The sequence below is a fragment of the Pieris rapae genome, chromosome 7, assembly GCF_905147795.1.
Source record: "Pieris rapae chromosome 7, ilPieRapa1.1, whole genome shotgun sequence".
In the NCBI taxonomy this organism is placed as follows: Eukaryota; Metazoa; Arthropoda; class Insecta; order Lepidoptera; family Pieridae; genus Pieris; species Pieris rapae.
The window spans coordinates 6192861-6314756 of record NC_059515.1 but is presented as its reverse complement, the minus strand read 5'-3'; the positions used below and the strand labels follow the sequence as shown (position 1 = coordinate 6314756).

Here is a 121896-nt window from a genome sequence, read left to right as displayed (position 1 = left end):
AACATACATCAATGAGGGTATGTGCGTTCGAATGACGGACATGTCTTTCTATATGCACAGAGCAACACAGCGTGAGTAAACGGACAGCTCGTAAGCTTGAATTCGACGGCATGTGTCAACTGTCAAGTGCAAAATGACAGGATCATTGTAAATCATTGTTTTGATCTAAATCTTATATCTTTAAACGAGCAATTCTTGTATATATACATATATAATTGGAATCTAAAATAAAATTTAGTATACGGGGGGTTTCGGGGGCGATAAATCGATAATCTAGCTAGGAATAAATGATAGAAAATTACAAAAAGGTGGTGTTTAAGTAGTCCCAATTTAAACTGATAAATGTACCTTCCTGACATCTATCGGTGAATAATAGAAGGTTTAATTCGTTTAAATAATTTTTGTTTACTACATTTATTATAATGAATACTTACTTTAAAATAGCAGAATGATCTTCAATCTCAACTGTTCCAAGGCGATTGTTGATAGAAAACAGCATATCTTTACCGTTGAGACCCGCTCCTCTTCCATCAGCCAACATGTAGATTGTATTGCGACTTGTTGTTAAGTATGAGTGGTATCCTGAAAATAACGTCAGAGATATAGAATATGACTACCAAAGATAATTGATATAAATAAAAACACAATGAAAATTGATGTATAGGATATTGGTATTGTAAATTGCAACAGAAATCGTTGTAAACGCAAGCGAACCCGATATGTCTAAACATCAGAAAAATAAACAATCGTATCTAATCTGAATTTGTGAAGTTAGCGATATTTACGGTCTCGATCGTACGTTAAATTTACCAAACTAGCACACCAATGCGCGGCGATTCCATCTTTGACGGTCGCCTAGTATGAATAAATTTGCAATGATGTAATATTTATCGACTAATTTTACCTCAATTTGTTTGTATGGAAAAACAAGGTTTTTTTGTTATTTATATATATTATGTACTTTGTACATTTACGAAAATATCGCCGTGGTTCATGTTACATTCTCCCTCGCGAGGGGGACGTTTAGGCCCTTTTGGGGCATATGCCCCCTTCGGATGTTGTTAGAGTTCGCCCCCTGCGTATGTATGTATCACATGGCGATACGGGGGCGGGCAATATAGACCTTGATGAGGGCTGCCTCACGCGAGGAGGCATAGGTACGACTCGCTGCGCGCAGCCGATGGGACGAAAATATGCATATTACATAATATACATTATACACCCTTGTATTATTGTAAAAATGCCATAATGTTTTTTTTAAGTTATATATCTTCCCTAAATAAGCTGCTATAATTGGTACTTTATACATTTAAAAAGATAGGAAGTAGAAAAACAAAAATGACGCCTTCCGTTAAATAGATTTGCTTTTGCGAAGCCATTATTATCCGTCCCGTCACGTTCTAGTAATCAATTGACATCCTATACGTTATATGATGTATAAGATATATTAATTAAATAAAGAAATGGTAATGTACATTATATATTAATTTACATATTAACTAAATAAAGAAATGTAATAATAATATAGTCATAACGAATTCGAACATGATTTTACAATTAAAAACACTTACCCACTGTAAATGTATCGAAGACTGTGTTGGTATTGGGTCCAGAATACACGTAGTACACTAAGGGGTATTTAGTGGTGGTGTTGCTCATGTCTAATCCTGGGGGTAGAAATAGCCTCACGGGTGCGGGATACCCGGTCGCAAGTGGGACGGTTGTAATGATGGACCCTGGCTTGACTTTATTCCTGAGGTTGACCCGTAATTGGTCATTTAACTCCCAGTCGTACAAGATAGTTTGAGTCTGAAATTGACAAAATCAATATGATATCTGTACAATTGATTTTTCAAATGTAGAATTGTGCCCATAGTTTTCAAAGTAAATATACAATTGACCTTTCACATAAAATTTAAATAAGACGATTAAAATCGAAAGTAACAACACAACAAGAGTGGGCAACTATCGTGTTTCAAAATATATGATATATGTATTTTAAAACAGTTAATCTTGGGACTAGATATTGCCTCACGGGTGCGAGATACCCGTTCGGAATAGGGACGGTTGTAAAGATGTTAAAGGTTTTGATACTTCGACTACAAAAATCTTCGGATGTGAAATTAGGAATGAGAAGCTGGTCCTAATAGAAAATTGTGATTTATACTGATTAAAGTTCACTAACCAATGGTTGGTATATATAGGTAGCCGACGGTTCATTTGTAGAACTGCAAGTGATAGTCAGGTAAGTGCCTCCTAAACTGGCAGTAGCTGTGGCCCAAGTACAGGCTCCACCGTCTGGCATCTCTATCTCGCAAGACAAACAGCCGATCCTTGAACCCGCTATGTGGACAGCTGACCTCCATGGACTACCCGGTATTGTGCTTGTGTAGTAGCTGAATGAACAAATTTATAGTCTGTGGTATATTATTTGGCGATAACATGGTTGTATATAGTCTGTGTAATTAAAGTTTTGGATAGTAGTTTAAAGATTTGGGTCTATTTATGTATGGCTCCCGTATGTGAAACACGTACTGTATTGTTTTTTAAATCTACGTATTAACTCTAGTTGAAGATAGAAGATACGGGTAAGGTGACCTCCCTTTTTCTATTGGAATACACGATATCAGGATTGAGGATCAACGTTTAACTACGAATTTAACACAAATTATTAATCGTAATCACGAGAAATCACCAGGCTACCTAATTAAGAAAAACCTAAAGACGGCACTACAATGGATTTTACGTATTTATGAATAAAAACACTCCTGCCATAACAGGCGACCCATTATTGACAAGAGTGAACAATAAGTAAATAAAATTTAAACCACAAACAAAAAGAGCAAACATACAAAATGAATTAAGAAAAACAAAATTACGTAATAAAAAAAACAAGAAATCAACAAACTTCTATAGGCACGAATTAAACTTACTAGGCCAAATTATCCTCATCCATCCCAACGAAATTGTTCACAGTCCTGGCTCCGGGTGTAACAGAGCTGGAGACTTGGGTTCCGTTAACCCTCATAGTCACATACAGATGCTGCCACGCGTGTCCATCTGCCTGTTCCAACGACCAGCGTGTGGATACGTAGAAATCACCAGCCCTACTGAAGCGAGGTAAGGCGATCGGCACCCAGCCGTCTTGTTCTTCGCGTTGTTCATCCTATATTGATTAGATGACATTTAAATATAAAGGTTATATACATAGTTCTAAGGAACGATAAATAATTATCGCTGAGCTGTGGCAGATAGTCAAAGGGACATTTTGACTTCATAAATTAATGCTCCTTCACTTTTAACTACCTATCCAACATTATGAATTGATTACTGAGTTTTTGATGTATATACCAGCCTTTTTGATAGCATTTAGAATCATTGATAAGTTGTAATGCGATAGAAATTGTATGTAATAGGTCTCTTTGATCAGCAGCTCATATCTGGCCGTCAGTAAGGAAGCATCTGGAGCGGACTACGTTTCGACCGGTTTTTATCCAGCCCATCTCTTATGATAGTGGACAATTTAGAGGACGATGAGTCTTTTACTTAATCGGTCCGTCTGATTGGTGAGCGGCCACGTGATCTTTTGCCTTCTGTGTTAATAACCACGATCAGTTTCTCCAAGTTCTCATCGAGTCTGCGCTGGTAGAATCCATAACAGTACTACCTCACACATATTCATATATATATATACTTTTTTTATCTATTCTGCAACTAAACAGCTGGTTTTTCAGGTAAGAGTCCCGAAGAGTCTGGCGCGTAACTAAACGATATAGGTTCGATTCCCAGTCCGAATAATTGTTCGTTTGATTATATTATTTGTCTTTCAGTGCCTATGTTGTTTGATATTTATTTATTTTATATAACATAAATAAATAAATAGATATCCTAATCAGGCAGGAAACTGCATGAAATTTCAAACGTCTGTCGGGTCTAGTACTAGCGGACTTCTTTTATAGTACTATAAAAAGATCTTACCTCATACTGATTAGTCTGTACATTATAAATTCTTAAAACAGTCTTATTTTGTCTTCTATTCAACCAATGTGCTGCAATCTCATTTGCGGTAGGCCAAGTAACTCCTCCCAAAATATGGTCTTCTCCAACTTCCTCTGGGGCTTCGAGAACAAGGAAATTAACTCCAGTAGTCTGTATATTCCGTAAATCTACCACACGTAGAGTTACCGTTGGGTTTGTGTCGCCGACCTGGAATGGAATACATTAGAGGATAAAGGTTTTCAAAATGTCTTGCTGATGATGGAAATAAAACTAGAAATACTGAGGGAGAATTACACGTAAGAATTTTTATGATACTATTGGTAGGTATTTCGGGGGAATTGGGAGAGTTAATGCTATTTACGATTCTGGACAACTAACATGCCTGAAAAACTGATAATTACGTAACTATTTTGTCTGAAGCAAGTATTTAATTATTATACAAGCTTTTTTTAGTAAGGAGGCGCTTTATTTTTATTATCAATTAAATTCAAATTTTACTAGTGAAGTGCAACAGCTTTGACGTCCTTTATATTTATAAAATAGAGCCGTTTTATTAATTATAACGTTCAATTCATAATATTAGATTAAAGTGTATGAAACTGATGCACGGTTACGAATTGTACACAGATTTTTTTCAACAAAAATATATGTTTTTGATAAAACTATATTACCTTGGGATATTTAAGGTCAACCATTTTTGGGTACAAGTCATCAGGATTACTTTCGTCTTCGTAATAATAGTATGAATAGGTCCCGACCAGAGTGTCATTGTAACTCGCGAACGCCAAATAGCTGCCGTCCGGCGAAAACCAAGTAGCCTGTCCCGTGTACATGACATCCTCTAAAAGAAAAAAAAATCTCTGAACATCTCGAAAATAGACAATTTATTTTTAATAGACAAATTTTTCTGCTATTCTTGTTTTAGGGCTATTTATGCCGGTAGAAAGCAAGACTGCCAAATAAAGATTGATTACATCCCTTCGATTCTTTGAATTAAAATACATTAGATTTGTGGTCGTTATATAAATAAGCAACTCAACATGAATAAAAATTACCTTCATACACCCAATCCGCGTGTCCATTGTAAATAACCGTGGGTATACCATCATCGGTGATCCTAATTGCCTCCGTTGAGTTTTCGGGTAAATAATATAAATCGTTGTCTAAAACATACGCCAGAGAGTGGCCTCCGCCAAATATACACAGCTGCAAGCGGTCGTGGTTTGAAACATTCACAACGTCGCTGTGAAACAAATTAGGCATTAATTATACATCTAATGCCTATCTATACTATTATAGGCAGCAGCACGTAAGTCTAGCGCTGGCCGATACGTGGAGGGGATTGCTGCGCATGTGTACTTTGGTATGGGGGACGGAATGCGACTGGAGAGCCAATCGACGCTCTTGATTCCGCTAGCCCCCATCAGGTACCTCATTTTTTACTTCTGCGCAATAACGGTCAGCGCTAGAGTTTCGTGCCGCTACTTGTATAAAGTGTTTATATTTGCTACGGTTTCGCGACATGATAAAACCTTTGCATTGGATAGTGTCGTTGAGCCACAGATTATATAACACATTACGATCGAATCAACGGAGGGAATACTGCCGGGAAACGGAGAAAAATCATATATATCGTCAAATAACCAACCTATAGCATACATTACACATAATTTATGAAAAATTCACCTTCAATAGTGATATCGAACATTTTATTATTAAACAATTATAAACACGAGTTCAATGTTTTAAAGGACCCATGCTTTTTTATACATAACTTAATTTATGAAACTTTCTTCCGATTTCGATCAAGAAGTACGTTATGTTCCTTTATGTTAATGCAACGATAGCTAAACGTCACACAAACACAACACCACACAAATCACGACCGCTCTATCATGAGTGTACCGGATAAGAAGAATGTTAAACAGGTAAGTTTCAGCATTTTGCTTACCGTGTTTCGATATTGTAGAGAGTATACTTTGCTGTCGTTGAATAACGATACACCTGTAAAACAATAATCATCTGGATACAGGTCTTAAAAAGGAAAATTTTACCAAAATCTATACTTTTACAACTCATTACTAATAGTTTAAATCTAGAAGTGGTTAAACGCGTAAATCACAGAATCTGCTAGTTTTGTAAACAGATTTTTGAGTTGAGTAGTCCATTTATCGAAGGCAACTCAACAATTTATACAATATCTCATCCATCGTATTTATGTTCATTGTATATATATGGGATACGTTTTTTGCCCACGACTGACTTCAAACAATTCCCTAAATGTTTATCGTTTTAATTATACAATTATTTTATTAAGCATATTTATATTATCTAAATAGTGTATCATTATCACAAATTTATTGTAAATGTAATCATTGATAAGTGATAACAGTTATTTAGTAAAACCATAAATAATTTTCAGCACAACATATTTATAAAAATATGTATATGTGTATATAGTGATAACTATACCTATTTAAACTTTTGATTTATGCAAAACATTTAATATTCCATTAATTAATATATATAATTCCACAATGTAAATTTTAAAAAGTAGAATTACATATAGGTATACCTACTAAGTAATGGTTAAACGGCTAAAATTTTATTTTTTGAATTCCGGCCAGACTTCTTGTCTTATAAACTAATGTTAAATTAAAATGACACTTACAGATTCAACTTCACTTGGTGCCAAAATGTAACTTCTATCCGCTGATAATATTGGTGTTTAAGAAACCCTGAAAAAATATTAATGCAGCCTCTGAGATCGAAGTCGAAAACCAAGTTTCGTACGTAAAACAAACCAGAAAAATATATCTCGGCAAAATTCTTCTAATTAAAACTTACCATAAGTTCTCCAGGAACGAGTACTCGGCGTTGGAGCGTCGGGACGTCAAACAGATAAATACCGGACTCTCCTGGCACGGTAAACGTGAATTCCGTATCTGCCGAGTACCATTTCACACATTTTTAATAGGGTTTTCATCTAGCTCACCACTGAGGTTTTTGAATTATTTTTAATTATCAATAGATTTATTGAACACATAGCTTACCTGATATCCATCTTCCAGTGAATCCTCTTTGGGAAAAAGATCCAGAGACAAAGTCATCAAGCGTAAACGGGTCTTGCGCTGCTGTAAGCCCCAGCAACGCCACCCATATATACAAAGTGCCAATCTATTAAACGAATATATTTTGTTAAAATCAGCACATCGCTTGTCTGTTAGCAAGAATAGAGTTCTACATAGAATCGTGCAAACGTTCGTGCCGTAAGTTATAGGAACCCTAAGTTTAGCTTCAGCAACAAACCTTCGATAGTATCTACAATTTAAAATCTGTGAATTGCAGTGACGTCTTTCAAAGACGTTTAACACGTCAGTATTTATATCTACAAATTTATTAATTTCCTATTAAATAAAAAATTGAGACAGCGCTTGGTGTATTATTTAATATAAAGGTCATACATACCATTGTGATGCACTTGTTGGCGGCTTTGTATCGCCAACACGACTGCTTTACTATCAATATTTGCTTATCGGATAAGCAGTATCTTTAAAGTAAATTATAGTAGCCATATAATAAAACCTTGTCTTAAAGAATGACGATTACATACATTTTATGGATACAAATGTTAATTTTTATCATGCCTATTACATTGTGTAGAGATGCATTTTTAACTTTTCTACACACTTGACATTGTATTACAGGCTTATTAAAAGCATGGTATATAATGTCATATATCTCTCTCTACGCCTCTGGCATATATAAATATGCCAGAGGAATGCCTTCCAGTATAGAAAAACAAACGTACGAGAAAATAATTAATCGTGAAGAAAAACGCTACTTTATAAAAACTAGTGATCATTTTTTTAAGACGCTTAAACAAATAAGTCTACGTGGCAAGAAATATTGCCTCAAGGCGTAAATACTCCGTACAAATAAAAAAATATTGTGACTGATTTATTTGCAATACATTTTTTACAGTTAAATAAAACACACATTCTCACAGGAAACATTTATTGTACAATTACTCGTATAATGTTACACATTACATTTCATACAAATAAATCTTCTTCCTACACAAAAGTTAAAACTGCTCTAATTGTTCCACTCCAGGGACTTATTCCTTCTAGGTTTATCTCGATTCCGTAGATTCCTTCAAAAACTCTTGATCTTTCTTTTTTTGCTGTTTTGACCTGATTCAAACCGTTGCTTTGGTGACCGCGCAGAAAATGTATTGCCGTCACAAGTCACTCCATAGCTTTGTATGCGTACAAAACATGCAACAGATATTTTGCTTCATAACGTTTGTTTATCGTCGACGAATAAAACAATCTGCTGTAAATCCAAGAGCTGCAGAATAAAAGCACATGATGCATCTTCCGCAGCCTCCGATTGGCGCCTTAAGATTTCCTCCAAGCGAGCCTTTCTATAACATTTCGTTAAATTAAATCATCATTCTCTTGCGTCTTCAAGTGTCAACCTAATCTAAATTCTTCTAATAATAAAAACTTAATAACCTGAAAATAAATGTTAAAGCAATATTGTAAGAAAATGTGTCGGGTTATTTGTGTGGTTACTGTATCAAGGTATGCAGATGCATGTGTGTGTGTGTCTATGTGTGTTTATGGGTGTGTATGTCTGTACAGACGGACCATGCTTAATGTCTGCGAGGCGGACGCCGAGATTCGTGCATTCGTCGCTCGTATTCAGCCATGTGCTGCCGTCGCTGCTCCTCTTTTATTGCGATCTGAAAATTTATATATTATTACTTTACCTGCGCAAAGACTTAGTTCTGTAAGTTGGATTCCCAGAAATAATGTTTTAATGTAACTAAGTCCGAACTAAAACCCTGAAAAAAACAAAAAAAAAAACTAAAAAGGTTTTTTTTTAGTTTTTTAGTTTTTTTTTGTTTAGCAAGGTTAGTTCGGCATCGCAATCGTATGGCATTTTTTGATCTTAAATAAACTATATTTTTAATATAAATGCGCTTCAAGAGACCATCTATGTATATCAAATATTTCAAACATATGTAGCCAAGTGTAACTATGAGAGAAATAATGATACCTAAATGTAATTGGACTACAAAATATTTTTTTGCAATAACGCAGATTTTTATAAATTAATTATTTTTTAACGGAGAAAGATGAGGAAAACATTATATTTTTGGAGGTCTGTTATTACTTAATTATTCAGGTTTCGTCAAACATAGTTAAAATCAATTTAAAGAGTTAAAATAAATTATCAATGCACTTTATTTAAAAAAATCAGTAAGACCTAACCTTTTTAGGTCAAAATTTAGTATCTGTTTCATGATCAATTGTTTATCTAATCTCTGAGCCTCCTGTGCCTGACAAACTTTTCGGGTCGAAGGCAAGTCGGTTTCCTCACGATGTTTTTCTTCACTGTTAACGAATGTTAAATCCGCACATAGAAAAAGTACATTGGTGCACAGCCGGGGATTGAACCTACGACCTCAGGGATGAGAGTCGCGTGCTGAAACCACAAGGCCAACACTGCTATTGTACTGTATTTAACCGAATATAATTACCGTTTCAGCAGAGAGTGGAAGCCAATATATGCAAGGAGTGGTCTTAGTTTTCCTGAACAAGTCATCTAAAAGTTTTGCTGGCGCTTCTTCTTCCTTCTTTTTAAATTTCCGCGCTGTTAGGGGACAATTTTAAGATCTTTACATTTATTTGATATAATACTAAATCACTTGGGCTAATGAAGAAACAGAATACTAAAATTCATCGAAATTTGCCTTGTTGGCGCAATGGTCTAACATTTAGTTCTATTTAGTAATTTTGTATGTTGGTTTTAGTAATATTGTATGTTACCATATTCTGAAACATGAATCTAGTTTAGAGGAGCTATTAGACCGCAAACAAGACATGATTGTAACAAGACATACAAATTAATCACCACAATAACTATACATATACAAAAATTGTAAGCAAGTCAAATTCTATACCATCTACCGTGCACATCCAGCCACATTGCATTAACATATTATAATGAAATTTGGTATAGAAATCTATTACTTTCTGTAAAATCTATAACCCTTATTTAGCAACACAACTTTAAAAAGAAATTTACTACTCAAAACCTCAAAACATTGTAATAAATTGTACAGCAACTTATATTAGTAAAAGGATGGTACTAGAATAGGTGTATAGTGATTTTATACTGGCAAAGCCATGAGTAGCCTCCAGGAAACTATCAACAAAGACCAAAATACCACCCTACCTGGTTCAGGGCTTCTTTCAGGTGACCGATGTCTCCGCTTATCAGTTGGTCTCTCTTCTCTGGGGTGTTTTTCTTTCTCTTTAATCTTTTCGTTCTTCCCTAAGTCCCACTCCCGCATAGCTGCCTTCCTCTCCCATGGTCTGTCCTATATAAAAAGAAGTAGTGTGTACAACAATCATAAAATATGTCCGCAGATTGTATCTGGTTCTTTTTCATTTTCCTTAATCAACAAGTAGGTTATGTGCTATCTATTGTTTGTATGGTAACAACTTAGAAATGAAAAGAGTTCCAATCAAGGTTCCCGGAGACATCTACATAACAGTATCATCAAATTCGTGTAAGCCCAACCCGACTAAAGTATATGATACTTTAGCCTTTATTAAGAGTTGTTACTCCATGTGTATTCACCCATTCGTGAGTTCCACATTTAAGCCACTAGGCCAAGAGGAAAAAAGAATATGATTTTCCATATATTTGCTAGTTTCTGGAATTAAGTAAACTTTTTAAATTCACAACCTCATGTTAATTAAGTTCAATCTTACCGTTTCACCCTTTTCTCTTTTCATGTCTTGCTCACGTAGCCAATCTTCCACAGTTCCAGGAATGGTAGAGGCCTGAGCATTATTCTTATCTTCATTTGCTTTTGCCTTATCGAAATCTTCTTGTGTTGAGAAGTCCACTTGTAAGGACTTAGGATTAGATACTGGCCATGTCACTCCATGCAATGCATGTCTTGTTTCAACAGCTTGTCTGCAAATTATTATTTATAATAATCTACAAATATTTTAAGTTCAAAGTTCACACTTTCAGACTTATACCAAATTTGTGCATGAGGGCAAAGACTAGTCAGTATTTTCTGCTTGTGACTACTAAATAATAAAAATAATATCACTCTGCTTATTATTAACTTAATGAATAAAATCAATAAATAAAGTTTTTAAGTTTCATAAAAGATTTACATATAAAGGTATACTTACTCCTCATTTTCGTAAATAACAAAGCACTTTGATTTAATCTTGTCAATCCAAAAGCCATTCTCAATTATTCTTCCCGTCCTTTGCAATAAATTCTTCAATTGTGGTAAAGTAAAAGGTCTGACCAAATTGGTTATATAGAGAATATTTGATTGTTGGTGTCGCGGTGGACTTGGTGGCTTTGCAATAATACTATCATGTTCCTTTACAATGGAAATTTTTCTGGATGAACCTATTTGTGTATCACAACTTCTCATATTTTCCTTGTCCTTTTCATCTACATCTTTCTTGTTATTAACATTATCTGTATTGTCAATTACTATTTTTGGCAACACTGGTCTTTCAATTTTTTCTGTGACTTCAATTCTTTTATGTTTCCTCTCTTCAATAACTTCCTCAAATTCAGTAGGCTTAACATCTGGTATTATTTCTTTAAGAACATCGGTTGAAATTGTTATAGACTTTTGAGATTGTAATTTTACTGGTCGTGAACCCCACCGCCTCTTTCTGTTTATAACAAGTGGAGCAGATTGCCCATTATTTACATCTTCTGTTGGTTTTGCACCTTCAACCTCCATTTTTATTTCTTCTTTTGAAGGGACTGTATTTGATACAGAATTATCAATGTTGGTCTCCACTTTATTGCTGGATTCTAATTTTTCTTCATGACTATTCTCTACAACATCATTTTTACTATCAGAAGTAAGAACCTCAGAAGGAGACTCTTTTTGTTCTGAAACCTCATTTTCAGCTTCATTTATACTTACCTTACTAGAATTTTGGGAAGTGTCTGCATCCTTTTGCAATATACCTGGATTGTTTGAGTCATCTTCCTGAGGTTCCTTTAATTCTGATGATTCACACCTTATTTCTTCAGCATGCAATTCCAGAACCTCTGATCTTTCCAATGAAGGGCTTCTTTTTCTTTCTGGATTGTTTGTCTCGGTTATACCTGCCTCCTCTTGTTTTGGTGATGCAACAGTTGTATCAGCATCAGATGTTTGATCCTGAACTTGTTTTTCATCAATTCCTGTATTCATACCTTCTTCATTATTATCTTCAGAAACAACATTTTCTTTAACCTCATCATTTGTAGTAGACATGGGAGTTTCATCAGGTATGCATTCTTTGGATTCCAGAGCTTCACTACTCTGACTGATTTCAGAGCTGGATTTAGTTGGTTGAACTTCTGACTCCATCTCCATTTCATTAACTTGTCCTTCAAGAATTTTATCTGCAGATTCTAATATTTCTGCGGTAGATTTCCGCGTTCGATATTTAGGCTTCTTTTTCTCATCATCATCGACACTAGGGGTATCACTAGAGCTTGTAGCACGCGAATGCTTCCTTTTACTACGAGGGGATCTATCAACACGTTCCGGAGTAGAAGGGGGGCGTGTGAGACAAATCTTTAATTTCTGAATTTCACCATCACTAGAAGTATCAGCCGCCTTCACATGCCAAACTTGCTCTTGTGTCTGTTCTGGACTTTCCTCTTTCGTAGCAGCTTGAACAATCTCCGGTAAGGGTTCGGAAACAATAGAAGTTTCCGTTGGTACTTTTTCTTCTGCAGATTCATTATCAGAAGAAGAAGATTGTTTCCTCCGCCTGCTTCTAGTACGCCTTAATTTTTCTGGTTTATCTTTCTCTTTTTTCTCGGGTGAGGCCTTAACTTTCTTACCAGCCCCTTTTTCACTTCTGCGACGCATTGTCTAAAACGTAAAATTTTCTATTAAAATAATTCGTTTCAGAATATAATCTAAAATAGACAGAATATTAAAATAATCTTACAGCAGAGTTTAAACAAATAACCAAACAAACACGACTCCACGCCCGATTAGTTACAGCACGAAACTTCAAAGCTATTCGCTCATTGCTAAACAGCGGCGAGCGGCCATATTGATTTTTGACTTTATGAAAATTAGACTATTATTAACATAGAATAAAATACTTTGACGCTATGTAGTATGTACACAAAATTAATTAATTAATTACGTACTTCCCTCCGCGGAATTTGGATGAGACAACGACTACAATATTTAAATTATAATGAAGAACACAATTATATTAATTGATATTTGATATTATAGATAGATAGACAAAATGTTGTATGTAAAATTGTTCCAATTCTTCTGAATTATATATAAACATTTAGATTAGAACTATCTGTGCCAGTTCTATTATATTCCAAAGTCAGATCATGGAGGATTGGAAATCTATACTGATATTATGAAGAAGTAAAGTTTTTCAAGTACAACCACATGATTAAATAATCTCTGGATGTGCTGAACTTATTTTGAACAGTGAACATTTTATAATATATAGCAACACATTTACTCATCGATTTACTTTGTGCCAATGGACTTTGTATCCGGCTAATAAATAAATTAAAAAAAAAATTAATTTACTTTCATGTCAAACTAGACATTAGAATTTTTGACAATTAACCAAACAACAAATAACGTTATCTGCGGAGTGCGGACTGCATTTTATTTTTACATATACTTTATAACTTTTATGTACCTATTATGGTATGTACAACTTGTATTTAATTAATCGATTTATCTTTTTTTTTACACAATGTTAAGGTGAGACTTACTATTTTATATTTGGATACACACAAACTGAAATTCAAATTATGTGATATAACGACTCATATTTATCAAAACCTTTTGTTTCAGATAGTATTCAGCTTTTATGTCATAGTACAGGCCTGTTGCTGTTTGTTTCTAGATGTTTGGTGTCATTATCAGAATGATAATGTATAAAATATTACTGTAATAGGCATATCTGCATTTTTTCATAAATAACATGGGTAACCAAAATAGTTGCTGTTGTTATCGTAGCCCATCACCTATCCGAAAAGATATTGTGAAACTAGAGGATTATCTTCCAGAAGGTGAAGTAAGTTCAAATAATATACAGCATATCAGTGAAAGGGAGCCAGATGATGGTGATATTGATCCCTCTCAAGATCCCATTGCTGGTACTATTTTTATGGAGAGGTCAAAAGCTTCTATTGAAAATGGTATGACAAGAAAAAGAAGCCAACATCAAATTGCAGAAAATAAGATGAAGAAAAGCAGTTCCTGTTCTACAATTTATTTAGATGATAGTACTGTTTCACAGCCTAACTTAAAAAATACTGTCAAGTGTGTTGCTCTTGCTATCTACTACCATATAAAAAACAGAACATCTGAACGTAGGTTAGATATATTTGATGAAAAGTTGCATCCATTAAGCAAGGATGGGGTCAGTGATGATTATGATAGGTATAATCCTGAACATAAACAAATTTATAAATTTGTACGAACTCTGTTCAATGCTGCACAACTCACAGCTGAATGTGCTATTATTACATTGGTTTATTTAGAGAGGTTGCTGATATGTGCTGAGTTAGATATAGCACCATCCAACTGGAAAAGAATAGTATTGGGAGCAATTCTACTTGCTAGTAAGGTGTGGGATGATCAAGCAGTCTGGAATGTTGATTACTGCCAAATTCTAAAAGATATCACAGTGGAGGATATGAATGAGTTAGAAAGGCAATTCTTAGAAATGCTTCAGTTTAATATTAATGTACCTTCTAGTGTATATGCAAAGTATTATTTTGACCTCCGAACATTAGCTGAAGCCAATGACTTGGCATTTCCTAGTGAGCCTCTTAGTAAAGAAAGAGCTCAAAAATTGGAAGCAATGTCTAGAGTAATGGAAGACAAGATTTCTGCTGAAATAGTGAAGAATGGTTTAAAGAAATGGTCAAGTTTAGACAATGTCAATTCTGGTGCTGGAGTAAGGCGCAGTGTAGCCATACTTTCATAAGATCTTAAAGAAAATTTTACTATTTTGGATTTTCAAAATGTATATATTTTAAATATTGCACCAGTTTATAATTCAAAATTGTGAAAAACAATGCTTTTGAGACACCATGAGATTGGCTATTTTAATTTATAGCAATCATCAAGGAAGACCAGACAAGTTGGTAAAGTACTTTTAGACAACAATTCTTAAATATTATTTTATAATGAGACAGCCAATAGTTAGGGATTAATGATCTGATCTCTTCATATCTGAATCGTGAAATATTAATTATATTAATTCTTAGAATGAAAGACTTGTAAATTGTGGTCCAATATATTTTGTATTATATCCATAAACTACAGTAACTACTTTCTTTTTTTTTAATATGCTTCCAGTTGCTTTTAATTGTTTTTAAGAAGCACTAAAGATAGATTGCTTCCAAAGCTATTTTGCTTAGTATATTTAAGATATTGTCTAGAATGTGAAATTGTCTTGACTGAACTAAAGTTTTGTGATTGTGGTATAAATGTATTAGTCACTTTTAAAAATATTCTAATATTGCATTTAGATTGGAAGTAGAATGTGTATGAATCATGCCAAATTATTTTATAATCTATTACAATTAAGTAAGCTTAATAAGTAAGGGACATTAAGCAGTTACTATGTTACTTATGTTGGCAATAACTATATTTTATCTGTACAATATAGTATAGGAATTGATTTATATTATGAATACCTACAGTTTTATTCCATATGTAATTCAGAATTCATAATTATTGTATCTTATTAAGAGAAATAAACATTTTATATGAGACTTTCAACATGATTTTTATTTGGCTAAAACTGTTATCAATACTTACTAAAAATCAATTAATATAATTGCTCATGTCTCATTTTATCAGCCTAAGTCTACTTTGTACACAATTTTTGTTAAAACAACAATATGAATAAGAATTTACCTTTAATACTAGTAGATTTTTTGCCCTGCAATTTACTATTTCTCAACAATTTTTTAATAAATGAAACAATAACTTTATTTAACAACTAATATGTTTTATCAGTCATCTCTTAGGTAAGTTCTATACTAAATTTTTTATTATACTCTTTCGATTCTGATGAAGCTGGTCATTTATATTGCAGACAAAGAGCTTGGTAAATAATTACAATATCAACTATGCTAAAGGTTTTAGGTCTTTTAAATAAGAACTGTAGTTTTCTAGTATATCAACTACATCACTCTTTTTGTGTATTTCTTCATCATATTCAGGGCCTACAGACCATAAAGTTTCCAAATCATAAACTTTCCTAGTTTTGTCTGAAAATATGTGTAATGCAATATTACCTGTAAAAAAAATAAAAAATTATATCAACATTAACTTAATAAATTTTAAGCATAGAAAATAAAAAGAAACAATTCAACCTAAATCTAAAGCAATCCACTGATCGGAATCCTTTCCTTCTAAGCGTGGTATATAGTCAGATTTGCTACATTTTCGCTTATATACTTTTCTCACAAATTCTGCTAAAGCCTGAATATGTTTTTTACTTCTAGCTGTCACAATGCAGATATAATTAACATAATTTATATGTTTGGGTACCGTAGCAACAAATACATCTCTAGAGTTTTCTCTATGTAATAGCTCAACTAAATCTTCAATTTCAAAAACACCATTTTTCCCCCCTAAAATAAAAAAAAACATTTTAATATATTATAACGATGAAATATTCTTTGACACCAATACAATTCAAACATACTTTCTAAATTAATTCCATCAAATTCGTCACTTAGCAGAGGATATTGATTATTTAAATTAATTTCATCTACTGTGTGTCCAATAAGTGGTGAATTTTTCTCCGTGATTAGTTGATATTTACGCCCAATACCAGGTGAAGTTTTATTAGACGTATTTCGAGGATATTTCAAGGTAACACCGCTATTAAAATTGAGCTTATGTAAATCCCCAAAACTTTGATGTCCCAAATTTCTTTTCAGGCTTCTGATAGTTTTATACATCTCTTTTCGATTCTAGAACGTTTTAAAATATCAGAATTTGTTAAATCGTATCGTGGTATGTGTTAAATTACTACTCAAATCACTTTGTAGCATTACACTTATAAAATTTAGCTCGATTTACCAATCGATCGAATCGATCATAGTAATTAATAATTATGTTTTAGCTCTTGAGTATTGACTCTTGACTCTAGAGTTAAGCTTTGTAGTTTGTGGGTTATGTTTTGAATTTGATCCGTGATCGTCTCCAGTCTAATTTCTACTGACATATCTATATTCTATTTTAAATTGTAATATTATGACATCTGCAGGCACAAGAACAACTGTCATTTTACCACGTCTATGTTAATTTTTCTTAGATTACTAATCTAACAGAATATAATTACATAATATATACCAGCTCGAAATAATTAATTAGCATAGGGATGTAAGTATCAAGTCAAATACTTGCTAAGCTAAAGTTAGCTTGAGGCAAAATCACTTGGTCACGTGGAAAAGGTGAGCTAGTTACACTTCCATACAAATACGGTTAGCGTTAGTGTGTCACGACTATCGAAAAGTGACATCGTGATCCGCTCAAGCTCCGTGACCTGTTGGAATTTCACCACCCTTCCGAACGCGTTACGACACTATCAAATTTTCAAAGATTTTAAAGGAAAATACATAGTAAAATAATTTTGACTAACACACCAATCACAATCCTTCTAGTATCGCAAAAGTCTCCTGGGCACATCCCAGACTTTACGGAGCGACTTTACTGCTCCGAGGATTTCTGTACGTTGGTGAACGACAGCCACGCATGCCAAAACTACGTGGGTGTTTGATCTGCGCTTAAACAGTTTCTGAACAAAGAGCTGACTGTCGCACCTAGGATAAAAAGATGTTTATTATCCTTGACAGTGGCCCGTAATTGTCCCTATCATTATTTTGAGATTACTTCTGTTGAGGCTTAAAGGCTGCTTTGTCATTAGCGGGTTAACTGCTGGTTATTTTGGACTCTGCGGTCCGGGTTTTTGCGACCATCGGTGATGATGGAATTTTTTAGATCTTTGGCTTTTTTTCGAGTTTGGTACTTGCGAGAATAGCAAGGAAAGGAGCGGATCCGTCTGCAGCATCATTTACGAGACATCCACTGACTACTGAGTCCTTTTCTCCACTGTAGGGTAATCCTGTTTGGGTTAGGGTTAGGGTAATTGCTTCCAGTACATTGTGATCACATGGCGCGGATATGAGAGGTTAATACTCTATCGCCCTGTAGAGAATGGCTGTCTGGGTACTGTAGCAGATTTTTCCTAGACAAAGGAGAATAAGCCTGATGGCCTCATGTTGTTAATAGAAGTCTAAGGGTACGTGAAATATGAAATTATACTCGAGGTTTATTCTCAAGATTAGCATAGATCATATGTAGTAATATATTGTGTCGCCATGCCGCACTGTGGTTGAAGAAAATAATTGTTTACGTACGTTTTAACTCATCTTTAAAAAGGAAGGTAATGTTGAAATTTTCCTGATCTTTGCCTGCCTTACCGACGATCGCCACTCGAACAGCGCATTTTTCTTTAAAAGAGTTCAAGACGAGTAAGCGTAAACTCGAGTGTAACGACTTCGACGATTTATGGAAAAAAATCAAAGGATTTGAAAATGGCGCCCAAAAAAAGATGGTTAACAGAAGTATAAAGTTCGTTGGAAAAAACTGGAGAAGGCCTAGACCAGAGAAGGAGTTCCGGTCGACGGTACTGAAGTTATCTAGGGTACAGGATAACAAGAAAAAAAATATAAAATGTAAAAATCTATAAATCTAAACTGTATAATATTATTTCTGTTGTAATGATTGGAAATTCAACAGGCTTACGTGTACCGCATACATATTCCTACAATTATTAACCTTCGTGAATTATTTTTTTTACAAAAATCTCTTTATTATCTAACTTAACTTTGTAGTTATATAATCAATATTTGATATTCGAAATACTAATCTAACAAATCCATAACTAAAAAAGGTATCACTTGTAACGCAGATACTTTTACCTTTATGTTAGGCCTGTGCCCACAATCTAATGTTGGTAAAGGATATTTAATTTAATTTATCAGTTAGAAAAATCTTAGTCAAGTATTATAATTGTATTTATGTTATACTTTTGTATATTTGAAAGAAATGAAATTTTTGTTTTATTTCTGCCAAGTCAATAGCCAGGTACTGATTGAGCGAGCAGCCTCGGATTACAAAACTTACAGACCGAGACCGCCTCGCGCGGCATGCGTACTGCTGCAAATGTCCGAGGCAGTCTCGCAAGGCTGCCTCGCTTGACTGGCCTGTTTTAAAGTATAGATTCAGAAAAAGTATGCATTTTATTAATGATTCTTATGTACTAGTTTCGTTACTTACTCTATTTAACAAAATCTTATGATTTTCCATAGCAATAGATAAAATAATACACATGTAAACAAGCAAAAAAACTATTTATTTAATTTATTCATGATTTAGAATAGACCTTCTATGTCTCCAGTGGTAGTGTTCAAGTCAATGTCATAAATACTGGGGCGAGTGGGCAATCCAGGCATCTTGGAGATTTCACCGACCATAGGAACGACGAAGCCAGCGCCCACAGATACAAATATGTCGTTAATCCGTAGAGTGAAGCCAGTTGGGGCTCCTTTGATTGTAGGATCGCCAGTCAACGAGTTTGATGTTTTGGCCATGCAGATCGGGAATTTGTCATAGCCCTGAAAATACGTCTCATATTGGGATATGAAAAAGTATTTGTTTTCGAATATAATGGTATCAACCAACGCTTAAAGAACCGTTTTATAAATTATATTACTGACGAGAAAGAAATAATAAGTGTTCCAAAAAATAATATCAAATATATGTAATAAATCAAGTAAAAAAGTAATATCTGAAATATATTAGAACTATACCTTCTCAGTGAACCGCTTAATCTTATCCAGTACATCATCAGTGTATTCAACCTTTCCAGCTCCGTACATCTCGAACGCTATCTTCTGTATCTTGTCCTGTATGGACAGATCCAGAGGGTAGAGGTAATTGAAGTTGGAAGGTGTATCACAAGCTTCGATTACGGCATCAGCTAATTCCAATGCGCCGGCGCCGCCTTTAGCCCAATGATCGCAGATTACTGCTCGGAATGCGCCATTCTTAAGGGCGTATTCCTTCACCATGTTAAGCTCTGCTTGAGTGTCGTTCCTGAAAAATATTATCGAAATTTTGTTAATATGCAATTACAATAAATGTTTGTATGGAAGTCACAGAAACTTAACGAAAACATTATATAATTCGAATAGAATCGGTATTTACAAGTTGTTCTAATTAGTTCGTCGTATCGTGAAAGTTCCAATTGTTCCAATTCCTCTCATCATTTAATACGTATGTATGCTAGCTTAGTGGCTTCAGCGTGTGACTCTCATTCCCGAGGTCATGAGGTCATCAGGTAAGTTTAGTTCGCCGGCTGTGCGGTATTTAACAACAACACTCCCTCGTATAGTGAAGGAATACATCGTGAGGAAACTATTCTGACTCCTATAGTCTGTGTGGGGCACACTAGGCTATTAGAAAAAAAATGATCCAGACTTTTGATATATATGAAGTCTTTTTAAATATAGTATACTAGCACGAGTTGAATTAAGATCGTGACAATCTAAATGTAATGCTAGACTAGAATTATTTTACTTACAAATATAAACTAAAACAGAATGAATGAACTTTTACCCATGTTTGTTGATAGCGATTACAACCGGTACGTTGAATTTTTTCCCGTTGCTTATGTGCTTTCCCAGATTGCAGAGACCTTTGTTCAAAAGGTCTAAGTTTTCCTAAAAATGTTTTCAATATTAAAACAAACCATTCATATAACCGGTCAAGAGATTTTCGTGCATTGTTACTACCTCTCCAGAAGTTATTGAATTTCTTACCAAGTGAAAAAAAACAATTGATTTTTATGGCAATATTAAATCTATAGTATCGCTTTCGAACTCGATATAGTTACTTTTTATCACTTCTATGAGAAAATACGTGATAATCAAATAATTTACAGTAATACATAAGTAGAATTACGTCTATTTATGTATCACAATTTGAGCGTAGGATAATTTTCTAAGTATAATTTTAATATTCGATTTTGTTTTTGTTCAATAATTCGAATTTATTCGAAAGAATGCGTTTTTCTTTTTTTTCTTTTCTCCGCGTGTTTTAATTTATTGACAGCCAGTAAGATTTTCATATTATTTTTGTGATCGATCTCTTTGACACTAACAATATCTATAAATTTTTGGTTAATTGCGATTTGATAAAAGACAAAACATAAGCTACGTGCAGGTAATTCTAAATATGCTCACCTCCATGTAGACCTGATGCAGGGGCAGTCCAGGGCTGACAGCGGGTCCGCCTCCGTGCATCTTTAGAGCTCGAACCGTGCATACGATCACTGCGCAGTGCGGCTTATCACCACCAGCCCGGCACTTTATATCGAAGAACTTCTCCATGCCTAAAAAAATTGGTGTGACGGAAAATATGTATAGGTAGGAAGGAATCTTTGTTCTATTGTTGTAAGGGTAAAATAGCCGCAGATATGTGTTATCCCTATGCTCTATTGATGATTTAGGGATATCATAAATAATAATTATCTATGGTTTAAAACGAAAAATGTGAGGGTTATAAACGTTTCCAAAAATACTTTTTTATACAAACAAAAATGTTCTAGATAATTCTATGTTAAAAAACAATGTCTCACCGATATCAGAACCAAATCCAGCTTCAGTGGCGACAAAACCGTTCTCCTTGACGAGCTTCATGGCGATCTTGTCAGCGATGATGGACGAGCAGCCATGAGCGATGTTGGCGAAGGGACCCGTGTGAACCAGTACTGGGGTACCTTCCAGGGTCTGCATCAGGGTTGGCTGGAAGGCGTCTTTCAGGAGAACCATGAGAGCTCCAGTTACACCCTGAAGAGTAAGATTGTGGTAATAATTAATAAGTAATCATAAAACTAAATTAATCTTACATAAAATAAATTAAATATGGATAATAAAAAATAAATACATATATTTAATAGTTTTCTGACAGTATGAGTGCCTTTACTAAGCTACTTAAGTTCTATTTCAAAAGTAACTTAAGTTTTATTGGTTCGGAAATACTTTTTTTTATTGAACAGGGACCAAAAGAGGCAGAAGGCTCACGTGATGTTAAGTGGTACGCTCTATTCTTGATGGACCCTAAATCGAATTGGTTTGTACATACTTCTTCGGAAAGATTCCCAATTTTTATCTTTATTAAAACAGTACAGTACATATTATGTAACGATAGATGGTTTAATACATCATTCTGATTCTATTCTAGTCCAAATATGCGTTTAAATATAAACTTACAAGATCATCAGCAGTGACCGGGTTGCCACGTTTATCCAGGGCAACTACCATGTTAGAAAGTCGGTCTTTGATGTCTTCAATGTCCTTGCCCAAAGCCAGTACAGCCATGATCTCTGAGGCAACGGAGATATCGAAGCTGGTCTCCCGAGTGAATCCTTTTTCAGTTGGTGATTGGCCAATTGTAATCTTTCGGAGGTATCTGTCGTTTAAGTCCACCACTGGAATAGTATTTTGAATATTTGAACAATGTAGAAATCGGTCAGAATAATTGAAAAAAATAAAGACTCCCATGACCTATCTTGAAACTTTTAGATTTTAACGTAGTCTTAAATTTGAATCCGTATCCTTAGAGAAAAGATTAAAAGAGCAATTTTAACCAACTAATTAGTAATAATTGTATTCCTTTAATTAACTAAGTTTGGCAGTATTTGATAGATATAAAATTTTAGATCTCCGATCTGTATGTAACTTCTTTTTATTAAGGGATATTTCTATTGAAATATGGCCATTGATATTGCGATGTCATATCATATACTATTCATATATATATATACTATATAATAGTATATATAGTATGTATATATTATACACATATATATACTATTTATACTATTTGATTTATGCTATTACTTAAGCATTTTTCTTCTAGAATACAGACGCCGAAATATATTTTTGTTTTATCTATCAGCTTATCAATACAGTTTTATAAAATCGAGGGTAGTACCGATAATTATTGTTTTATCCGCAAAAATTAAAATTACCTCTATTCCACATGATTTTAGTTGTGTCAATATCAAGTCTTGCAAACTTGGTTCTCTCTTCCGGTGTCAATAGGTCAGGGTCTGTCTTGTTAATTCCCAGACGGTTCAACCTTCTTAGTTGGATTGCTGAGAACTTCCTCACTCCCTTGATCTTTGGTACCAATCGGTCATATAGTGGACCATCTTTTTGGGTTAATTCGTGGAATATCCTGGCATCCATTTGAGCAGCAAGAAGGTTGTTTGCTGCAGTAACTGCGTGAATGTCGCCAGTGAGATGCAGGTTGAAATCTTCCATGGGAATGACCTAATGGCGTGAGAAAGACTTTACTAAGTGGATTTGTATTATCATTTGTATTAATCTAAACTGTTTACTTCCAAAAAATGTTATATATTTTCTTAAAATGGAGTTCGCATTTAAAATATATAATTATTAGTTGCTTCTATTTTAAATAATAACTCTAGGCTTTTGTATCAAGCTTGTTTTATTCCATTTTAATTAACAAAACTTTTTTAATTTTTCCTAATTATTTTTTTACACATATTTACCTGTGAATAACCACCTCCAGCGGCTCCGCCCTTGACTCCAAAAGTCGGACCCTGGCTGGGCTGACGCATGCAGGCGAAGGAGTTACGACCTCTGTGAGCAGTCAGGGCTTGAACCAGACCCAGTAAGGTGGTACTTTTACCCTCACCCAAGGGTGTTGGAGTTATACTGAAAATAATAGTATTGTAAATAAAACCTTACATAACGATTCAGAGCTATGTCATATACATATAATAACATAAATGTTTGTGAATTGAAATAAGTTTTCACCTTTAATTTATTAATTATATTATAAACATAATCACCCTACAGTTAATACATAAAATCGAATTCCTAACATATTACGCGAGAGTACTTGGTAACAGTATTAAAAATGTTTAGAAGCTTTCCTTTTTGTCCTGTAACTAATTAATTATATATAAATGATTTTATACTACCAGAGATAAATCGATATATTGAAAACAAAATAGGAGTAATCAATTAATATTAAATTTATAATAATAATAAAAATCTTACCCTGCAACTACGATGTATTTGCCACCTTGTTGGTCCTTCAACCGGTCGAGTACTTTGAGCGATATCTTCGCCTTTGTGTTTCCATACTGCGAGATTTCGTTTGGAAACAAGCCTAGTTCCTCGACTAAATTGCCGATGTCCTTTGGTTTTTGCGAACGAGCGATCGCTATGTCGCTGGAATGGAATGGAATGAATTATCATGGATTTATATATAAATAATAAACTAGTACAAACTTTTTATGTAAAATTTACAGTAACATATTATTTGCAGTTATAAGCCTTTTTCGCGAAATAATAAATAATTTTAGACATGAAAAATAATGAAAATAAAAGGATATTTTTTCGCTAGTTTTTAGCTTTTTATTTTAGTCGTGATCGTACAGTATTTTTCAAAGTAGATCTTGTTAGCTCTTTTAATATTGACAGTAGAATAAACTGAATTCAGTAACTTATTATATTATCTTAATATATATATTTCTTGTGTGCGTTTGTATGTGACTGAACTCCTCCTAAACGACTGGACCAATTTTGATGAAATTTTTTGTGTGTGTTTGTGGAGATTCGAGAATGGTTTAGATTCACAATTTTGTCCGCTGGACAATGTTTTTTTTAATTAATTAGTAGTTGTTGATTTTGGAATGTTTTACATTGGATCCGACAGACGCCGCTACCATCGCACTGTCAAATTTTAAATAATATTCGAATTTTAATTTTAGTCTGTCCCGACAGTTAGCGCTGCGATCAAATTAAAAAAAAGTTTTGTTATCATTGTGTTATTGTAGACCATGTGCTGGATCGTTAGATATTGTCATAACATTTGAATAATAATTTTCATCAAAATGGTCCAGAATGTTTTAGCTTATTAAAAAAAGTTTGAAATTTTCAAATTAAAGACGTATAGACAGGACAACGTCTGTCGGATCCGCTAGTATACATATATATCAGTATAAATCTTAATACCTAGGCGGTGGTGATAGAATGTTAAGCCTCAAAACTTTAAGCGGCCAAACTGGTGTGATGAGCCGTTCAACATATCGCTGGGCAGCGGTGACTGTGTTTCGCATCAACATGGCCACGGTCATTGGGCCAACTCCACCTGGCACGGGCGTTACATGCGACGCTACTTGTAGAGCCTCCGCGTATGCTACGTCCCCGACTAGTCGTTGGCCACTGCTCTTCGTTGCGTCTGTCAAGTAGATAATACAACCATTTTTAGCAATAAAGGAAAAGTGCATATCAATTTAAAACAGGCCTACATAATGAGACTCAGGTCAGCTTTGGTGTGAAAAAAATTCAGAATGGGATCGCATGTCATGTAGAACAAGACAAAAGCTTCAAGAGAGCGTACGAATTCGAAAAGCCTAGCAACGCATTGGCGAGCCCTATGGCAATGTGAGTGTCCATGGGCGGCGGTCCATGTTATCACTTAACATCAGGTTAGCCTGCATCCGTTCGCCAAATATTACCTTAAAAAAATGTAATCTTCAAGTTCTGTGTAGGAGTTGTTGCCCGAAGTTTCACAGGTATCAAAAAATATTACATTAATTGTTTTGTGAAAAGCCATAACTTTTTAATAAAATCTCAAGTCAATCAAAGAAGATTTTGTTTTCTACATTTTAAGATTTCTTTCGTTTGAGAATTTTCTATAACTAGAACACCACCGATAAACTAAGATTCATTAATGCAAACGAGACAAACTCGTGTGAATTGTAGCGTGGAAAATCCAGATAAAATTAACTGTATGTTCCGGATTTTAAATTCTTTTTTTAAAACAATATACATTTCCTCATTTTGTAAATACATAATGAATATTTATTTCGAATACAAAAAAAAACTCAACACTGTTATAATTGGCTGATTACAAATGGCAATAAAATCCGATAAAATGTTATTTGAATGAAACGCATGTAAAAACCATACCATTTCCTCTGCTCACAAACTCATACTGCCGATTTATTAATCGTAATTCAATAGAGAGTGTTTTGAAAACAATTCTTCTGTGGGAACAATTAGGAATGATATCATTTTATGTAGATTGCGTTTGTTTCGAAAAGTGGAATCATTATCTACGTGTAATATTAACAGTTATTGATCTTTATTATTAATAAAAATATTAACCTGGAATTGGATTGATCCCACAGTCAATGACAACAGCTCCCGGTTTGATCCATGATCCACGAACTAATTCTGGTTTTCCGATACCGACCACCAAAATATCAGCTGTTTTTGTCTAGAAAAGAAATTATTTATCAATACTATATTTTAAACGGAGAAAACGCAAAAGGCGCTCTGCGCAAACTACTGAAACGATTCCAAAAATTATTTCATAGTCGATTAACTTAAGTGATAGGATCTTTAATTATAGTCGCAATTTTATTTTATTGAAAATTATTTGTTTATTATTTGATACAATTCTAACAGATGGCTGTGACTGTGTTAAAAGTATCAACGTTTCACATAAGCTATCTACCTTTCACATCAGTTCTCCTACCTTCCCTTGAATAGCTTACTACTATGTTATATAACAAAAACCTTAGCCACAGCAACGCTAGTGTTTTTTATAATATTAAAACGGACCCTTAGAATTTTTATTATAAAATACTCTTACCACTTCACTTAAATTAGTCGTCTTTGAATGGCAAATGGTTACAGTGGCATTCTCCCACTTGAGCAACTCGGATATAGGAGTGCCGACAATTCTGCTACGGCCCAAAACCACTGCCCGTTTCCCCGATATGGAGACTCCAGTGCGTTTGATCAGCTCCACGCAACCTGCAGGAGTGCAGGGTACGAACCCTGACAGATCTCCTAAAGCCGCCCGTCCTTCGTTCAATGTGTTTAGACTGTATAAGAAAAGGCTGTATTGTAACATTTGTCATAACACGAATTCTTTTTATGAAAATTTACGTCAAACTTCTTCTAAATTTGTAATTAAATGCGTAAAAACATTAATTCCAAAATAGTGATCCATGCCTTAGAAGTTTAAATTACAGTATTTTTTACATTCCGAATATTATTTTACATTTCCGAAATTCCATAGCCGAATTTTAAAGCCAGAAACTGCCATATATTTATCTCTATACAGTGATATACCACAAGTATTCAAACGTATAAAAGGCGCCAAATTCAAATACTCACTCCATTAGATTAAAATTATTAAACTGTGTATACTGTATGAAACTTTAAATGCCAACTAGGAAAGTGGACTGTATATAATATATTTATTTGAATTGGTTAATCGCGTAGTACTTAAAAAAATAAACAATAGTACCTTTTGTTATTTGTATAAGAAATATAAAACAGTATTACCCTCACTCTACTAATTTTGATACACATAAAAATGATACTGACCCGTCGACATCTTTATGCGGCGAAACAGCATCTGTAATAAGGTGGTTGTCGATGGGGTGAATGGAGTCCAGAGGCATCTGGACGATGATACCGTGTACATCTGGTGATTCGTTTAACTCGCCTAGTCGGATTAGCAACTATAAAAAAGATATAGTTTGATAGAAAGAAAGAAGAAAACATTTTTTTTATTAAAGCACACACACACATGTAACAACGATAGTATCATAGAATGACAGCTATAAATTCTTAACAAAACAAAAATATTAACAATAAAAATAAAATTATGTAAAAAAATTATTGATTGTTTGTACAAACATAAAAAATACCAACACAGCAGACGGACATTCCAAAAGATAAAATTTACAAATTTTATTTATTTAACATGATTACATTTTATCTTGAAAGAAATTTTAACATGTTACAGGTATATTATAATGTAAAGCTATATAAAATTGTGCTCTATCTGTATTCAAGAGTTATAAAATGTAATTCTTACAAACACTGTTAAAAAATTTGGCGTTTAAAAAGCGTGGTGCAATTTGCGAGTTCTTTTCGTCCTTTCTACGCCCTTGATAAGAGAACTGGCAGTAAATGTAAGATAAGAAACAGTTAGCATTTAATATTGTCAATACACAAAAATTTTAACATTTGTTTTTTTATGTTTTGCGTGACTGTAACGGTAGAATTTTTCGGTCAAAATAAAACATAGAGAGTAAATTGACGTGAGATAACCTTATTATCTGAGTAGTTACTTAGTGTGACGTATGAAACAATAATTTTCAAACCTCAATTTCCAGATATATAAAAAAAACGTATTTAAACGCCAACATTGATCAGCTAAACAGTAACGATGTCATTAATATCATAATTGATTTTTTTTTAATTAATCTACAATTGGCTCTCATAAGGTGCGTAAGTTATTTTTAGATTTTCATTTTTAATGCCGTGTTTTTTTTGTTTCCTTTAAAATTTTCCCCATCCCGAAATCATTCGAAAGCTTTCGACATTTCAAAAAAATTAATAATGATGACACAAAAATCACACTAACAAAGTTAATTCCAAGATTAATAATTCTAAAGGCGCAATATTCTTTCAAACAGTCATGCGAAATATGTACGTAGTTTAAAAATGAGATCTAGGTAAATTTGTCGAATCACGGCTCCATATTAGTTCAGCTCCAAATTTTGTGCATATTTTCATCACTTGGGATTCATCACCATGCAATAATATGGTGGCGCTTGCTCTTAAACGCTATTGAAGTCTTCTTCATCTTCTTTTTTTTCATTTTTTTTTTCATTAAACTAAGAGTTATCAAGCAAATATCAATGCAATAAATAACTACACTGACAATCACTATAATTGCATTTTAATCGTAATTTATCAGGGATAGGTCAAGCTTTACGATTTAGACAGTCGATTGATGCCTTGACCCGTTATTAATATCAATAATATTAAATGATTATTCTTTAGGTACAGCATCATTATTCAAAATAATTTTTGTTTATATCGCTTAAGGATTGCCTAATTTTGTCTACAGGACACTTTTAAAAAGGATAATTAAAGATTTAAGTTGTCGTCTGGAAGATAGTACCAGTGCCCCAGAGCTCGTGTATTTTCCGCTCAACGAAAGACAGCAATACAGCGAGGAAATGCTGCCGGCATTAAAGCTAAAGTTGAATTTTCTTTATATCAATGTTTAATTATTATTATTATGTAGGTTAGTAATAAACATAAATAAAATATAAAATCTGATTGTATATTATAAGTATTACAATGAAGTATCATATCGTAGATTTGTAATGTTTTAATTTTTATATAAGAATCAAGTTATTGTACAAAAATATATAGTTACACCTATTACATAAATTTACGTAATTTTGTGAACAAACAGTTTAATATTAAAGTCAAGGCCCGAGGTCGCTTCTTATCTTAAGTTTATTTTGACAGATATTATTTAATTGACGTATGTTTTTGAAAGTGGTGTGATCTGGGATTTTCTGCTTTCTATATTTTAAGTTGTAGTAAGTAGGTATTTAAAATTTTGATTTTCGATTTACCACCGGACTGATAAAATTATCTGCTTATTTTTTTAAATAAAGAAGCGATATATCTACGATGGTAGCTACTAACATTCAAAACGACATTTTTTTTATAATACTCTACCCACAAATTTAAAAAAATATCGTTTTGTAATTTACCGATACGCATTAATAATTTTGTGCCTTCCAAACCAAAAACTTTTAGTCAAATTTAATTTCGTAGACGTATTCCAAGCGTTCCATGAAGGAAGGAAATATTTTAAGTTTGTTAAAATACCTCAGATTCCGTACAGTCCCTTGGAAGTTTGATATGTTCAGCATGGATGCCGATATTCTCAGCAGCCTTCAGCTTCATCCTGATGTAGACATTGGAGTCTTCCCGACCACCGACCTGTACGATCGCCAGGCGAGGCTTCAAACCCGGAACTTTTTTTCGCATCTCCGAAACTTGTTTACGAAGATCATCTTGAATTGATCTACAATATTGATAAAAAAAAATTCCATTCTATTACACTAATTACTACTTATTCTTATTAATACATTACAGATGTTAGATAGCTTATATATTTTATCCACTTATATATTTTAGGCTCTTTGTTATAATACTTACATAATATAATACTATCTTAAAGGTATGAACACAAGAGGATATATGAAAATAGTTACAAGCTAGAATAGAATAGGGCATGCATTTGAAATTTCTTTGTTGGCATAATTGATAAATTACCTAGCTACTTCGAGTCCCGACACTACTTGTGCCACCATTTTGACAAGTTAACTCTGGAGCAATCTACTACTGAATGTTCGTGAGCCCGGAGATATTAAAGATGTGATAACCTTTTGGCTTTATGATGGATTGTTTACTAATTGTTACAGAACCAACATCTTTCGTATTAACCGCAAAATTACTCATGATTTTAGATGCTTAAAGATGGACCACAGGAATTATACCGATTTGAAATAGTTGCTTAATTGTGAATTAATAAAAATCGTATGAAGAATAGGATTGAACCTGAAAAAAAAACATGGGTGTGTAAAAGTGATGATTCCTATCTGGACTGTTTATAATATTTTTATGTATGAAATTTGATTAACTTTTCGCTACCCTATTAGTAATCTGGTTAAGAGACCGAAGACACCAGTAAAAATCGTCTGGAATTTTAAATCAAGGTCATTTGTACTTTTTATTTTCGTAGGTCTATCAAGGCATCCGCGGGTTACTAGCTCACAAGGAATATAATAATACCCGAAATTGATTTTTCAAACAATATTTGTTAGAGACATAAATTAACTGAGGTTTTGGACACTACGAGAAAAAAACCCGATACACCATTAGAATATTTATATAAAACTCACACACAACTAACGTAATACAACGCAATTTCAAATATATTACCGTCTACATTCTTCGGAAAACTTTCTCACTGGCGTATTTAGCACACTAAACTTGATAAATCTGTTAAAAGCTAATTTCATGTTTAAGCCGAACTGGGATTCCCTTCAAACTATATGTTATATACAATTCTATTGGTAATATTCGAACTCAGATAAGCCACTAATTTACATATTCAGTCAACAAGATAACATTATTTATAAGAAAGGAAATATGGTGACAATAACTATGGTTAAGTACTTAAATTACGTAGCATTATTGCGCCTGGTTTTCGTTATTTTTTAATGTAAATAAGCCTAATATATCTACTGATACAAAATAAATATTTATTTTGGCAAAAATCAAGATCTTCAAATAATATGCGTTAAACCTGTGGTTAAAGTTTACTTTGGTTAAATAGCCTTTTATAATACCAAATTAAGACGCCATAAAACTAAATTTTAGTAAAATAAGTGCACCAAAAAAAAGCTCTCATTCACTAATGTGACGATTTCGATGGGACGCAAACTCGCGACCATTTTCATAATGTGCAAAAAAATTCGCCATTTTGAAATACTCAAGCGCGTCAAATTAAGATATATATAGTTCATCTTTATGTTCTATACGTGCTGTCTCATAATGTGACGATTATCTCGAGGGAGTCGCCTGACCTGACGTGACGTATTACACTTAAAAACACTTTTTTCGGTTTTCTTTCGTTCACGATATCTCTCGAACGAATCAATCGATTTTGATCAGCTTGGTGGCGATCGACGTGGTTTTTCAGGCTTAAATGAAGGTTAGTTGAAGTTGATCGATAAAGCCAGAAAATTTTCTTATATTTTTTGAGATTTTTCAAAATTTATCAAAATCTATCGGTCAGAATCGATTTAAATTCACAGGAAATCTAATTTTGAGGGAACTCTTTAGAACGCCGTTTAGTAGATTCCGATCGGTTCAGTCGTTCAAAGTTATAAGCGAGTCACTTAGTCACACACACACACACACACATAATAACCTTAGTAATAGACAGAGAAAGAGTGAGAGAGGAATAGAAACGCGGAGAAGGAAATGTAGGCATCACACAGCTGCATGCTTGTTATTTCGGCTTGCGTAAATCGTCAGATTATATATTTTTCATTATTCTTGAATTATTTCCTTCAAAATAAAATAAAAAATTAGCTACGCTAAAGAATGTCGAGATGACGTTTTTTTTTGATGATCGAGAATCCATCGACGAGAATTTCTGATGATCAATTTTTTTTACTAATCTGATCCTGTATCCTTCACGGGCGGCGGGTATGATCTGTATATTGATCTGCCGCGCTTTAGTAAATCCCGAAGTCCCCGCTTGGGCTCCCCTACTGTAAAGCAGTGATTTCCAACCTTTTGTGTGAACCAGTATTCAATATACATAATTTTTATATAAATACAATTATTTGAACAATCCAATGGATTGTTCAGTTACGTAACATAAATGATTTAAGGTAAAAGGTTTTAGGAAGAAATTACTTACAAGGAAATTGTTAACGAAACACATACTTTATAACGTATTACTTGCTCCAGGGAAGAATGTACGAAATGCTTTAGAGGGTGTCACAATAAGTGTGCGAATGTAACGTCTGATGTAGTAATCGATTCCTGGACGTGTCCGCCTTGCTCTTTGAGAACATCGCGGTCAGAGGAGAACCTCTCCTGATAAAGTTCCGCCACAACGACGCGACGCAATAAAAGGAACTGGGCTTTGTGATCGCTGCGTATCGAAGGACGATTTGCAGAAGTTAATCACTGAGGGTATTAACCAGGTTATAGATTCCAAACTTGGTCATTTTGACCTGAAAATGTTTTTGTCGAGATAAGGGAAGAGATCAATTCTATCATCAACCCCTTATTGAAGGAAACTGAGTGCCTAAGAGAGGATGTTAATGAATTGAAAAAATGATATTCAAATTAATAGTTCTATTATAGACGAACTACGATGCCAAATAAATCAGCAACAACAGTGGAATAGAATGAACAACTTGTTGGGCTGCCACAAACCAAGAATGAATCTACATGCGCCTTAGTAAAGGCAATAGCAAAATATGCAGACGTAGTATTAAGGTATGATAAGATCAAATTTGCTAACCTATTACAAACAGAATAACCTATCCTTAAATATTGGAAAATGCAGTAAAATTACTTTTACTCGCAAACATAAGAAAATACAATTTTTTATAAAATAAGAGATAAGTACAACAATTAAAGAGGTGAATTTAGTTGGAGACTTGCGGATACTAATAGATAATAAGATGTGTTTCTCTAATCATACAGATAATATAACACTAAAAGCATATAAACAACTTGGCTTCGTCAAAAGTGAATGCAAATCTTTCAATAACATAAATTTTATAAAATGCCTGTACTTTGTTTTTGTTAGGAGCACACTAGAATATGCATGCATTGTTAGGTCCCCCATCTACAAGAAATAAATTGAAGCAATAGAGAACATTCAAAAAAGTTCCTTAAGTTTTAAGGATTTCTAAAAGTTTAGCAGCTACTTAGATTCCTGCAAGTATATATTTACATGCTATTTGCACTGGTTTAATTGACTGCCCTGACTTGTTATCGCTTTTGCTATTAAAGACCCCTTCATCACACAATACAAGGCAAACCCAATTATTCAAAATTCCTCGATCTTTAAGACCAACTATTTACGAAACTCGGTTACGTATCGTATACCTACAGATTACAACATATATTACCAGAAAATCGATATATTTAAAAAATATTTAAAGGACCCAGGTATCTTTTACTAATAATGGCTTTGTTTGTTCCTTCATATTAAATATACATATATTATATTCAACCAATCAATCAATCTTAGAACTGTGGTTTGTAAAACTGTGCTTTATGTTTCTGTTTCCATGTGTATTCCGTTTTGGCTTTTGAGTGTAATGTATTTGTTTAAATATTGTTTAGTGATAAGCTGTAGGAATCCTTAAATCAAATAACATTTGTCTAAATATAAACTATAACGTAATTTAATTTCTAAACCACATATAATAGAAATCCAACTAGCAGGAAATAATACAATTATTCATCATTTTAAAGTTGGTTGCAAAGGTTTTAATACAGCTGAAAGAGGCATATCAGTTTATAAATAACTTTATCTATTGTATTAATTAAAATTCGGTAATTCAATATTAATATATAACACGATTATGGGCAAAATGGTTTGTTCACTGTATATTATTTTAAATCCAATAAAAATATAATGAGTGCAATATTGCCTCACAATTTATTCCATTAACCACCTAATTAAATTCTATACCCATAATTAAATGTGTAATGATATATGTAGATGTGGCTAACAATCATCAACATAATATATAATTAAAAAAACTTACACAAGTATATTTTCCAAATCGTCAGATGTTTTCCACATTACGGCCGGCATGTTTACATGTCCAATGCGTCCACTACGCGTCTGCGACGACCAGTTATCGCTAGCTAATTTGTACGTTGACTCAAACCAGTTTGACTTGATCAAATAGCAACATATTTTGTTACGCTTTTGTCTATGTAACGCGATATACCTGTCCTAGGTAAAAACTACAATTGTTTACAAAACATCCTAGTTTATAGTCTTTGTATGTAACAGCGTTTATACAAGTGTTTGGTATGTAATGAATATTAATTTTTAGATTAGTCATGCTATCAGTGCGTTGAATACACACCAAAAATAACAGTCTCATTTATAAGCTACCGTATTTAATTATTCTTATAGCCACTTTTTTCGAAGCAGTAAACTTTCCAGTCCAAATATTGTTTATAGAAATATACTAAGTGAAATGGCGAATAGTTGCTAATAAGAATTGAGGAAGTGATAAAATATGGTATAATGTCTCAATAAGAAATTAATTGTTCTTCTGTTTCTATAGATTTCGAAGCGTAAGTAAATTACGATATCTATTTTATTTAGAATATCTGTTCCACTTAATACATTATAATTTGAAAAAATGTTGAAACTATGGAAATTTTCTTCGTATATATTTTGTTTAGACATAGTAAACAGACCGAACCATCCTATTGTTAGTGTTTTACAAGGTGTGAACATGTGAAACATGAACCTAGTGATATCGGGTTCTAACTAAAAGATAAGGATCATACATAACGAATATCAACATATCATTTATATATATTATATGTAAATATATATGTATACATAGATATATGTATTATATATATTTTTCGTTCACTATTATATTATGTTACCTATTTAATTTCTTTAAGTCCATCATTCCTGACTTACTATAGTGGCATGCAATGACAAACGGGCATGTCTTAGAGTTAAAGAGCTAAAGGCCGAGGACAACTGCAACACCGCGAGGACCGCAAGTGCGTTACCAGCCCTTAATGTTGGATTTACGATATTGTCTTAACGATTATTACCACCTGGATAGGCAGCATAAAGTGATGCGCGGCAAGACAAAGTATTCGTATGTAAATAGAAAATAAATATAAAACGTAATGATCTAAAAAATACTTTTATTTTATTTATTGCCATAGATTGCTTCAATTGGAGGAAGCTGTCATATGGCTATATAATAAATGAAAAGCAAGATGATATTGAAACGTTTATTTTCTTAACACTTAATCATACAATATTGTAATAACCCAACCTAACGTTGTCTTCATTTCAGAACTAAACTTGCACACTTACAGTTATTAATGAGGTAGACTCAATTACCAGCATTTTTAGTTCTAAATGTTTCAAAGTTTTTGTAAACTTAAACATTTTTTTTTCTTATTTAGATTATTGTTCTTATGTAGTTGTTGTTTAATTTAGAATTTAGACTTTATTCAAAATGTCAAATCAAAAAGTCTCAAGAAGTTTAGATTGGAATGATAATTATTATAGTCAGAAAGAATCTACATTTCAATAGTTGTCAATGTTGAAAAATCGGTAAGTAGACTGTTAATAGTCAAATATGACATTGACATGTTTCTTTCTTTGTTGTCATAAATCATTATATGTATCAAGCAAAATTATTACGTTTTAGCCGGAATTTGTAAATATCAATTAAAAAACGAATAATGAAATTATTGAGGAAAAATTTATCGGGGATTTCTTGTAATAATTGGAAAGAGATTATGTCATATGAAACTATCAACAAAATCGCTCTGGTAATGGCACAAAATTCGACAAATTACGCCATCTTAGCTTAGCTAATGATACAGCGCCATCTGATATTCCAAAGTTGACAATATTGAATTGTGCCAATTTTTAAGTCCATCACTGGATATTTTAAATAATCATAAATCTCCGTATGGTTTGTGGTGACCGAATGCTATAGTCAACTTTTTAGGTATTCAAATGTTTTTAGGTAATTATCGATAAGATAACACGCATATTTCTTACTCCGATTAATACAAAACTTTTAACGTACTTAGGTACTAATTATAACATTTTATAAATTTCGTAAAAAAATAATTTAATTAATATTAGAACTAGAGAGAGACAGATCTTCTATGGACGTTTGTATCTTAAGCAAAGTTCGACAAAGTCAAAAGCAGAGAGTTCAAACAAAAACATAAAAAATCTAATTCGATATTGAAATTTTTATCTCAAATCACAACGAGCGCTTAAGTTAAATATGAATACGATTCTAGAATACAGGCCTTAGGTAACAATCAGATTTGAGTTCAAGGGGTTTAGTCAAGATGCCTTAACAGTAGTGTATGTAGAAAGACGAAAACTAAATTTGTATGAACATGATACTTTGTGTCGACCAATTCTTTGCCTCGAACTGTCAGACTTTCCACATATTCTACTGTTAAAGCATCTTGACTGAACCCCCATGACTTCCGTATGTTAAAAACGTTTTATATTTAACTTACTTGGCGTTAAGGCTCGCATACTTTACTTAACTTAGATTTAATTTCAAGAGCTGTCGATCAAATTACAAAAAACCCTTTGAAGTTTGTCAAATTTGACAATACTTAAGTAGAGAACTTAATATACATGTCATAAGGGTAAGGGTCACATAGAGCTAAGTGTTTCTAAACCTTACCCAAGACACCTAAACTAACAATACGTATCACAATGAAATCACTTACTAAAATTAATTAAATTTAAGAATTAACGATGAAGAAGTCGTCCTCCTTCTCGCGGTGCACGTTAGAGAAGAGGTGTATACGCATCGCATGTAGTGGCATCGGCGCTGTGCCGCAAAGCTTACACGACAAATCCTTGTTCGTTGCTTGAGACGCCCTGTTTGTTATTATTACGTTCATTATTTATTTATTTATTCGGAAACCAAACAGAAACATCCTTATAATAAAAACAAAGTCAAAAATAAAACACAAAACAAACACACTGGACGCATCCACAATAGGTTACACTTATACAATTAGACAGTACTTTAAAGAAAAACACCGGATTTATAAATAGCTTTAGGTTTAGGTTCCTTAGCCAGGGGAATATTTTAAATAACATAAAAATAAATTACAATTGGCGTATAACAGAAGAATCATTTAAAATCTGGTTTAAATATTGGGACGTTACTACGACGATTTAGGAAATCGCCGCGGTTATAAAAACCTCAGTGAACCGTTTGTATGTAAACTTACCGGTTCACGAGCATCTTCAGCTCATCGTTATCTTTCTTCAGCTCCAGAAGCCGCTCCCTGGAGACAGGTATCAGTTCTAATGGAGCATGTAACGGGTAGACTTCAGCACTTTCCACCATATCTGGCACGTTGATGCTGAGGAACTCTTCATCAGGTATCGACTTCCACTCCCAGGCCCTGAGTACTGATTCTGGGACGCGATGCTTGCGGCGCTTCAGTAATAATCTAAGTTAAAACAAAAAATTCTTGAAATATATCACAAACCATATTTAGCTAAATCTAAAATATAGAGCCTAAGAAACGATATATATATATATAAATACAAACAAACAAAAAGATTGTGTGTACTTATGTACGCGCGTTAGAAGTTCTTTGGCGTATAGAAAAAAATAACTAAAATGCAGTAGTGATTAACGATTAAATATTAAAATTAATCAAAAAGATTTAATTTAATTAATAAATTATTATGAGATACTATCACCGTCGTATATGAAATTGATTTAAAAACCCCAATATAATATTTATTTATTCACTGTTTAATTGTACTGTTACAAAACACGTGTTCTCAATATAAAATACTAGAATATACAACTTGAACATAGTTATCGATTACCATGCCACCTAGACCTAACTTCACGATGTCAAATTTAGGTGTTGGTGTGCGCACGCATCGTAAAAACTCACTCTCATTTTTCTGCATCGCGCCAAAAGAAGTATAACTTCAATATAAGGAAATAGGTGATCCCTTAAGGGGAAGATGCTTTTTGTGTTGTGTGTTGCTTTATCAGCAAATGTAAATTAAAAAACCGCTAGTCATAGGACAAAATCAGTAATTGAATTATAAGACATTCAGTTAGATAGACATTCAGCTAGTCTAGATATCTCCATCTTCTCATCAGTCAAGTTTATTGAACAACTTACTTCATGAGGTCTTCCCGAATAAGCTGGGGCAGATTAGCGGTGAAGTCCACGTCGTCGATCGGCGTAGCCATTTTATTCCGCAGGTGCATCGTCAGGTCCATCAGGTAACGGAGGTGGTTTATCTGGATTTCCAAAGCACTTATTATATAGAATCCAGATATCTTTCCAGAAAATGATTGAGACAAGTAAATTTTTGTTCTTTGTACAGAACACAAGAATTATATAGAATTAAAATAAATTTTATGTAATGAACACTCGCTGATACGGTGAAGAAAGACATCGGGAGGAAACCTTCGCGTCATAGACGCAGAAATTGGAAATGTGTCAAGCACAGAATGCTGATCACCTACTTGGCTATTAGGCGATCAGCATTCTGTGCCTGAGGTCCAGACCAAAAAGGATGAAACGAGTATGTAATTAGGATACAATTTTCATTAACTGGGAACATATCACCTGTATATATATATTTATGTCAAACTGATGACTAAAGAGATTGGACCTCATAAATATTTATCTACAGCTATGAAACACAAATTACTGAAGGCCTATGACAACCATTTGACAATTTTATATTTCTAAAATCATCAAATATACCGAGAAACAGATTTTATTTTTAAAAATATGTTTCCTTCCGAGCATTCACAATTTTTTTAAGATTAGCCAAATAAGTACCTACATCCATTCCCGAGATTTAGCGAGACAAAAGAACCGCAATTTATTTTTATATTATAAAGTTTTAGAGTAATTAAGTTGGGAAACCTTAAATAACCAAAATGTGTACTTACGGTTCCAATATCATCAACAGTCAGATCAGCGTCGATATTCACGAGTAAATCGTGTTCTGGATAATAGGGATGTCCCTCAGAGTCACTCCCCAAACCGCATAGAACGCTCACGTATCGACTACCCGACGAATCACGGCGTAGCTCAGCCCTATGATAATTTCAAGGTAATACGACAATATTAGGCATAAATATATTAACCACTCCAGCAGCGGTACCCTTTTTAGGTCCTTAGATAGCTGTTTCATGATTAATTAAATTTTTGTTAGCCAAGGCAATGATCTGCCTCCTGTGCTTGACATTTGCGTCGACTTTTTGGGTCTAAGACTAAACGGTTTTCTCATGTTTTACCCCACGATTTACTGTTTTATGAGAGTCGAATCCATACCACCGATCGTGATACGCGTATCGGATATGAGGTATATCAAGACACTCGGTTAGTGTGGATCCGTATCAGATACGGCATGTATCATTAACGAGTATCATTTTACGTCCAAACTAGCGATCATGACACGCGCCGAAGCCACGCAACGGAGATAAGATACACCGAAATGCTACAAATGTGGACCCAGCTTTATAACACACTAGAATGATCACAAAGCAGTTAGAAGTGTGAGGCCTACACTTAAAATTTTATAACGCTACTGTACTTTTATATTAAAAGAAAAATAAAAGTAGGTAATTATTACCATTATTACTAGGAAACTAAGTATATACATACAAATACCTATATTTAATTAAAGCTACTTTTTACTATTTGACGAATTAAACATTGTTGTTATGTGTTTAGAGTAAATAGTTAATAAATAACTAAATGTACAGTAAAGTAATTTAATTAGACTAAAGAGCAAAAGCGTTTTCACCATATTACCAGTAATTGCGCTTAAATTGGTGAATTTATTTCTTTTTAAACTGTCGCATTAACGTTTATGATGATTTGGTAGAATTACATAAATCTAAACTATATTTATCGTTGTTGCTAATAAAGGCCTGTATTCACTTTGATTTATTAGTGCAATTGATTAGTTGTCTGCGTAGTAAAGTGATTAGAAGCGTGTTCTATTTTTTTGCGAGTGAACTGCGAGTAGTGTCGCAACGTATTCGATGATCGCAACAAATTTCGTGTTTTGTTTTATTGTAAATGATTAGGTTAGGTTAGTCATGTTGCCTAGGAACGTTTAGGAAACTCGTTAAACGTTTCGTTCAGTAACTTGACTGACGTAACTTTAGCGACTTGATTGAATATCGACCTTTAATTAACTGTCTAAAATTAGATATTCAATAAACTGTCTGATTTAACTACTTTACTGTGACATATGTATTGTGTAGAAAATTAAAAACTTACTCAGGGCAGAATATTAGTGCAAGCAATGCGGGTAGGCAAGGTATGTTGGGCATCAGCGTGGTGTGGCGTAGAGTCAGACGGCTGCTGACTTCGTTCTGACCGACTTCTGCGGCGACCAGCAACCTAGTGACGTTTTATCCTTATAGAACTTTAAAACCAAAAGCATCACGAGGTAAAAAAATGAAAATATTTTTTCGAAGAGAGAACCAGTGGCCAACCAGTTAATAAGGGCCTTAGAAGATTTATTTATTAAAAACTAGCGACCCGCCCCGGCTTCGCACGGGTGCAATGCTGATACTAAATACACTACAGAAAATCTGTGAACGTTGTATATAAAAATGTGGGTTATCCATAAGAGATAGACATATACCATCACGGACTTTTCTGTAGACCTTTTCAATGTGAACAATACTTAGTACATTATTTTGATAAAACTCGTAGGGTTCAGCCTGCGTTTGCAATGTAAGCGGAAAAAATGTAATTATTTACGACATCACATTAGAAACCTCATAAATAACAGTACTTCTCCACTATTTAATGGATGTTATTATACATATAAACCTTCCTCTTGAATCACTCTATCTATTAAAAATCATCACATCAAAATCAGTTGCGTAGTTTCAAAGATTTAAGCATACAAAGGGACATAGGGACAGAGAAAGCGACTTTGTTTTATACTATGTAGTGATAAAGATTAATATTGTGAAGCCCATTCTGCCTTCAAAGGTACATCTCAGTTAAGATGCAATTCAAGACTGTTTCAAAAAGCGGACCTGTTAAAGACATTTTTTATTTTGTATATGACTGTATGAGCTATAAGTTCACATTTAACCGTTTATTAACATTATTATATTTGACGCAAATCATGTAGGTTAATATAAATTCTAGACTAATTTTAACCAGTCTATCTCATAAATCAAAGTCAAGCTAAAGTCATCTTCAAAAATTTTATAATTTTTTTTTTGGGTTTTGTATTATACCAGTGGAATTTGGACAGAACATGTCACATTTTTTTGCTACAGAGCATTTCTTTTCATCAAGGCCTAATGTAATAATAGAAAGAACGTCACAGGATGCAACAAATTAATTTAGATAGTTAAGTGTCATAGAATTTTTTCATACATTTTCTGGGGTTATCCACTATTTGCCCTATCATCAATTATAGCTTAATGTTATTTTATGAACCCTGAATATAATATTTTCTATTGAAAATATTAGAATTATTCATTCAACTATCAATTTATTGAAGTAACTGAATCTCTTTGAAAAGTTTAATCATTCTTATGTATTTGATTAACAATTGTGTTATTATTAAGATAATATATCAATTAAGAGAGATACCTTTCATATATTTCCTGTGGCTCCGTATCCAGTAGTACGGAGTTGACCGAACTGTTCTCTATACTAACAGGTTTGTCATGGCTCGCATACATTAGATTGTGTACGGTCGTTTCTAACGGGCTGAAAACATTCCACCGCACGGTTAAATTTAATATTTTTTTATATTATTTTTGAAAAGATACTTTGTATCGCTATGTTATATTTAATTAATAATTGCAAGTGCGCTAAGTATAAATTTATATGATACCTTATTGGTCCATTAAGGCAAACGTCAGAGACGCATTCGGTATAACTGGGTGCCCCCAACTCGGTGACATGTTTATACGCCATTTCAGATTGTTCCTTATTGTGAGCACGTTTTTGGGACATGTTGAGTTCGCTTGCAGTCTCTCTTAGGTCGTGGTTCAACTGTACATGAATACAAATAAATTACGACTTATGTTTTAATATAATTAAAATTCGGATAATCAATCTTTAGGGGCTCCCATTTAGGTGTGCCTCAGGGGTCGATATTAGGCCCGTTGCTCTTTCTTATCTACATAAATGACCTGCCATTTTACAAATGAAATATATTGAAATTATAAAAAGTTACCCTCGCGCAAGAAACATATGAAAACTACTTTAAATTATGATTTGAACACACCTTTGATTCATAACTTTCCTCACACTTGACTGCTAAACCTTTTTGTATTAATTCCTTGTTAATACTGATTCGACCGCCCTCAGCCATCAGCTCAATGGATACCACTCCGTGAGTCACCGAGTACACCTAAGGAATGTACAAATGCATATAATATATATGAAAACGTTAATAAAACAGAGAAATTATGTCTTTAGTAGTACGAATGGTATAATAATAATCTAATGCCACTATAACCTTATATTCTGTTATACATATGTCAATTTCGAGATTAGAGATGTGTTAGTGTCCTTACGATGTTTTCAAAGAGCCTGCAAGCGCTAAATGCATAGAGAAAAAGCCTATTGGTGCTCGCGCGGATCGAACCTACGACCTCAGGGATGAATTGCATTCTAAGGGCCCAATACTGAATTTACGAAAACTGTATACTGATACAATATTTAAAAACCGCTTACGCTTTTGATTCTAAATATGTGTAGGTATTTTAATATTATCCATACAACATCGGTCACTATATCATATTTTATATCGCCCATAGGAGAACCGTTTAAATCTTTAAAGAAAAGAATAATAGTGTTTTTATATGTTACATTTCTAAAAGTATTTGTAAGTACAAGCAAGATAACATCCCTTAGCCACACCCTCACGCGTACATGCGCATTCATATACATAAAGTTATGTGTTGCATAGCCATTTGGTACTTTATCCAATGGTATTCTATGGTATATAACTTCGGGCTTCATGACGATTAGCGCTATCTGACAGTCGTGCAACGCAACAATAGTGTTTATCCTAACAATAATAAACAGCTTATTTGGAACTTATCCGGACATTGTGAAACAGGCCCTAAGACTACTATTTCTTACAACTTTTTTTATATAACACTTATATTCCAAAGATTATTATTGTTAATAGTTTAACTGAAATGGTTTCATGGTATCGTAAGTAAACTTACGACATAAAGTTTTGTTGAATATTCTTCTAATCAAATTTAGCTCTTCAAAAAGAGTAATTGAGCGCAAACGAAGGCACTCGAAAAGAAAATATATACATCGTTTTGAAATCTGATATTGAAAATAAAAAAAAGGAAGAAGTGACGTTTAGATTGTGCGTTCAAAACCTTATCAATCAATCAAATCATTTATTCCAATTAGACCACCTAAAATAGCACTTTTGAACGTTTAATAAAATATAAAGATGATTCTTGTTGCCCCTTCCAAAAGGTAATTTCATGTGGAGAAGAATTGGCAAGAAACTCCACACTTACTCTTTTAAAAAACAATTTACAATAAGTTTATACATTATACTGTACTCCCACAATTAAATTACTATACAGATCTATTAATGTATTATTAGTATACATGTTCCTCACATATTTGCAAATATCGAAACCGTAGAATATTAAACATTAAAGAGTATTAAAAAAACAATAAAACTAAATTAATATAAAACTAAAATAAAAAAGAGATAAACATCAAATAATGCATTTGTAGTATAATACAACAAAAATAAAAAATAGTAAATTTATTTTTAGCAAACAAATCTACTTTACGTCAATGGGCTTTCGTATTCATTGAAGGATCTCTAACCTTGCCAATAAGTCGTCCCTTGGAGACCAATTCAGTGAAGACTTGGACGGCACCAGGTGGCCACTCCCTGTGCGCGGTCAAAAGCGGCGCAGGCGCAATCTCAGCCAATACGCAGAGCATGGCTAAGGGCGGACTGTCCATGCCATCAGGTAACATTCTCAAACTGCCCACGTTCACTCGGCCCACACTACCATAGTCTATGTAGAAGACCTGAAAAGTAAATTGGAAAATTGTCAGGAGGCTCCCCTGACATTAAGTGATACACGGGACACTCTCAATGACAAGCGAGTGCGTTGCCGGCCTTTCGAATTATTTCGGAAATACTTCAGTGGACAGCCATTAAGTATTTCAAGTTTTTTTAAGTATTCAAGTATGTTAAGTTTTTTTATGTTTATAAAATTTACGAAAGGAAATGCACTTGTAAATATCAAAATGAAACTACATATATACATACTAGCGCCACCTGTTTTACCTGGCTCTATTAATTGCCATGTGTCATATCAACTTCATTCAAAAGAACTTACAATTAGACCGACCTTTTACATCCATTGTTATACTATTTGGTGATTGTGATATTAATAGTGTTAATAACAACACATACATATATCATATATAACATACCTCCAGCATGTCCTTGGACAACACCCGTGTGATTCTCGATCTATACATCCTAGTCCCAGATGCATCTACGTAAGGGGCTGCGACCAGCATATCAACGGCCGGTGACTCAGAACACGGAATAAGTGGTTTACGGTTCAACTTATGCTGGATCATGCGAAGCTCACTAGCTGTTGATTCGTCAGCGTATTGCACCCAGAATTTACCAACGTTTATGAGCTGAAAATTTAGATCATTTTATTTGCAAATAATATTTTTTTAACAAAAAGATTTCTTCCTTAAATATGAAGGTATATTAGACTAGAAAGGGCTATTTATTGAAGTTATACATCTTTTGGTGCGATGGAGAAAAATTATGAGTGAATTTTTACGTTGCGCACGCACACCGACACCTGAATTCGACATCGTAAAGTTAGGTCTAGGTGGCATAAAAATCGATAACTATGTTCTATTAGTATATTTTAGTATTTTTTATGTAGAACACGTGTTTCGTAAGAGTACAATTAAACAGTGTGAATAAATAGATATTATTTTGGTGTTTTAAATCAAATGTCATATACGACGGTACTTAATATTATTTACTTATATTTTTTTTATTAAAATAAAATCTTTTTGATTAATTTTTATATTTATCGTTAATCATTACCGCATTTTAAATATTTTTTATTATAAGTTTTTTTTTTCACAAAAATTGTTTCCTGTATTCGGATAATATATATTTTCCTACGCTATGACATTCATAGAGGTAACTTCTATTGATAAAAGACAAAATTGGTTCAGTGGATATATAAAAATTACTAAACCCTATAAAATCTCACAAACTTTACCGCTTAATAATATTAGTATAGATATGTTAAATCAATTCGTTAAATAAATAATGAAAATATTTAATAAGTAAAAGTTTATAATCAAATAAGATATTTATTTCGTATACGAAATAAATATTATATTAATTCAATAATTATAGTTGTATTTATTCATATAATTATAATATGCGAACTCATTACATACGCATAACTTTATTTAAATTCACTGGCGTAAACCAAAGACAAAGTTTTGCCTTACCTGTGATATTGTCATGGGGAAATGCGTGTCATCGATATCCGGTAGTCTCGGAACCATTTGATCAACATTACGGCTTAATTTTAAAGCCTCCATTGCTTTTACCAAGTCATTTGCTTTGTTCAAACTATAACAAAAATATAAATACTTTTTTATTTACATTATAATAATATTGGCAATAAGCAGAGCAGTGTTGGCCTAGTGGCTTCAGCGTGCGACTCTCATACCTGAGGTCGTAGGTTCGATCCCCGGCTGTGCATCAATGGACTTTCTATGTGCGCATATAACATTTGCTCGAACGGTGAAGGAAAACATCATGAGGAAACCGGCATGTCTTAGACCCAAAAAGTCGACGACGTGTGTCAGACACTGGAGGCTGATCACCTACTTGACTATTAGAATTTTAAAATGATCATGAAACAAATTCAGAAATCTGAGGGCAAGATCTAAAGAGGTTGTAGCGCCACTGATTTATATTTATTTTTTATTTAATATAGCACTATAGGGAGGGTCTCCTTGATTTACTGATATGGTGATTACGTCAGCAATAATTATTTACTTTTTTACATATGCATTATCTATGTTTGAAAATGAAATGCAAAAATTAATACGTTATGTACTATATTTTTTTAGATTTTTGTTTACTGTTTCTGACTAAAAATAAAAATTGCTGTAAATCTGCCTACATAATACTTTAATGGCCCCACAGATAAATCTAGTAAATTTGACCCAATATAATAATAATATTATATGGAAAAAGTTTTATTTTGTTGGTCGAAGCAAGACCACAATTTTTTTAGACTTATACATCAATTGAGAATATTTTATTGAATATTTAATTTTTGACGTAAAAATGTTAAATAATAAGATAAACCTACGGTAATAACGGTATCCTGCATTGCATTTTTAATTGACGCGCCTTAATAGCCTTGTACACGGGCAGAACAACTTGGCCGGGTATGGTCGGATCCTGGAATGAACAATTTTGAAATTTAACAGCAGCTCTTTATTTCCACACGCATGCGCAGAATTACGCAGTGTGCGTACGCTATTAGTTTCAAGTAGCTGGCGCCTACCAGTTGATTGTGATTGGTCGAGCCAGAAGAAAGTGAGAATATAAATCAAATGACGATCGCACGTTCCATTCACCACTGATTGGTCAACAACATCTCTTAAATCCAATGTCCAGGCGTTGCATACGTCACAAAACGTTTATCCAATCACAAACCTCTTTCTTTTTCCATTCCTTAATTCCGTTCCATCCGATAATTTTATTTTTTACTCGTTTCCCTGTTTTGACCCTGGGCCACAATGCACAATCCGTGCGGGCCATTAAAAAAAAAGAAAAAAAAAACCTCTTTCTTTCACATTCACACCAGCCGTGTTTTGTTTTTCTACCAAGGAATACTTACACCACCACGAGCTTGATCGCGTTTCATCCCGTAATAATTGTCGTTGAACGTCAAGTAGACTTTTCTGAAATAGAATTATATGAATTATATATATATTTAAATGATTTGCTGTTCAAGAATGGATTTTGGCTAAATGATCTTGAAATATTTGTGGAAATTCCGGAAAGATTTTATGTGTGGGAAACATAAATAATTACATATTTCTGGTCGTGTCCACAGGTTTTAGGGACGACATCGCTTTTTATATTTTCGTATGTAAGCTAATTTTGTGGTCCAAAAAAAGAAAATAATAGTAAAGAAAAATACTTGAATTGAATTTTTCAATAACAATCTTTTCGTAGTAAAAGGTATCATGTATTCCATCTTTAGATTATATATTTTCAGTGTATTTGTTTGTAATTATGTATACATAATTTATGTTAGCGGTAGGATTACGAAATATATAAATAATAAAAAAAATTGTCGTTAACGTTTAAGGAACTCGCAGTATATAAATAAAAATGAAAAATTATGAATTATAACGCGATTATACCTTTACAGTATAAGAATTGAATTGTTGTATCTAAAGCATGATCAAAGCCAAAATTGTTTTCAGAGTTTACTTCCATATTAATTAAGGCCCTGAAAACAAATTGCATGAGAATGATACAATAGCACAAGAAAACAATGTACCAATACTTTAAAGACAAAGGTGATGAATGTCCATGGGCGGCAGTATACGCATTATTAATCCTTAGTCGCCTTTTACCACACCCACGGGTAGAGATGGAGCGGTGCTATTCTATAAGCCGGCACCCCATGGGCGGCACCGTTATACAAAAACAAAATTTAAAAAAAACAAAACACTCACCGGCTGTTTTTATCGAAGGTGACTCTCGGTTCATCGCCAATATTATTCATGATAACTTTCTTAATCGCAGTCGCGTATATATCACCCGGTTGGTTATCCGGGAAACCTCTCAAATACACAGTGTTTCGCGGGTCAAGGCCGTTCAGCGTACGTACGGCTTCACGTTCGCGTACTTCATCACCCGCCACTTGAACGAAGTACTGCGGGTAGAACGCGCCCGCTAGGAGAACCTGGAATTACATTTTTATTTTTGAAGTGAAACATCTTTAGGAACATGAACATTTAGTGTTATCCAATAAAGTGTTATTATTACATTTAGTTTGTACATGTTTACGCCCACCGAGGCTGTATTGCCCAATAGTACGCGGTGTTGCCCAATAATAAATAACAATATTTTTTATACTTATATAGTAGATAAGCCTGCAAGTGTGCAGATTTAGTATCTAGATTTAGTAGTATTGTAGTAGAATCCAATACATATAAAGTTATTAAAACTTAAAGTACTACATTTCTCGTCTCAAACACACAAACACAAAGCGAAAAGTATGTAAAATAAAGAATTGAAATCAAACATCTTAACCTTATACTGAAAGTTAAATTTAGTTTCATGTATACATGTAATAAGACAAATGATAAGTAGCAAACAGACTTAATGCAAGAAACGAAATCTTTAAAAACTGGACTACTACTTTATAACAAATAATACATACTTATCAAAGCTTTTTGTCGCATACCTTCAAAACAACAGACAGTTCCTGTCTGCCCCAAGGTGATTTTGCCTTTTGCGTGTCAATCTCCTCACGTGATAGACGTGTACGCAACTCACGAACCATTTCGTCAAGTTCGCGCATCGCACGCACTTGTACGTAAAATCGATGGGCCCATTGTGATTCACTTTTGCCCGTTTGCCTGAAGTACTGTTGTTGGCGAAGGTGGCTCCACACCTATAAATATTCATGGATTTAACACTTGATTGAAAAAAAATAAAAAAAAATACGCAGGGCAACGAGTATTTGTCGCTTCTGTTTAGAGCGATTTCTTTCAAGGAAACTTATAACTTTTGTAACCTATTTTTTATTTTTGTTATGTTTTTAAATAAGGTAATGAAGTATAAATAAATAAATAATATAGATTATTAAGTTGGACTAGTTGAACCGAGTTATCCTATTACTTTTATAAATTTAGAATTTCACCTTATTTATAAAATCAGATCAATTACAGAGAGAAATAAAGAGACAACAAGTACTTTCTTTAAAAAAATTAAAATAGTCTGACACGGTTTTAATAAATAACATATTTTGAACATAACATTTTTCCCCATTATGAGGAATGGGACAAGAGAGGTAAGTCCTTTGGAACCTTCCCCTTAATACCTTGTACTAATTGGTTTAAAGGCACGGCAAACACAATTCAATTTAAATTGTTACAGGTTATAAAGAAGGAGTTCATAATAGAGACGGAAACAAACATTAAAGCGCAAAACAAAATAAAAACGCAGTACAAAAATAAAATTATGAGAACTACGAACGTATATATAACAAATACATTATGAAAAAATATGTATACCTTATAAACATTCAAGAACGCAATAGAATCACTAGTGGATCCATCAGCCCATGTTAGCTTAGAATTATACGCATTAAGCTGTTCGCGAAACGGACTACTGAAGACATTTTTCACTGACATTGCAGCGGCTGTAACAAAAAAAAAATTGTTATTAAATTCAAATTCAAAGGATAAAAGGTAAATTCAGGTTTCATGGTTTTATAGAAAAGTTAGAATCTCATTTAGTATTAAAATTAAGTGAGGTAACACTATTTTACCAGGATTTGATTAGATTCAGAACTTTTAGAGAGAAGGCGAATTTAGCTATCAAGGTTTTATAGAATGGATAGAATTTTGAATTGAAGGTAAATGTGTTTGAATTGAAGGTAAATGTGGTAACACTCGTTTGCCGGTTTTAGATTTGATAGCTAATTAAAATTGTAGAGAGGGAAATTCAGCATTCACGGTTTTATAGAATATATAGAATTTCAATTTTAGAGTGTTTCTCAACGTTGTGCCCACGCCTCACAGGGGAGCAATTTGATTGTTAAGGGGGGTAATCGAAATAACATGATGTGGAGACTAGAGACTGAAGCTAACCAAATTGGAACCTAATATAATCTATATTATCTGTGCAATCTTTATTAAAGTTTTATCAGAAAAACTGAAATTCTAATTCCACCTAACTTTAATAATGGTTTTGAAAATAAACTTATTCGTTATGTTTCGTTAACAATTTCCTAGTGATATCTTCCTAAGACATGTCATTTTCAATTTGTTAATAAATGAATTATATATGTAACATAATTTATATTATGTTACAGTCGGGATGCACTATTCTAGAGAGAAGGCGATTTCAGCATTCTTATTATTATGTATTTAAACACGGAGAGAGATTTGGAGAAAATATTCAATCTATTTTTTAAAGAGTTCAATGATGGTGAACTGATTACACTTTCATCAACTGATCACACTACCCGGTTTGGAAATGTTTTTGAGGGAATTTAAAATTATAATTAACCAAAAATAATTAATTATGATGATTGTGGATTAATTATTGGGTTCAGGTGTTAGTGGGTATGCCCAGTAGCGAGACCCACAAAACCCTTCACCACCAGGAAACCGTGCCCCGGGTATACATAACGCATTTCCACACGAAAAAAAGCGATAATAAGAGACAACGAAATTCTTATAAATATATATAATAAATACTCACCCATAATAATACACTCATCCAGACAACCATAGATATATCCCAGCATGATCAGTTTCGACATTTGTACGTTAAGAGGTAGTTGGGCCATAATACGTCCCAAATACGTTATATCTCCATCTAACGAACTCCACTCGCCGTTGACCAATTTCTTTAAGGCACCGATCTGAAACACCCAAATCGTTTATTTTGCGAGAAAGCGCGTGTTCATTTAAAACATGTAATTCGAATTTAACTAGATTATCGAAATTAAATATACATACCTCTTTAAGTACTAATATAGTACGATGTACATTGGAAAGGTCAGGTGGGTTCATAGCCAATGCCAAAATATCAACCGGAGGACCCATTTGCAGAGTTTTAGCGAGAAGGACGAGCCTTTCTAACGGGCATCTCGTGAGTTCAGGCGTACATTCATCCAGAAAGTTTTCCTACAAAAAAAAATATTTTGCTTAAAAAGATTTTTTTTAAATTACCGGGTTGATTTCCCGCGAAAATCTTAAAATTCAAATTGTGTAATAAAGGCACAAAGTCTAACCATCTTATTATTAGTATAGATTATCTGTAATCGCCAATGGACAGATACACATTCTGATATATAAGGATTTTACATTGATGTATTACTGAACTGATGTCTATAGTATGTCAAATTGAATGATAATATTATGTAATAAAGCTAAAATTTTTAAAAAGTATTACTTATAAACTACAATTAAGGTCACATTAATAAAGTACTTACATAGAACTTATCAGTCACCAGACGGTACACTCTCCCCCCTCCCCCCACTCGACCAGCTCTTCCCGCGCGCTGATCACAATTTGCCTTCGAAGCCCACTGAAGTTGCAATGACGTGAAGTTAGTGTTTACATCCGCTACTAGCACTTTCATAAGGCAGTAGTCAATCACTGGAAATGGGCGTATTAGGCAATGAACAATTTATTTATAAGTACTAAAACGACATACATGCTTAAAAAATATAAGAATATAACGAAACAAATGTAGGCAATTAACATAAAAAAGTAAAAAAATATATAGAAAAAATATGTTTCAGAAAAAAAAACAATATTTGCACTACTTGACTAAAGAAACATGGCCGCTTGTCAGCGTAATTAATTCATAAGCAGTTTGAATTATTTCTGTTTCTAAAATAAATGTATATAAAGATATATATCAAATCGATATAGCAACATAAATTTGCTATCATATGTATACCATAGACTAGACTTTAGAATACACAGCAGAAAACGTATAAAGGCAAATTTGCCATTTATTTTTTAAATTAAATAAATAAAATCTTTTCGCAACAAATCAAGCAAAACGGAAATTTTACTGACTTTTAACTCCATCAAAAACCATATTTAATATACCATATTTAATATCCGGTACAGTGATGGAACTTTCAGCGATGTTCGTAGATAAAATGATCTTTCTTTGTCCGGGTTTTGCACGTAGGAATACACGTACTTGTTCGTCAGCTGTGATCGTTGAGTGGAGGGGTAACACCCACCAATGGAGAGAACTCTTCCCGCATAATTTCCTCCTGTTAGTAAACAGATAATGTACTCTTTACGTGCCTTATTATTTAAAGAGTAATGTTTTATTAAATATATTGTACGTCGTTATTACGTACGTACGTACGTCCATCAAGGATTGCTGCAAAGTCTTAGCTAAGTATGTGGAGTTACACTTGCAATAATAATTGAACTGTCCGTCTATATATTTAGTACATTAGATTTTTGATTAGTTTGCTTCCACAAGTCTACATTGTATCATCCCTTAGGGATTAGAATCGTACGCTAAACTAACTCTCTCTCTCTACATTGTAAGTCCAGTTACTTTTTTGTTAATATAACTTTTATTACCTATACATAAAATAATAAAGTAATGATATACCCTACAAATAAATTGTATATATATGATTTTCCTGAAAAAAACATTTTAAAGCCAAATATTGTATTAATGCCTGTTTTGGTTATGTCAATAATGTATACTTCAACATTTTCTAGTCATTATCCCTAATTTATAAACACTATTTATATTTACCGTAATTCATCATTGGTGAGACAGGTGTACAACTCTTCTATTTCATGTATCCCTGGTAGAAAAATAAGAACCGAAGGCAAATTCTCCTGTGAAATGTCAATAGAATGTCCTTGGCTATCGATTGACTCAAATCCATTCACCAGTTTGACTACTAGGTGGTGCATTTCCGTAGTTATTTCTGGATTATCATTCATTTTTGGGAGCTGCAAAATTATTATAACTTTATGTTGGCTTTGAGTGCGGTTTATTTACTTTCCTATGTTCAATGCCTCACAAGTAGCGGTTGTTGATCATAGACGAGAACATGAACTAAGAGGACTGTTTGTCAAAATACATTTTGGACGTACGGAAATTGGACTTAGTACTGCTAAGTTTCAGACGCCCTTATTAAGGTTTTTGTTATATTACATAGTAGTAAACTATTCAAGGGAAACGGTAGGAGAACTTATATGAAACGTTGGTACTTTTTAACACAGCGCCATCTGATAGAATTGTATCAATAATAAACAAATATTTGCCATTAAATATTTTAATTTATATTGCGGGTATAAATTGGGATCTAAGCTATACTATCTCTTATGTTGGACCAGACTGCACACGGTGTGCCAATTTAATTTAAAATCGGTTAAGTAGTTTAGGAGTCCATCGCGGACAAACATCGTGACAGGAGATTTATATATATTATTAAGGTAAGATAAGATATTTTTGATTTTACATCCACTAATCAAACTATTTACTATACTCACAGTAAATTTGTTCAAATTATTAATGTAAAATATTTTGTGCTTCGCCTGTCCCGTTTTTATGTGAATGCAACTCGGTTTGTTGTGATCCCCAATCGCTGGGATGTGAAAATAATTTGTGAACACTTTTGTGTTGAACGTAGCTGACATAAGTATCACTCTGATGCCAGAAGACACAGTGTACATGAGTTTTTTAATAACCAGAAGTAAAAAATCCATTTCTTGACCTCTTTCATGAACTTCATCTAATATAATATGAGTGTATTCATTCAAATTTTTGGTGCTCACTGAAAAGAAATATCATAATAATAATAATAATCCTAAATAAAGTGGTTACTAAAGTTGGCCTAGTGGCTTCAGCGTGCGAGTCTCATCCCTAAGGTCATAGGTTCGATCACTGGCTGTGCACCAATGGAGTTTCTTTCTATGTGCGCATTTAACATTTGCTCGAACGGTGAAGGAAATCATCGTGAGGAAACCGACATGTTAGACCCAAAATCTCGACGTGTGGCAGGCCTATTAGATTTAAACAACAACTTCCGACAAGAATCTTTAAAAAGCGACTTAGTGCATTACTTTTAGAAAAAACGTACTACTCAATAAACGATTATTTGTGTGAGACATGGTAATTTATATAAATTTAATTATGTATGATAATTGACTTAATTGATATGAATCTGACTAATAATGTAAAATCTAAACTAAGATAAATTTGCGCGCCACTGTGTGTGGCAGAATATGCGAACGACTGACAATTGTACCACCTTGACATTTTATACCATATTCGTGCAATAAATAAATTATTATTATTATTATTATTATAAAAAATGATCATGAAACAGATTCAGAAATCTGAGGCCAAGAACTGTTGAGAAGAGAGGTTGTAGTACCACTGATTTATTTTATATTTTACTAAATTTGTATAATCTCTGATAAGCCTATGCATTGTTGAATAATCTACAAAAACCAAGGAATAACTTGATTATGCAAGAGCATAATGTAGCTAACAAATAAAACTGTATAGAAATGCAGTTCATGACTTTTTAAATATAAATTACAAAATGAAATATGGTTAAATATATTGTTATGTATACAGTTGTTGTTTAGATGCTCCTTTGAACATATACAAGGCTTACCTAATTTCTGAAGTAGTACACCGGTTGTAACATATGAGATGCGTGTTTCTGTTGATGTTTTATTTTCAAGGGCAACCTAAAATAAAAATTACCAGCACTTTTAATTGGTATAAAAACACTACTAGCATACACCACCGACCACCATCGGTCCTGTGTGTTGACAGATATTCAAATTATGAAAAATATTTCTTTATGAAAATCTAGAATCGTAGGCTTTAGATGCATCTGACCTGAAACAGTTAAAGAACAGTAGAAACAGTAATAGCCCTTCTAGAGGCCTCTTTCTTCAATTGATTGAGAAACATTCAATTGATAAATCATATAAAATAAAAACAAATCCTTAAAGACACCCAATAGATATAAAGTTTTGGGCAGTTATGCGATTTTTTGTCAGGAGGCAGACCAAATACAACTATTTTTTTTTAATAGAACGGGTTAGCAAACATGCAACAGGCTCACCTGTTGTTAAGTGATTCAGCCGCCCATAGACACTCTCGATGCTAGAGGGCTCGCGAGTGCGTTGCCGGCCTTTTAAGAATTGATACGCTCTTTTCTTGAAGGACCTTAAGTTGAATTGGTTCAGGAATACTTTAGGTGGGCAGCTGGTTCCACAAAGTGGAGGTGCGCGGCAAAAACTCTTAATAGCTAAAAATAAAAGATATAATCCAATTCTGACTGGTATACTGACCTGGTATCCAACAAGACCACCAACATCCCAACCACGCTCCTGCGCTACTCTTTTAGCAATTGATGTAGCTGCAATTCTACGAGGCTGAGTAACAACAATTTTGCATGGCATCCTCCTCTCATAAGCATCATGAAGGATCCATTGTGGCACTTGTGTGGTTTTCCCACATCCAGTTGGGCCCTCAATTATTACTATGGGATAAGCTGTGATTCTACTCATTATCTGTGGACCATTATATGTAGGAAATCATATTAATGCTCAAAGTGTAGAGTAGTAAGCAATATGTAATTCTAGAAGTGAGTGTTTTAAAATATTAAATGTTATGTAATAATAATAAGAGATACTAAAAATGAAAACTTTAGTTACATTACAGTTAGGAAAAAAATCCCCCAACTCAGCATTACATTTTTGCAATAATGTGAAATATCCACATACTTCCTCTTTGTATTTATTTATAGCTAGGTCCTTTGTATCTTCCTTTATTGTGAAATTATATTTGCTGTAATTAGCAGCCATAGCCTCATCTGCCAAGTTGCCCATGCTACTAGGCATGACTGAACCCCAAGAAGTAAGATTCTCTAGAGAATTTAAACCATCTTGACTGTCTTCAGACGTATTCTCTGCTAATTTGCACTGTAAATTTTTTTATTACAAATATTTTCTTAAATTAAAGTTATCATTGCAGTATGAAAATCAGTATTTGTTTTATATTTAAGCAAACAATATGTATAATCAGAGTTGGATTTATGAGTAAGGGTTTTTGCTTCCTTGGATCATCAGCCAATTTTATGACTTAGTTGTAATTAATATCCGAATGCCCTTTTGATGTGTTAGAGAATTCATTCAATTTATCTACAAAAGCAAGGATCATATGGAAATCTCGGTTATTCTCTATAATCTTCTATCATATATAAAAGGTTTATTTAATTAGAATGAAATTAAAAATAATAATAATCATAAAGTTTCCAATTAATAAGATTCACTTTCTTACATTTAAATATGATTGTATCTCCCTTTGTTGTACTTCTCCAGCATAATCTGTTCCAGTAGAAAGACTAGAATGTCTATGTTCTTCTGGACGGTTGAATCCATAAATACAATCATTTTTAGTAACTCTGCATCCAGCCGTGAGCGGACCTCGAAGTTTTCTAGTTTGTACAGTTGGATTTTTGAAAAAGGACCGTACTTCATCCATAATTATTAAACCTTTAAAAAAATATCATAAATCCTTTCAATCAAGAAATTTCTATATTAATATAAAAACAAAATTTTACTTATGTTTTTACCTTGAACCCAAAATAAGAATAGTACAACTTATCAAATAACAACAATTCTTTAAATTTGTACTTATGATAATAGTTCAAATTTCAAAATTGTTCTGGAGGTCTACAATTGTCAGTTCGCGGAGAATCATACAGTGTTGCCAACTCTCGAGTCTCGATTACAAAAAACTGTCATCAAAATTCGCAAAAATATTTAGTTTCCTAGCTTCTTCTTTTTTATATAATTAAGTTTATTGTAATTTATCTCCATGTTTAAGTTAAAATATTTCACCGAGATATATTTTAACTAAATCGCCCATAAAAAATATTGTTGTTGACGCTGTTGCAATAACTGGTTCTAGTGGATAATAGGAGCTATTGTAAATTTTTGTACTCCGACGGAAGTACCTACCTAATATCAGATTTATAGATTTCGTCAACATTTGTAAAAATTTGAAATCATGTACATATTCTATATCATATTTGAGAAATTATAATATTGAGTTATTCTGACCTAATTTCACCATGACAAAGTCCATAGTTTTTCAGTTTTAAACATAGACAGTGCTTTATCATCATCTGAAATAAAAAGAAGACATGAAAATAGTTTCCTCGTTGCATTTCTTGGCTTGGTGTCTTGCACGTGAAGGTCTTCATCTGGTATTGGTCTGTTAATTACAGATGATTTGCCGAAAGTGATTCTGTTTTCTTTAAATACACTTTTGTAGAATTTTGGAACGGGCCATATAATATAGTCCCACTGTACCTACCTCATAGAATCTCGAAAATTTCAAACAAGAACATGCAACTGTTTGGTGATGTTTTCCACTGAATACTAAGTATATATCAATTGATTTCTAAAGTACTTGCAAATGCATGTTAAAGTAGTTATCGATAGCTTTCCACTCGACCTTTTGTACCCCATTAAGCTCCCAATATCCATATGGAAAATTATGGCTATTAAGTGGAATCTTTTTTTTAATATCTAATATAATATTTGAAATTTTTAGATAAAAATGTGAGGTCTAACGAAAAAGAAAATTCATTGGTCATATTGTAATCACTACAGTAAATCGCTAAAGTAAATAAATTAAACAACATTTTATAAATAATATATGTATTCGGTTGGAAGATTTCGTAAACGGCGTTGTACTCGCTCTTTTATGTGTGTGATGTATTTTGGTCCCTAGAATTTAGTGACGAATGTGGTATACGTATGATTTATATCCATACACCTTTTCTTTACTTCCATTCTCACTTGATTCTCGCCAAGCGCTGTTTTGCTCTCCACTCGCTTCATTTTTTTCCTCATTGGACCTATTGCTTCTTTCAGCTGATTGCTCATTTGCTGTCTCCGTACTTCTCCCTCCAACACCTTCGTTTAATTCTTTGTTTTCCTCTCTATTCTCCTCTTTAATTTCATCAATAACTTCATAACCTTTCTTTAAATATTTATGTGGAATACGATACCAATATATTTTTTCTCCACTTTTTTCAATTTTGGAGTTTTCTTTGCTACTTACAGACTGACCTGAATTTTGTTGTTCATTAGAGTTTCCACGACTAGACTCTTGACGGCTTTGATTCTCATTTTTCCGTCTGGAACCTCCACCTCCACTTTCTTTACGTCTTTGATTGGAATTTATCTCAGTGCTTTCTTTACTTTTTTCTCTCTTGCCTTCTTGGCTATTTCGTGATCTGTCACTTTCTTGGGCTTCATTTTGTCTTGAGTTTTGTATATCCTGGCCTTCAGTTTGTTCAGATACTGCATTTTCTTTTGACGGCCAGTCGTCAGTGCTAGTATTGCTTTCTTCCTGAGAGCCCCCTTCCCTTGATGCTTTCTTCATGTTATAATCGTGAATGACATGCCAAGTTCTTTTTTCGTTTTCGTTTTTAGCATTAGATTCACTACTTTCCTTATTTTCAACTCCATCACCTTTCTCGTTATCTTTTTGTGAATAATCTATAAGGACATTGAATCTGTAAAAAGATAATTTAAAAATTTCATGGTTGAAATATTTGTATTAAACGGATTAAGTCATGGTTTACCATGGGTAAATCGCGAATTTGTGGGGCTCTTGGTTTGTATGTGTTGGCTCTTGGCTTGTGAAAGTGAGGACTGGGGGCCCTTTGTATTCACAGGACCCTGGACTGCCCTTGTGTTTTGCAGTGTAAATAAATAATATTAACTTTAACACACTTACCCAATGTGATCATTGGCATGGTATTTGACAAGGCGCTTGCGTCCGTCGGGTTGTATAAGCCAGTAGTTCCCATTGACTTTGTCACCATGCCGTTTTTCCTGTTGTCCTTTAAAGTCATGAGTATGAGGATCCGAAACTTTATACGAGAACTCATAAGAGGGATATGATTCCACCTAAAAATAGTAAGTCAATAAAGAAGCGATATTTTTTAATATTATTTTACATAAATTAAAATATATATATATTTAAAGACAAATGTAATCCTTAAAAGTATTTCTAAAGATATTTTAACGCAACATACATATTCCTCTTGACGTTCAGACTTGTCATTTTCCGCGTTAATCTTCTCTTCTTTGCCAAAATATTTAATAAAAGTCTGTTCGGATTTTGCAGCACGCGGTGGATGTGCTGTTGTTACACATAGCACAATATTTAAAACTGCAATTAACTGAAAAGGAAAACGTTCATAGTGTTAGAAATCTATATGTGTATAATATTTTTCTTAAATTTCTAAATGTTAAATATAATATTATAGTTGTTTTTTCAAATGGTATTTCTAGCGCTAACAGGCTTGCTAGATAATTCTTAAGACTCTTATGATTAAACATAGGTCGTGCAGCATAGTTTTAATTTTAAGTAATTTTTATAAGCAAATTTTAGCACTATCCTCACAAACAGAATACTACTTATTTTACCTCCTTTACGCCCAATTAAGGCAAACAACAAAAACTCATTACCAATCTACCTGATAGTGTATGCTATTATAACAAATCTTTTTAATTCTATACCAAAATTCATCAGTATAAGCACGAGATTAAGAAACTTGGCCAACTATGACTCTCGTATGTCAAAATCAAATGCAATTGACATACTCGAGTCAACTTTGCATTATGTCCGGCTTCTGAATCTCACCCAAATTTCTTGGATGAAAATTATGAAATAGAGATATTGTCTCTGATGCTTTGATTCAAACTAGTCTAGATTGTCGATTGTCGAATCTTCACTAATGTTATCATGTTAGTATATTAGTATTTACCATGATTTATATTTACCTTCCAATCCATTGTGTTTAGTCTGCAAATGTTTTACAACTCAATTCAAACACGTACGTACTGTGTATTTATACAATGTCTATTCGAAAATATTAATATTCTCGTTATGTTATCAATTACGTAGTTTCACGTTCAATTATTGGGTGTGGTTGATTTATATAATTGATATCTAGAAAAAAACACACCTCATAATTGCATCTGTTACGTTAGGCTCAATTTTATTAACATGCACTAGTTGGGAATAAACACTGTGCCAGTAATTGCTTGATTACTGAACCTTGGGAAACATTATAATTTTCAAAGTAGTGCTCTTTGTATAGTCAGATATGGCTCATTGGTTATGGATGTCTGGGTAGTCAATGGAAACAAGGTAATTGTGTTATTCTGTGCACTATTTTTCTAGATTAAGGCGCGTTTGATGTATACCTATGTCAATAAAACAAAACCCTTTATCCATAAAAAATAAATCAGTGTAATTGCATACTTCTCACTAAACTCATTTTCCCATCGTCCATTAGCTGGGGCACTATAAGCGCATTTGTGGAACACATTGCGCACTTGTGCAATTGTGCGCATATGTTGGGGGTGGATTTGATGCAGTCCTCCGAGGTAGACTGTTGTCAGAAGTCAGCTTAATATATGATGTATATCATATTAAGATACACTTGTGACGGCCAAGGGCTGTAAATGATTCAGATGCTCCGCCGGTAAGGACGACCGGAGCAGCGACGCGGTGCTTTCGCACGTTTACCCTAAGTCATGGTGATATTGTGGTATTTGTGTTTGGCGTGGATCAGGATAGGGCTCTGTTAGCTGTTACCTGCCTCTGCTCTTTGGCGAGCTGGAGGCGTTCGTCAGGTTCTAGTGGGCAGGGTTGTAAATATTAAATCTGAGTTCCACATAATCCCTGCTGGAGCAAAATACCAAACGTAAAAGCATTTCCTGACGTTAAACAAAAGAAATTATAAGCGCATGGACTAAGATCGGGCAGTGAAGTCTAGAACCTACTAGACTGATCTATACATAGAAGTTTCTCGTTTCGGGGGCCAAAACACATTTTGGATCGTGGAACCACCGGAGTTAACTGAACTCTTTCGTATATTCTGTCAAACTGTGCTTGTATGTGTAATAAGACTGTTGTAGGTATTTTATGAATACTAATACATAATAGATACATCAGTCAACATATTGTGTGTGTACATAGATTTTTTATCTTACGTTTTAAGGAAATTCAGTATCTGATGGTATGTGTTATGTTAATCACGCAAGCGTCGCATCATACGCTTAAAATTGAATTTTCACGCTTTTTAAACATACGAAGTCTTACATAGCTGTAATATTGCCAATACTAAGCCCACTGGTGAAAGAGGAATGCCCCGCAAAAACACTAAGGATTGCAAAGGAAGCATGACGCAATCACACATACCTACCATAAAATCACGGAAACAATGAAAGGATTTGTGCAGGGCTCCATAGCTGGATCTTGGCTCCGGAACTCATTCATTGACCCTCTAATAAAGACGTTAAATGCTGAGCAGGTCAAGGCCCAAGAGTTTGCAGATTATGTCCATGAGAGGTTAACCAATAGAGCGAATAGCATATTGGATAATGTGCATGTGATCACACCGAAATAATCATGGCGGAGTCGACATGTTTATAATTTCACCAAAACCACAATTTGAAACAAAAAAACCACTCATACAACAAAACAACGTTGGCCATAACAAAGACTCGAAAAGTAATCAGCTGTTGTCATAACGCCATCTTGTTTTACATTTTTAATCAACGCGCTGATTTTCAGTCAGACAGATAGTTAAACGTTTTCGGCGCTGCTTTATTTAAACCAAAATGCTAGCGACTTGATTGAATATAGATCTTTAATTAATCTCTGATTTAACTACTTAACTGCGACATAGTTACCAGGTTATTGGGAACCTAAAAAACGTAAGTCTTAAAGTCAACAAACTTTTTAACTAAAACACATTTTCAAATCATCATTTTTATTTATACTGTAACAGAAATAAAATAATCAGATCAATGTTATATATATTTATACATAAATTGATTAAATGTTTGACACACAGGTTCAGAATCATAATTACCTACAAAAATAATGCAATACTATACATTTCAATCAAAATGCTTCGCAATTTTTTTAATACAAAGCTCTCTTTCGAGTAGTGTTAATCTTATTCAAAAAATCCAATATAAATAGGTAATTTTTACTTGAATCAATACTCGTTATACACACGATTTTTATACTCATAATCGGGCCAACAAGGAAGGTAATCAGTGGTGCTACAGCTTTTTAGGTTTCGGCCTCAGATTCGTGAGTCACAGATCATACCCTACGACCTCAGAGGTAAGGCGCTGAAGCCACTAGACCAAGACTGCTTATCTACATCTCTTTTTTTCCCATTTTTAATCTGATATCTCATTATGTAATGTACATAGACCAAAATTAAATTCCGTTGCCGATTCTTTTCCGATTTAATGGCCATATGTCGCCATATACATGAACCATTTGACTGCTGAGTTATGCAAGGTAACGATACGATAGGAGCCGTTCAAGTTAAACTCTGATTTTGAATTTCGTTTTAAAGCATAGACAAGTGTGGGTAATGTGTGTAAAAAAGTAAATACTGTTAAACCCACAGACTACTGTTAAACACACAGACTAAACCCCCCCCCCCCTCCTATAGCGCTTCCGTAAAACTTGAAGGGCCCCTTATCCGCAAAAATAAAATCAGTGTGATTTTTTTTATTTAATATGCTCAATCCACTAATTATATTCTGTTACATAAATACAAAACAACAGAATCGTTATTAAAATAACGAAAATAAGTACAAGACAGTTTAACTAAGTACCACTTAGAACAAAGGCTAGGAAAATGAAAGTATTTAAAGTCCACAACCGTTACATAAATTACATATAATCGTTAATCAATTAAACTGCTTAAATTGGATTTAATAGTTAATTAAATTTAATTACTTTATGTCAAAATCTATCTATCTAATCTTGAGGAATTAACTTTCGCTACTAACGCTGCTGCAGCTACAGTTTAGAAACGCGGTTGCAAACTAAGAATATTTGGTCAAGTTAAGGTTTTCAATGACTTGTCGAAAAAAATGACAAATCATAAACTACTTCAAACCTCAGCTCGCCTCAACTGTGGCGTAACATCAGTATCTTACTATTTCAGCGACGATTAATTCTAACGCCCTAAATACTCATACATGAATTACAAAAAAATTCAAGTTTCTTAATACATATATGCAAATTTTATATTGATATGTGAGACTTAGGTCAATTTGGAATAGCTCCAACTGCAATGTTCAACACCGGATGATAGAACCAATGGGTGTTACTATAATTACCATTTATCGTCTTTAGTCCACATTTTGTTATATGCACGCCAAAGTTAGATATTTTATATGCGATAAGGTTGATATGTAAAATCGATATATATGAATACGTATAGTAAGAACTAGAACTGAGCCCTATCTTTGGTTAGTTATAATTTTCATGACTAGTAAATCAGATAAGGTTTACGTATAAATTATACCTGGCCATCACGAAGCAACTGTTCTAATATCATTGGTTTTTTTTTCCACTACAGAGTACAATAGTACGTGCAAGTACGTATACATAACCTTTGTCTCTGTTGATCATAGCTTTTTATTATTAAACAGAGATTACAGATTTTTTACATTTTTCCGAACGAGAAATCTTTTGTGCAAATACCTTAAAGAAAACAAGCACAAATAAACATCCTATTTAAATATGTATTATGCAGTAATTATACATCTTACCTACAAAATTAACCGACAACCAGGTTACATAACATTATATTAAACTCTATAGGCGTCAACATCTTAAAAGCTAAGTTGTGCAAAGAAATATTATAAACGAAAACTATTTTTTTTTCATACAAGCTTTGTAAATGAAATAGGAAAGGTCTTAAATTGTACAAAGATGGGAGAGTTCCCTTTCCCCTGAATTATATCTTAAGATCATTACCATTACCAGATCTTAGTACCAAAGGCTTACGTTTAACTTATACAAATAATAAAGACAAAATCTAATATAACCACTAACAGCCAAATTAAATTAAACAAAAATCTCATTATTAATCATAAAGTAATTTAAAAGTATGATAGTTAAAAACAATTTAGAATGCATTTTAGGACAGCCTAAGAGATGAATGGATATAACATCGCTGGTCCAGTGTCAACTGTCATTTGTCAAATGTCAACGAGTATGACCTATAAAATAGCGCTTCGCATGAATGCGTACAATATATCAAACTGCGATGTTAAGTATATTAAAAAATGTAATATATTTAAAAGAAACACAAAATCTTTAATAATTTTGGTTAACTACTTAGCATAACCTTCAGAAATACGAACGTCATTAACATTGATCATAAATTATGAAGAAATCAGTTTTCAGCACGAAACCATTAATTATCACAATGTTTCGACACATTGATATAAATACACCTTATTTTTACATCCGTTCTTTATCACTTTTAATTACATCTTACAATTAATCTGATTAGATCAGTAGTTAAATTTTCACGCATGTCGATTTTAAGACAGATTTACAGTTGATTTTAATTTTATGTTTCAAAGATAGTAATCGTTTTTACTAAATAAGTGTGTGATTTTTTTTATAAACAAGACCTATTCAGCCTGTTTCTCATATAGAATGTTGAAATATGTCAAACTTTATATAGAAAAAAAATATAAATGATTTGACTCTAGAATACGGCTATGGTTAAAATTCCTAGACAAGTTAGATTATCTACATTTATAGCTTCTTTCCCAACTATAGAGGTGCATAAACATTATACAATATTTTAGTATTATTTGTTGTAATACTTATATTCTATATTTATTAAAAATATTTTTTTCGATGAATACCAATTGAACCTCAATAGGAACCGCCTGTGTACTACCTGGGTTCTACATCAAAATACCACACGTGCCTATGACTTATAATATCTCAGTATTAAAGAATGCCACGGCATTAATGAAATATCTTTGCTGTGATTTTTATTATTATATTATTCATAATTATTCATAAGGTTTTTACCAAATACAATTAGACCAACCAGGAACATAACCAACCAGTTCTTAATCGGTCTATACTACAACTGACTAACGCCCGAAGTCAATAATTAATCCACAATTTCAGATTGAAAATCTGAGATCAGACCGTAACAGTCGATCAATGTCCTATCTGCATCCCAATAACCAAACCTAACATTTTTGGCGATGGAAAGAATGCAATCTCTTCGCTCTTTACAGTCATATTTAATAATCAATATAAACCAAATAAACTAAATAATAAAACCGTATAAATAATATTACAATATAATTTTCGTTTTTTTTTCATTTCGACAAATACTATAAAGAGAAATATGAAATTGTCTATATACATATGTATGTGTCATAATCATATCACATTATTATTATTATGTGCGTATTTTGAGATTTGGATTTTTTTTAATAGATCTGGGGGCAAACGGGCAGGAGGCTCACCTGATGTTAAGTGATACCGGCCATTTAAGGATTGGTACGCTTTTTTCTTGAAGGACCCTAAGTCGTATTGGTTCGGAAATACTTCAGTGGGCTGGTTCCACAAGGCGGTGCGCGGCAAAAACTGAAAAACGCGCAGTTGTGGAACGGTGGACGTCGAGGTGATACGGATAAAATATCCAATCTAGTTTTAAAAGAGTTCAATGATGGTACACTGATTAATCCGGAAGCCTATTCCAAGCGGCCACTACTCGGTTTGGGAGAAACTTGTGAATTTGTGTTATGTTGTGTTATCATAAGTTTTAAAAGACAATTAGTATTATAAAAAAGTTTTATCAATTGCACTTTCAAATAATTTACGACTCGTAATAAACAACGGCTGGTATTTTGACTACAGAACCCAAACATAATATAAGCATTTAAGTTGAGTCAAAGTTCTAAGTATCCCATTTGACTTAAACATACTGGATTTGACATACGGGCCTAATTTTAAAACGTAGAAAGTTAATACCGTAATGTTACCATTGCTACTATGTTATCTTTACTTAACCGAATGGTAACCATGGCAACAAGAACGTTTTAAAACAAGTCCGTTTACTATTTAAATGTCTAAGTAGAAAAATATTTTGTGTAATACCAAGAATATCTACAGTTATGTGCTAAATTAAAATATAATATAAACAAAACTTTCACGATACTTATTTTACATAATCAAGTTTTATATGATCAATAAATAATCACAGTAGGTGCTTGACACGAAAACAGTTATACATATACATACATACATTGCTTTTAACTGGAAAAAAAGTTTTATTCAAATTTAATAAATGTGGGGCATCTACTAACCATGTGACAAAGTATATTATAAACATGTATTAATTCTTTTAAAATATACTTAATAATTTATTTATTTCTGTACGTACTCAATGTGGTTCCGAAGGTATACGGGTGACTGTTTAATGCTAAATTAATTTTCCTTAGACGGTTGTATGGACCAGCCGAGAATGCGCCTGTCGAACCCACAACTGAAGAAATTGATACCCGAAGACATGTCTTCTGACCATGCGACTGACGTCACCATGCGACGATGACCCTGAGATTACCGACGTAAGTGTAAGAAAGAAATATTATCTAATTTAATAAAATGAACATATTTTTTACAAGCCTATAACTATACAAAATAATCATTGAAATATTCATAGAAAGTCTGCCTTATGTCGAAAAACCATGGTATTTTTCAAATGGCAACAATCTTTGCAAAATATCATTATTAATTGTCATCTGTCAATGTGTGGAGTGCGTGAGAAATTAAGTATTATCTATTGGATACTGCTAAAATGTCGGAACTATTACAAATATAAAACTACAGCTAATTTCAATTCTAGAAGTTATTAATTGCCTCTCTTAATAAGGTCACGGGCCTTGTTGACAACTTGATGTCATTGCATGACTATACTTAGTCTTGCTAGAATCTAACTTAATAAAGCACCACAGAGCAGGTTTTTTATTTATTTATTTACACTTCGTTGCTAAAGAAATACAAATAACACAGTATATATAAATTACAAGGGATGCAACAGGCGGCCTTATCGCTAACAAGCGATCTCTTCCAGGCAACCCTTTTTATTTGACTATTCGAGGTTTAAGATCATATTTCCTTTCAATTAACCAATTACCTCACAATAATACATTCCGTATCCAGCAGAATATTATGAAATTAGCCTAAACTAAACAATCTTGGAACAAACCCATTTTGAAACATCATTCACACATACAATAGTAATAATTTATTGTAATAATTTAGTAAATTTAAATGTTTAGTATAATTACCTGTCGACTTGACCGCGGTAGTCTGGCAAGCCTTTGTCCCTGGAGATCGAACAGGCGAACCTGCCGGTTATCATGTGGTATGGCGATTAATCCACCACTGCTCACCGATACCCGGTTAACGGATGAATCCGAGCGAATAGTTGCTAAAGCTGACCTCATGTTCCGGACATCCCATACCTAATATTGTTTTTTTTTTTAATAATTATTGGTTATTTTTAACACAAAATAGGCTATGTATTTCGCAAACTGTTTAAAGTTTTAACAGCGTTATTGAATTAAATAACTTCTAGTAACATCATAACTAAAAACATAGATTTTTTATATATCAGTCACATGTCATAAAACAGTCACAGATTAGTTGATTCAACATTGAAGTAATTAATTTTATAAATGTCTTCTATCAAATCCAAAATGGAATTTAAATTCGTCGGATAATGTTTTGATCGAATTATAATATAAGTATGTGTATTTGTGTAAATTAAGAATGATAATTAACATGCAAAAAAACTTGACTTTTTCAGAGGCATGAAACTATGTAGGGACTGGAGCCAAGCCATCGCTTAGAGAAGCATTTTGAAGGGTTTTTACAAATCATGAATTTTGCCTGTAATAACAATACCAATTTGTATAGGTTTTATAATCACTAATAAATTATCCATTTTGTTTCTTATGAGGTGATTAACTAAATTTTCCCGTATCACCTCGATATGAGATCGACCAGGAAAGAATTACACTATAATTCAATATTAAATTAAAAACTGTTTGATAATAGTTATTTATATTTAAACTTACCTTGACAGAACGGTCATCAGATCCAGAAACCACTTTGTCCTCTCGAGTAAAAACGGCTGATGTCACACTCCTGAAAATAGGATTTATATTAATAATAGAAATAAGTTGATTTAATAATAATATTAGATTCATAAGATTCGCAAATCTTGAAGTTTATTCAGACCCCTTTGATTTGATTTTTTTTATTGAGTTCTCGGGTTTATCTTTCGTCTCTATGGGGTAGCATAGCAAAATGTTCCATGTGTTGGTATGTACTAAAAAGTTAGGTTAAGTAAAATCATATTAAGTCGAAACGAAGTTTACGGAGGCCGCTAGTAGAATAACAAACGCTTATTGCTAATAACGCAGTAATAAAAATAAATAAACCAGTGGCGCTACAACGTCTTTAGGTCTTGGCCTCAGATTTCTGAATGTGTTTCATAATCATTTTTTAAATCTAATAGCCAAGTAGGTGATCAGTCTCCAGTGACAGAGTTCGAGCAAATGTTAAATGCGCACATAGAAGAGAGCATTAATAGACAAAATAAAATAATGCACTTTTAATACTGAGAACACATCAAATTAATAATAATATAAAAAATTAATTTTTACTTATTAAAAAAACCAGTGGCGCTTACAAACTCGTTCTATCGTTCGTTGGTACATTTATGGATCTGTTTCATTATTTTATTTTCTAATAAACAAAACAACCTTCTGTGACATACGCCGCCGACATTTTGGGTCTAAGGCATGCCAGTTTCCTTCACGATTTTTCTTCACAGTACTAGTGTAAAATGCGTACATACCATTCGTGCACGTGATTCGTACGCACTTTTGCAGCGTACGCTCACGCATTTATGCGAAAGACAGCATAAGGAAGTAAGTGTGTAACACATACAAATCTCTATAGACGATTATACTTACTCCGTATGGCCCTGAAACACAGACACTGAATGTATCGGTTCTCTGAAGTCCCATAGACGGAAAGTGGTATCTCGAGATGCCGTCACAACTAGCCGGGAACTGTGATGCGCAGACGCATGCGTCAACTCGTGATCGTGACCTGGTATTTGAATTTTATAAAATTATTAATCTACACTAATATTATAAATAGGAAAACTTTGTTTGTTTGATTGTAATGAATAGGCTCATAAACTACTGGACCGATTTTAAAAATTCTTTCACCATTCGAAAGCTACATTATCCACGAGTAATATAGGCTATATTTCATTTTGAACAAAAATAGGGTTCCGTAAGATATTAGGGTTTTTCGGACACAAGGTGTAAAAAATCAAACAAAAAAGTTACTTATTTTGCGTACCCTGCCTAAACTATTAAAGATAGAACCATAAAATGTTCTAAGTAATTGTAGATCTTATAAATACGACACACTATACCTATCTATGTCGAGTGAGGCACAATAACCATAACGGCAAAACGACGTTTGCCAGTTCAGCTAGTAATTTATAAATGCAAAATTCTTATACCAATACAGAACATTATGTTAATACATGTTCTGTATTGGTATAAGAATTTTTTTTCCTTTGCACAATATATGTTTGTAGAATGCATGGTCTTTAATTGTACATAGTAGATGACTTGCGGTGAAGATCCGGCACCAGGCCATCTTTTTAGAGGATTTGCGGTGCCTATACCAAAAGCTTTTAAATTATTAAATATTTTTATTTCCAAATAATTATAATATATTTTCTCACCTGTCAATATTTGTAAACAGTCCCCTGTCTCCACATCATATAAATTAGCGGTTCGATCCCAGGAGGCGGTTATCACATGTTCACCTCCAGTTAACCAATCTGCAGCTACCACCACACCCTGGTGCCCCATGAGTTCGGAAAGTGGTGTCCGCAGTACTTCAGGTCTGTCGGTTTCTCCCATACTTTCTTCGCCACCACCTTCCAGCTCTTCTTCTGATGATTGACCTCGCTGTAATTTATTAACAGTAATAAAATCGGTTTGCACTTCTCAATCTATAACCTTGATGATTTTTCGTTTTACATAGAAAACTAAATACCCAAATAATAGACCACTTAAGTAAGACTTTATTATATAAGAGTTTCTGGGTTTGATTAACAAACAAATAAAATATCTTTATTCATCTAGAATTGAAAAAAAGACACCACCTAAAGGGGCCTAAACATCCCCCTTGCGATGGAGGGTGTACCACAAACTGCCACCTGCGATGCATTCTAAATTTATTAATTAACTAATTTATTTTGTATCTCCCGTAATACTAAATTTCCCCCTTACATCCAGCCTTGAAACGGTCAGAACAGACCTTGCGATCCCATTTTGAACCTTTTAGCATTACATAAAGGTTCTTGTTCACCTATCATCCTGTCATTAATTTTCATTACCATAGGCCTACTTTTTTTAAATAGTCTGTACCAAATTATAACAAATTATTTAGTAGTTGTTAAATATAATATAATAAATGCTGGCTTGTCTTCGGCTATTAGTGCATTTAAAACTCAGATTGTTAAGAGTAACATAACGCAATTAAATAGTAAAATAATATTGAAATATATTTACTGGTAGATCCCAATTTACTGCAGCCTGCCATACATGTGCGGTATTATCGCCACTGCTGGTCAGAGCAATATCCCTGGTGGGATGGAATTTTAACGAGTTTACTGAACCAGCATGTCCAGTGTACTGCAGTAAACACTTCCCCCATTCCACACTCCATATACATGCTGTGTGATCTGTAATAAAATGTTACTGCAATAATTTAGGTTAAGTAAAAGGCATGTGGGTAGAAGGAAAAATGGCTGCATAATGTCAGGGAATTGACAAGTATAGTGGCCTTATTAGAGAAATACTACATTTGGACAAGATATACTTTACAAGACTGATAGCAACCACCAGTAATAGAGAGGCACCAAAAGGAGTAGGGCAAAAATACTTTGTAGAAATTTTAAAACCGCTTATAATTCTCCTTAATTCCAGCTTTTAGCTTTACAAACAAACAAAACTATAATTTCTTCAAACATATATTATTATACTTATTCTTGGTTGATATATCCATCAGGATTTAAAATCACTATTTATTCATACTAATTAAATTCTTCACATGTAACTTGTAATAGCAATAAGCATAATTATTCTAAACTTCACATACAATGTAATTTGAAAACTTACAATAATAAGATAAGAATAAAATTTACCTGCTGAGGCAGTACCAATTAGAGCCTGTCCCGGTCTTGCCGAAGACACATCCCAAATACCGTCTTTGTGTCCAGTAAACTCCCTTACAAGCTGGCAGTTGTATGTTGGGGCCTTAAAACTGGATACAATTTTACTTGTCTGTACTCTTAACTTATGACTTGTTTTCACCTTCTGAGAATTATTCTGTGATACTGAAAGTTCACGAGCACAATTATCCAACACTGGACAAGATTTAAAGGATTTCATTCTCATTTTTCACATATGTATATTGTGATTTGTATGTCTGTGAATACTCTGAGGCAGAAATCACAATGGTTTTATTAATCTTATCTAAATGGTACATACTATCTAAAGATTATTGGTGTATTGCCTTCAAAAAATTGTTATCTTTAAGTATTTATTTTTAAGAAAATTTATTAAATTTAATTTGTTAATGTCTACTCTTTATATCACTTATATTAAGTCTAGAAATCAAATAATAAAACAGAAGTTTTGTTTGCTGTTTAATGTTAAGATATAAAATAATAAACTAAAAATGTATAGATTTTCTAAACTTATTTATATAAGTCATAACAATAATAATAATAATATAAGTTATAATAATGTGTAATAACACAATACAGTGGGAAAAACATATTATATACAATAATAATAAAAAATTGTGGTAGTGGTTAGGTGAATTGTTAATAACTATTAAACACCATTTCTACATAACTTATTCAAAGAACAACAATATATTTCTACTTACTTTTTGCTTTTGAGGATTTTCCTGATGTCTCAAACTCAATATAATCAGCATTCTGTTTATCGCCAACACAACTTTCTCGTTCAAGTTTCTCACTTAAAATATCTATTTTTTCTTGCACTGTAATAATAAGACATACAAATATAATTAATACAATTTAAAATACAAACAGTTTTGCTTGTTTACATTGTATTGTTACTATAAGATAAACACATGCGAGTTGAAATATATAAAATTATAGATTAAAAAAATTATTATGGTAAATATACATTTAGCATGAAAATAATCTATACAAAATGATAAATTTTATAAGTATGAATTGATGAAGTAATTCATTACGAGACTTACGATTTAAATTTTCTGAGTAGAGAAGGTCAAATTCTTTTTCAATTTGCGAAAATAGATCGTGTAACCGTGATCTAAAAACTGGTGGAATTGATGTTTCAGAATCCTCCATCTTCAGGTAATTTGAAAGACCTTCAGATCCCTCTGCGAGCGCCTGGAGTCTACGTTTACTGGATTTCATGTTTGGTAATAAGTAATAACTAGCTAGCTCTTGCTTAACACAGGAAGATTTAATCAACTTTGACGTTACATTGCACACCTAGACCGTCTAGGGCCTAACTATTCAAAAAGGAAAAATTGAAACTTACAACACTAATAAAATAAAAATTTATAGAGCCTTTCGTTTTTTTATAAACTTTTAGTAATGTTTACCAAAAATCAAAACTGATATTTGATTAAATAGTCTACAGATAGAGTTTTTTCACCTATCAATTATCATTATTTTCGATAACCACAGGCCTCTGGCCTTATTTTTTAAATAGTCTGTACCAAATTATAACAGATAATCCAGAAAGGGTTAAATTATAACAGGTTTTTCGTTTTTTTATAATATGTAATATAACTTTAACAATCTATCGCGTAGTCCGCTGGGCCATAGTGCGTAGTTAAACCGCGAAAAGGTACTGTTGAGGCCACATGACCAGGAATATGAGAAAATGCCAGATTCACTAAACGAAGACTACAACTCCTCAATAGCAATACCCGTGAAATATCAGAATGCCTTGAAATATTTAGTCAAATACTTTATATTTATTCATTTGACTTATGTCTAATGTTGGATCGCACGTGTCCCTTAAGTTGATGGTGTAAGGGATTAGGGACTACATCACGTATATATTTCTCCTAATGTAAAGAGATAATCTTATTACAAAAAAGTATTTACAATACCTTATGTTTAGGTTCGGTAGGAAGAATTAGAAAAACATAAGGTGTTCTATAGAAAGATAGATACATGTAATAATGATTTCCTATCTTAGTTGAAAAAACTCACGAAAGTTGTACAGTGCGCTTTCTAATTTACAACATCGTGAAAACATTTTTTTTAAGAATATCAATTGCATTTTAGATAATAATAAATTGTAAAGAAGGCTGATTTTAATTTATAACATGTAGTGTCTAAACATTTAAAAGGAGTGACGTGTTATCTTCATTGTTTAGCTATAAGTTTGGTTAGTTATCTGTTTTATTGCTTCATCACGTCAACGCTGCTGTGTCTATGGTGAAAATAAACATGGCTACCGCTGCATACAATTGACGAAAAACTGCCAGTGTGTCAACATATTATTCAATTTATGATTTTATATAAGGAAAATGTCTTTTTCTGATTTATATGCTAAATATAACTGTACTTATTGCCAAGAAGAAATAAATGGTGTTCGCGTACGATGTGCGGAGTGTAAAGATTTTGATATTTGTTTGCAGGTAAAACACCACGTCCTTGTCATTATTATAAAGTTTTGGCGCTAAATTTGAATTATAAATAATTGCCGGCAATGCAGAAATAATATAATAATACTTACTTATTTTTGTTACAGTGTTTTTCTCATGGTGCTGAAATTGGATCTCATAAAAATGACCACCCTTATCAGTTTATGGTGCGTTTTAATATTTTTTTTTGAAAGACTTGATTTGTTGTTACTAATAAATAATACTTTTAGGATGCTGGAGCATTTGGTATATTTTTGGGACGTAATAGTTGGTCAGCGAATGAAGAAGTCAGATTATTGGATGCTATAGAACAATTTGGTTTCGGGAATTGGGAAGATATAGCTAAGCATATTGAAACCAGAACACCAGAAGGTAAGAAAAATAGTTTATTAACTATTCAACCTTTATAGTATTTCAATTCAGGACTCCATTTAAGTAAATTATAACAAACATATCTGCTATTTTTAGAATTATAATTATAAATTTAATGTACATTGTGTACATCATTAAATTCTAATAAATGTTATAAATTTTAGAAACTAAAGATGAATACATAGCAAGATATCTAGAAGGTAGTATTGGACGTGCAACATGGGGTAATGTGGAAAGCACTAGTCGACCATCATTGCACTGCCCTGACAAGGACCAAGGTCCACTCAGTCCCACAGCTGTATCACGTCTTCCACCATTAGCCATAACCACAGATGAGGCAGCTCAACTTGGTTATATGTCAAATAGAGATGACTTTGAAAGGGTTAGTTTGTTATACTGATGAATACTTCTCATTACTTAAAATGATTGTATAATTTTATAAAATAGAAGAATTTCTGTGAGTTTCATCAAGCATGGGCTACTCATATTTAAATTATAGTAATCTAAACAACTAATAATTAATGGGATAAACTTAATGAGGTTGTAGTGAGTAATCTTAGTATCTTATCCAATTTTGTTGATTATTTTGTATATACCAAGCTATGTTATATATATGTGCACCCTATGCTAAATAATAACTTGCAAAATAAAAAGAATTTCATGATATTTGTAAAGTATAGCATAAAAAATATGATAGTAATCTATATTATCACTAGCTGACCTGGCAAACGTCGTCTTGCCTAACTACTACCTTTAACTCAGCGCCATCTGTTAGAATTGTATCAAATAATAAACAAATGTTAATGTTATCGTAATTTTAGTAAGGATGCCTATTTTTTTGAAAATGAAGTATAGCCTATGTCACTCAGGAATGATGTAGCTTTCCAACAGTGAAAGAATTTTTCAAATCTGCCAAGTAGTTTCGGAGCCTATTCAAACCTTTCCTCTTTATTATATTAGTATAGATTAACTTCTACAGAAAGGTTTTAGAGCTGGATAAGGCTTTTAAAGTTTATATAGCTGATATTTTTTTAAATATCACAATTGTATCATCTTTAAATAGATTTTAATTTTTATTGAGTGGCAAAAAAGGCAAATATGATCCCAAAAAAATATCACAAGTTTCAATAAAAACAGCTGCAATCACAATCGCAATCACAACTGTGTTAATATATAAATTATTGTGAGGTAACATTCCTTAACTCCAATATATCATGCCTTTCCTGATAAATGCATAGCCCAACTCAATAATAGTAGATCCTGAATACTTTATACAAACTAACTCTTCAGCTTTATAATACATTTTTTATTGGCATTATAGGAACATGATCATGAAGCTGAACAGTTAATATCAACTTTGTCAATCAATTCAGAAGATGATGAGCTAGATGTTGGTAAGTGATTATAGACATTAGATTTAATATACAGGACCTGGATGACCGAGCTTAGCTCGGTATTTTTTTATTTTTATAAATCGTATTTTTTGTAAATTTTATTTAAGTACGAATTACATACTAATAAAATTATGAAATATAAATAATATTTTTAGATATTACCGACAGAATAATAAAAAAAAATTGAACTGGTTTTTTTTAAGATATTAATTTAAAGAAAAAAATTATGAGTGTGATAGAACACGAATAAAATGACATTTTCTAGAAATGGTTCCTAGCTAGATCAATTTATCGCCCCCGAAACCCTCTGTATACTAAATTTCATGAAAATTGTTGGAGCCGATTCTGAGATTCCAATTATATATATATATATACAAGAATTGCTCGTTTAAAGATATAAGAATAATAGATTTTTTTATGAACTAATCTTTCCTAATTTCTGAATTCATTTCGACCTTTTTTATTTATTTATCATGATTTTATGATTTAAAAAAAGCAATAGAAATTATAAACACAAATTTAAGTTTTAGAATAATCAAAATCTCATTTTGATAGTTACGTTGTTTAGATAGTTTGAAATTTGATATATGCTGAGTGTCAATCTTAAGCAAATCAATACATCTTCAAAGCATCTATTCAATGTATCACATTGTAAACAATGTATATCGAATATCCTTAATAGTTCGAGGTCCAGGTTATAAAAGACTAGACATTATGTCGGTAGATGGCAGATGAAAAATCGACTATAATTGATTTTCAATATAAAAATCGCGCACAAAAATTTTAATCGTTTTTTTTTCACATCCCTATAAAGCATATACTGTTCTTATCTGGTATTCCTTAAGATATAGAATCATTTGTGAAATTGAAAGTTAGATATTAATTGTTTGCAACAAGGCACAGCAAGGTCTTCCTTAAGCAGCCACACTACACTTGTTTTGCCTTATTCATCTATTTCATTGCTATAGAAAATGTAACGATTGTATTTACTTTTCAGCTCTCAAATTATCACAAGTAGATATATACACCCGTCGACTTCGTGAAAGGACGAGAAGAAAACGTCTCGTTCGAGACTATCAGTTGGTATCTGTGTTCTTTAATAACCAAAGAAATAAGCAAAAGACACTTGGGAAGTTAGCCAAAGAGAAAAAGTAAGTAATATAGTTATATTACTGCAGTTGAAGGATTCACTTCAGTTGAAGTGAATTCACTAAGTAATATTAGTATCTATTGCTATATTATGATTATTTCAGAAGGTTAAGTGGTTAAGTTAGATCACTTTGGTTTATTGTCAATATTGCCACAGCGTACGCGATATACGAATTTTTGTTTGTACTGTTTTTACACATTTGTTGCAATTATCCAAGTTTTCATATGGATATGTAATGATGTATGTTGTTGTTGATATATTCTATATGTTCATCAGGGATAATGTAGGATACTAGCGGGAGGCTGGTGAGGTCTATTCAATGAAAATAAACATTTTTTTATATTATTAGCCTAGATGACTCTAAATGATTCACATTATTTAAAGATATTCATAGGCTAAATCAAAATCAATTAAAAATTAGATTTAATGGAGATAAATAAAATTACAAAATAAGGCGTTGTGGTTTGTTGGTCTCCCTGGACTCAAGAACTGAAAAGTCTGAAAAATATTAAAGAGAGTAAAATATAGGGATTAGAAATGGACTAGTTCCTTGTAAATTGCGTTCTTTCCACCGAGGACCAAGTGACATTGGCGTCTTTGTTAGAGGAATTGCAGGAGTTGGTTACAGCTATGAAAAACTAATAGCTTTTGCAAGAGGTAAAATAGGACTGTATGTGATATTCTGATGGAAATGTGGAACAAGTGGATAAGTTCATGTACTTAGATCACGATTATAAAGAAAGACATATGAATGCTGAAAATGAGGTAGATGGGATAGAATGCAACATTATTTAAAATAAAAATAAATTATTTCAGAGAATTCACAGAGCGCCTTCGTTGGACGGCACAGTTCTACGGTCGAGCAGAACAAACGAGCGTAGTAAGCGGTCTATGGCGCGAGCGAGAGTTACGCGTGCGATTGGCTGAATTACACCGTTACAGATTAGCTGGCGTCACGCGTTTAGAAGAATGCGCGCACTACGAGCAACACGCGTTGCATAGAAAACACGGACACGACGTGAGGCTTGCCCTGGTACATGTGCTTCGCTGCTTGTTATCTGTGGATTTGAATTTAGAATGAGAATTCAATGAGTACGAATTTTAAATTTGGAACATTATAATATAAAAAAGTAAATAGCTAATTTGTCTATATTATATAAAAACATTTAATAGATTTTAAGGAAATCCAGTCTATTAAAATATATTTGTGTATGTGGTTCCAATATAAATCTTTATAACTATGTATAGTTATATTCTTGATATCTAAAAAGTATCTAATGTTTCTGATCCACAGATAACATTCTGTTTTCTATTTTATTTGCGTTTCATTGTTTTGACCTAATTTTTTATTGTGCATGATTCATGCTTTGTCCAGCTTTGCGTCAGCGATTTCGTTGATAGCTCTTAGACTAGACAAGTACCAATAGTTAACTTACATATACAATTTCTTTGGTATGTATACAGGACACACAAAAATGGTCAATTTTGTTTTGTGTGTGTTGTAAGTTCGTCGTGTGAGTTTGAATTCGTATACCTGTTGTTTTTGTCAGGGCAGCAGTGGGTGTCCGGACACACAGATAAAAGACTCGTCGACCGGGCTGCAGCCAAGAAAAAAGTGAGTTATATTATGAAATATCAATTTAGTAATTAGACATTTTTGTTTTTAAATAATTTTACAAAAAATTTTAACAAGTAAATTCTTCTGATTTTATTTAAATTTGTTGTCTAAAATTTACAACTACCGTTTCCAGAGACGCCGAAAGCGCCTCAAGTTCAACCAGCCCAAGGTGCACACGGGACGGAAGTACCGGATGTGGATGCTGCAAAAAGAACTGCTCCAACGCCGCGCAGAAGCTGCTCAACACTAATGAGGCACAGGTAAAACGCTAAACATGTATTTTGTGTGAAATTTAAATGTGTTGAATTTTTTTTTAATATGAATCCCCTGTGAATATATTATTATCATTTATTTGTTTAGGTAACACAATGTACTCAAATCAACGTCAAAAATACATATTAAATGCTTTTTACATTTACTGCCAGTTCTCAAATCAAGGGCGAAACTTTTTTATTTATGTTTAGTTAAGATGTCCAATTGATTTTGTTTTATTTCAGATTTGCAATACGCTCAGCCTAGCGCCTACGCAATATATAACCATGAAGGGAATGCTTCTGCGTAGATCATCTACGACGCATGGCGAGCTTGACCAGGCCCTTAAGCAATACTTGAACGCGGCTGGTTGGATACGCAACTGATCACAGTGAATATAGCTGTGAAATATCACAGTGATAATAACAGTAAAATAAGGAAATGTAATTTAAAAAACAGTGATTTTCCTTGGTGAAATAATGAGTAAAGTGATAAAGTGGAAGTGAAGTTCTATTTTACTATTTAGCATATATGTTTACTATATGCGTTAAGATAGTGTTGTTTTGTGAAAAGTGCTTCTTTGCATCGTTACATGTAAGTTTACTTGTTAGTGCTTGGAGCTTCTGTCAACTTAGCCAATTATATTTATATACCATATTGTAAATATGCATTCAATTGTAAATATATTCATATACTGGGTTTCATACCATACATATTAAATACCAGACTTACTTAACTAAAGGACTTTAGTACCAAAATTATGCCTTATAAACTCAAACGTATATACAAATAGTAAAAAAAAAAAAAGTTGTATAGAAAAAAATCAGTATTGCGTTTGTATAGTTGAATAATAATAATAATTAAATTACACCACAATGAGAAATAGAAAATGTAATTGTAAATTTGATCATGTATTATGTTGCATCATAGATACGTCAGTATGCAAAGATCCACGAGTCGAGATTTAGCACTAAGGATGTCAAAATCGTAATATTATGACATACGACAATTACCCTTAGCGCTGTCTCAACTTTCAATTTAATCATTATGCATTTACATTCAGCCGTAGTGAGCAGGGAAGTGGGCAGGATGAGTGTGTAAACGAGATACTTCTCATGTCATTTCCATTGCCACTCGCGCTTCCCGGCGCACTCCAAAATAGCGGTTTTTTGTGCGGAAGTCAAAAGACCGGCCACGCGATCGGCAGTGCGTGTTTACATTCTGCTCCGACGCTCAATACTCGCCGAGCGCCTGGAGGAGAAAGACGTTCGTTTAGATCATCGAAAAGCCGTCCGAATGGAGCAATGAGATTACAATCGAATTCTTAAAACAACTGGAAACGGAAAAAGTAATTTGGGATGTTTCATTCTTTTTTTGTATTCGATATCTTTTTAAATATCGAACATAATTATGTATGCAAAAAGAGACAGCGCGGCCGCTGTAATTATTTCGACGTTTGCCATTGCCGAAACTTGAAGGTTGTAGGGCAGTATGTAAACACTAAACACACACTCCTCTCGATCCTGCTGCAGCAGTATTTAGGGAATTATCGCCAGCAGCGCGAGGGGCGGCAGGGGCTGTACGTAAATGAGGTATTAGAATTTATGGGTATTGTATGTATTGAATTACCAATGTTAAATAATTGACCCTTGACCTAATACCGCCCTCTAGCTGTGCGATCATATATTAACATAGTAATTACTTATTTTAAGTATGGGCATTTTGTCTTTTTATAAAAAAAGCTAATAACAGTATTGTAACTGCAAAAAAATGGGCTGTTTATTTTAGATTACTTACCTCATTAAAAGTTACATTCTTGAATATTAGTTGTGTATATATGTCCCACACAAGTAGCATACTTAATAAAACCAAGGTTATAGATAATTTGTATGAATGTAGGTGCTGTATGAGCACAATTGCAGTCTCTGAAGCAAATCATGTAACAATATAAATTTTTCATATGTAAAATTGAATTCTGGCTGTCAAAGATACAACACTGATAAGTTTAGTTTGACCAAAGACCCTTTCAACCATATTTATCTAATACGCTCTTGTACCTTATTGTTCATATATTACAGTACAACATTATACATTTTGTATAGAAAACTCCTTTGGCTGTTGTATATAATATAAATCGGTGATACTGCTTCTTTGTTGGAAGTTGGAGCAGCGAGAAATTGATAATTTATGTAATGTTATTATGTAAAATGAATTACCATTTCAATGTAAATATAATTTTGATTTTAACTTAACTTACTTCAGAAAGACAGAAAGTAAGTGATTTTTTCAGTCTGTCAATAGAAAAGATCGTTCTGTGCTCTATGGGTAAGATTTGGGACATAGCGTGAACTACCTTTTATTTATGGGAAATATACTTAGCGCTGAGCTTATCTGTAATAAAATGTATGTTATAATTACTTCTTACAAAAGACAGTCTTCATTTGTAAAGAAATGTAATTATTAGTTAAGTATATCTTTATGATTTTTCATACTTGGACATGATTATGTGACATTATTTCTTGACTCATACGAAATTTAACAGTTATGTTATAGTATTTTTTGTTGTTGTGATGATATCAGAATTTTCAGACTTTTCTTTTTTTTCTCTACTTCTCCCCATAAACAAGTTATAACATAAGTTACTTATGGATACAGTTTTAGAAGAGGTTATTAATAATGTATGTAAACTAATTTTGTATTTATTATCTTATTGATCTCTCTATTATTAAGTATGATATGGAGAAAGTTCTTTGGTACAAAAATTGGTTTTTCAAACAATTCACAAGTGAAATTTCTAATTTTACCAAACAGTTTGTAAAATCATTTGTACTGAGGCACCAAATTTGATGTTAATGATGTTAATAATGATGTATTAGCTTATTATTAAAGATATCATAAGGGATCTCTATATTGCTGTTAAACTTTTAACTTGTTTCTGTCTTAACCTGGTAAAGTAGTTGAAAATTCACGACAAGTGTGCCAAATGCACATTACTGATGTAAATAACTCTATAGTAATATTGGAATATGCAATCCCTCCGATTAAATTTTTGACTTGATTTTGACGAACTCTTTATCTTCATGGTATTTGGTTACAAGAAAAACTACAATCTTTATCAATCCATCAGTCTATCAATCCAACCAATTTTGATGATTTTTAGGGTTTTACTAATTTTACTTTATTTAGAACAGAAAAGTATAGAAAATTTTGTTTATATAGAAATAGTCGTAAGAACGACACAAAGCCAAAAGATAGATAGCAAGGAATCTAAATGAAATATCTTAAGACTAAATATCAATTAATTCTTTTATTTACTATTGCCACTACAAAAATGATTGAACTGAACTAATTTTATTTATTTGACTGTTTGGGGAATAATATTAACAGAATTCATTTTTTTCCGCTATTTGCCAAAAATGCTTGGTGTTCCATTTTTGTAAAGCATAATAATATTAGTCGGAATTGGATGCGAAAGAAAAATCTAATAAAAATGTCTGCAAAGTCCGTGTTCGTTAATTTTAGTACAAGTGTATTATACATTGTTTTATATTGAGGGTAATAAAATGTTTAATTTTAATTTGCGTTTTATTTTATTTACATAGATTGTGTTACGTTTTTGGAAGTTAGCGTCTCATATTCAAATTAGGTCTCGGCATATCTTCTAAATTGGCTGGTGATGGCTTCGTACGTAACCACGAATGTTTTAAGGCCTGCAAGTATAACATAATAAACCTGCGAATGTCCTTTTCTATCAATTTTACCAAGCAATAAACTGGCATGAAAGAAATTTACTCTGACTAAAATCCATACATAACTTATACCGTAACACCATAATAGCTGAAAGTCTTCCACAGTGCGCCTCACTAGGGATTGTGTTTTGCGAACTGTGGAATTGTCTTCTGCTAGAGGCCTTCTCTGAGACACGACATGCAGTTGTTTAAAAAGAAAGCCGCCTCAAAGGCCGGCAACACACCTACTAAAATGAATATCCAGGCGCTGACTGCCCTTTATGGGCAGCACTTGATCGCTAACTTATACAAAGAAACCTAAACTAGATTCTTACCTCTTTAGCAGATATCCTTTTCTTCTCATCATAAAGTAAAAAAGATTTAATAAAATTAACCGCGTCTGGTTCGACTCCCGGTAAAATTTGTGTCCAAGACATTGGTGGGCTTTCGGGAAACGTGATTTTATGATAATCCGGTAAATTTGAATGATCGGGCCATGATTCTTCGGTAGGTGTACCCAGGTGTTGTACCACTATTGCTAGTTGTTCTATGTCTGATTCACCCTAAAAATGTCAAAATTAAAAAAAGTAGCAACTCTTAAATTTTCGTCTATGGAAAGTTCATTGAACGCTTATGAACAATTTTTATACGCTTTACGCAAAAAAGATATCGTTTACGACATTTACCGTAATTAAAAAAAAACAAAAGATGTGTGGAAATTGCTTAAAGCATTTCCCGCGTAAAAAACAGTTGTTTTGTAAATGATACACTTTTTTATTTTATTCATTAACCACTTACAGCAAAAAGTGGCTTTTTAGTGATCATCTCCGCGATAATACAACCCACTGCCCAGACATCGACATTTTCAGTATAATATCGTGCTCCGTACAACAATTCTGGTGCCCGGTACCACCTAAAAATGATTTAAATCAATATCTTAATTTCGTTTGTTTGTAAATGTTAAAAATATAATACATATGTACTTATAATTAATATCTGCTTAGGAACTGCCATCCGTAAAGCCATTTAAAAATATACTACCTAAGGAATAATATTTCAGTTTGGTATCTACCTAGTTGCTACTTGATGTGAGTAAGGTCGACCTCCATCAGGCCAAAATAATCGCGCTAGACCCAAATCTGCTATCTTCAAAACACCTTCATGGTTTATAAGTAAGTTTGCCGGCTTAAGATCCTATGAAAAAAAAAATTATACCTAAACATTCCGTACATTACACATAATATAACATTTGCTGCCGTGAAGACTAATTAATAATTATTATTTTTATTTATTTTCACTAATTTATCTATATATATAATATAGATAAAATATTCCACGTGTAATGTGTGTATCAGTTTCGTTATCCTAAAAAGCTCATCTATTTGTAAAATGAATTGTACACGATTTCATATAAAATGGCTCTTAGCAGTTCTAGTAAAGTCCTACAATTAGCTTTTGCTTGTGTTGGATGACGGTTGACATGCCTTGCATGCCATCTTTCTATTTAATTATAAAAGAGAATCCATTTAATCAATACTTTTACGTACCCTATGCATAACATAATGCGCATGCATATATCGTGTTCCCTTTAAAAGCATCTGCGCGTACGCTTTTACTCTTGGTAGAGTCAACTCTTGTTGTCTATGATGCAGCATATCCCATAACCCCGAGGACATGTACTCGAGTACGAGAACTAGGCTCATACCGCGTGGAAACATATCATAGAGTTTTATAATCTAAAAATGTAAAATTTTAAAAATTAAGGTATCTTTAAATGGTAAGATAGACCTGATTGTGATTGGTTGGTCTATACCCTGGAGTCGATCGCCAAATTTCGATAAAATATTAATAGTAAAGCTGTAGAAATGTCCCTGCTCCATACTTCATTTGGTTAAATAGTTAGTGGTTGTATTAACCAAATAAATAATTGAACTTAAACATACATATTTACACCGAAGCAGTTGCAGAGCCTTTATCTCTCGCATAACATTAACTGGTATTCCTTCGTCTATGTTTTTGATAAGAATCTTCTTTAGGGCCACCTCACGGCCAGTAGGTAGGTGATTAGCCTTAAAGACTAGCCCATGGGCACCCTCACCTATTCGCCCTACTATTGAATAGCTCGTAATATCCCGATTCATTGTATAAAATAATCTAATGTTGGTGTATATGTCTGTTTCGTTTATGTTGCTAGGGGAAACGAAGGCATAGACGACATTTTATCACTCATTATAGATTAAAATACAGAGTATAGATTGTGCTGCAAAATTGTACAACTTTCTTTTGGAAACTAAAATTAAAAATAAAATATTTTAACTTTTAATAGACTTGTTTACGATAAATGTATGTATTTAATTAAATTCTGTCTATAAGTAAATTAGCTCAAAGAATTATAAGTAAAATACATATAGGTAAAGTAAAAAGTAATATTTAATTTAAGTTTTTAATAATATATATAAATGGAAGGTGTTACATTACAAGGAAATTGACACAACGTTCTTGATTAGTCCAGTGTTTATATATAGCCTTTTACCAATATACCTACTTTAAACAAAACAAAAAAAGTAGGTATAATATGTAAAATCTAGGTTAAGATGATTACAAAATTTAAAAACCTATTGTCCTACATTATGCAATCATTATTAAAACCTCTTTTAAATAGAATCCAAAATGACAACAGAGAGTAATTATTTCGACCTTCGAAACACTTGTTTAATTAATGTAGCATGATTAAATAATTTTTCGAAAAAGGTGAATAAGAATATTGCTTCCAGTTACGTTCGGTTGTGTTATACAAAATGAGGGCTTGGAAAATTACTGTTATAATTGTTTCTTTATGCACCTATGTGCAAAGTGCATCTATTCTTGCACTATTTTCCTCCCTATCGTTCTCTGACCATCTCGTGTTCCGTGGATATGTTTCATTGCTCGCTCAACGTGGTCACTCAGTGGTTGTAATGACTCCATACCCTGGTCAATTCCCTCCACAAGAAATGGAAAGGATCGTCGAGTTGAACGTTGGGACTGAATCAGGACCATTTTGGGACGAGTATAAGAAACTAATGACTGATACGGATGATTATTATAGCCGCTTGAAAGATATCAATGAATTCTCATTAAAATTAGCCATCGCACAGCTAAAGTCGAAGGCTATGTCTTCGTTATTCATAAACCCGAACGTTAAGTTCGAATTGGTGATAACAGAGGCCGATGTGCCACTTTTGTATGCGATAGCAGAAAAATATGACGCACCACACGTTTCCATTACTACATCGATTGGAAAAGTTCACCAATACGAAAGCAAGGGTACGCCAATTCATCCCCTGCTGTATCCTGATGCAAATGTACTCAACTATAGAAACCTAACGGGGTGGCAAAAGATTGTGGAGTTCTATCGCCATTACCAAACTAGGAATGAGTACTACTACAATCATCTTCCTCTAAGTGAAATTGCTGCGAAAAAAATGTTTGGCTTGAAACGTCCCCTAATTGAAGTAGAATATGACATTGATATCCTGTTGATTGCTGCTAATCCCACTTTGATTGGTAACAGACCAACGGTACCCGCAATTTCGTTTGTCGATCGACTACATATTAAACCAGGTTTTCCGTTGCAGCAGGTAAATATTAACATAATTAGATCATGTTTTTATAAAACTACATTTGAAAAGGACGTGTTGTTTCACTTGGCTTCTCGAATTCAGAAAAACATATGCTTTTTAGGGTTTGAAGGAGATTCTTGATTCAGCTACTAAAGGTGTTGTTTACTTCAGTATTGGAGCTCTTCAAGAACCAGAGCATCTTTCCACAAATATATTACAAACCTTGACGGATGTTTTTAGAGAACTACCATTTGTAGTATTATGGAAGATTGGAAACACGACCATGATTAATAGGCCAGACAACGTCATTACCAACTTCTGGTTTCCACAGCAAGAAATTTTAGGTATGTTAGACAAGTCTTTCCGTCTGGCATAAATTGACATTCAATTCGATTTCATTATCATTATCTCGGTGTTAGCATATTCCATGATTACGATATTTAATTTTTTTGAGGCAATCGTTTTACAGTGTGCAAATTATAAAATATTTGAAACGTATACTTTTATCAGTTTGCATTAGATTGATTTTAATGTTAGAGGGTGGAGTTACAAAATTTTAGAGAATTGAATTAAAACAAAACTGAATTGGAATAAAAATACTTAATAATACGAAAATTTATTATTTTTAGCTCATCCCAATGTTAAAGCTTTTATAACACACGGTGGAGCTCGGTCGTTGGAAGAGGCTCTGTTTTACGAAGTTCCTATTATCGGTCTGCCAATACTACGGTCTCATAAAGTGTTCATCTCCGAGATCACTCGACATGGAGCAGGAGAAATATTAGACATCCAATCCTTGGAAACAGAAACAACGAAGAAGATTATAAGCGACGTCGCTACCAACGAAAAGTATGATACTATATTTAATTTTAATATGTTTCTTTAGAATTGAATCAAAATTAAATCTAATTTAAGAATAAAATCTTTAAGAAGATAATATATGTTTTGCCAATTTTATCGGATATAGTACCTACATATTCATTTCTCGTGAAATAAGTGAATTCGATTTTACATCGGACTATTTTTGGTGTAATGGTATTTTTATTTACAGTTACAAAAAGGCCATGATAAAATTGAAGAGCAAGGTTGTAACGCCCATGATATCTGGTCCTGAAAATGCCATATGGTGGACAGAGTACGTTTTACGAAATGGTGGGGCTAAGTACCTTCGTTCACCGGCTGTAGGTCTAACCTTTATTAAATATTATATGTTGGATATAGCCGCTATTCTTTTGTCGATATGTTTTGTATTACTTGTGGCTATATACTTAATTATGAGAATAATTTACAGACGGCTTCATCAACGTTTTACTGCTAAATGTGATAAAGATGGCAAGTTTAAGGAACTGTAATTTTTTAATAATCTCAGTGGCTACTATGTTTTGTGTGTGAACTATATACTTTGACATTTTAATTAAATTATAATTAATTTTACCAGTGTATTATTTATATTAAAATAAATTTAATTTACTTGTAAGTAATTATGTATTATTTAGCAAAATCTAAATCACAATATGACCATGTCATAATAAAATCTAATAATAAACATTTAAATTATGTAAGTAAATCAGAAAATAACACTTGCTAGCAAAATGTCAATAAGTAATTTTCTTGGTCTCATCGAAAATATCAGGTCAATTTTATTGCTATAGTTCCTGACGCAATAATGATAATTTTTATCAGTTATTCCATGTTTAAGTTAAAAAATATAACGTTTACTATATTATATAAAAATATAACATAATACAACGACAACGGCGCTAAACCTTCCAACTAAAATTTTACAATTATTAAATTTAGAATTTACACAAAAGACAACTACTAAGAAAACGAAAAGCAATTAATAATAAAATACAGATAATAAAAGTAGGAAATCATGTAAAATGTTTTTTCGTTTTGACCATATATACTAACATTAAGCTTACTTCATATAGTTAAAGTTGTACTAAGTTTTCTTAATAGGTAAAAAAATTATAATAATTATCCTCTGTGTCTGAAAACTGAAGTCACAACTTATTATATCTTGGGAAATTGTCTGATATTCCACAGATGAGTAAGTAATGGTTATACTCTTCACTCTTGGTTACCACTTACCGTATTCTGTGTACTCAATAGTAAATACATACAGCAATCTAAATAATTATTAAATTATATCAAAACATGAGCTATGGGTATATTTATTTAAATTATTTCAGTTATTGATATATCGGACGTTGCCTTAAAAGTGTTATTACTTTTAACCTAATAAGTCTCTATAATAACTTTACTAGTTACAATATATATTTTAAAATATAAGAATGTCATCAGTAAGAACTTGTCCCGGATTATATTGTGGTCGTACAGAGCTAGTAGATAATGCTTGGAGTGATTGTGGTGCCTGCCCTCGAGGATTTCGTACAAACACCTCCAGCTATTGCGTGGAGTGTACCGATGAGCCCACATTATATGACTGGCAATATCTTGGTTTTATGGTTCTTCTACCACTTGTGCTACATTGGTTCTTTATTGATATGGTTGCAACCGGAAAAAAGTAAGTTTCTATTTGAGATTGAGTTTGCTACATATGGCTTTTGTTCAGGTACTGTTGGTTTGGTATTGCCTGTTGTAGCAGTTCAGGCACAAACTGTAGTTTCTTCCCATTTATAAATAAAAAAAACATAGTTACTATAAAATATAATCGTGATACCACATAAATATATTAGAGTAACTTACAATTAATGAAGAATAACTGATTTCAGAAAGTTAACAACTGTAACGCAGCACTTTTGTGCGCTAACTGAAATTCTCTGTGGGACTTTAGCTGCATTGTTGGTACTTCCTCCAGCAGGTTCACTTGCTTTGTATGTGTGCACTCCAAAAGCCTTGTCTGACTGGTATACCTTGTTGCATAACCCTCAACCAGATTATAAGGAGACACTTCATTGTACACAGGAAGCAGTGTATCCTTTGTAAGTGTATATTACTTTAAGTCTTCAAATTAAAAAAAAACAAAGAAGTTATTTGAAAAATGAGTAATACTTGAGTAATCTAAATCTTTAACTATTTTTTTGTGAAACATGATATTTTTCTTAAAATATCACATGTTGATATAATTCTAAATGTTCTTTGCAGATATACAATAGTTTTGCTTATTTATGCATTCAGTTTACTCCTTACTGTAACTTTAAGGCCAATACTTCTCATTTGGCTGAAGAATAACTCAGGCAAAAAGGCTATTTACTGTGCCCTTTATTTCTATCCCATTCTGGTTCTGACACACACAGTTGCTGCTGGATTGATATGTGAGTATAAATTTAGTGTCCACATCTTATAGAGAAGTCTATCAGAAGTTTACATTTTGGTTAAGAGTGTGTGGTAAAAGAACAATCATGCAATATGAGGTTGCAGCAGTACTAATTAACCTCTTTATATTGACAACATTGTTATACTGATGTAGTTTGATAGTCTAATCTTGTTATTTAATATAAAACATTTAAAGTATACAGTTTTGTGACCTTAATAGGAGTTGCTTTTTGATTGTTAGAGTTGAATGTTTAATTAATTGGTTTCTTATTTATTTTCAGATTGTGCATTCCCATACATTATAATAATAATATCAATGATGACCTCAGCATCTCACTTCTCAATTAAGATAGATCAATCTGCTCCAGCTCTTCTAATATCTTCAATAAAGAACACTAGAAATCTTATAATACTTTTAGGTCATTGGACCATACATGCATATGGCATTATTTCTCTTACAGGATTCAAAGAACTATGGTACCTTACACTAGTCCCGGCACCAGCTTTGTTTTATATACTTACAGCACAGTTTTCAGATCCTTTGAAAATTCATAATGATTGACTAGTACAAAGCACTTTAGAAAAAATGGTGCTATTTTGATGTTTAACAAGTCAAACGAGTGACGGACTTGATGAATGGCAATGATTAGTGAAATGTGAAGAAATAAAGGAAGATGATTAAGGTCCAATTACATCTAGTTTCCTTATGTGAGCAAGATTTTATAACAGGCAAATTGCTTTCACAACATACATGTGAAAGTGCAATAATCCACAAGATAGGATGGGACATTCTTGAAAGTCTTAGACATTCATGAGGTTTTACTCATAGCGTTTTGGTCATATACGAACTATAGGCTTAAGAGTTTTCATAAAAATTATGATAACTGATATTATGATAAAGTTAATTTATAATCTATCACATTTTTTTTTTTATGTCATAAAATTTAGTTAAATCACAGGAATTGGCTAATTTGTGAATGTGTATAAAAAAATGCATAAATTCTCCAATAAATAGTGCAATCACATTTGTCTAAAAGCTTCATAAATTATTTAAATATAAATGTTATTACAGTATTGTTTTGTCTTTGTCTATTAAATTGTGTTTACGCTGTGTTGAAAAGATACAGTATGGCTTTGACATTAACTAAGTTTAGTGGGATGTTTTAAAGTGATGTGTGGTATCTTGGATCTCTTTTTAACGTTATAGACTTACAGAAAAAAAACAATAATAATTAGGCAGCACTCTCTACGCGCGCCCTTTGAAGTAAAGGAGGAATAATTGCACTGTTTGAAACAGTACTCACGTCGTCAACTACGAAATATATTTACTGTATGGAGAATGTTGTTAAGGGTGACCGAGTCTATTAATATGTAAATGGCTATCTATATAATTGTTAATTGAAAAAAAAATGTATTTAATATTATGTTAAAATAAAAGTATGAGTTTGGTTGTTACTCATTATTACTACATCCCAAATCCCAATAAATACTAAATCAGTTTGTCCTGCAAATTTAAACCCCTCTATTCAGATATAGACATTATTTAAACAAATGATTGATTTGAAGACTGAATTACTAAATTATAATAGTAATGATGCAGTTGTTCTTACTACCCTGCCTGGGCCACACATTTATGAGTTTCTTTGATAATATTTATAGATAGCCTTCTGTGATTCGTCGGAGATTCCGGCCGTAGAACCTCATTATAAATTGCACACAGAAATAACAATCCATTGGTCAATCATCTGGGTGGAAAGAATAAAGCCGTGATTCGAACGCACGACCACGACCATGACGGTTGCGAGTTGTACTCTAAAGCCGGGTCCACATTTGTATCATGTTGACGTATCACGATCAGCCGTATCAGACACGGCATGTATCATTAACGAGTATCATTTTGCGTCCAAACTAGCGATCATGATACGCGCCGAAGCCACGCAACGGAGATACGATACACCGAAATGATACAAATGTGGACCCGGCTTAAGACAACTGTTAATAACCAATAGTCTTACTAGATTGGTAATTAGTGTAAGTGTTAAAATACCTCCGATAATCCCGCATAAGCTGACGTCGTTTTCGTTAACGTTCGTCGTCGTCGCGACGTTTTTTTTTGAAGTAAAACTATCGGCGTTGGTAAAAAATTTACCGTCACATTTTTACGTTCATTAGCCCGATAGGTACCATTATTTTATTATATACACTAAATCTTCTTATAGTGCCATTTCCTTGCGAAGGTTGGCGATCATAATGGCTATTTTAATGTTGGATGCCGCGCTTCTAAACAATGACTTGGTGCTTTGACCAAACCCTTGTGTCAAGTTTTTCAACCAGGACGTGCGTCTGCGGCCAGGCCTACTTCTACCTGCCACTTTGCCTTGTATGATTAATTGAAAGAACTCGTATTTTTCGGAGTTACGTAAATCGTTTCCGAAATACTAAAGTTTCCTTCTCTTAACTGTCATAAGTACTTCTTTGTTCTTCTGCTTTCTGTCCAGCACTGTTGTATTTCATATGCGGTCTGTCCAAGATATTTTAAGCATACGTCGATAAACCCAGATCTCAAACGCTTCTTGTTTGAGTTGTACACTCAATACTCAACTGAGGTTTATCTCTTTATAATGAAGTATTTTAAGAGACAAGCTTTAATATGAAGACTCGTCGTATAATTTTGAACCCCTTGGTCTGTACAAAACTGATCGGTCAGTAAAACGAACTAGGAATTCAGTAAATTAAAAGTTTTTACGAATATTTTCTATTGAAATAATGAGCATAGCAAACTAAACGGCGTAAAACGTCCGTGACAAGAGCGAATCAAACTAGTCGAAGTTTTGGTATCCAAGTTAAGGCCGTATTAAACAGGTAAAGTTAGGCCAAGAGTCGAGCGAATGGCCAAACTTGGGAGTTCTAACTTAATTTAGCTTCGGATTAACGGAGTTGTCAACGAAAACTTACCGGTTATGAATAGAATTTGCATAGTAATGAAAATTATTGTTTGCGTAATACGACAGTTTAGGTCATCCTGATTTTGATGAAAGTAGCCACTTATGCTTTTAGAAAATAAACCTATTAACATTGTATGCATTATTTCCAAAAAATAAATTATTTGGACACAAATATTTTTATGTCTTTGTTTTTTTTTTCACATGTAACAGGGGGGCAAACGGAGAGGCTCCGATAGAGAGGATACCGCAGCCCATAAACACTCACATTGCCAAAGGGCTCGTTGATAGCCTTAAAACTTTGTGACAGATTTGGGTACAATAATACAGATCCGATCAACCGTTCGAGCGTGCTTATTAAACATCCAGTTTACTTGTTGCGTTCAAAATACTAACACATTTAGGGACAAAATCCAAAAAACTATCAAAAACCCTGTATAATAAAGGAATTTGTTGGTAGATACTGCGAAATTCTTAAGATGATAGTCAAAATTCTAGATTTTAGGGAACGCAAGACATGCAAGTAATTAACGGTGGGCTATGAAACCAACGATTAAGTATTCTTCATAATATGGTTTATTCAATACGCATGCCTCGAAGGCTACGTATAAGTCAATGCCGTATTTAGTCGGAAGCATCAGTACAAAACGCCTTCCAAAATATTAATTAAATAAAATAAAAAAAACAGCCAGTACAGTTTTCCAATAAATAATTTCTTGTGAAACCGAAAATAGGCTCTTAAATTAAAGCGTCGGTGCCCTCCCCTAAATCCAAGAGTTCATCGTTTAGTTTATCGTTTTGAAACGTATAATAACGTATTGATAACGCATTTGAGCATAAGGAAAGGCAGATTACCAGAGTCTAGTGGTTGCAGACAAAGGGCGAGTCCAGCTTAGCCTTATTTACTAGAAGAAGAAGACAGCCTTCTCTTTGGTTTCTAATATTTAATTAGTGTAGTCTATTAAGTATGAGTGCCTTATTTAGCTGTATCTTTTATAACTTCTAAAGAATCAAATACTATTAAAATCGATATAAGTTTTTTGTTACTAGAAAATTTCTTAGCCACGTAATATGTGAATCTGAAGAAGTATTTAACTTGTAAGCATGTCGGTGTTTGTCTGGTGCCGTCACTTCACATTAATTCTGCTAAGTTGTCTCCTAACTTGGGCGTTTGGAGACGGGAACTATCCATATTAATTAGCTCGCTTTGCAAATTTTTATTTTTACGAGTTCATGTTCGCTAATGTATAAAACCTTATTTAAATATAAAAAATGTTTTTAACAAACAAATATCGATATATTTCCGAAAAGTTCTGAGTCTTTTAAATTTGTATTTTTTTATTTAAACGAGTAGAACATAATTGAAATACATATATACAGCATATAACTACAATGTGTTGCTAAAATAAAACTTAGTTTTTTAACAAAGTTAAAAAAAATGAATGATTATTCAATAATTTAAAATAACGATAGAAACGATAGAAAAAAGTCCTTCAAAAGAATTAGTTTAATCATTTTCCTGATTAGAATTTAAAAAGATCCTAACAAAAAACTGCTACATAGTTTTAAAATTAATACAAGTACATCGTACATCGAGTATATAGTCGATGCGAAAAAACATTTTAACCCTCCATTTTCATTTAAAAAGTATTTCTATATAGGTATGTTGGTATCAGGTGACTATGAGGACCATCAACGGGTCCTTTGATTGTTATATTACAACGTTGATCTTGCGTCCATTTTGTATCTTAAACACATTACCCTCTAAATTTCCCGTTCACCCAGGCCACTGCTAATCTGAAAGCAGTTAGCAATTAGTGGTAGCGGGCAGTACGAGGTATGACCAGTTAATGTGAGAAGAGACCGCTAATGTTCAACTGGTTTATACTTTACTTATGGGGATACAATTTATTACATTGTAAAATATATTTTCTAGGTATTAGCAGTACAATTAATGGCGTATTTTTTTTTGTTTTGATTATAACTGATATAATGTAAACAGGTGTGGAGGTAAAAAATAAATAAACTAAATCTCAATGAATTGCATCTCCGTGTTTTTATGTTAATGCACTTGGCATAATTTTATTTCCGCTCTTTGGAAACAAATAAAGACCTTAATATTATCATTGGCAGAAATTTGTCTGCACTTAACGACATTGAAGGTAATTAAACACAACACAATAATTAAACTACTACTATAAAGATTAAGCAGATTTAAATGATTTGTTGATACCGATAGGTTTATCCAGTCCCTGTGGAATTGGGTTTTCAGCCACTCAAATTCCCTTAGTAGAAACATCATATTTTATTCCATTAATAAGAAAATCGATAACTATTACACAACAGTCCTGTAATGTCATCATGAAGTCATTATAGTCAGGGAACTTAATCTTTAAGTACTGCTAGCAATCATGAGATTTCGTCGCCGTTATTTTATATCCGTAAGTCTGATGTCGCATTAGCTCTACGGATATTAAGAGAACTACTTCGAACTTGAGTAGACAACATCAGGATTACTATTTCTCTCGCTATCGAAAGTTTCAGAGTAAGTATGCAGGACTAGGTAATAAAGCCTGAAGGTGGTATCGTCAGTAAGAAAACTTCGTTATGTATTTTAATTAATTTGATTTATTGCCAAAAACAGTATACATAACCAATACGTATTCCTGGCTGATGTGAAAACTATATTTCAGGAGCCTGTCACTGTGTAGCAATATCTAGAATTTACTACAATAATTTAAGTAAATAAATAATTAACTAATCTAATTAAACATTATTTATAAGGTAAGTTAATATAAATGTATAATATTTTATTTTAGTTATTCCATGTAATTTAGTAATTTTTCAACATCTTCATAGTAGTTGTAAGCTAATCGTCGACAACACTTTTTATGCTGAAATTGCTAGGCGTTAAAATATACGCAGTTGAAAATCATCTATACAAAAGTGGTGCTAGAAACGTTTAGTGTCGTTGCACTTTTTAATATAAACAGAGGGTACACGAACCCTTCTAGAGTATTTGTGTACCCACCGTCGCCAAGTGGACTTCTTTCCGGTAAAATATGTATCTCTATGCATCGATCATGTATCTATATGTGTTTATATTACATGGTTAAAATACCTAACAAATTTTGAATATCAATTGAACTTGCCGAAACTTGGCAGGTATTGTTAATGAGCGTAATGAGCATATCCTGCTTAGAAAAGAGCAGCATTGTATGATGTCAATTGAAAATTATCAAAAAAAAAACTGAAACACTGAACTCGTAAATGGCCGATGCTCTTCTGGCGAATAAGCTACAAAGATTCTTTAAGCGAAAAACCAACGCAAATAAAACTGGCATTACAAACTAGTTAAACTTTATCGTCCAAGAAAATTTCAAGTTAGAAAATTTTCATACTAAATGTCGTCTAAGGAGAAATTAATATTATTAATGGTGGCTCCCGTCCCAAAGTTTAGCTCTTTCATAAATAATTCATTGTAATTATCACAATAATAAACCTTTGCAGTTAACCCTTAATTAGAATCTACTTATAATTTTATACCTAGCTGCAGTAGGGCCAGATTTTAAATATATTCTCCTATACATTAAAAATAAAGCGCAGAGATATGTAATAATCATGCCCGCCATTATTTTCATTGTAACATTGCGTATAAATTGTTGAATTATACTTTCTAATATTTTTGGTGAAACGTAAAGCGAACGATTCAAAAACTTGACTGAGCGCAAAATCTTACTCCCGTACCTACGCCAATAATAAAAAAAATGTGTTTTAAAATTCCAAGCAGCAAAGAGTAGACGAGAGAAATCCATTGTTTGTATTCAGAAATTCGTGTAATTTTTACTAGAGATATGCTTAATTCATTTATTCGCTGGACCTGCGAGCGATTTGTTCAGTTTTTATTTTTCAGTGCTCCGTCCTGTGCCACTTTCTGACAGTGATAGCTTTAATTCGCTGCACTCTAATAGAAATATAAGAATTATATTAAGTAGTTACAAATACATATAAGAAACCTATTTGCTTATTCGCCACAGAAGAATAAAGAAAATCTAAAAATACAGAGTATAAACTTTCTGTATAACCAATAAGTATAAAACTCTCCAAACGTTTGTTTGAACCATCAAATATCAATACGGGTGTTGTCGATGACATTTCAGTTTTATGTAATGTTTGTGAATAGGCTCGGACATAACACTTTCAAAGTGTTATAGTTCCCGTCCTCGCTTGTAGCTTTCAAACATTTGTTCACTGTTTACGATATGTTTGGAATATCGCTTATGGTAGCTTTGCTATTTTACACAAAAATAACGAATATTTTTTATGTAAGACTTGATTTCTCATATCGATTAAGTAGTATTGAGTGAAGGGAATAATTTGAAATTATTTTCTTTTTATAGCACCATCCCTACCGAAGGTTGGTGATCTTCGTAGCTACTATAATTTGTAGGATGCCGCTTCTGAGCAAGGACTTGGTTTTATTGATTACCAAATATTATTTGACTAAGTCGTGCCAGCGGCCAGCTCTCCTTCGACATCTTGAATGTTAAAGAAGGAGCTCGATTTTTTGGTATTACGTAATACCTTCCGAAATTCTTAATATTTTTTTTTTCTGAATCGTCATAAGCACTTCTTTGTTCTTCTGCATTCTCGCCAGCACTGTTCTATTCCGTTGATCAAATTAAAAAGATCAAGGTAAGAAGTAAGTAAGAAGAATTTGAACACTAACACATGTTCTTAAAATGGATCATGGATGACTAAGTGTTAAAAACATAAAGTAAAAATAACTCTAATATACTTTACTTTCTGGATGAACAAACTGATAGACAAACGTATAACGTCAAAATTATTTTATTGTTTTAAAATGTATAAATTATATTAAATTTATCTTTTAATTTAATCTCTGTACATAGCTCAGTTTTAAAGAAACAAAGTAGAGTTAACTTCGTACATTACAATACTGGTTGATTAACTCCTACGTAAATTTATTTTATTTTCAATAACACAATCAATGAAACCGTACCGTACTTGCCAACCAGTCTGAAAAAGATTTAATTATACAATTATTCAGATGCCTTTCATATCAAATAACAAAGTAATTACAAGACATCACATAATTACCTACAGTGAAGTGGTATTATGTCCCTCATAATTGTTCATTTGTTACTTCCATTTCGACATGAAAGTTGAAACTGTTCGTCTTCCTTGTTAAGTAGTTATAAAGTCAGGGTGTGTACGTACAGACGGGGACGTATTTCTCTTTTAGCATTGCTTTATCGTTAATGTGAAAACTTTGGAAGAAGAATCTTGTTTGCTTTATTCTAACTTCGGTATATGCAGGCTTTATAATCATAAACATAGGAGCATAATAGCAGATGAATTGGTTTAGATTTTTTGTCACAGACTCTGAAACATTAGTTAACTTATAACTGCGTGGTTATGATTATTGTCTGACATTTTTGTTGTTTAATAAATAAGTCAGTTCTACTCAATACTGACATATTGATACTGACAGTATTTAAATTTTAATAGCGAGATGTCTATAATACTGCGTGGTGTTGCCATTCTAATAAATGAAATTACCTTATTTATTTATTTTTTAACACTTCATTACATACAATTTAAAAATTTAACATAGTTAAATGCAAAGGAGGGCAACTGGCGACCTTATCGCTTTAGAGTGATTTCTTCCAGGCAACCTTTTTTTCGGTATAATTTCAAAATATCTTTTTTAAATAAACTAAAACAAACCATCAAACTTTCGAGAAGTAAATAAAATAATATCTTAAAATGGATTTTACTTAGGGCGAAGCTTTCCATGCTATATGAAAGCGCCTCCAAGACAGCACTAAGTTTGAATCAGGCACCGTTAAGTTTTCTCATATGTATTTTAGTACGGAAATTAGTACATTCAAGTTTCGTATCGTTTACGTAATATGTACTGTTAACTGTTTTAGTTTGGCGAAATGGGTGTCGACTTCAGTTTGTCAATTAAACCGAAGCGAACTAAATTTAAAATAACAGGCAAATGCAATTTTGGCTCCATTTATAGAAACGTGGAAATAGACTTTAGATTCAGATTTTTTTAATTGATTGACTGGAATAATAAAATGAAGCACTAAAAAAATAATTTCTTCATATGAAAGGAAATTACTATCGCGATACATGGCTGACTCGTTTTAGCGTTTATTTATAGATTATTAAAAAAAAATACAAATAGAAAATATATTGATGCACATAAAATACTTAAAAGAGATTATAAAACAATTGAAATACGAGCATTAAGGAAATGAACCCTGATCTTTGATACCTAACTTAACGCTTTGACTCAGCAAACATATCTGCAGATTCTGAACAGAAAGAGAAAAAGCAATAAACGTTGATAGGCGCAAAAGGGTTCAGTAATGCATATAGATAAACCTTGCGTTTACCATGCATAGGAAATTGTAAACAAATCAAAAACTGCCCAAAGCAAAAATTAAAGGAACCAATGCAAGCTTTAAATATGGTTATACTATTTTTATAACATGGCGCTTGGCAGCGACATCTATCCGACTACTCTCATTGCTTTATCAGTAATACCTTGAAACGCGCTAACAAAGTTATTCCGGCCCCGAATGATGAATTCTCGATCATGGGGATTGGGACCTACGGGCCGACCATTCGTCGATGATCGAAGATTGAAGGAACTGTTCTAAATCCTTCCTTCACAGACTCATAGATTTGCCATCGTTCTTAGCGCTAAGAGACTTTATTGAATATCATGTAATAATTATGTACTAATTCCTAATCAATGCTTTGTATAGAAAGATGTATTATTTGGTTACGATTTTAATTTGATTAATTGGTTTTTGTAACTATATTATGTATAACCATTTTCCACGTTGTAAGCCCATCGAAATGTACAAACTCGATCTATAAGTGTAATACCTAGAATTAGATAACCCATTAATAGAGATTATAGATGCAAATACGATGCAACGTTACCCAAAGGATTATTTTGTTATTATTGTAGTCTGCTCTAACACATGCAGTGATGCAATGATTCTCCTGAGTTACAGATATTTGTCATATTTTAAAGTCCTTTTTATTAGGCATTTAGGTCAAAAAGTTTTCAGTTTTCTTTAAGTCTTTCTAAGTTCTTCTTTTTACGAATCAAACATTCTTAAGATTTGATAGGTATCTTTTAGTTAGTTAGTTAGTACAATACTTTTATTGAAAAACATAGGTAACAGGGCGACATAGCTTTTGTAAAACAAAATTTTGTAAATAATATATGGATCAATAAAAACTACATATGTACTTAACAAAAAACCATTTGGTTTTATTTACGGACGCTAAATTAAATTTTATTACTTACTTATTGATATGTAATAAAACAACATGCAAGCTTAATATATAAGAAAATAAGATTTACCAATTTTATACACATACATATAGATGTATGCAAGAATAATAGTATTATTAGAAAAGGAAATTACAAACGAGGAAGGAAAAAACACAATAAAAATATAACAGTTGATTATTTAATTAAAATTATATTGAAATAGTAGTAATTCATATCGTTAAAACGTGTTTTGGTTAACGTATTTCGTATACAGATTATAATGATATTAAAATGAGTGCCATTGTGTCCACTAGTCAGAGTAATTAGCTTGAAAAGTGGCGAATTACCGAGTGAATATCAATTACATATTGTATCATAATTCTAGTTAAATGGACATTGAATACTGATGACTATCGGTGATGCTTTAATGCGTTTGATCAATTGGTTCATTAGATGTGGCAACATTGCGTAACCTTACTATTATATTTAATTGACCGACATCTAGCCATATTTATTGTATACATTTTTATCTTTAGTCTATTTTTATACCTGTGTATCTTTATTATTTATATTTGTATATGTAGCGTGGAATAGTTCGTCTCCGCAATCTTCTATGGCAAAGGAAAACATCATAAGAAAACCGGTATCTCTCGAAAATCGATGACATGTCTCAGACATAGGAGACTGATCCTACTGGTCTAATTTAAGTCTAATTTAATTCACTGCATGTCATTTCACCTTCCTTCGCCTCTGCAATTATGGTTCGTTGCGGTTGTCTGTTAGGCCAGAGTTTTAATATTTTTTATTCCATATTAAAAATATTAGATGAGAGCGGTATTGGTCAGTGACTTGAGCGTGAGCCTATCAACTCCGTGGTCGTACGTTCGAGGTTCGGATGCTCCAATGGATTTTCTTTCTTTGAATCATAGTTACTCATTAGAAGGTAAGCCAACGGCGTATGGCAAACACAGAGGGCTGGATCACCTGCCTATTAACAAAAAACATCACGAAACAGATACAGATATCGGAAGCAACTGGTTTTTTAATACTTAAAAACTAGTTGTTTGCACCTAGCAAGACTGGGTTTTTTAGTACCTATGGGATATGTGCGACGGCGAGCCTAGGCTATTTGCGATACCAAGGACAAAAACCAGTCTGTTGCACAGATCCCCGAATCCAGGACGTTGCGCCTACTGATAACACTATCGACATATTTGTATGATCGCAGAGTGAATTCCCAGTAGCGATATAGTGTATATTAAGTGTTTAATATTACATAATATGTACTTTATTACATTTTATTAAATGTTTCTGGACATTATCGTATTGGCACAGTCCGTAAGGATAATGTATATTGTATATATTTCTGTAATAAATAAATAATCAATTCTTTGAGAGCTTTAATTGAATTTACGGCGTGTGAGTAGCGGCATCTTATTGCAAAGCACAAGGAAACAGCTGACGTTTTATTAAAGCTATTTGGTAAGTCTGGGCGTGTTGTAAGAATATAATACGCTTCTTGATGAGATATCATTAACTTGACAACATGATATTCTTACAATTTCCTTGTAAGCACGAGCAAGAATAATTATATCCTTAGAAGAGAGTAAAGCAGTTTGTTATTCGGAGAAAGATTAAATTTTCAAAAAAATGGAGTGAATGAATGAGTGAGTGAAATGAATTTAACATAAAAACTAGTGCTGTAGCGCTGTTGAATTAATATTATAACTATGATAAAGATTAACTTATCATAGTTATTATATTATATAGTATATTACGTACTTATTTGCATTTATTTATTGAATTTTATCATACACAATACCATATCAACGGTATATGTTTTATCTAAAATATGTAATGACAATTTTTTTAAACCAATATGTTACAAAAGAATAAAAAAAGTATATAAATATAAAGTAAGGTACTACTTTTGTTAGGCACAGAAACAAAAATTATACCACACACAACCCACTACGTATTAGATTTTGAGAACAATGTTTTCTTTAAAATTGATGCCCGCTACCGAATATATCCTGCAAACAGCTGTGTAATCCGTTATAATCGCAAAGAATTCAAAAGAGAGGTGCCTGATCGCCTACGTTGGTTTTGCCGACGGATTTCGAAACTTCTCCTGATTCTTAACCTTGGAACTGATTCCCAGTTATAAGATATAAGGCACAACATTGTAAATGTCTTGTGCAGTTACTGTTCTGCATTTGACCATTTAGCAATTGATATAAGAACGTTAACTAAACATTAAAATCACGTTTCGACAAATTCAGCAGTTATCAGTTCAAATTCAATTGGATCTGGCTCCAAGTGTAAACGCATAAATCACTCGGTTACAACGCAATAAATACGGATTGTGGCTAATACATCCGATCCAAGCGTTGTACGATCCAGCCTTTTATTGAGATCTATTGACGTGATTCTAGTCTAAATTGTATGATAGTGATTTCTACATGCAAATATAACGCCCTTTGAAGAAAAAAGTATACAAAAACTAAATCAGTCTATTTATTTATAAGAAAATAAACAATTGTACAGAATACTCCAATGCGGCAACTATTTACGTTTATATCTGCCCCATATATAATGTACTAAAACTATTATTATTGACCATTGAATAGTCGTTAATTTATAAATAATATTATAGCAACATTGACAAATGAAATAAACAATTCGAATTAAGGATTTTGCACTAATTTGACTTTGCGGACCCCCTGGATCCGCAAGGTGATAACATAATATTCAACATTTATTTGAAGCTTATATGTTTACATGGCATATGTACATTTTACTACGAAAGTTTGCATATAAGCTTGCTAGTTATAATGCCACCTGCGTTCTCCTCATTATGTAGTCCGTTTAATGTAATTTTCTCTCTATGGTATTCTATTTAAACTTAAATGAGGTCGTTTGGCCTTTAGAGAAATTTTTAAACTACTTCAAAATCTCAAAGGAGCTATGTTTACGATTGGCAATGTTCAGTAATCGTATTTGACCTAATTTCGTATATGTAGGTATTTATTGATAATAACTGTATAATTATAGTGATATATCGAACCAAGAACCGCAGATGCATAAATTCAGGTATAAGTTTAAGAGCTGGTAAAAATCATAAAACGTTTAACATGAAAACATTTTTATCTTAATGTTTTCTCGTTAAAATGTAAACATTTTCAAGTGTCATGAAATCTTTCGCAAACAAGAGTTTCCTCGTAAATTTGACCATGCTTTAAGTACTTTAGGTATGGCTTTTAGCTTTATGTTACCGCCCTTAAACCCTTAATTAGGATGACCATGCTTGTTGATAATTATACGTCAAATCGAACAAAGTTTTTTTGCTAGTTTGTGAACCAGCGACCTCCGTCATCTCCGTCTCCGCTTGGCTAATATTAATCGAATATTTGCGACTACATATAGATCACATGTGTCTGTTTATTAAAAAATAATATAAAATTTCTATTAAAAAAACCTTTCTCATAAAATATTATTCGATACAGAAGTGATAAATATTGCTAATCAAGTATATATAACATTTCAGTAAGAGGGTTCAAAAACCCCAAATGTATAAAAGTCAAGGAATTAAATAGTTATTTATAAAACTATGGATATTGTCTATCACAAGATTTGAACTTGTTTAGACATTTGTCTATAGAATTTGTGTAATCCCACATAACTAAAACACTTGGATATATTAATAGCTCACATTGCTTTCGTAATTTCGGCTTACACCTGACATTACTTGGATATCCCTCGCTAAATGTCGTCTAATAATACTTACAGAGGCGCGTTAAACTTTAACACACTAGTGGAATAATAACTTCATTATTCACCTGTAGTACTATTGTGCTTGTAAAGGGCTTTATGGGCAATTTGGAGCAAAGAAATCGTACGAAAGCGAATAAAATTTTATATCCTAAAAAGCCCGTACATGCCATAAACAATGAAAAAGAGATCGGCCCTCACTGTGCATTTTAAAACCTACAGCACTCGTTAAAAAATAGATGTTGCCTATAGTGGTATATACATACTTAAATAATTTAAGATTTGATAACTGTGAGAAATGCGAAACTACAGATAATGTACAATAATTTAAATAAAAAACTAAACTTAAACAAGATCAGAATTTGTATGTAAGTAGTGTGCATTGGAGCCGTCTCCTTCCAGAAGTTTCCTGGGCACTTTGCAGGTTCCACGGAGAAACCTCACTGCGAGGATTTCTGTTCGTTGGGAAGCCATAGTGACTGATTACTCTGTGATGAAACAACCTCTGCAAAAGGGACTAAGTATAGAACTCACATAAGAGACTGTAAAAAGCATGAATTAAGATAAGTAAGATAAGTTAAATTGGGCCATGTTCCTAAATTAATGAAAGGAAAATTTTAAAGCATTTCAACTGCATTCATAGAAAATCTTAAAGTTAATAAGTAATTAAGAGGTATTTCAAAGTCGTATGTTTTCTTTATACCAGTTTTAAAGTGTACGCATTAGTCAAGGTTACGAACTATATGTAAAACAAAAAACTTGGCGATTTAAAAGAGTGGCGGAGAGTTTATTGCCAGTTCTTCTTTTCCATTCTACGCCCTTGATTTGTGAACTGGCAGTAAATGTAAAATTAGAATCATTTAATGATTTTTTTGACGTTTATAAGTGTACATGACCTATATGAATAAATAAAAACTAGAAGAATTTTTGTCTTTCACACATTGTTTTACTTATATAAATAAATAATTTTGAAATTGAATTTGAAGTTTGTCTCCAGTCCAAGGAAAAAGGACATTAATCTCTCACGGTAGAAAATCTGATGAAGTAAATGACATGCAGAACGCTGATGAACGTCGGCTCCATTGAGTGTTATGAAAAATATTTTTACGCTGAATTTGGTAATTAGTTAACAAATTTGTTACTCTGCATTGCGTGTCAACATGAAATAAAGTCAAAAGCTTTCGTTTGGTTTAACCAACGGCCGTTGTAGATCAATATCTAAATCGTTATTCTAATCTCTGATAGTGTTATTTTAATTAATACTTCCCGCCTAATTAATAGTTTCCTTTCCATTTAAGATATAAAGCGATATGTATGTATTATATTTGAGAATGAAAAACGAACGAACTATGCTTTATACAGATTTATTTCAGTAGTATTAAGAAATGATCTGTGCTAATTGTAAGATTGTTTGATTTCGTTTTCCATTTTTCGATTTTTGTTGTAATTAATATTTATTAATACAAACGAGTTCCGGTATAACTTATTAGCAGTAGTCTCAGATTTCTGTATGTGTTTCGTAATCATTTTTTCTTAATCCGTAAGTTGTCGATCAGACTATTCTTGTTCTCTGCCTATTCTTGTGCCGGTTTCCTCAAGATGTTTTCCTTCACCGTAAGAGCGAGTGTTAAACGCGGATGTAGAAAGAATGTCCATTGTTGCAGTTGGGGCACTTATGACCCCATAGATTAGAGTCGCTGGCGGAAGCCACTATGCTAAAACTGTTCTGTTCTAATTGATGACATACTTAGCAGCTACAGATACCTAAACAAATATTTTGAATGAAAGAATATTTTAGTAAGTACGAAACACAACAAGTTTCGTAGTGTACCCAAATCTTGGGTTAAATTACATGCCAGTACCACGCCTATCTCAAGTTCTCAGTCAAGTTATGATGTATGTTGAAAATCAGTGTAAGACGTAGGCCCTAATAGAAACCGTTGCCATTATGGCTGCCCTAAAAGCTATTTCTTGTCGCTTATATGGACGGTTGTGCAATTCATGAGTATAGGCGAATAATTCATGGCATGTGAACCTCCAGTACATATTTCTGTCTCAATTTCTAATTGTTTTATTAAGTAGGCAAGTACAAGACTTTGAAACTCATACCGTATAAATTTACCTATATACCAGTGAAATATAGGTAAATTTTTGATGTGAAGTAGCAAAATATTTAGAAAGTCAATTGCAACATTTGTATTGTTAAAAACTAATATAAGACCTCATATTAATAATGAAATATTATGAAAACATATAAATTGAAGAAACAGCCCAGAAAATTACAATTTGTTGCAAATTAGTAAAGAAATAAATAAATCAATAATCTCTTAAATATCTGTTTAACCACAGTTCCGTCAGTATTTTCTTTTTTACATGCTTGAAAAAAGATAAAAGAAAACCCTACTCTGAAGAAATTCAATGAGTTCAACAATAAGTCAGCATCCAGGCTGAGATCAAGGTTAATAAGCATCTACACTACTAGCCACTCCAGCGCCTGTGGTTGCGAGGGGCTACCAGCTAAATACAGATTTTTTTTATTCGTGTCTTCACTAAGACATCATGGAATATATTACGATCTAGCTTAACATAAGATTAATAAGTAATTTAACTCTAAGGATTTTTTTCATAAGAAAGTGTCCAATAATACCAGCTAAAGTCTCAATTAAACGGAAGTCACTCTGTTCTTGTGTTATGTTTTTACTCACTGTTTACAACTTAATATAAACTCACTAACACGAATTCACTACTTCAAATGGTTTTGTCCTTTTCACTAGGCCCGTGTGTGTCAGGTGTGAGGGAGAAGAATAGACTCGACATTCACGTGATCACCTGAAATCAACACAGTGGAAAAGGAAAAAAAAAGAAAAAGAAAAGGAACACTGTGTCTATTATTAACTATATATAAAAATATAAAAAAAAATTATACGTGCTACTGTACTATACCATATAGTATGCATAAACATGAGTGTGATTGATATTTCCGAACTGTGAAATCAATGTTTTACATTTCAAGAAATCTTTAAATAACCCCCTTGATACGCCGTCAGTGGATGACTTATACCACAAAGGCAATATGTAGTTTAAAATCTAATCCAGGCATACGCCTAGCAATCTTACTTGATACAAACTTAATTCAGTGTTAATTTCAACTCGCTTCGCTTCAATTAAATCCCAAGCTTATATATATATATAACAGTGCTGTAGATTATGAAAGTCCTTTATCCGACTTAGGCCGAAGTGAGTACAGATTTAATTTGAACAGACCAAGTGCTTTCATGGCTCAAGTGACTATGCTATACTTTAATAGAACTCTAACTCAATTGTGTAATAGACGATGATAGTGATTAGCCTAAGAAGTTGATGTTAAATAGGTTCTGGTGGTTTGTGCGTTTTTGACAACGCTTCAGTACATCGAAGCGAAGAACGTGGAACTTGAATGATATGGCCTTGTCTAGACACGCAATGCCTCTACAAAGGTCATGTTCCTCAATGCGACTTCGACAAAACTTTTCACTTCTACGAAAGACTTCAAAAGTTTCAAACGGCGATAATATCAAAAGCACTCGAGATCGACTCAGCTCTCTGATTAGCACAGGGCGTAAAGTTGAGTTGTAACATTACGAGCCAATTAAATCGTTATACTAAGTAAATAATGAACAATACAAACAATTAGGAAATTTCTAACGCATTAAATGGCCAGTTAACACGGCGAGGTCATTAGGGTTGTCGCTTCGGTACATTAGGAGAGAAATAATTGTTCCTGACACTAATTACGGATAAACGGTTTTTTGTTAACCTGACATTTGAGGTTAGCAAATGAATGTTATAATATTTAAGGATTATGTCTATTCGTATCACCTAGACGTCCTTCGTTCCACGAATTAATATTTCCGAAACATTCGACTTCAAGAAAAGAGCGTACCAGTTTTAAAAGGCCGGTAGCGCACTTGTGAGCTTTGGCAATGTGAGTGTCCATGGTGAGGTAAGGCAACTGCGTCCGTTGCTATCGAACAGTTGTTTTAATTAAGTAATTTTACTCTTCTGGGCTAAGAATGTAATTATAATTATTTTAAAAATTATAATTTAATATAGGTTCGTCTTGTAAAAAAACAAAATCTTTTAATGTCAATCCATTCTAATATCTTCTCGAAAATATATTATTCTTTGGTTTACTATTAAGCCAGTATGAATGTTATATTTATTAATTAAATGTATTTCAAAAGTGTTAATTAATTGTGGCCTTGGTTAAATTTGGCTAAGTCAGTCTCTGATACAAATGTTACATTGGAAACTTCTTTTTTTTTGAATATTTAACACAATTGGAAAACTTTCCGATTTCGTTTTTGACAGTTCTTGTACACATGTCTCGCAAAGAAATTATCACAATCGTTTAGCCCGTAATGTATGGCATTTCCCTACTCTTAAAGTTATGATAACAAAAATAAATCACTAGAGCTAGAAAGGTTGAAAAATTTAAAAAGTAAGGCACCCCAACCCTTTAAGTTCTGGGCGTCAGATTTCTATATCTGTTCCGAGATCGTTTCTGATAGGCAATACTTTCTTTAAGGCAAGTGTTCAATGTGTAAATAGACAAGAAATCCATTGGTGTACAGCCAGTGCTCGTACGTCCCCAAGGATGAGAGGTAAAAAATATTCTTCGAAATTACGTTTTTTTTATGTTTTTTATTACTTATTAAAAACAAAAGATTACTTAATCTTTTCATCATCCTAAACATATTTTCTAGAGATATACGCTGTTATATAAGTGGGCTCATCATGGTTCATCATGCATTGCTGTGTTCATGAAATATTATATACGCCATTACAGTAATACTACATTGATATTACCAAATTTCTACAAGTGTTATGCTCAAGCTTTTCACATAGTAAAAGTCTTAAAACCTCAAAGCAACTTCCACAACAATCTTAGTTATCTTTAAAGGAATTCTTTAACGTCAACTCGTATTTTTGTGCTTAAATAAATTGTACTTAGCGACTTACAGCTATTAGAAGCGCGAGAGATTTCTTTATTTCCAAAGTTAGGTTCACAATTTTATATTAATTTGATACATTGTGGTCTTCTATTATACTCACTTTTTTGTGTAGGATTGATTGTAATATTCTATTGTGAAGGCACGCACGTAATTTACTTCCATCTAGTCTTTATTTGTATCAGAAAGTTTGTATTACTAATGCGTAGCAACTATTATAGATTATATAATGGAAAATATATTTATAACTTGAATAATTGAACCTGCATTAATATTCGTGTGTACACACACACATTATAAGTGTTTACCGATTGTAATCGTTACGGTGCCATGTCAACTATATTTACTTATCACTTATTAGACATCAAAAATACATCATATTTTTTTTTTTTTCTTCCATTACGTTTCGTAGCCACTCAGTAAATACTTAGCGTACGGCAGACGCGTGAGTGACGCTATCTGAAATGAGCGTTTGCCCAGGAGTGCCGGAAGGTTGTATTATGCAACCAGCCGGTCTCTGAAGAGAGCTCTAAAGAAATCGTTTATGGGATATATAGCGAGAAACGACACTGCCTTATAAAATAAATTTAAACGAGCTGTTTTCCTTTATATCAGTTTACTAAACTGCTTCAAAGATGCTGGCGTATTTATCTACATAATTATAATAAACAGTTGCACTTCTTTAATCAACCCTTGTTGACGATAAAAATTGTTCAAAGTTTCCTGTAGTAAAAATATTCGTCTAATCCAGAGATTATTTATTAATAATATACATATATAAATTGTTTTTTTGCTTGTTTAATCACGATTAAAGAAATTGTGTATAAAGGTAACACTGAAAAGCAGTGGACCCATTTTTCCTTAGGGGCTCTTCTATGGCATCTTCAGGGCTCGTAAAGTTTTACCTATAGTTCTTGGAAATGAGTGAAAGTCGTAGGGCGCCAGGTCAAGACTGTATGGCGGATGACTGACATCATACCTGCCATAATCAAATATTAATTTATTCAAATATTTAAAATAGAAGGCGCTGCTGTTGATTTTTTCCAAGAGCCGGGCAAACAGCGATTGACATACAAGTCTCCAGTAACTTTTCACCCATTTCCCGCCAAAGAATAAGGCAATCATTTTTTTCCTTGACTTCTTCTTCTTCTACTTTTTCTAGTTGGCCAATCCTCGAACGGTATCACTCACCGAGCTGATTGTCTCTTGGTTTCGGTTTTGTAGCAATATATCCAGCTTTCTTTTTTTTTTTTTATAGCTATAATAACTATTGGATAATTTATTGCAAAATTTCATATTTTATTCATCAAAATTTCTAGTACATTGGCAGAATAAATACAATTTATACACTACCTACTGAGGATTAACTTCCTTGACAAATTATTTATACAATGAAATAGTCACTGCTCTAATGCAGCTAATTCAAATCTAAATTAAATAGTAAATCAGGCGGAGTTAAAGAGATTAAGGAAGAATTTATCTCCTATCTCCCTAATCACTATTTACTGTTGTTTGCATTTTGGCATAGCTACCGTAGTTAAAATATTTGGGCAAATATATAACATATAGTCATAATGTAAGTAGGTTGTTTAATACATTGTAAGAATGTTAAACACAGTACAATAATGATTTTATTATACATTGAATTTTTGTTAGCACATACGATAATTAAATGATAGTTTCAATAATAATTCTACAGCGTACTAACGGCGGCCTTATAGCGACTTAGCGAACGTAGTTTGGAAAACCCAGATCGGAAAATTTTCAAAAAGCGCAAAGCGTGTGATTTTATGTTATACGGCAAAAATAGAACACAAGAACAGTCTTTCCCTTAACTGTGAGTTATATGTGCGATGAGAGAAAAATTGTTTTCTCTCATCGCATTGGAGTAATTTTTTTAATAGCTATATTTATTCAAGTATTGTTTATTTATTTATTTAATTATAAGTAATCTAATAGCTACTTAATACATATTATTATACAAAATACAAATACAATACACAAAGCCAAAACAGATTACACAGATTAAATAAAAAAAAGAAAACAAGCATTAAAAGACAAAGTTACATTTAAAAGAAAAACAAAAGAATAAAATTAAAAACTGCAAAAAAAAAAATGTTAAATGTAAAAATATCTGTAAATAAAATTAGACAAAAAAACCTTAGGTGATCTCGACCTTATGTTTGATAAATAGACGCTCATATTATTCCCGTATATATTTTCTATGTATCACGCTTTGTATACAAATAATGAAGGCCTCCATGATAAAAATATAAGAATAAAGGCAATATGTTTTTGGATTATCTTGGGACTCAAAGCGATTCCATCTTGCCATTACGATCTAAGATGAGACGCTGCAATGGGAATTTGTACTTTGTATTATTAACTGAATTTTCCTACTGTAATACAATATGCTCAAGAACTAGCAAAGAAAAAATATGGCTGCTTCTATTTGTCATGAAATCTTTACTAGACATTTGCTCTAAAAATAATAGTATATTTCTGACAAAATAAATAAAGTCTATTCCACCTGTTCGATAAAACCTTTGGTTAAGGCAAGAAATAGCCTTCATAACATTGTGATTTCTCAAGTGGATTGTAATGAAAATTATTATGTACGTAGTATATATAAAAGAATTTATAGTAGTGAGGTGGAAGACTATAAATAGATTATCTGTCCACCAGGACTCGAATAAAATAACATATGATAATCTGTGGTTTATGCTACATCACAATACTAATAAATTACTACGAATGTACATTATAACCAAGGCATGGCAAAAGTAGTCGTTGACAAATCATATTCGTTTCAATTGATATTTAAATTAAAATTTTTGATTATATCTCTTACGGGTCACAATCATTATTTTATTTAATCACACATATAAACAGTATTTACAATATTAAAATTTTAATTTTTTTAATATTCTTTACCTACATAGTAGTAATTATAATAAAAAAAATTACAGGTAGAAAAATAAAACAAATTTAAAAAGTTTGTAAATAAATAAAGTATAAGTTGACATTTGCATGCCTATTCATATGTGGCGGATTTTTGTAATTTATGTTACTAATTGTAAGACTATTCTGGCAAATAAACGATTTGATTTGATTTGGTTCCTGTGACAATACACCTTAATCGCTGGCAGCCTTACCTGTGATATTATTATTTTTTGTTGGGAGAGGAAAGCACCAGCTCACCAACAAGATAAATTATAATATATCACGATACAAGGTGACATTAATATACTATGTTAATAGTAAATTTTATAATAAATCAGACAGACATGTACAAGCCAAAGCATGGCTTTTCTTAGTTTTATAAGCGTGATGATTCCCTATGTACGTGCCATGGCTGAACATTTTGATTACTTACAAGTGAGACGATTCCCTTAATCGTCGGAGTTACGCCCCGGGAGTATAGTCGGAGGCACTCTCTTCATCTGTAACCGTGGATCAACTAAATCATAGGAGTTACACCCCGAGAGCATAGCCAGACGTAGGCATTCTCTTCGACTGTTAAATTGCTTAGCAATTAACATTCTATTATTTCACTCATAGTCTATTGTTATACGCGAGTGGTTCATATAAAGTAAGACTAAAAATCTTCTATTAACGCAACCGATGACCCATTAACCGTACAATACAAGTAGTTTTATATACATATGTGAGATATATAAGTAAACCTTATTTATTATTCAGAACAGTCATCGGAGTAAACTCATAACGCATTTCGACTCCTAGTTACAGCGACCTTTTGGGATTCGTTGTCCCATTTTAATTTAAAAGGGAAATCGAAAACCTTCAAGCGAACCGTTCATAGTTTCCTTTGCAAACATATTTTGTGTTATGGCGTTTAGGTTTAATGGAAATACCTTTTATATTAAATATATTGTACATTCAACTTTGTGTTGATCTAGTGGCTTCAACGTCTCCGTGACGTCGTACGTTCGATCCCCGACTGTGCACCAATGAACACTCTATGGGCGCTTTAACATTCGCTCGAACGGTGACGGAAAAGTTTGTGGGAAACCGGCGTGTTTCAAACCCAAAAAGTCGACGGCGTGTGTCACAGCAGGCTGATCTCTTATACTTGTCTATTTGATAAAAGAAAGCTATACAGAAATCTGAGGCCTAGACGATATATTTTATTAATATTTTACATGCTACTGTGTGCCTTTAAAGACAATATGTTACTGGGTTTGAGAGCACTACAGGTTTTATAGAAGGTTTGCCTTCAAATATTTTTAGAAAATTTTCCAAGATACATTCCATTCATTAAACTCCGAGTGCAAGTTATCCTTTGTTACATATGGCCAATTGTTTTGTACGGTTGTGATGCTTGCACTTATGGGCTTGAGCCACGTTTGCCGCGACCGCCACCATCTTCTTCAATTCATTATTATAAAAACATCATTAGGGAGTATTACAACTCTTACTTATAGTATTGAACTTATTGTTCTGAGACCTTAGGAAGAAGAACGCGATCTCCTTATTATCATGTGGTATTAAGCGAATTTTCATCCCTGTTTGTAGGACGTACCTGTATTAACTTAAATAGCTTTATATCATTCTTGCCGCCGTCGTCTATCTTTTAATTGCAACTGGTTCAAGTGCTCTGCATGGCAGACTACAGAGCCACAATGTCATTGAACTCTCAACCGAGGCAAGAAAAAGCCTTGTAGACCGAAGCCATGGTTGTGGGATAGAGTTGTTAAAGACATTGAAGCAATAGGTGTTTGAAATTAAAAGCAAAATTCCAAGACGGAAAAATATTTATGGAGACCTTACATACAAAGATTAAATGCGTACATAAAGGTATCAGCGAGTTTAACAAACAAACACTACTTTTGTACAGAATATTATAAAAAGCATACATTTTACTTAGTCTTTGCATTAAAGAACACGAAAATGTACCCGGCTTTTAGGCGAGCGTCTATTTGGTCATATCGTCTGGACCCTTGAGACTGTATGTAGCTATTATGGATGAAGAGTGAACGAAAAATTTTTTTTCATTAAACCACTGAATAAGTAAATAGCGGAGATTTGGTTGAATTTAAAAGTGGGAAAATCGAGAAAAGACAATTGTTTAAATCTTCTTAGAGATTAAATAATTATATAATAACAATCCTATTGAACATTAGCAAGAAAAATTGTCTTCCCCCATTCTTATGATTCTTAATTCAAATATTGATAGTATTCATAATATGAGAATGTGTGTGTCACTGGCAAAAAAACTTAGCTGTTAGCTATTAAAAAAAAACTACGAATTCAAATACTCACTAGTCATTCGATTTCTTATGAACTTATTTATTATATATTTTATTATATTCCTAATTCAAATAAAATCGTATATTTTATTCCTAATTCAAATTTTCAAATAACAATTGCCTACTCATCCTAAGTTGTTAGCAACCAAATATGTAATTCCATTATCAAATGACCACAATAGAGCCCGTGTCGATTTCCTTTCCAAAACCTTTTTCCGAATTCAAATTATGAAAACAACATTCATGTGATCGTGCGTAATTTAGTATTCTACATTTATGCATTATATTCTATATTAAAATAATGACCGCAGGCTTATGTAAGGTGATTAAAACGTAAAATCACATACGTAAATAAAAATAAACTCTTTATAAAATAAACTTTTTTCTGTGTGTTTTCAATTAATCTGTTGATTAAATATTCGATATTGAAATAAAAAAAATGATAATCATCTAGCCTCTGATTGGTCAAGCGCTCAGGTGTGTTGTCGCAAGAGTCCAATTTTTTAATTTACTGTTAATGAAACTGTTGTATATTGTTTATCGTAATGAATACTTTTACCACTAAAAAATAAATGCATGTAGCCTCAGGTTCAAATCCTGGCGAATCAGAAATTCAGGTTAATTGACAGAAATAATAATTCAACTCCATAAAGATTTTATAAGAGGTTTCGTTTCTTTGGCGGCCATTACGCGTTTAAAGGAGCTTGTTAAGAGCTAAATAACAATTCCCACCTTTCACCAAACAGTAAATCAAACGAAACACTACTAAAACATCGCGAGTGTTTGCAAACAAAAGTTTTTAACTCGAGTAATTCTGTAGTTTCAACCCGGAGGCATCTAGTGATTGGATTTTCATATACAACCTTTTACTTTGTCTCTATATTAATGGACCCTTTTGGAATTTAACATTATTGGTAATTGAACATGTATTTTAGAATATGTATCGGTCGAAAAATATAAAAAAGGTTTTTAATTTATTTTTGAAAAATTGTTTGAAATATGTAAATGCTTGTTAAAAGTATATGAAATGTCGTTTTGTGCCTGATTAAATAATTTTTATTAATGCGTACAACTGAGCTATTTTAAGGTATGTGAAACCAGTTAGATTGAAATATTTCTAAAATAATTTCACTAAGGGGTCCTTCAAGAAAAGAGCGTACCAACTCTTAAAAAGCCAGCAATGCACTTGCGAGTGCTATGTGGGTGTCTATGGGCATGTTAATACTGTAATATATTTTCTAGACAGATATCATGATGGTGCAGCCTTCAGCCATAGGACATTACATCTACAAATCCACATTTTGCAAATAGAACGTGTGGCCCTGTAATTATTATATTGAAACTCAAGTTCCAAAGCTTGCACTAACTAATAGATACTTCAAATAGTTTTGACAGGACCTTACCTACAGTTCGAGAACAGTTTCCTACAGTAATTTGCATTGTATAAAGTCAATATTATAGAGTACCAAGGGAGGTAACATAATGTATGAAATTTGATACATGTATAATTCAATTCACCAAACGTTTAGTGCTTTAAAATTCGTCCAAATCCACCACAGTGTTCAAGTAAAACGTGTGGCCAATGGCTCAATTATAATTCAGATGCAGAAGGCACAATCTAATAATTTATAATTAGATAGGTATACACAACCACTGGGATATTTCAGTTAAATAACATATTTTAAAGAATATTTTTGATTAAAATCCTAAGTCATTAACATATTGTTTAAGCAGGTTATCATTTGTTATGTAAGGCCCGGGAGGCGATTGAACTTTGTACACTGTAACCACATAGGAAAGGGTTGTAAAAGATAGGGCAATTGACCTATGCAAATTGCGTAACGAAATAAAAAATTCATAAAAACATAGTATACATACACGTACATATATATTTTATTTATTTATTATGACGTGACGATGCGTATGGATAGCAAAAAAGAAAAAAAAATCAGTGGCGATACAACCTCTTTAGGTCCTGGCCTCAGATTTCTGAAGCTGTTTCATGATCATTTTAAAATCTAATAGGCACGTAGATGATCAGCCTCCAGTGCCTGACACACATCGTCGACTTTTTGGGTCTAAGACATGTCGGTTTCCTCCCGATGTTTTCCGTCACCGTTCGAGCAAATGTTAAATGCGCACATAGAAAGAAAGTCCATTGGTGCAAGGCGGGAATCGAACCAACGACCTCAAGTATGAAAGTCGCATGCTGAAGCCACTAGGCCAACACTGCTCTCACCTTCAGGAATCAAGACTACGAATAAGAAGACGTCATAGTGGCCAGTCAAATAAAATACGTGTTCTACTTATAATATACAATCATTTTATGTAAAAGCAAGTAGGTACAAATCACTTCAAAGCTGGGGATTATATAAAAACGCTTCATTTTCGTCAAATGTTTACTCGCACACACAGACAGACCCTTTTTATAAATTCTTAATCCATTGTCACGGAAAATCCCCGTGAAACGAGTTTTTAAATGCCTTATATTAAGCAGGGTTGTACACGGGCAGAATAAAATGATGCCCGTTATTTTGTAATTGTAAAAAAAAAAACTTCTAAATTACACTGATCTGTGAAGTAATGGCCCATCAAACGTGTTTCAGTGCGACGCTTGCTAAATACTCGTCAAAGGAATCGAATTATTATTAGTATGGGGGAAGTTTAAAAAGTATGTATCTAACCACTATACTTGTATATGACTTTGTACCTTCTCTTAATTTAATAATATTTCAACCATTAGATAAAGTTTTTACAGAATTTAATTAATTGTAAAAGAATTAATACTATCATGGTTATCGTTATTATATATTTTTGTTATTAATGGCTTCGAATCTACTTGAATCAACGGTGGTAGGGGCAAGAAAAAGATGCGCGTAACGGAATATTGTGACGCGTAACCGAAACATATAACGAATAATCTAAAAATGTGACGGTAATTTTTTTTCCCACGCCGATAAAGAAGTTTCAATCCAAAGTAGGACAGGTACCAAAATAGATGTTTTATTATTTCAGAAAATACTCAAAATTAAGTTTCTGTTTTCTACATAGAGGTTGCAGAGTGCTGATTTTGTGTTTTCGCGGTGTGTATTACTTACGTAATAATGTGTTAGCCTGACATGTTATTTGGTCTGACATGTTATTTTTATCATTTTGTATTTTGCTTTAACTATTGTCTTATCTGGACTGTTTCGTATTTCTCTTTAAGCTTTTACATAAATTGAATATACAATAGTTCACAATATTGATGATATTAAAAACTTCCTATATGTGACCATAGAAGAAAAGCCCTGATAAAGATTTTTCGTTTTCATATAATATCTAACATAAAAGAGCATTCAAAGGATGTTTGTGAAAAGATTTCGGACCGTTTGTGTAATATTTCTCTTTTAAAGACAACTTCGTTGTATTCTTCGGTATATAATTTAGAACTGGCAGAAAAGTGTGAAGTCGTTCTTAAAATCATAGTGTTTCTAAATAATAGAACCCGGAGATTTGGATATAATGATCATAAAACCTGTAAAGTTATATGGAAACAGTGCTGTATTCATTACATATTTTTTATTAAAATATATCTCAATATTTTCAAAAAGTGTAAAAACGTATTCCATCGAATCCGATTATGTGTAGAAAGGAACGGAGATTACTTCAAAAACAGTTAAAGTATTGGAAACTTTCTACATTAGGCCGTTTTTCATTTTCTAAACATTTTCAGTGTAACCTAGTTAAAAACCTTCTAGACAACATTATTTTATATAAGAATACTAAGTCAATCCTAAAGCTATATTTATTTCTAAAAACAATTACTAAGTTAATATATAATAAACTAAGTTAGTTAGGTTTTACTTTATGTAGCTGAACTACATAACCAACGAGTCTATATATTATATTTAACAACGATATAATTAATATAATCTGTCCCTATAAGCGCGTTAGTGCGAGCTACGTGCCTCGAATTCTAATGGCGCCTTATCAAAACAAATACGCCTCTAAAATTTGATTGTGTGACCCTTCCCAATTGAAGTTAGAAATTCAGAAATTGGGCGTTACATTTTTCAGAAATATGCCTCCTGCATAATAATTTAGAGGGTGCACACATCATTTTGTGAAAATAATTACACTTGCCTAAAAAAGATCGACGAAGCAAATCCGTGTAGTAATATTGCACTTCGTTCAAAACTCCGAACATTTTGACGGTGTTATAAAATATTCTTTAAAATAAACTCGACCGGCTCCAAACAATTCGGAAGGTTTCATTGTTCTTATTATCTTGTGAATTTTGTTTATTGCAGCTCTTAGTTCAAGTTACGAACTGTGGCTACTCAGGAAGGAAATAAACTTTAGCCTTTGTTGGGTCTAAGGGTCTGTTTTACAACCCAACTTTCTTTTTCTGTTTGACATGGCAGTGAAAAGTATTCACCAGTTAAAGAACTGCCTTTCGTTTGGTAAAAATAAATGTATAAATAGTTAAACAGTCGAGTGATTTTGTATTTTACCAGTGTAAAACTAATATTCAACGCAAAACTGAAAGGCATTTTCTATGACTGTCTTGTGAAACAAGGAGATAACTTTTTATTCAAAATAATTAAGAAACGGAATTGAACCTCAGAGTTTTGAGTAAATATAATGTGAGGATTTATTAAATTTAAAAATACGTAAAGAGCTTAAAGATTCCTATATATAACATCGCCAAAATCACTGTCAGACACAAACGCAATCTTGTTGTATAATTTCTATAGTGAAAATAAATTATCCAAAAAAAATAAATATTATTTACACTTTGCATAAACCAAATTATATATTTTTTATAAAGAAACTGGAAATCGCAATATATTTCCATTTTGCACTCTAGCAAATGCAATTAGAATTATAAATTTAAAACGTACTCTAACTGGGTGTGAAAAAATTATAAAGTGTAGATCCAAGGAAATACATTTTCCCCGACTTAAATGTAAATTCGGCGGAGAATGGGGACACAATTGTTTCCATAATGACCTTTAGGAACCTCTAACGTTGTTCTCAATTCTAGTTAATGCTGTTTGCATATTTTGTTAACTTAAACACGCCTTTAATATTTAATTATGTTGTTATCTTTGCGGGCAGTAATATCTCGTATTGCAAATTATCTATGTATGCTGATTGAAAAAATTGTGTGGAATAATAATGCTTTATATAACGAAGGTTTATTAAAAACGAATGTCTTTTTAAAATTCGAACCAAACCATGTAACAGTATTTATATGTCCTACATACTCCATGAAAATTATTAACAAACCGTTTGAAGTTGATCCATCTACCTACACTTAAATAAGGAAATGATTTAAAAAAATAATTTATACCATATTCAATGAACCGTAGTCGAGGACCAATTCTTCTCCAAGCGGCGTGGTATTTACCATGGAGAGTGTTGAGAGGAGTTGTTCGCATTACTTGAATTACATCAACGGACGTCATGACTAAAATCTAAATACGACCTCGACGACCGTCGTTATACAACTGAGCGTACATTAAGCCAATTATTGTGGTGCACAACCACTATTTAGAACCAGCTGTATACCGAAATATTTATGAACAATTGGTCTTCAAGAATAGAGAAAGATGATTTTTAAAAAGCCGTCAACGTACTCGCGAGTCCTCTGGCATTGACAGTGTCTATGGGCAGCGGTATTAAAATAAGGTAAGACTCCTGCCCGGTCGATAAAAAAATTAAAACCTTAGTGTCAAAATAAATAGCATTATTCATATAAAAATTCACAATATCACATCAAAAAGTTACATCAACAATCAAATGAAAACTGTTATCAACGCACATCTGCGTCGATACGAAAATTCTTTCACGTATTTAAGCAAAGCGAACATGCCTACGTCTGCGTAATTTTTAACATTTGTACAAAATGACATCAATTAAAATGACAAAGAGGAGGAAATGTGAATGGTGGGAGATAAAAGCTGTGAAAAATGGACCGGATTCACTGACAAAGTAACAAAAGATACTTCGTTAGTAAAAATAGGATGACGGCACCGAGTAATGGTGCATTAAGAGCGATTAGTCGATGCCTGCCTTTGAATACCGGGATTATTGGGCAAACGTGAAGACAATGATAATATAACCTACCAGACACCTTTTTACTTTTAATAGGAGGGAAAATCCGTCACCGTTTTTTGATTCTTTCCGGGCTTGAGGCTCGTAATAATCTTCAGCGCTTGGCAGTCATATGTACACATTTGCTGCAATGACGTCATACCAAGTAACGCGCTAACAAAGATATTTATAAAAATTTTCGAGCTTAGCCTTCGGGCTGGCCAGGTTGCATTGGTCGAGCATCAGCCTATTACGTTGGAGGAACTGCTCACCAGCATCAACCACAGATAGTTAACTCAATCACACAAGTCACAAGACGATTAAAGTTTGCTACACCTGACTCGGACAACTTGAAAATATCATATAAATAATAGATGTCTCAAAAAAATGTTTACAGTTATTTAGCTTACGTTATGTGAAAATGTAAGACGGCTTCTTGGTGCCTGAACTTCAAAACTTTCCTGGCTATAACCAAAGAATATGGTTGCAGCAGGACGAGCAACGTCACACACGTCCAATACGTCTCTGCCACGAATTGGTGAAATTTTCTCAGGCAAATACATCTCTAGGAGACTAGAATTGGCCTCCACGCTAGTCCTGATTTAACCCCTGATTGATTGATTTTCTTATGGGGTTATCTTAAATATAAGTTTACGTTAATAAGCCGACTTCTCTGGCGCAATTGAAAGAAAATATCCGTCACCAAATGGCAGCCATCACTGAGTCCACCTGCCGAGCCGTCATAAGTAATTTTATTGTTCGATTAAATGGGTGTCGCGAATATAAGGGTCAACATTTGGACGGTATTTTTCATAAATAAATTCCCAAAATGTGTACTTTAAAAATAATAAAAACTTTTTTGATAAAAACTTGATACACGACTTTTGAGACACTGTATTATAATTTGTCAAGATTTTCGTAGTAGGTAATTATAAAATTATAAATTAGAACTATACCAAAATACATAAATGATAAATATTGCAAGTCCCACTAAAAACCTTTACAAGAAAATACTTTAACAAAGTATTTCGTGTTATATGGCTCCGTATCTTTAAGCAAAAACGTTGCACCTACAACACAATTACACCGAGACATCGCTAAAGCCTCCACTACTAAACCTTAATTAATGCTACTATCGCTATTGTGTTTCCTGTATTTTACATAACTTAATAAATGTAAAATTTAGGTAAATTTGGGTATTAAACCCAATAATATTGTAAAATTACATATAAGCTGCATTCGATTAATTAGTAATATAAAAAAATAGTGCACTTTTTTTTAGGACTGGGCCTAATTCGGACTTTTGTATCTTCTGTGACTGACACACATCATCGATATTTATTTTTGTACTCGCTTTTCGCATTATACAACAAAAATTAATTCTACCCGTCATTATTGCAACAAAATCTTGATGAAAGGTGTCAAGGGACCCCCGCATGGAACGAAGTTCCTTTCGATTAATTAGTGAAGAAATTTTAATAAAATTTTATTTTTTTAAGTAATAATATTTTATATTATAACTTAATTACGAATATAATGTTATTAAAACTTAATCAGTAGTAGGTAGTAATAATTGGCTTGTGGTAATTGAAGTAGGAAACATATATTTGGGATTCTATTTTATTTTTGTCTTTTTGAAAAAACACTTAATACTTTGTTGTTTTCATTTCTTCTTATTCCAGGCGGTTACCCATCCAACTACTGACCTCGCTGGACGTTGCTTAACTTTGGTGATCGGTCGAGAACCGGTGAATTACAACAACTATAGCAAAAAGTGTCGTGACAACTTTTCGTAAGAATTTTTTCCATCTAGCCTCCTTTCACAACGCGCGATAAGGAACTTCGTTCCAATAATTCAGAAATATCCTAGATAGTTCATACATTTACTTTGATGTGCTAGTCTATGGTTTTCTTCTACAAGCTGTAATGAGGGCTAATATTAATAGGGATGTCCTTAATATGTATTTACACTATAAGTAATATATTTTAAAAACAGCGTTTCTTATATAGAATCGCCTGTTTTTAAATTAATAATAACGCATATAATATATAATAAAATATATAATAACGCCTTAAAATGTTATTTAAAAGAAGATTGAAGTTGCTACAGTAATATCAGTATTTTTATGTATAACATAAATTAAACTAATTAACATAACTGTTTATTATATTAGCTAACACGTCACGTGCACTAATTGCAATCACA

The 121896-nt window shown here is 32.9% G+C and overlaps 11 protein-coding genes and 1 long non-coding RNA gene across 19 annotated transcripts; 4 read left to right on the top strand and 8 right to left on the bottom strand.

The window, feature by feature from the left end:
• Positions 1 to 5986: 5986 nt before the first annotated feature.
• Positions 5987 to 7562, bottom strand: LOC123689349. Its single transcript, XR_006750342.1, has 5 exons — positions 7468 to 7562; positions 7053 to 7176; positions 6847 to 6944; positions 6671 to 6737; positions 5987 to 6003 (listed from the first exon to the last, which is right to left on the bottom strand). It is a non-coding gene; the product is annotated as an uncharacterized LOC123689349 (long non-coding RNA).
• Positions 7563 to 7999: 437 nt separating this feature from the next.
• LOC110993530 (apoptotic chromatin condensation inducer in the nucleus) lies at positions 8000 to 13167 on the bottom strand. 2 transcript variants are annotated; one of them, XM_045628924.1, is made up of 7 exons: positions 13014 to 13167; positions 11226 to 12934; positions 10791 to 10998; positions 10249 to 10393; positions 9551 to 9663; positions 8655 to 8749; positions 8000 to 8428 (listed from the first exon to the last, which is right to left on the bottom strand). In XM_045628924.1, exons 2-6 carry the CDS (start codon positions 12929 to 12931, stop codon positions 8660 to 8662), a joined length of 2262 nt encoding a protein of 753 aa, XP_045484880.1. In that variant the 5' UTR covers positions 12932 to 12934; positions 13014 to 13167; the 3' UTR covers positions 8000 to 8428; positions 8655 to 8659. The 2 variants fall into 2 exon arrangements, with proteins under 2 accessions (XP_045484880.1, XP_045484879.1); XM_045628923.1 differs by having other exon boundaries at positions 8000 to 8749.
• A 516-nt stretch (positions 13168 to 13683) lies between these two features.
• LOC110993555 (cyclin-Y-like protein 1) lies at positions 13684 to 15844 on the top strand. Of its 2 annotated transcripts, none has more exons than XM_022259855.2 (2): positions 13684 to 13810; positions 13904 to 15844. In XM_022259855.2, the coding sequence occupies exon 2, from the start codon at positions 14034 to 14036 to the stop codon at positions 15042 to 15044; it is 1011 nt and encodes a 336-aa protein (XP_022115547.1). In that variant the 5' UTR covers positions 13684 to 13810; positions 13904 to 14033; the 3' UTR covers positions 15045 to 15844. The 2 variants fall into 2 exon arrangements, with proteins under 2 accessions (XP_022115547.1, XP_022115548.1); XM_022259856.2 differs by having other exon boundaries at positions 13735 to 13753.
• A 211-nt stretch (positions 15845 to 16055) lies between these two features.
• LOC110993556 lies at positions 16056 to 17297 on the bottom strand. The gene is made up of 3 exons (XM_022259857.2): positions 16779 to 17297; positions 16444 to 16704; positions 16056 to 16365 (listed from the first exon to the last, which is right to left on the bottom strand). Exons 1-3 carry the CDS (start codon positions 17035 to 17037, stop codon positions 16196 to 16198), a joined length of 690 nt encoding a protein of 229 aa, XP_022115549.2. The 5' UTR covers positions 17038 to 17297; the 3' UTR covers positions 16056 to 16195.
• Positions 17298 to 19477: 2180 nt separating this feature from the next.
• LOC110993574 (C-1-tetrahydrofolate synthase, cytoplasmic) lies at positions 19478 to 34543 on the bottom strand. 3 transcript variants are annotated; one of them, XM_022259899.2, is made up of 15 exons: positions 34389 to 34543; positions 29905 to 30103; positions 27589 to 27725; positions 26846 to 27080; positions 26356 to 26467; positions 25198 to 25423; positions 24238 to 24411; positions 23724 to 23889; positions 23178 to 23481; positions 22417 to 22634; positions 21783 to 21993; positions 21388 to 21536; positions 20762 to 20865; positions 19954 to 20239; positions 19478 to 19758 (listed from the first exon to the last, which is right to left on the bottom strand). In XM_022259899.2, exons 1-15 carry the CDS (start codon positions 34436 to 34438, stop codon positions 19516 to 19518), a joined length of 2814 nt encoding a protein of 937 aa, XP_022115591.2. In that variant the 5' UTR covers positions 34439 to 34543; the 3' UTR covers positions 19478 to 19515. The 3 variants fall into 3 exon arrangements, with proteins under 3 accessions (XP_022115591.2, XP_045484837.1, XP_022115592.2); XM_045628881.1 differs by lacking the exon at positions 34389 to 34543 and adding an exon at positions 31024 to 31118; XM_022259900.2 differs by lacking the exon at positions 34389 to 34543 and adding an exon at positions 30355 to 30482.
• A 1062-nt stretch (positions 34544 to 35605) lies between these two features.
• LOC110993572 (probable ATP-dependent RNA helicase spindle-E) lies at positions 35606 to 56955 on the bottom strand. The gene is made up of 27 exons (XM_022259893.2): positions 56830 to 56955; positions 56535 to 56749; positions 55979 to 56176; positions 55544 to 55765; positions 54856 to 54931; positions 53723 to 54006; positions 52977 to 53179; positions 52301 to 52473; positions 51672 to 51838; positions 51196 to 51363; positions 50936 to 51098; positions 49741 to 49868; positions 48909 to 49118; positions 48175 to 48404; positions 47325 to 47388; positions 46791 to 46882; positions 45916 to 46039; positions 44854 to 45069; positions 44233 to 44442; positions 42647 to 42772; positions 42251 to 42411; positions 42004 to 42123; positions 40663 to 40785; positions 39321 to 39468; positions 38536 to 38657; positions 37615 to 37839; positions 35606 to 37255 (listed from the first exon to the last, which is right to left on the bottom strand). Exons 2-27 carry the CDS (start codon positions 56736 to 56738, stop codon positions 37117 to 37119), a joined length of 4296 nt encoding a protein of 1431 aa, XP_022115585.2. The 5' UTR covers positions 56739 to 56749; positions 56830 to 56955; the 3' UTR covers positions 35606 to 37116.
• Positions 56956 to 57934: 979 nt separating this feature from the next.
• On the bottom strand, positions 57935 to 59451 carry LOC110993529 (TNF receptor-associated factor family protein DDB_G0272098). Its single transcript, XM_022259825.2, has 3 exons — positions 59311 to 59451; positions 59010 to 59182; positions 57935 to 58785 (listed from the first exon to the last, which is right to left on the bottom strand). Exon 3 carries the CDS (start codon positions 58650 to 58652, stop codon positions 57999 to 58001), a length of 654 nt encoding a protein of 217 aa, XP_022115517.2. The 5' UTR covers positions 58653 to 58785; positions 59010 to 59182; positions 59311 to 59451; the 3' UTR covers positions 57935 to 57998.
• Positions 59452 to 65674: 6223 nt separating this feature from the next.
• Positions 65675 to 72887, bottom strand: LOC110993608 (WD repeat-containing protein 37). The gene is made up of 9 exons (XM_022259940.2): positions 72486 to 72887; positions 72141 to 72257; positions 71392 to 71583; positions 70757 to 70929; positions 69922 to 70150; positions 69131 to 69269; positions 68228 to 68297; positions 67436 to 67612; positions 65675 to 66698 (listed from the first exon to the last, which is right to left on the bottom strand). Exons 1-9 carry the CDS (start codon positions 72661 to 72663, stop codon positions 66573 to 66575), a joined length of 1401 nt encoding a protein of 466 aa, XP_022115632.2. The 5' UTR covers positions 72664 to 72887; the 3' UTR covers positions 65675 to 66572.
• Positions 72888 to 73694: 807 nt separating this feature from the next.
• LOC110993573 (transcriptional adapter 2B) lies at positions 73695 to 79478 on the top strand. 4 transcript variants are annotated; one of them, XM_022259896.2, is made up of 10 exons: positions 73695 to 73904; positions 74018 to 74077; positions 74141 to 74282; positions 74447 to 74664; positions 75604 to 75676; positions 76674 to 76827; positions 77643 to 77844; positions 78377 to 78441; positions 78578 to 78704; positions 78942 to 79478. In XM_022259896.2, the coding sequence occupies exons 1-10, from the start codon at positions 73794 to 73796 to the stop codon at positions 79080 to 79082; spliced, it is 1293 nt and encodes a 430-aa protein (XP_022115588.1). In that variant the 5' UTR covers positions 73695 to 73793; the 3' UTR covers positions 79083 to 79478. The 4 variants fall into 4 exon arrangements, with proteins under 4 accessions (XP_022115588.1, XP_022115587.1, XP_022115590.1 ...); XM_022259895.2 differs by having other exon boundaries at positions 77643 to 77859; XM_022259898.2 differs by having other exon boundaries at positions 78382 to 78441; positions 78942 to 79080.
• A 2830-nt stretch (positions 79479 to 82308) lies between these two features.
• Positions 82309 to 84588, bottom strand: LOC110993594 (cyclin-dependent kinase 20). The gene is made up of 6 exons (XM_022259921.2): positions 84368 to 84588; positions 83972 to 84160; positions 83497 to 83618; positions 83223 to 83337; positions 82760 to 82987; positions 82309 to 82406 (listed from the first exon to the last, which is right to left on the bottom strand). The coding sequence occupies exons 1-6, from the start codon at positions 84563 to 84565 to the stop codon at positions 82320 to 82322; spliced, it is 939 nt and encodes a 312-aa protein (XP_022115613.2). The 5' UTR covers positions 84566 to 84588; the 3' UTR covers positions 82309 to 82319.
• Positions 84589 to 85006: 418 nt separating this feature from the next.
• On the top strand, positions 85007 to 86912 carry LOC110993632 (UDP-glycosyltransferase UGT5-like). The gene is made up of 3 exons (XM_022259967.2): positions 85007 to 86044; positions 86148 to 86370; positions 86656 to 86912. The coding sequence occupies exons 1-3, from the start codon at positions 85223 to 85225 to the stop codon at positions 86910 to 86912; spliced, it is 1302 nt and encodes a 433-aa protein (XP_022115659.2). The 5' UTR covers positions 85007 to 85222.
• A 1212-nt stretch (positions 86913 to 88124) lies between these two features.
• On the top strand, positions 88125 to 90752 carry LOC110993620 (JNK1/MAPK8-associated membrane protein). Its single transcript, XM_022259955.2, has 4 exons — positions 88125 to 88556; positions 88765 to 88974; positions 89138 to 89307; positions 89590 to 90752. The coding sequence occupies exons 1-4, from the start codon at positions 88324 to 88326 to the stop codon at positions 89868 to 89870; spliced, it is 894 nt and encodes a 297-aa protein (XP_022115647.1). The 5' UTR covers positions 88125 to 88323; the 3' UTR covers positions 89871 to 90752.
• Positions 90753 to 121896: the final 31144 nt, after the last annotated feature.

Bases quoted from the DNA above. Each gene is read 5' to 3' on its own strand.
- LOC110993556 (XM_022259857.2), bottom strand. From the start codon at position 17,037: ATGTATAAAACTATCAGAAGCCTGAAAAGAAATTTGGGACATCAAAGT. The intron at 16,705-16,778 runs GTATGTTTGAAT...TTTTTATTTTAG, and splicing joins TGATGGAATTAATTTAGAAA to GGGGGAAAAATGGTGTTTTT. The intron at 16,366-16,443 runs GTTGAATTGTTT...TTTTTTTTACAG, and splicing joins GTGGATTGCTTTAGATTTAG to GTAATATTGCATTACACATA.
- LOC110993530 (XM_045628923.1), bottom strand. From the start codon at position 12,931: ATGCGTCGCAGAAGTGAAAAAGGGGCTGGTAAGAAAGTTAAGGCCTCA. The intron at 10,999-11,225 runs GTAAGTATACCT...AATAATTTGCAG, and splicing joins GTTATTTACGAAAATGAGGA to ACAAGCTGTTGAAACAAGAC. The intron at 8,750-9,550 runs GTAATTATATTC...ATAAATTTTCAG, and splicing joins TTCCACTCTCTGCTGAAACG to ATCGCAATAAAAGAGGAGCA.
- LOC110993572 (XM_022259893.2), bottom strand. From the start codon at position 56,738: ATGGATGAAGTACGGTCCTTTTTCAAAAATCCAACTGTACAAACTAGA. The intron at 49,869-50,935 runs GTGAGTATTTAT...TTTTTGTTACAG, and splicing joins GGATGAGTGTATTATTATGG to CCGCTGCAATGTCAGTGAAA. The intron at 39,469-40,662 runs GTAAGTTTTTAA...AAATTATCATAG, and splicing joins GCACTAATATTCTGCCCTGA to GGCTGAGCTACGCCGTGATT.
- LOC110993594 (XM_022259921.2), bottom strand. From the start codon at position 84,565: ATGAATCGGGATATTACGAGCTATTCAATAGTAGGGCGAATAGGTGAG. The intron at 83,338-83,496 runs GTAGATACCAAA...AATCATTTTTAG, and splicing joins TCACATCAAGTAGCAACTAG to GTGGTACCGGGCACCAGAAT. The intron at 82,407-82,759 runs GTAAGAATCTAG...TTATACTTGCAG, and splicing joins AAAGGATATCTGCTAAAGAG to GCCTTAAAACATTCGTGGTT.
- LOC110993574 (XM_045628881.1), bottom strand. From the start codon at position 31,103: ATGAAATTAGCTTTTAACAGATTTATCAAGTTTAGTGTGCTAAATACG. The intron at 24,412-25,197 runs GTATTAAGATTT...ATTCCATTCCAG, and splicing joins ATTCTATCACCACCGCCTAG to CGACATAGCGATCGCTCGTT. The intron at 20,240-20,761 runs GTAAAAGTTCAT...AATATTTTTCAG, and splicing joins ATCGCTATCAACAAACATGG to GAACGACACTCAAGCAGAGC.
- LOC110993608 (XM_022259940.2), bottom strand. From the start codon at position 72,663: ATGAAATCCAGTAAACGTAGACTCCAGGCGCTCGCAGAGGGATCTGAA. The intron at 71,584-72,140 runs GTAAGTAGAAAT...GTGAACTTTCAG, and splicing joins AAAATCCTCAAAAGCAAAAA to TATCACAGAATAATTCTCAG. The intron at 66,699-67,435 runs GTAATTATACTA...CGGTAATCTCAG, and splicing joins TACCGCGGTCAAGTCGACAG to GGTCATCGTCGCATGGTGAC.
- LOC110993555 (XM_022259855.2), top strand. From the start codon at position 14,034: ATGGGTAACCAAAATAGTTGCTGTTGTTATCGTAGCCCATCACCTATC.
- LOC110993632 (XM_022259967.2), top strand. From the start codon at position 85,223: ATGAGGGCTTGGAAAATTACTGTTATAATTGTTTCTTTATGCACCTAT. The intron at 86,045-86,147 runs GTAAATATTAAC...TATGCTTTTTAG, and splicing joins CAGGTTTTCCGTTGCAGCAG to GGTTTGAAGGAGATTCTTGA. The intron at 86,371-86,655 runs GTATGTTAGACA...TATTATTTTTAG, and splicing joins TCCACAGCAAGAAATTTTAG to CTCATCCCAATGTTAAAGCT.
- LOC110993620 (XM_022259955.2), top strand. From the start codon at position 88,324: ATGTCATCAGTAAGAACTTGTCCCGGATTATATTGTGGTCGTACAGAG. The intron at 88,975-89,137 runs GTAAGTGTATAT...TGTTCTTTGCAG, and splicing joins CAGGAAGCAGTGTATCCTTT to ATATACAATAGTTTTGCTTA. The intron at 89,308-89,589 runs GTGAGTATAAAT...ATTTATTTTCAG, and splicing joins AGTTGCTGCTGGATTGATAT to ATTGTGCATTCCCATACATT.
- LOC110993529 (XM_022259825.2), bottom strand. From the start codon at position 58,652: ATGAAGAAAGCATCAAGGGAAGGGGGCTCTCAGGAAGAAAGCAATACT.
- LOC110993573 (XM_022259895.2), top strand. From the start codon at position 73,794: ATGTCTTTTTCTGATTTATATGCTAAATATAACTGTACTTATTGCCAA. The intron at 73,905-74,017 runs GTAAAACACCAC...TTTTTGTTACAG, and splicing joins ATTTTGATATTTGTTTGCAG to TGTTTTTCTCATGGTGCTGA. The intron at 75,677-76,673 runs GTAAGTGATTAT...TTTACTTTTCAG, and splicing joins AGATGATGAGCTAGATGTTG to CTCTCAAATTATCACAAGTA.